General features: G+C 38.4%; 6 protein-coding genes and 2 long non-coding RNA genes across 11 annotated transcripts; all 8 read left to right on the plus strand.

Moving 5' to 3' along the window:
* The first annotated feature begins 12,266 nt into the window (after positions 1-12,266).
* On the plus strand, positions 12,267-15,826 carry LOC131323109 (uncharacterized). The gene is made up of 2 exons (XR_009199085.1): positions 12,267-12,500; positions 14,706-15,826. It is a non-coding gene; the product is annotated as an uncharacterized LOC131323109 (long non-coding RNA).
* A 4,161-nt stretch (positions 15,827-19,987) lies between these two features.
* LOC131323106 (protein SUPPRESSOR OF GENE SILENCING 3-like) lies at positions 19,988-25,104 on the plus strand. Its single transcript, XM_058354738.1, has 6 exons — positions 19,988-20,111; positions 21,633-22,374; positions 22,536-22,830; positions 23,000-23,250; positions 24,461-24,618; positions 24,764-25,104. The coding sequence occupies exons 2-6, from the start codon at positions 21,652-21,654 to the stop codon at positions 24,993-24,995; spliced, it is 1,659 nt and encodes a 552-aa protein (XP_058210721.1). The 5' UTR covers positions 19,988-20,111; positions 21,633-21,651; the 3' UTR covers positions 24,996-25,104.
* Positions 25,105-26,791: 1,687 nt separating this feature from the next.
* LOC131323105 (uncharacterized) lies at positions 26,792-31,877 on the plus strand. Of its 2 annotated transcripts, none has more exons than XM_058354737.1 (4): positions 26,792-27,209; positions 28,611-28,813; positions 29,777-29,884; positions 31,024-31,877. In XM_058354737.1, exons 1-4 carry the CDS (start codon positions 26,918-26,920, stop codon positions 31,726-31,728), a joined length of 1,308 nt encoding a protein of 435 aa, XP_058210720.1. In that variant the 5' UTR covers positions 26,792-26,917; the 3' UTR covers positions 31,729-31,877. The 2 variants fall into 2 exon arrangements, with proteins under 2 accessions (XP_058210720.1, XP_058210719.1); XM_058354736.1 differs by having other exon boundaries at positions 26,793-27,209; positions 28,605-28,813.
* Positions 31,878-35,865: 3,988 nt separating this feature from the next.
* On the plus strand, positions 35,866-95,508 carry LOC131323101 (G-type lectin S-receptor-like serine/threonine-protein kinase At2g19130). Of its 3 annotated transcripts, none has more exons than XM_058354730.1 (3): positions 35,866-37,276; positions 71,371-72,546; positions 95,485-95,507. In XM_058354730.1, the coding sequence occupies exons 1-2, from the start codon at positions 35,933-35,935 to the stop codon at positions 72,529-72,531; spliced, it is 2,505 nt and encodes an 834-aa protein (XP_058210713.1). In that variant the 5' UTR covers positions 35,866-35,932; the 3' UTR covers positions 72,532-72,546; positions 95,485-95,507. The 3 variants fall into 3 exon arrangements, with proteins under 3 accessions (XP_058210713.1, XP_058210714.1, XP_058210715.1); XM_058354732.1 differs by lacking the exon at positions 35,866-37,276 and adding an exon at positions 69,337-70,452 and having other exon boundaries at positions 71,170-72,546; positions 95,485-95,508; XM_058354731.1 differs by lacking the exon at positions 95,485-95,507 and having other exon boundaries at positions 71,371-72,709.
* LOC131323108 (uncharacterized) lies at positions 51,990-54,579 on the plus strand. Its single transcript, XR_009199084.1, has 3 exons — positions 51,990-52,943; positions 53,468-54,008; positions 54,289-54,579. It is a non-coding gene; the product is annotated as an uncharacterized LOC131323108 (long non-coding RNA).
* A 7,051-nt stretch (positions 95,509-102,559) lies between the features above and the next one.
* LOC131323111 (G-type lectin S-receptor-like serine/threonine-protein kinase At2g19130) lies at positions 102,560-106,517 on the plus strand. Its single transcript, XM_058354740.1, has 2 exons — positions 102,560-106,359; positions 106,410-106,517. The coding sequence occupies exon 1, from the start codon at positions 103,790-103,792 to the stop codon at positions 106,352-106,354; it is 2,565 nt and encodes an 854-aa protein (XP_058210723.1). The 5' UTR covers positions 102,560-103,789; the 3' UTR covers positions 106,355-106,359; positions 106,410-106,517.
* A 17,300-nt stretch (positions 106,518-123,817) lies between these two features.
* Positions 123,818-126,918, plus strand: LOC131323112 (G-type lectin S-receptor-like serine/threonine-protein kinase At2g19130). Its single transcript, XM_058354741.1, has one exon. The coding sequence runs from the start codon at positions 123,959-123,961 to the stop codon at positions 126,419-126,421; it is 2,463 nt and encodes an 820-aa protein (XP_058210724.1). The 5' UTR covers positions 123,818-123,958; the 3' UTR covers positions 126,422-126,918.
* A 2,779-nt stretch (positions 126,919-129,697) lies between these two features.
* On the plus strand, positions 129,698-131,074 carry LOC131323113 (uncharacterized). Its single transcript, XM_058354743.1, has one exon. The coding sequence runs from the start codon at positions 129,715-129,717 to the stop codon at positions 130,852-130,854; it is 1,140 nt and encodes a 379-aa protein (XP_058210726.1). The 5' UTR covers positions 129,698-129,714; the 3' UTR covers positions 130,855-131,074.
* Positions 131,075-144,179: the final 13,105 nt, after the last annotated feature.

Below are 144,179 nucleotides of genomic sequence, written 5' to 3' on the forward strand. Positions count from 1 at the left end.
ATATTTTTATAATTATCAATACATTTTTCTCAAATATCAATGTATTTTTTATTTATTATCTATTTTCCATGCTCGAAAAGGACATTAGAAGAGGAGACTTCCTTGATCCTTCCTGGTAGAATCGATTTTTGTCCCAACTCCCAAGGTGTGGGGAGACCAATTTTGGTCACTTTTTACTTTCTACATCTCCGTTACTGATGGCGAGTGCAATCCGAGGGCCCGGTAAGAGCATGTGCACCAACAAAATGTATTTTATTTATTTAATAACTTATTTTTTTTATTTTATCTATTCAAATTTTTCTTAATTCCATACTAATTTTCTCTATCATACATCTTTATCCTTATAAAATATATTACTAAACAAGAGAGAGACAGAGAGAGGTAGAGAGAGATTGAGGGAGTGGTAGGGAAGGAAGAGAGAAATAATAATATTTTAAGGGTTTGCATTTGAATAGTCCTTGCTAGTTTTACTGAGCATTTTCCTGGAAGGAAAAATAAAATGCCTCTGTGTTTATCGAGACTGGTGCAAACCACTTTGGTGCCTTTGATTAGGTAAAATAACTAAAAGAGTGAGTTTGCCTACTCTTATGTACAGGCTCTAATAAGCAAAACTCTCTACAAGGGTATAGTGAGTAATCTTAACCGTCCGAAAGCGAATTTAAGGTTCGGCGGATTTTGAAACTCTTTCAAGAAGAGATTTTTTTTAAATCCGGACCGTTGAATGGTGAAATAGACCGCTGTACATGAATACTCATTACACCTTGTAGCGAGTTTGTTCACTACAGGGCCTCCGCTCCCTGGCGTGAGTATGCTCATTTTGAGTCTCATACCAATTATCAAGGACCTATTTTGTTCAAATGCATTTGTTAGGAGACTATGCACAAATTTAATTCAAAATATCGGTAAGTTGGTTGATCTAAAAGTTTTTTTTATCAAGATTAAGCACTTATTTGTACGTGATTGAGCTGAATTTTTGATAGCCTCCTAACAAATGAATTTGGACGAAATCAATAGATTCGGTTATCGAAGTGAGACTTCGAACCATCTAGGTTGTAGTCTAGTTGGTGGGAGTCACCACCTCTCTTTAACACCTATGCTAGTTCGAGCCCTGTGAGGCACATTTGTGCTGGTACTTAGTGATGCCACTAATAGGCTTTATTTCGAACCCAAAGGTGGACCGAATAGGGGGATTTCTCTTCGTTGTGCACCAGGTGATGCCGTGGTGATGGTCCGTTCTCTCGAACGGTAGCTATGGCTCGAACCGGACATTTCATTTGCAGGTAGGGAGCCTTTATGGTCACGCTCAATGAGAAGTTACTATGTTGGTCGCCTCCTCCCCCTTTAGATTATCAAACAAAAAAGTAAGACTTCGAATGAGTATACTCTCGCAAGAGTAAACAAAGCGAACAAAATTGCACTCAATATGTGAGTCATGAATTTTCTAGCCCTGGATTTAACAAAATAAAATAAAATAAATTAACTCTGAGGACTATGGAAGAATTTGTTATGCTGAGAAATTTCCCACTGCACTTTAATAAGTGAGAATTTTAAATTTTCCAATTTACTAAAGGAATGGAACGATTTCGGTGTCTCCACTCTTTTTGGAGACACCATAATTTTTGACATAACGGGATCATTACAAGCATAACCAAAACCATTACAAGCATAACAAAACCATAATAAGGCATAACCAACCAAGTTAGGCCTTGTTATGGTTCTGGTTAGAGCATCTCCAACCCTTTTTCATTTAGGCAGCAAAACTCCATTTTGGAGAATTCATGCATTCCAACCTATCTCCATTTGGGGTCTTCATTTTGGAGACTCAATTCTCATTCTCCATATTTGGAGAATCACCTTCCAAATGGAGACACATCTCCATTTTTCTCATTCACTAATATTTTATTTATTTATTTGCTAGAATTTTGTCAATTACATATAATTTTTACATTGCGCATCATTTTTCTACAAAATTGGTATCATTGGAAAGACAATAACAATTCCTTCAAAATGAGTTTAATATTAAGTATATGTAAATGCATTATGAAATAACATCAAATGTAAATTCAAACCATTTGAACTAATAATATTATTTTTTTCTCATTTACACTATCCTATCATTGTATTGGTTTGAATAATGAGTTGAAATAAGAATAAAAAACATGCATCTAATGAAAAGAGAAAAAAAAAAAAACAATATCGAACAATAAATGAAGGAAGAATTGAGGGAAGTTTTTTGAAGGTGAAAATGGAGAATTGAGTTGAAGTTGTTGATTCTCTAAAATTATTTTTGAATAGAATATATATTTTTTGAGTCTCCAAAATGGAGAAAAAGTGAGAGATGGGTTGAAGATGCTCTTATGCTTATAAGAGTTTTAATTATGTTTGTAATGATTTTGATTATACTCATAATGATTTTGTTGTGCAAAAATTACGATGTCTTCAAAATAGGTGGAGACACCGAAGTCATTCCCCTAAAGGAATACTATTATTGTAAGTAACACTGTGAAAAATCTTAGGGTCAACTATCAAAGGATTCGGCAATATATATTTTTGGGCCAAAAAAAATAAAATAGCTCTCATTTTTTTGGGACACTAGTATAATAAAACACAAAATGACATAACATGCTATGCCAGTGTGTGTGGACCATGGTATGTCATTTTACCACTTGGGACCCGCTTGGCATAACATGGGTGCATACCAAAAATCACATAGAGGGCATAACATGACATAACATAAACGGAATGATTTCAGTATTCCCGGTCATTTTGGAGACATCGTATCTTTTGACATAACAAAACCATTATGAGTATAACTAAAACCCATTACAAGCATAACAGAACCATAACAATGCATAACTTGTTAGTTATGCATTGGTTGGGTTTGGTTAAATGTGGATGATGTTAGGGTGTCCCTAGTCATTTTGGGGACACTGTGATTTTTGGAATAACTTCACCAGCATGAGCATAATTAAAACTCATTACAAGCATAACAGAACCCAAATAAGGCGTAACCAAGAAATATTCAAAAAATCAACCAAGGTATAACCAAATCCAACCAAGGCATAACAAACAAGTTATGACTTGGTATGATTCTGTTATGTTTGTAATTGATTTTGATTATGCTTATAATGGTTTTGTTACGCCAAAAATTACGGTATCCCCAAAATAACATGGGATACCGAAGTCATTCCCAACATTTTTTAATTTTTTTAATTCACTTTTTTGGTGTTCCTGATATGGATGATGCTATGGTGTCCCCGATCATTTTGGGGACACCGTAATTTTTGGCATAACTTCACCATTATGAGCATAACTAAAATCCATTACAAGCATAACCGAACTCAAACAAGGTATAACTAAGGAATATCCAAAAAATCAACCAAGGCATAACCAAACCCAATCAAGGCATAACAAACAAGTTATGTTTTGCTATGGTTCTGTTATGCTCATAATAGGTTTTAGTTATACTCATAATGATTTTGTTATGCCAAAAGTTACGGTGTCCCCAAAATGACCTGGGACACCGAAGTCATTCCCTCCTGATATTATAGTGTTTCGGGAATGACTTCGGTGTTCCTGGTCATTTTGGGGACACTGTAATTTTTGACATAATTTCACCATTATGAGCATAACTAAAACCCATTGTAGGCATAATAAAATCCAAATAAGGCATAATCAAGGAATATCCAAAAAACCAACCAAAGCATAACAAATAAGTTATGCCTTGTTATGATTTTATTATGCTTGTAATAGGTTTTGGTTATGCCAGAAGTTACAGTGTCCCCAAAATGACCGGGGACACCGAAGTCATTCCCCTTTGTTTATGGGATTTAGAAATTTTGTAGTGTAAGGTCCTGCAAGGCACCCTGTAGGGCACACACGAGTCATTGATCTTGACAATGAATTATTGAGATATGATTTTTCCTATCATAATTGATTTTTGATATGGACCGTTAATTAATGAGATTGACGACTGTGTGCTGCCCTATATGTGTACTACACGGGGGTGCACTACAGCACCCCGGATCTTGCCTCTTTTGTATAACTAATAAATACAAAATAATATAATATGGAACTACACAAAGCGCAACGGGAAACACCGTCAGAGTGACACCGTAACATTTCCCTTCAAAGTACTCCCTCCGTCCCACTTTGTTTCGCCTGTTTCCTTTTTGGAACATCCCAAAAAATTATCTATATCTCACAATCCATAATATTTTTTATGATTTTGAAAATTTTGTTTAATAAAATAAATTGAGATCTATCAAACAAGATCCATATTGAATATATAAAATATTATAGATTATGAGATATAGACAATTTTTTACGACGTCCAAAAAAAGAAACAGGCGGAACAAAGTGGGACGGAGGGAGTATGATTAAGGATGTAGTAATTTCTCCATCAAACCTGGCCTACTTCATTTACCGTTAGTCTACTGGTACAGCATAATGGTATAGATTTTACGTACAGATTTGCTGTGAGGTCCATTACGGGTTTCACACAAATGATTCGAGTCGTTCATTAAATGTAAAATATTTCTTCAAGGGCCTCTAAGAAAAATCATCTCAATCTGATACTTATAGGTGCTCGATCCAATCATCTAACTTTTGATTTAGATTCCAGGATAATGAAACATTATATGATTGGATTGAGTATCTATAAATATCGGATTAAACTGATTTTTCATGGGGGCCCTTAAAAAACTATTTTACATTTAATGAACGGTTTGGATTATTTGTGTGAGACCTTAGTGGGTCCCATAACAAAATCTGTTCCCTTTTGCTGTACCAGTAGACTTACTACTTCATTTACAGGATCAAACCATAGCATGTGAGCATGTTTTTAGGCTTATTTTGGCTAAATAAACAAAGTGACAATTTAAATTTTTTTCACATTTGTTAGTTTTGCGTTAATTTTTTTATGGACTATTGTGTCGTTATGACAAGATGAATTTAAAAGTAAAAAATTAATATCGAAACCCAAATTGTTTTGAACAAAGACAAAAATAAACCAATATTTTTTTGTCTTTATTTAAAAATTTGGGTTTTAATCATAGTTTTTTACTTTTTAGATTTCTCTTGTCATGACGAAACAATAATTCACAAAAATTTAATGAAAAACTAACAAATGTAAAAAATTTTGAATAAAAAAATTTAAATGAATTATTTTACCAAAATAGGCCTAATTCCGAAACATCATCGTCATTAAAACAGGCTTAGGCTTCCCACAGCAGATTCCGCGTTTAGTACTACTTCTGTAACGCCCAGATTTTTCAAAGAATTTCGAAAGCATTAACTCTAAAATACGCTGAATTTTACAAACTACTAGACCCTTATATGTCCTTATACAAAAATTACAATCTCAAAATAATACAAAAATCTACACACATTTTTATATAAAAATAACTCCAGAGTGACTCTAATTTTCACACGGATTCTGAGCAACGTTGGCCCAGCCTCCGTTTCAGGAGTCCCACCTGGATTAACTGCTCCACTGTAGAATCCTGAATGCTTTGGCAAATTGATCGTTGAAGCAAACGATTTGTCAGGATACAAATGTATCCTGAGTGATATAATTCACCAAGTAAAAATCCTAAAATTCAATACCCCATTATGCAATTTCAATGAAATAATACAAAGTTATACAACAATTACAATACGCAGTCTTAAGTAGCATTTTATGAATTTATCTTGTATTTAAACAGTTTCTACGATTCTCCTCTATCGAGAATCTTTTCCTCCCAATATTTCTAAGCATGACCGTCCCATGATTAAATTCCCTCTCGTTGTCCTGCAACGGGGTCCTAAGTGAGTGCATTTAGCCTTTCAAAAAAAAAAAAAGCCTTTCAAAAAAAAGTGAGTGCGTCTAGGTTATTTACCTAACGGACTCATTTATTACCATGGCAAGAGGTAAAGGTCCCACCGAAGTTAATCATGACTGTCATAACCAGAATCCCAATCTCAAAACCGATATCATCCCTCGTATCATCTCATCTCATGTACCATCTCTTGTATCAACTCATTCTCCCCCCCTTAGGATATTGCACATACAACACAATTCCTTTGGATGCACATACAACAACACTCATTGAGAGCTCGCATCAACTCACGAGGGTGCACATACAGCACAATCCTCTTGAAATCTCGCATACAACGCACAATGTCCATTCATATAGTGCTACTTGCCCTATTAACGTCTATTCAATTTCAATACTACCTCGAAAACCCCCAGGGTACCTTTTGTCCAATTTCTACGTTCCCATAGCAATACACATCACATTAATCCATATAACAAACAACAGTTCAAAAATTCAACAGGACTTACAAAATACATTATCACTTGCATCATGTTCGACATATGAAATCCAACACATGGAATTTAACAACTTCTAGATTTACCATTTTTATTTATTAGATTAATACTCACGATATTTTCAAAAATAATTTATTGAAAACGTTTTCTTAATTTCAAACTATCTTCTTTTACGCTATTACGATTTATTTTTAAAAATACCATATTTATTTAGTATTTTTGAAATCATTTATTCTACTTCCTTATTTTTTTTTACAAAATTAATATTCAACCTAATAATTAATTATACACTTAAAATTTTGTCTATTTCTCATGTCTAGTATTTTTATAAAACGTTTCTACCATTTGTCCATTTAAACATTATTTTAAACTCCCATAATATTCATAGATTTTACAAACTAGTTTTTATTGTAAAATATTTATTACTAATTTTAGTTTTTACTATACTTTATTTTTTTTGTTAACAAAATACAATAAATATTTAATATCAGATTTTTATAATAAGGTGATATGAGAATGTGGCTAGTAATATATTGTGAAATTAGATTATAAGTAGTAACTATTTTTTTTAAAACAAAAATAGCTCCTCATTTATAATTTAAATCTAATTCATTACATATTTAATTATTAAGTAAATTACAACATAAATTATGATTATTCTAATAATTATTAGTCGCACAATTCTTCACCTAAACATGAATTTTAACCCCACAATTCACCACAATTTCTCATATATGCAACAATTAAGCCGTTTAATCTAGGTCTGGGCCTGCCAAAAAATTTTCAATACAATAAGGACTAAAAGTTAATGAAAACAGGACTAAAAATTAATTAATAAATTAAAATCAGGTCACCATCTACATCAGAATTTAAGTTTTGGTCCTATTTCCATTAAAATGCAGATTAAGGTTTCGGGTTTCTGCAAAACTACCTCAAACGCGATTCAAAGATTGGGTAAGTGTTGTACAGTGTCCGTAGAACACTGGGGTGGTTCCAAAATCTCGGGGCGGCGTCCGGTGGCACTCCGTTGGGGCTGTGGCGGCGGCGCTCGCACGAAACTTACGGCAAACACACACTCAAGGCTGTTTTTTTTTTATTAAAACCACCGGGATGGAATTTGGAGGAGTGAGGGAGGTGTATGGTGGTGGGTACGGCCGGAGGAGGTGGGGTTCGGTTGTGGCCGGAGGACGTGGCGGGTTCGGCGGTGGAGGAGTCCGAGAGGTGGGTGGTGCGGGGTGGAGGTGGTGTTTTGGGTGGCGGCGGCGGTGGGTGATTATGGAGCCGAGAGGTAGAGAGGTGGCAGAGGAGATGATGGTGGAGGACGTTCGGCAGGTGCTCCGGTGGCAGGCGGTAGGAGGTGGTGGTGCGGGGTGGAGGTCGGCCGAGGGGTGGTGGTGGGTCGGAGCAGGGGAGGAGGCCGAGGAGGTGGGGGCCGAGAGATGGTGCGGCAGGAGGGTGGCCGAAGGTGCTCTCTCTCTCTCTCTCTCTCTCTCTCTCTCTCTCTCTGCCGTGTATGTGTGTGTGTGTCTACTGAACAAAAAAGGAAAAGAACTAGGAAAGAAGGAAGTGATCGGGGAGGGAGTATAAATACAAAAATGTTACTCACACAATTGCTGACGTCATGATGAAGTCAGAGCAAAACGACATTGTTTTAAAAATAAAAGAAAAGAGTAGGTCACGAACAACATAGGCGCTTTCCCCTTCTCGTTCCCTCGATCAAAATACAGACCATAGAAGCAAAAGAGGGGCTCCCACCACCGCTACCACTATTGGCGACCACCACAACCCAACCCCAGCTGTTCCCCCATCACCGGCGACCGCCACCACCACCGGCTTCTGGGCACCCCGACGCTGTCCACGACGAATGTCTCTCTCTCTCTCTTTTTGTTTCAGATAGATAGATTACCTCCACTATTTACTCCTCATCCTCATCAATTAGAGAGTTTTAATTTGAGAAATCCTAAACTGTTGTGCTGCGAAAAAAAAAACCTACTTCAAAAATTTGAGAAACCCCTAATTTGAAAATATGAGAAACCCTAAATTGGAGTTGTTAACCCAAAATAGTGATTTAATGTGTTGATAATCTTTGTAAATTGATACCGTACCATTTTGTTGGCCTATATGAATGGTTTGCAAGAATTTGTACATTTAGTTGGGGTATTCGTTCTCTTTAGGATTTTGGTTGTTCTAAGGAAGAATATTTGTTGTTGCCGAGCAAAAAAAAAAAAGAATATTTGTTGTTCGTTCTCCTTAGGATTTAGATTTCGACCCTTATCACCTATGCATGCATGCCTTTTGATTCAAGAAAATTTTGCATGGTTATTTCTGATTTGCACAATATGGTGGTGACTATGTTTACTGGCTATTTGTTTGGATATGCTGCATTCAAAGCATTGTTTAACCATAGTTCTGTTATGGTATTTTCAGAGCACCTTTCTAAGTTCACATACGTTTTTAATCCACTCGAGAACTACTAAACACGATCTCCTTTTATGCCAATCAAATATTTCATTTTGTTCCATAATCTTTCTGGTTCATCTGGTACTACAATAATTGATAGTTCTCTAATTCTTGGGGTTTTGACTTTATTGCACATCTTAGATTTTGGCAAATGCTATGGGACTTGGGAAGACAATAATGACCATAGCTCTCCTTCTTGCTCATTCAGAAAGAGGTGGATCATTAGATAGTCCTTCCACGAGCAGAGCCTTCATTGAAAATAGCAAGAAACAAATTTTTCTGGTTTTGATAACCTTGTGAAGCGAAAGAACTCCCTTATTGGTGGTGGCAATCTGATTGCATGTCCCATGACGCTTTTGGGCAGTGGAAGGTGCACATACTCCATTTTGACATTCCTTTTTAACTTTTTCCACGACACCCCGAAATGGATGTGTCAAGATTATAGTGAGATGATTTTCATTCGGAAGTCTGATATTTTATTTCTTGTTGTCTATTGATAGGCAGAGATTGAAACTCATGCATAGCCTGAGTCTTTGTCAGTCTATATTCATTATGGACAAAGCAAACCAAAGGATGCAAAAATTATTGCTCAGAATGATGTTGTACTAACCACCTATGGAGTTTTAGCATCATAATTTTCAGCAAAGGTACTTGAGATTTCTTGTTCTGTGTTTTTAGAGAAATCTCTTAGCAAAATCCTGCTCAAGTAGCCTGAGACCACCGAAAGGGCTCAAGGAGAAAGAATTGCTAGTGCTTACAGCCAATAAAGAAACTTAGACCATATTTCCCCAAATACGTACAGATGCTTGGAGCCTACAAAGTTGCAGCGACTAAGATGATTCATGAGTTTAAATAGAGAGATATGAGCACAAAGATGACTTCGCTTGGCAGTTCAAGAACTTCGAGATGCCACATGCCGTTGAAAGAGATTGAAGCTATTCAAGTGAATCAAAGACCAAGAAAATGATCAATTGTTGTAATTTGAAATATAAAGTTGGAATTTGTTGAAATATCAAGTTGTAGCTTCAAGTTTTAGTTTTGCAAAATCAAACTTCAATTGTAGCCTATGAATGTGGCTTGTGAATAGTGATTTAGAATGAGAAATGTCCGGCATGGGCTTTTGCATAACCTCATGTTGTTTCTATTATTGTTATTGTTGTACTGACTGAGACGCGAGACGTCAGGCTATGACTAAAAAACATAGAAGATTATGCCAAAAATTTTCCAAAACCAAATACACTAGCATGATTCTATAATAATAATATCATGATCTCAATATAAAACAAGAGCAAAAAGAATACAGATAGCCAATTTGACATTCTAACATGTCTATGTCCATTTTCATTAATCAAAAAGAACAATCCATTGTCAACAACTAAAGTGGCACAATTTTATGAACAAAAGTAGAATGCGTCTCATTAAAGAAAACTTGAAACAGAAATCTCCAACCATCTACTTCATGAAAGATCATTACAAGGACACAAAAGGGGACACAGGACATAGGACACGATATAAAACTACAACTTGATATTCCAACAAATTACAACTTCATATTCCAAATTACAACAATTGATCATTTTCTTGGCCTTTAATTCACTTGAATAGCTTCAATCTCTTTCAACGGCATGTGGCATCTCGAAGTTCTTGAACTGCCAAGCGGAGTCATCTCTGTGCCGATATCTCTCTATTTAAACTCATGAATCATCTTGGTTGTTGTAGCTTTTTCCAAACAAAAACTCTTCTTGGGTAGGAATAAGCAATGGCTGCTTTGGCTTGGGTGTGAAATTCCAAAGTGAATCCAAAACAATAAAATAGTTTGTCATCTTTTCAACTTCACACAATGACCGTATCTTACATGAGTAGCTGGATGCATGTAATCAAGCTGCCCTCCCAATCTTCTCAACCATAACGTGAGAATAACAATGAGCAATAAGGAAAACACCAAAATTACTAGAAATAAAATCACATGACAACATAGTAAAAATCCCTCCATTGCTTACATTTTGGGAGTTCAGTTGCATGTTGGTAGGCCTTGCTTGGATAGAGTGATGTTGAGTAACGTATCGGGCTGGCTGTGTCCTGCTCCCCACATGTCCAATTATCTGTAGAAGGAAAAGAAAATCCACTAAGAAAGTTCCCTATGAGGTGATAATATTGCTTCACACTTATCACAAAAAATTACTTCTCTTTTATGCAAAAAAATTGGCTGTGTAGACTTTACTTCTCCCTTTTGTAAGTGAAGAAAGATAGCATTATAAGTGTACCAGTAGAGAAAATCCATGAAGTAAATTTGTCGTACATGCACTAAATCTAGAACAAGCTAAAGAATCTAAAGGGATGCATAGTAAGGTGGCTATGAATAGGTCCTCCATTGGTTCAACAACTACATGGCCAATTGCTAGATAAACGGAGTAAAGGTAGCTCGAAGAACCTTATTGTTGCTCTGACTATGGAGCGGGAGGGGATGCCACGGGCTTTGCTTCTAGGTAAACGAAGTTAATGAAGTCAACCTGATCTCCTGCGATACTAACAAAAGTAAAGAAATAGGAATGCATGAAAACTACCATCAGCTGCATTCTCCTGCTTAGCTTGCCATCATTTAGTTGACAATTGTTTAGCGACTCTTCCAACAGCAACGTTTAAATAGAAAGGATTTTAAGGTTGTTTCTCACGTGAAACAAGCTTCTAGAATTTTAGATTACAACTTATAAGAACATGGAGGTAATTTCATGCTTTCCTTGTGGACTAAGTGTTAATGTGCGTCTACTGGTATCCTCATATCACTTATGAGAGCCATTGATAATGCTAGCATGATTCCAAAACAAATTAATAAGAGGATTTTCCATTTGCATGCTACCAATATTGTCTTCCACTATACCAAAATCATCAAGTATGATCTTCAACCATATCTCGATATTGAACAGCCATCCAAAGTATAAACTCTTTCACTATTAGAAAAAATAAAACTTTAATTTTCGAATTGAAGCCATAATTTTCAAATTAGGGTTTCTTTTCAGCAACTTAATTTAGGGGTTTTTTTCCCACCAACTCAACAACTCAATTAAGGATACTAATTGAAACAAGGAGAGAGAGGGAGAGAGAGAGAGAGAGAGAGAGAGCGGGGGGGGGGGGGGGGGGGGGGGGGGGCGTCGGACTACCTAGATGTCGGTGGTGGTGGCGTTCGTCGGCAATGGAAAGCGTTGGGGTTGGGTTTTGGTGGTGGAGGTGGGAACTGTGGTCGCCGGTGGAGGTGGGAAGCGTTGTCAAGGTGGTGGCCAGGGCCAGCCTGTAGAGACCCGTATTATTTTTTTAGGCTATATATATATTTTTTTTAATGTATAGCCCGTCAAGATAGACAGTGCGGATATTCAGTGTGACGTGTTTGTGGAAGGATATAAGAGTAATTGTGTGAAGGGTGCACGTGTGAGTGTGGTGCGAGAAGCGGAGGATTGCTCCCCACTTCTACAATTTCCCCAGGAGACTACTTTCTCACATTTCTCTTTTCTCACTCTCTCGGCACTCTCTCTCCTCCTCTCCTCCGAAAAACTTCCTCCTCTCTTCTCTCTTCGATTTCATCTACCTAGGGGGTGATTCCGGACAAGGTCCGAGAATTAAAGTTGTTATACGGTGCATGGGCTTTCCGAATATCCAAGAAAAATCATGATCGGACCGCGTGGGAGCTTGGTTGACTTGGTCAAAGGTTCGGGTTTTGCTCAAAACCCATGAGGTAGGGATCTCTTACTCTTGTTATGCGTTTATACGGTGTTTATGTACCTAGATCGTGCTTTGTTTCGTTGTTTGAGGTTGTTTGTTCCATTTCCGAAATTCTGCAGAAACATTGTCTTTGTTTTTGGGGTTTTACGCCTTCTTAAACTCATGATAGAATTTTGATTCCTTCGTATGAAATAGAGTAGACTTAGAGCCCGTTCTAATGCCGCTGGAATCATACGAAACCGTCGAGAATTGAATTGATGGTGATTTTTAGAAAACTGGTCTGCAATCTGTCTCGTGTTCTGGATGTCAGCCCACTTCGAATGGCCATAACTTCCTCGTCCGATGTCCGTTTCATGCAAACTTTATATCGATTCGAAGGTCTTGAAGTCAGCTTTCATTTGCCACTAGAATCGTCTTAAAACTCTTAGTACACAGAAAGTTATGTCCGTTTGAGTGGAGGTGTGTCAATCTGTCATGCTGCGCGACAGATTCGTGTAGCCTGGGAAAACCGCTGTTTAACCACCCTTTGAGGGCAGATTTGACAAGGGTTCCTTCGTGACTTTTAAGCTTCATTCAATCGCGCAACTATTGGGACTGGAATCACTCAAAAATATTAAGAACTCGATTTATAGTAATTTTCAGAAGATTGAACGAAAATCTGAAAATCTGGGCAGGGTATCGGGCTGCGTTTTCTTTTTATTGTTTGTTATGGTTAAATGATGCTATTGGTTATGGGTCCTTGTGGGTTTTAAACATTAGTAAGTTGGTGATAATTTGGCGTTGGAATCATTGAAAAATATTGAGTATGCAATTTTTAATGATATTGTATAATCGTTTTAACTCGATAATGGATGTGAGATTGATTATGGATGGATTGTGCATAATGAATGATGTTTATGGACCTATGATTCGAGTGTTACGGCTACGTGTGACATCGAACTTTGTATGTATCATGGTGTGGCATGTCATAGCATATGGACAATGGATGGAGTCGTATCCAACTTCGGATGTCGACGAAGGTTACGGGGCCTAACACCGCCCGGAATTCACGTCAATATGGACGGAGCCTGGTTCACCTCATTGGTGGGACCTTGGCGAGGGTTACGGGGCCCAACACCGCCCGGAATTCACGTCAATATGGACGGAGCCCGGTCACCTCATTGGTGGGACCTTGGCGAGGGTTACGGGGCCCAACACCGCCCGAAATTCACGTCAATATGGACGGAGCCCGGTTCACCTTCTTGGTGGGACCTTGGCGAGGGTTACGGGGCCCAACACCGCCCGGAATTCACGTCAATATAGACGGAGCCTGGTTCACCTCATTGGTGGGACCTTGGCGAGGGTTACGGGGCCCAACACCGCCCGGAATTCACGTCAATATGGACGGAGCCCGGTTCACCTTCTTGGTGGGACCTTGGCGGGGGTTACGGGGCCCAACACCGCCCGAAATTCACGTCATTATGGACGGAGCCCGGTTCACCTTCTTGGTGGGACCTTGGCGGGGGTTACGGGGCCCAACATTGCCCGGTGCATTGCTTTGCATCACATATCACGCATTGTTGATTGGTTGAGCTAGACTTATGACCTGTGTTGCTTGAGAAATGAAAAGAGAGATAAAGTTGTTAATCTAATGTTTGGCTTGTCGTTCGACTTTGAACCGTATCTTGGATTACTATTCTTCCTCACTGAGCCTCTTGTTCGGTACAAATCAAGGAAACTAGTTCTTGTTGCATGGAGTGGCTAATACTTGAGAAATGAAAGATAAATTATTTATGTTAAAAAAAAGGAAATCCAATGATATGTTTGTGTTGTTCTGCTGATAGATATACTCATTGTTATTAGCGTCTTGGGGTTCGTTGTACATGTATAATGTTGCTCACCTACCACTGTTGGTGCATGATCATCACATATTCGTATGGATCGAGGCAAAATGGAGTAATTGTGTAGCGATGGACAAGTGACGGTTGAGGATAAGTTGTGATCTAATTAGGATAATTCGAGTTGGTTTATGCTTCTAGTTTGACGCATGAGCTGTTAGGAATACCTTTATGAAATTATGATCCCCTGGTTGTAGTATGCTCGTTTGTGGTGGAAAACTCACGTTTCTTGTGGTATCTCGTCTCATCACTCAGTCTAGGTGTATGATTCATCACATTTTCATATAGCTTGCGTATAGATTTTCCTACTGGGCTAGTGTAGCTCACCCTATCATTTTCAGGTACGATTCAAGGAAGTTGACATGGAGTACATGTTGTGCATTTGTGACCAAACCTTTAAAAAGGTATTCAAGAAGGATTTCATAGCACAAGATCTGAAAGAGCATTTTTTTTTGGAAAGATAGTATTTGTAAATTGTAATAATATTTCCCTAGGATATTGGTATTTTGATGATTTAGGGCCTTCGAGTTAGAATGTAATATTTGTTTTATTTGAGAACAGTGAACAAAAAGATCTTTTGGGGTATTATTTGTATTACAGCGAGGACTTTATTTATTAAAAATGTTTATTATTTATGTTGAAAATTGAGGGCGTGACACAGCCCGAGGTATTTGGATGCCTAATGCCTATTCTAAGAATGATGCCCTAAACGCTGATAAGTGGCTAAGATTGTAAAGTCTTGGCGCCTAAAATCCTTTAATTTGTAGCGTTTGATTCCCTAATTTATTATTTTTATTCCATTTTGCACGTAAGGTTGTGTTTTGATAGTTTCAGGAAATACGTGGCATTAAGGCGGTTTTTATCGCTAAGGGTTGCTGTCGGAAGTATTAAAGCATCCAAGGCCTTGTGGCGGCGCCCCATCAAGTCCCGTCGGGTGATTAATGAAGAAGGGAGAGAGCGTTGGGTCGTCGTCGGGCTGTTAAGACCAAGGCAGGCACAAAGACAGTTTTCTGCCATGTATGAACCGGTACTGGGGGTTGCCCAGTACCGGTCTGTGATGATAAGAGTTTTTGGCAGATTTTTGAAGGCTATGAACCGGTACGAGGAGTTGGCCAGTATCGGTACATACTGCAGAAAATGTTCACGTTTTTGCTACATTTTCACTTTTGGGATATTTTTCACTTTTGGCTACTTTTAGGATATTTTTGAGATATTTTGTGAGAGAAGAAGCCACCTTGTATAAATAGGGCTTCCTTCTCTCTTCTTGAGGATCTCTTGTCATATATCACTTTAAGTCTTTTAAATTTTTAGAACTCCATTAAAAGCTCTCAAGCTTTTGTGTTAATTTCTTCAAGAACTCCTTAAGGTATTTATCGTTTGTTAATTTCTCGTTTATTAAAGTTGCTTGTACGGACTAGATCTTTGGTAATATCAAGTTTGTTTTCAATTTCTTCGGTTAAAAGTAATGTCTCGTTTTTATATTTTCTTCTATGCTTTAAGTATGTGTGAGTAGTCATTAGGCTAAGTCTCGGGATACTCTTTCCCGAGGACATAGGTTGTTATTTAGTTCTCGAACCATCAGGCTTAAAATCATGGTTTTCGGAATAGGGCTTAACTTGCATTTTTGGTCTAAACAAGAGGTGTTAACTCCTTGGTAAGGTGCTTAGTCAAGCGGTCTTGGCAAGCGGCTCACAGAGGGCTCGTGGTCTCCTATGTGTTCGATAAATATTAAAAACAAGTTGATTCGCCTTCGTTAAATCACATCTTTCGTAAACTTAGCCATTTAAGATAAATCCTCCGGGCGTGAGCACACGGTCGTGACTCTCGCCTGAGTTATAATCGAGAACCGGTAACAGCTTTAGTCAAGGGTTAGACGATCCCTAGACTTGCCTCTTTTAAAGTTTTTAATCTCATTTCTAGTTTTTCGTGTTTAGCATTTCCACCGTTAAAGCAAAATCAAGTTGGTCGTCTTAAACGCCAAAATTCTATCTCATAAAACCTCCAATCCGAATTAAGTTATATTTGATTTTCTGTGGGAACCATCCCGGACTTCCGGATATTATGCTACCGACGACCTAGCCGTACGCTTGGGGTTTTCTCAACTTTACATTTGAAGGCGAGGTTTGGAGCTAAGCAAACGCTTGACAATTTTTATGAAAAAAAAAAAACAGTCAGAGAAAGCCAAAACTATAGTATTAAATCCACTTTGCCAATTAAGTCTTTCCTTTTTCAACGTAGGAGAAACAAGTTGCAAAAAAAAGCCTACTACTTATAGTCTCACATCACTAGTTGAAGGAAACAATGAAAACAAAGAATTTTTTATAAGTAGAAAGTTCTACTGCCTCAGTATCAATACTCAAGAGACTGAGCCTTGCTTCTGAAACTTGGACTGAGCATTTCCTAATAAGAGTCCTACCCAATCCAAATACTTAAAAAAATTAGGGTGCCCCAAAAATTGGGCATCTTGGAGATGGCCAAGGCCAAGGCCTTGTGCCTGGGCCGACTGTGGTGGTGGCCCCCCCTCTCTCTCTATTATCTTCTCTAATTGTGAATGTGGGGAGGGAAGGGAATGGAAAGGGAAAACCGAGAAAGCGCAACCTGTTTTTTTTTATAGCAAAACAACGTCGTTTTTTGCCGACGTCATCATGACGTCAGCTATTGTGTGGGAGATATTATGTGAGTAGTATTTTTAGTATAATGATGAGGTGGGGGAGGAGTGAGGTGATATGTTGGGAAAAGGAGGGGACAAGGGAAAAGAAAAAGAGAAAAAAGATAAGGGAAATGGGGAGGGGCTCGCCTGGTGGAAAAAGTGGGGCGGCTGGAAATGGTAAGGGGATTTGGGAGGAAGAATTATTATCGCGGGGACGGAAACGTATCACGCGGTGTATGGTAGTCCGATTTTTGAGTTTGGAAAAATTTGAAAATATTTTAAGACTAACCCTGGTTTGGGATTACAGAACAGAAATCTTGACAGCCAAGAAAATACCTTTTTTGTGGATATTAATACATCCAAATTGAATTTAAACGGAAATTAACTAATTAAATCAAATTTTATTAACTAGCAAATCGGAAACAATGAAAATGATTTTGAAATAATATCACGAAATTTTTATTTATTAAAAATTTTGGGATATTATAACTCCCTCTGATAATGTTTGTACAGACTGCAAAATAAGAACGTAAAAATCATATAATTTTTTTGCCAGAAAAAATTAAAAAAATTTAACAGCTTACTAGATATCAATGAGTTTTTTTAATTTATGAAGATTTTGAACTGTATCTTGAAAAAATACGTTACTTTATTTATTATTAATTATTTTGCACACACGACAAACATTATAGGACAAATGGAGTACCACTGTAATAGTTAGGGCGAGTTCTTTTAAACTTAAGAAAAATTAAGTTGTTTTGTCCTTATTTGATTATTTTTTTTTACATTTGTTAGTTTTGTGCCCACCTTTTGTGAATTATTGATTCATCTCAACGAGAGGAATCAGAAAAGTAATTTTTTTTTTTTACTTTTATTCAAGTATTTTGAGAATAACCACTTTTTAGCAAAATAAGTGAAATAAGTTGACTTATTTTGCTAAAAAGTAGTTATTTTCCAAAATACTTTGGTAAAAATAATTTTTTTACTTTTTCGATTCCATTCGTCGAGACGAATCAATAATGCATAAAAATTTAGTACAAAATTAACAAACACAAAAAAAATTCAAATAAAGACAGAATCAATAAAGAAGGCCCTAATGCCACGACACGATTCTTTAGTGCCACAACACAATATTGCTATTTGCCCTTTTTATCCTCAAAGCAGAAATTTCCCCTCACAAGGAAATTAAACCTTGCTCCTCTCTCTTCATTAATTTTCTCAGCAAATGGCCTAGGCTCCAACCCAAACCTTTGGGAATAAAACACATTTCTTCACAACTGAAGTGGCATTCGAGAACTGAGACAAACCATTACGTTGAGTATTCGGAAAATCAATTCCTAATATCTATTCGACTTTAAGCGTGGATTACTACCCATGATTAGGATTTCCAATACATAAATACATATCAGATCTAGTCAATGTCGGAGCTGCTTCAGCGGTGAAGAGACTAGGCCCTACTTCAATCGACCACGTGCTCTCTGTATCGCCGTAAACAAAGGAAGAAAGAGACACCAGAATTTAGAGCCCCTTCAATTTTGGACTACGGGCAGATCGAGGCAGGGTTATCAACGCTACAGATTCCGACGGAGTAGAAGTGCGTGAACAACCTGTTGAGGGTTTGTGATAAGCATAGGGATGGGAGGGTGGTTCATCGCCGACGCGACAGTATCAATTGGCTTCGATGGGTCTTCTTTGGTCAATTAAGAAGGTTTGTTGTGGTACTGAATTCAAACAGTAACAGGAGGAGAGAAGAGATGCGTATTAGAGAGAGAGAGAGAGAGAGAGAGAGAGAGAGAGAGATATATATATATATATATATATCACTGAAGGGAGAAGAGATGCATGCGTGTATCGAGATAGAGGGAGGGTCACTGAAGAGAGAAGGGATGTGTATGTATCAGCATCCCCTTCAATTCAAGGGTAAATACGTCAAACCATTGTGAAGTCGTGGCACTAGAATTTTGTGTCATGACATTATCAATTATCAATTAATAATTCATAAAAATTTAGTGCAAAATTAACAAATGCGAAAAAATGTAAATAAAGACAAAATCAACTTAAATTTTTTTAAGGTTTAAGGCTCCGTTCCGAAATTTTTAAAAAAAAATAAGTACTTAACTTTTCATTAAAAAATAAGAAGGGTCATTCCACAAAACTTATTTTGAAACTTTTCATTAAAAAATAAGAAGGGTCATTCCACAAAACTCAAATAAAAAGTTTTTTTCACATTTTCAAATTCAAAAATAATGTAAATGAAAAAAAAATTCAATTTTTTTGCATCGTATTAAAGATCTCAATGAGATTTATCAAACAAGATCTATAGTGATAAGAAAATTATTTGCGTAAAAACATGATTTTTGAGTTTGAAGTTGCCTTATACAAAAAATAAGACTGTTACTATGAAAATGGGCGTCGGCGGAGGGAAATCGCACCGACGGCCGTGCTGGGCCGTCTTCGGCTACTAGACGGCCGATCCGAGCCGTCCAAAAATTCTAAAAAAAAAAATCAAGGGGGTCAACGCGGGAATTAACGGCATCCGAGATGTGTAGGATGCTTGATCCAAGCACCCCTTTTTCGTGTATATGATTTTACACGAAAAAGGGGTGCTCGGATCAAGCACCTTACACATCTCGGATGCCGTTGATTCCCGCATCAGCCCCTCGGTTTTTTTTTTTAAATTTTTAGACGGCTCGGATCGGCCGTCCGATGGCCGGAGATGGCCCGGCGCGACAATCGGTATGATTTCTCTCCCCGACTGATCGGTACCTATATAAATTCTTTCAAAATAAGTACTAATTTTTTTATTTTTCGAAATAAAGCTTCTTATTAGATAAAAAATAAATTCTTATTTCGATTCTGGAACGCAGTAAGACAACTCACCCTTGTAGGACGGATGGAGTACTGCTGTCCGACCCTTTTGTGCGTCATTAAAGGAGACTTAAAGGAGTCAAAGGGTCGCAGGAGTGTACTAATTTTGCTTCCTCCCTATTCCCCAAGCCACTTTACTCTCGTCCTCCTCTCGTCTCTCTCTCTCTATTTACAGAAGCTCCGTTTTCGATTTACGTCCCTTACCGGCGCCTTCTACTCTGATCCTGAGGTACATTCCTTCTCTTCTTTCTCTCTCTCTCCTGTTTTCCGCCTGGAGTTCGTTCGACTGTTAGGGTTTTTCTGTCCTCTCTATTTATCTTCCAACTCTACCTTTGGCTTCCGTTTCTCTCTATATGGAATGCACATTCATGAATGGAATCGGTTCATTTCTCGCTCCTATTGAATCGCTCTTCTCCGTTTGATTACACACACACACACACACACTGCTCCTCTATGATGTATCTAGATCTGTGTCTTTTATGTAATAGATACATTTACAGGTAATATATGCGTTTCCCTTGTATATTTTTTAGTCAAGTTAGAGTTACTGGATATGGCCCTGCTTTCTTTTCGTTGAACAATTTTTTCTAATTCTGCCGTCTTTTTTTTTCCGTCTCATTTTTCGTTACTGGATAAGGCCGTGTTTTTGTTAGTCAAGTCAAGTTGTTTCTTGTGCATGTGTACTTTCGATTGTGTGTTTGTGCATCTGTGTTCATGACGTGCTTTTTTGTTGATATATCTATGGCAGCCCTAGCTGAAATTCCTGGTGCTGATTCCGATCCTCTGAACAAAATTTTCTTTTTTTCCAGTTTGGGTCCTTGGGGAAGATTACTTCAGATATCAAAATAATTTATGAGGCTTTTGAGTTTTTCTAATATCTTGAATGGCTGTATTCACATTTGATCTTGTGAAACTGTCCTCACTTGACTCTTTTGTTCTAACTTCTACCATGGGGTTTTTAACTCATTGCATTATGATGCTGACATGAATATGATAGGATGCCAATCCTTTGATGAATAATTATAGAGATGTGCTCATAGGAAGTTGTTAAGGTGATAAGGTTATTTCCACCAATCTATGCCTTATGGTCTTTTAATTCTCGTATGCACCTGTTGGAAGCTGAATGAGTTTAAGTTGCAAGCAATGTATCTGGTTTCACTATGCTGTTATGTTGTGCTTCTTTCATTTGGATATCTTTGATGTAGGTATAGCTCAGTAAAAATATTTTCTAAGTATAATATTTTTTTTTCCTACGATCTGTACGTGCATGTAAATTGTTGATGTATCTATGCATGTGTTAGGTACTCTACTGCAATTGACATGATTGATTTGGCTTGGGACTTGGGATTGATTGTGGACCCGTGTAGAAGTAGCTTTGGAAGAGCATCATATATTTGTCTTGTGTTGTTTTTTATTCAATTTTTATGATCTTTTATGGAGTCTGGTTTGTGGGGTGTGAGTGTGTATGTGAGAGTTTTTCCTATTTGTTCTTTTTACATATCACTTTGAGTGATTGATGAAAGTTATGAAGCTCTCCATTGGGTCACTAATTCAGAATGACACTTTTTTTCTTAATTATCTGCTATGCTGAGTGAACATAGATATCTACTTTTCATCTGTTTTATTCTCAACGTAGTCATGCTAAGCTGCTATAATGTTGCCTGGCCAATGGTGGCAGGCTTCTGTTCTGTTTTATTGAGCATTTGTTTCACATTGTGCTATCTGACATTCTAATGCAAAACATGAACAGGAAGAGGGTGCTAACTATAATGAGTTCACGAAAAGGGGGTTCGAGAGGGCCTCTGGGCAGAGGAAATAATTCAAGGCCCCATTCAGCTGGTAGAGGTTTTGAGAGCAACAGCAACACCCCTTCCCCACGAGCAATCCCTCCTCCTTTGGAGCACGGGTGGAATTGGCATACAAGAGCTGCTGCCAGTAGTCAGTCTTCAGAAGATGCTACAGGACAAGGAGAGACCACCATACACTTGGACCCCCCTCCTGTTGATGACGACGATGACAAGTTTGAAAATGACAATGACTCAGATGAAGTTGATACAGAGGATGAACTATTAAGTGACGAATATGACTCTGATGTGAGTGAGAAAAGCCACGACTCCCGCAAGAATAGTAAGTGGTTCAAGGTTTTTTTTGAAAACTTGGACAAACTAAGTTTGGATGATATGCATGGTCCATCAAGACAGTGGCATTGCCCAGCATGCAAAGGGGGTCCTGGTGCAATTGACTGGTATCGAGGTCTGCAGCCACTCATGATGCATGCCAAAACAAAAGGATCAAAGAGGGTGAAGCTGCACAGAGATTTTGCAGAACTTTTGGATGAAGAGCTCCGCAGGCGGGGCACTTCAGTCATAGCAGCTGGTGAAGCATTTGGTAAGTGGAAGGGTCTTGATGAAAGGATCAAAGATCGCTCTATTGTTTGGCCGCCAATGGTTGTCATTATGAACACATGGCTTGAGCAGGATGAAAATGACAAGGTACAGTTAACATTGCACTGTTTTTTACTACGAGCACGATTCCTGACGTAGGATGTATGTGTGTTTATGGCATTGGATGAAGCAACCTTGCCACATTGTATCTGTTATTAAAAAGTTTTCTGCTTGATATTAGAATTTCTGATTTGCAATTGTATTTGCAGTGGCATGGCATGGGAAATCAAGAGCTTCTTGATTCCTTTAGTTCATACTCTCCAGTGAAGGCTCGACATGCCTATGGCCCACAGGGGCACCGAGGGATGAGTGTTTTGATTTTTGAGAACTCGGCAATGGGCTTTTTAGAGGCCGAAAGTCTTCATAACCATTTCCAGGAACAAGGAACCGATAGGGACGCTTGGGATCGTCGTCCAGTCCTATTCTGTCCTGGTGGAAAGCGCCAACTTTATGGCTACATGGCAGAGAAACAAGACCTGGACGTTTTTAATAAGCACTGCCATGGTTCTCTCTCTATCTCTCTGTATATGTGTGTGTGTGTGTTGTGCGTGCGTCTGGTGGCACAAGTCCATGAATTGGCAAGGCTAGGCATACTAGTTGGATTTCTATTATATTATTATGATTCCAGTAATTGAGTACCTCCTTTGTTTGGTCATGCTTTATTGTTGAGTAGGCAACAAAGCCGCCCGATTGAAGTTTGAGACTAGGTCGTATCAGGAGATGGTTGTGAACCAAATGCGACAAATGAGTGAAGATAACCAGCAGTTGATCTGGTTTAAGGATGAAGTGGCTAAAGGGCAAAGACGTTCAAAAGCTCTTGAAGAGTCTTTAGGAGTAGTATCTGAGAAGTTGCGCAAGACCAAGGAGGAAAACCGCATTGTCACGCAAAGGAGCAAAATGCATCATGAGCAGAACAAGGAAGAGGTAATAACAGGGCTGGATATAAATTGAATATCCTGTCTGATGTCCGGACAAGGAGTTTGCATTAGATGTTTTGGTAACTGTTATTGCCTGCATTGTTGCCGTTTGCAGTCAGTGGGTGTGGTCTTTTAAGATAGCTTCTGGTGGAGGAGTTCGTTGCTGTGACCATTTTAATTTTGAGCATAACCCTTGCAGCCGTGACTGTTAATGTGTCATGCATTTTTTTCACTACCTTTAGTCGATCATCTTGCTTCTTATAATGATTTTGCGTAGACATTGACGGAAGTGATTGGAATGCCTTCAGGAGATGCATTAAGTTGTCTGGTTTTTCTTCTTATGTACTTGATTAAGGACCCATAAACATTACAATTTTGAATCCTCTGGTTCATGCCCAAATTGAGTAGGCTCTATTTTTGCCTGCAGAGATGGAGTCTCATGTGCATTTTGACTCAGTTAACAGTGATAAGTTTATATGCAACGGTTTTGTTCACACTGCTACTGCCATTTCCAGAACTTTTCACGTCTCAGATATTCATGTGTTTTTTACATTGGCTTATCCTCTTAATGTCAGTAGTTTCAACCGTGCATCCTATAGGACCTATACTGAAATCATTCAGTAAAAAGATAAAATAGCTGGACTAGTATCGAAGTATGCGACTGAAAACAATGTCCTTACAAAGTTGACATGGTTTTTACTTCAGCAGGTATTCTTGCTGACGATAAGTTGTTGCGAGGTTCTCTCTTTTTTGTTTTTATTTTCATGTACTTCAATGGAATCCACATCCTCATGTACTTTAAACAGATCGTCATCCCTTGTCATCTGATTGATGCACCCATCTACTTGCACAATATGAGTTTCTAGCAGCATTTGGGACCTCTCCTAGTGGTCCTATGTTTGGTATTGTTGTCGAGTATGATGCCAGCATTTGTTTTGCATTTGCACTCGAGCATGAAGCGGGTGGCGGGCTTATGGTATGGTGCGAACTGTGTGGCTTTGGATTTCGGGTTTGGGATTAATCTTTTAATAGCATTGGAAGTCCTCTCCCTCGCCCTAGACCCTAGTGGACAGATGGTGTTCCAGTTTATTGTTTCTTCTAGTTGGAATTTTTCTCTGATCTTTTTTCGATGGCTCTTGGTTTTAGTAATTTGTTTTGTTCTCTCTGTTCATTTGCTCACCATTTGGTTGTTTCATTTATTTTCCATGTCTCATTAGATGGATTTTCAAGAACAATTCTTCAAAGACCAGCTTGAAATCATCCATAAAACTAGGGATGCAAAGGAAGACGAGTTTGAGAAGATTCAGCAGGAGGAGCGAGAGAAGATGAAACAATCAAATACACATGTTTCTGCTAAGGGGGATCGTGATCGCAGGTAATTTGCCTTGGATGTGTAATGGATGCTACATGATTGTGCATGAAATGCATTGGGGTTTGATTTTGCGAAGTTTGTAACACATTTTTACTCCTCGAGTTGCTCTCTTTTCTTAGACCTTCACATGCTTTTGTCTGTATAACAGGGAGGAAGATTTTGCAAAGTTTGTCAAGTCTCAGGACAAAGAGATGGAGGAATTTGTGTCTGAGAGGGAGAAGTTAGTGAAAGCTTACGAAGATGACAAAATATCAATGAATAAGAGGCATTTTGAGGAAGAGGTTCAGCTGGAGAAGGATTTTGATACTGCCCTTAACCAGCTAATGAGCAAGTACAGTCCACACCCTTCGGAGGAAGAAGGCAAAAGCAGTGATCAGTAATTGAGATTGAAGGGAAGAGACTTGTAACTCCCAACTTATGGTTAAACAATATTATCATACTCTTTTTGTACTCCTTGTACTTTATCACCATCAGCGGTAACAGTTCCAAGTGTTCTTCATGGACTGAGCGACTGTTTTACTACTACTCTACATATAAGGTTTTATGGTGTCGATGGCTATGTTATTTTCCCGCTGATCTTCTGTCCTCTTTCTTGTTTTCTTCATTGATGGTAAAATGCCATATCCCTGGAGGATGGATTAAACAAGTGTTTGAATTATCTTCAAATGTAAAAATGTGTTTTCTTCATTGATGGTATTTTGAATGGTCAACCGTGTGGTCTTCTTCATTCGGGAGTCAATCAATCTACAATCACGGTACAACAAACACACACTTGTGTGTGTGCACGTGTGGATTTGAGCGTGTTAAAAGCAAGTGTGCATGCGCATTTGGGCTTGTAAAAAGGGGTGTGGCTACACAATTATTCTTCCGGAACACAAACATAATAGCATATCATAAATTTGAGACAAACTGTAGAACATCCACCAGTACAACACAACCCAAAGAAAAAAGAAAATCCAAAGAAAGCCAGGACAACATAACCTAGCAACAAAGCTCGGACCCGACAAGCTTACAAAGGCCATGACAAAGGACACACAACAAAGTCCCAAAAGAAAACGCCACCAGGACACCGAGGCCAGCAACACCGAATACACCATAACCCTGTAAAACCAAGATTAGGACCAGAAGAGATAAATCAAAGAAATGCATGACGTTGAGGTGTGTGGATCATCTTCTATAACCCTTTCCCGTTTCCACTTACTCCGAATGGGATGTGGTAGCGCCTTGTTGCACCCATTACTACCTTAGACATTTTTTTTTTGATCCTACCTTAGACATTGTTAAAGCGCCTTTGCTCTCTTCTGCTTGCCAAAGTGCCTCACAAAAGCATTATCATAGTCCTCTACCTGATATTATCAGAACGACACATCCTCTTAGCCCGCAAGTTCTGAGGTCCCAAAGTAGAATCTTGAAAACTATCTCAAACCCTATTAGATGAGGAGTCCTCAACTCTCAGCTGATGGTGGTCAAATATTGGAGAGACAATCACACAACTAGCTAGTGAAGAAGGCATCTCTTCCGCCACTTCCATCAAAAAATGACTAAAGAAGATCAGGCACACTAACCTATCACTTTCTAGGACATTAACACAACTATAATTTTTTTTTTTTGCCATTCAAAAGAAACACAAACCTCATGAGACATAAGACCATCATGGCTACAAGGATGGCTGACCGTGAAAGATGGCTCCTGAACTTTAACTTTCACAATCGAGAGGCTGGGCATATGGAAAAAACAGAACCTCTTAGCTGAATCCCCCAAAGGCAATGGCGGCTTATTAAGAGAAACTCTCGCCTCCATAATGACTTATTTCTGTCGTTGACGAAACTTCATACCACCATAGGAGATCAAATTCTTGCCAGATCCAGGCCTTTCAAACCTATCAAATGACTCTAAGCCACCAGCGAGAAAGCGACAACCAACCTTGAACTCTGTAGCAGCACAACCGGAAGAAACCATCGCACAAGGGTCATTGGACGCAACTCCCTCTTTTGGAGTGGCGAAGAAGTGTGAGGGTGAAAACTGAAAAGTGCGAAAAAGGACAAAAGAAATTGGAAAGTCCCTTCTGATCAGACTCAGAGAAAGAAAATGAAAATGAAACGCCCCCGCCAAAAAACATATTTAAATATTTAGCGGTTATCAGCCACTCGCCTAAATATTTTAAATACACAAAAGCACCAGCCAAGCTTAAACCCTAGATTTCGAAACTAATCTCTCTCTCTCTCTAGGCAATCACTCTGACTCTCTCTCTCTCTCTCCACGCAATCACTCTGAATCCGAATTCAGGGAACAAACCGAAGCAATGGACAGAAGCATGATATCGGTAGACCGGTGGACCGACGGCAGCCAGGCCTACTTCCTCACCCACCTCCACGCCGACCACACCAGCGGCCTGTCTCCTACGTGGAAACGCGGCCCTCTCTTCTGCTCTCGAATCACGGCCAAGCTCTTCCCCTTCAAGTTCCCTGGATTCAAGCTCTCTCTGCTTCGAGTTCTCGAGATCGGTCAATGGCACTCCGTCTCTCTGGTATCTCCGACCACCGGATCCGCTACCACCGTCGATGTCATGGCCTTCGACGCTCACCACTGCCCCGGTACGCTCTCGGTCAGGCGTTTTGGTTCTGTTATCAACTTGCTTCTGTTGCTCTCCAATTGTTCGATGGAGGTTGTAAGTGAATAAGTTTCTTATGTAAGGCTGCAAACGGACTAAGTTTTTGCAGGATTTTAACTCAGCTGGGACCAAATTTTTTAGATAAAATTATAGACAAAAAATTGTATAAAATCGCAATAATGTTTTGCTTGAAAACTTATTGGGCCTAGTTTATTTTATTTTTTTGAGCTATATGATCTACTTACTCACAAATTAGAGTAAATTTTCATTCCCTCTGGCTTTGTACGACTTATTCAGTGCAGACATAATGAAAGAAATATTAAATTATATGCAATAGTATAGAAAATTTTAGAGCCACCCATGGGGGTTTGCAAAAATATACAGTACCACAAAATTTTCATTCCTAGGGATTTGCTTGAACCTCCTAAAACATTAGTAGAGCTGCCCCTGGCTCAAGGCTCGGCTAGTTAACAAACGAGTTGAGCTCGAGTTTTAAGCCTGTTTAGTAAAAGAGCCGAGCTCAAACCCGTCAAAGCTCGGCTTGGCTCGTTTGCAGTGCTACTTTCTTTCAGTGAGTTTCTGAATGCTATACTACCTTATAGTTGTTACCGTCTCGTAAAATTCTTTAGGAGATTAGGGTGTCCGTGTAATTGTTAGGAATTCGGTTTGTCGGCAGCAGCAATAATTGTGATCATGTTTGTAATTCCGTGTAATTGTTAGGGATTCGGTATGTACTTCATTGCAACGACTGTATAGTATACTACTCTGCTACTGTATAGTCGCCCTTGCCACTATCCAACAGGATGCTAATTCCAATGGAAGGAGAATGCATCGCGCCATAAAAATGAGGAAGGCGCAGATAAATAAAGGAGTTCTGTTTTGACTGAAGAGTTGCTATTCCTACATTTCCGACTTGAATAATTATACTACCTTGTCTGTGCCCGACACTTACGTAACACAGATACTTGAGGTCGGTAGACGTGTCCCTGCTTCTTAGACCTTAGGTTATTGCAACTAAAAATAATTCATTCCCGTTTGGACCTCGAGTCTGAAAACGATGAACATCAAGAGTTCTCTGGATGAAGTGAATCCACCATTGGTTGACTGTACTGTTCTTGGACCACATGAGTAGCCAAAAAATGATGGTAGCTCTATAAGCATTGCTGATATAGATTCAAAAACCTTGGAAATTTTGTCTTGCTTTTACTCCTATCTTGGGAGTTTCAGTGTGCCAGTTTCACAGTTCCCATCCATCAGTATGTTATGTTGACTTATCATTGCATAGGAGTAGTTTTATTTTTTCTGTCTGTTTTCCTCTTCTGTAACATAATCTGGGTGAAAAGTTTCTTATTTGCTTTCTTGGTTTTTCAACTGACAGGTGCAGTCATGTACTTTTTTCGTGGTGAGTTTGGCTGCATGCTTTTTACTGGGGATTTCCGATGGGAACCAACTAGTACAAGGGCACAGATTGGAAGGAGCATGCTACTAAATGCCATCGGGAATGATAAAGTTGACATTCTTTACCTGGACAATACTTACTGTAATCCGTCATATTCTTTTCCCTCTCGAGAAGTTGCTGCTAAACAGGTGTGAGCTTTCTTTGACAGCGAGATTTCCTCACTTTCCACCTTTTATGCAGTGGAATTGAATTAATAGACTTGTAACCTAAGGGAAACTAACTAATCTACAGGTTTTTGCTTTTTCATCTTTCCCCCCAAAGTCCAATAAGCCTGACATAAACTATATGTCGTGTAACATGCTTGTCGGGTGGCTTGTGATCAGCTCTGTATGATTCTTGCAGTTGTTGATGATTGTTAAACAAGTGCAGAAATATGTGTTTATCCATTGATGGGAATGTCAGGGAGAGGTGGAACTGACTGAGTTCTTAAAAAATTGGTCTTTATTATTGTTCTTTATGATGGCTGAACAATGTGCATTTGCCAAAACCAAATTGGTACCAGTTTCACCAAACACATATGCCTAATAATTGGAGGGCTTGAGGGATACGTTGAAAACATGCATGGCAGGTTTACAGAAATGCAAATTCAGCGCTATTGGCAGCAAAGAAAATGGCAACATGATTGGCATACGGAAATAGACAACGAGATGGACCTTTACAAAGCAATGTGAAACAAAAAGGTGTAATATAATTATCACTTTAGGTATCTCTCATGGGGTATTTATTGGATAAAAAGGCCCGGATGGGTAATCAAAAGAATATCAAACTGAAATCCATAACTAGAATGGTTTCTTATTGCTTTCAAAATTTAAACTACATACCTACTTCTCCATTGGATTTGTGTCTGGGGGTGAGGGTGGGTTGGGGTGGGTTGGGTGTTTCATCAAGTTTCAGCTTTTTGTCGTGATTTCATTTCAGACTGAAGTAAAATGTTCAGAAACTCGGTCACTTTGAACCCGAGTTTCGTCCCTTGACATGGTATGGGCCTTTGGTATTATATATCCTCTGTCGAACTTCATTTTGTGATTGTATATGGAAATGAACTAGCAAGTTTCTGATAATACATTTAATTGTTTTATGGCCGGTTACAGGTGGTTGATGTGATCGCCTCTCATCCTAAACATGACATCATCATCGGTATCGACTCTTTGGGCAAAGAAGATCTTTTAATTCATATTGCACGTGTGCTAAAAATTAAGGTTTGCTCATTCCTCAGTGAAAGAAATTTTGAGCTAGGGTTGTCTCTGTATGTGGTGTGGCCTTAACAGCTTGTGCAGTGAATAGTGTCTTCGACTTATTTTTTCAGGTAAACTAATCCTGGCATAGAGTTTCAGACTCAAAACTCAACCAAAAGAAAACAGAAAAAAACCCACCAACAGTCCCAAAACAATCCCTGATAAAAAACCTTCCTATGAATCCTCTATGAAGCAACAGTGGCTAAGTTTTGATGAGAAGCCTTAACCCTCCTCCAAGAGCTAAGGCTTACACGAATGTGCCCTATGATTAACTAAGTTTTGTAAAGAGGAGGAGCAATCCCTGCAGAGATTCTGAAACAGCCTACCATTCCTTTCCCTCCACAGCCAATACATAGTTGCAGCTAGGGATAACTTGAAAATAGTGTGAACCATGGAACTGCCACCTCTGTGTTGCCTGGTCGAGCTCAACACTCCAGAAAACTCCATAGGACCACTACTCAGACCATTGCACAACAATATACAAGACCAGACTTGCTGAGGACAAGGACAAGAAAAAAAGAGATGAGAATGAGACTAATCATCCCTAAGGCACAGACTACACTGAAGGTCCACCTGAAGTGTCTTCTACTTGCTATTACATAAACTGCGTTGTCTATGGAGAAGATTGAGTGAATTATCTCAGAAATATAATGGTGCTGCACCTACTGGAGCAATAACATCACGTTTCTAAATTAGTTCAGGATAGGAACTATACTTGACCTACTTAGTTTTTTTTCCTGTCTTCCGTTGCGGTGATTATGTAGGTTAGAAGAAATCCCTTAAACTGGGACATTTGCACACTTTTACTAAGCCAAGAATATTGTGAGTTTAGACCATAACTTTGTGATTCTTTTGAACATAAGTTTGGTGCTTCCTTCTTGTATTTTTGGATATGCTTGTGCTCTCTCCCTCCACCTTGCACTTGAGTGACACATCTAAGTGGAAATTAGTTAATATTCTTTTGTTTTTGGTTACAGATTTTCTTGATATCCAGAAGACCAAAAGAAAGACAATTGCATTATTAGCTGCTTATGTATAGTAATTTTGTTTGAATGAACAATGACCAATGGTTCCTTATATTTTCTTGCTTTGTTTCTTTGAAGATTTGGGTGTGGCCGGAGCGTCTGCAAATTATGCATCTTCTTGGGTTCCATGACGTCTTCACAACCAAAACTTCTCTAACTAGAGTGCGAGCTGTCCCTCGCTACAGTTTTAGCATTGAGACTTTGGAGGGACTAAATGAGATGCGCCCAACTATAGGGATTATGCCATCTGGTCTTCCATGGTTGGTGAAACCCCTTGAAGGGAACACTAATGCGCTTGGTTCATCTCCCTCAATTTTTCGCCATGGAAAAAAACTAAATGTAAAAGTTCGGAGCCCCATGTACATGAATAAGCCTAATGGAAATTGTAGAGCTGTGGAAAGGTATCATGAATACATGTATTCAGTTCCATACTCTGATCATTCATGCTTTGCTGAGATAAAGGAGTTTGTTAAGATAGTCCAGCCAACCAACTTGAAAGGGATTGTATCTTCATCATCTTCTTATGTCGATCCACTTTACTATTTTGGCCGCCTTTTGGGAGAAAAGTTACAATCGCAATGTTCATATCGCAACTTTGACAGGAAAGGTGAGAGAGTTGAAGCTGCCCATACCAAATCCGCTCTCAGAATTGATGATTCTTCTAAAGCAGGAAAGAAACGAAGTAGAACAAAAGGTGATGATGTTTTAGGTGTTCAGGCGAGTAGTAGAGTCAGGATATTGAGACGATTAAGGCGTGGTGCAAAAATATTGGAACTCGACTGACTTGAATAATTATGTGTTAAATGTTGCCATTACTTTACAGTGAGGCTGTATGCTAATGTTACACATGCCTCTTATTCTGAGAACACATGTATAAATTCCGGGATTCAGCTAAAATTACAGGTACAAGGCATTAATTTTTGTCTTCATTGATATACTGAAGTTGTAGTCTAAAATTGCTTCATAGGTACTCTAATTTAAGAAGATTTACAATATGTTAGCGCATTGACACTGTAGACTATGAGAAACAGTTACGGGATTTTAGGTTTGTTTTTCTCCTCTTTTTTTTCCTCGTTTTAAAAAAAGTAACCATCTGAAGTTAGTACAAGGGAGAGAACTTTATTAGTTACTCCCTCCATTTCTAAATGATAGTGATTTACGAAAAGACGTGTAATTTTCGGATCAAAAAATAAAATACTTCCATGAATAGTTTTAAAATTTATTGACATCAAATTAAAGATCTCAATTAGTTCTTTAATTTGGTTTAAATTAAGTTTAAAAATCAAGCACAGAAGTATGCTATTTTTGGGCCTAAAATTAAACAGAGGGAGTATTGAATAGAAATACATTGGGTGTCAGGGACACTACCGACTATGGGAATGGATCTTGAGGTTTGAGGTCTGGTTTAATTAAACGTTGAGCACAAAGGGTGTGGATTAACCACCTCACTGTTTATGCGCTTCCTTGTTGTGTAATGAGTATAATTTTATTTCATCTGAGAAGTTTTATTGACCCTCCACTTTTTGTGAAGATAGCCTGACTCACAGAAACTGCTTATTCATATAATGTGCATGTAGTACACATTTTCACTTCAAAGTACGAATAGATATAAGGTCTTGATAGATTATGTTTGTGTTATGGTCGTGTTGATCTCTTGGATTTTTGGGCGCCGAAGCACAGATTTTTCCAATTGTTTGGTTTGCACATGATGTTTTACATCATCCGATGGATATTTTCTTATGCGGTTATTTATGAAACACTATGTTTGGAACTTTGTAAGGGATTAAGAAAACGAAAGGAATGGGAGAAGAAATACCATTTTCCTTTGTGTTTTCTCTCCTACTTATCAAAACCTCGGGTGTAACTAAAAAAGTCTGTTTAATTGATTTCTGAAACTAAGTTTCTCAAGAATTCTTTGTATGTCGTCTTTTACTCATTATTGTCCATGGCATTTCCTTTTGTTTTTTTGTTCTTTCCGCTTAATGATCTTGGATTCGGTCATTGCTGCTCATCACCATGGCTGTGACTCTTAGCAAAGCATAGGCTTCTGCACTCAAGAATTGAGGCATTCTATGAAGTTCTGACTTTAGGGCTGATATGGTTCTGCTGCAAACGTCTAAAAAACTGGCAGTCTCCCCCATGTTCGATTGCCTTCTCCTCTGGGTCATGAAAAAGAGAATGCCATCTTAACTGGTCAAAGAGATGAAAACTAAGTCTAAAGTCCACTAACAAAACCGTAAGACCCATTATCCCCCGGTCTGAAGTCCACTAACAAAACCTCAAACCTAATAAAGGAGGCTTTATTTTAATAGTAGTTTGTTGAGGCCTCAAAAAATCTGAAAAGCAAAGGGCCTCTAGCTTCTAACCATTTTCTTCGTATTGAGGTGAAGAATTTTCGGTCAATAAGACTTGGTCCCTGGTTGTAGGATATCCTAGGATCCAGTCTTAGAATGGAATTTTCTTGGTAGGGACTGGAAGTTTGGTAAGTCTTTATAATGGAAAAATGTGACTTATGCGGTGTGCCTCAGCCCGTAGGTAGTGTGACATGCTAAATTATAGTATCAAGTTTTTTTCCTCCACACATCAAATCTTCAACCAAGATTAAAGCAATAGTATAGTGGACACATCGTACCTCATCCGTTTTCTTATAGCTTATACCTCAATTAATTCTGGAAAACTAACTTCACCGCCTACTTACGGGGTTCCCAATCAAAGTCAGAGCAAGCTTTATATGGATTCGTCCCGTAGGAGTTGATAGAGCCTGAGAAAAAGGTTTCGAACTTGAGATTTTGAGAGGAGCAAACTCCTAAGTCTCAAGACTTGACTACTAGTCTCCTACATTCGGAGGTGGTTTAACCATAAGATCAATTATGCCCTAACAAAACCTCAAACCTAATAAAGGAGTCCTTATTTTAGTTGGTTGAAGCCTAAAAAATCTCGAGTTGTTAGTGCTTTTACATCTATTCATACATACTTTTTTTTTTTATAATCTTGGTAGTTTAATACTATGAATTTTCATGAAAATATAAAGAAAAAGAGAAAATAGGAAATTGTACGAAAACGAAAGCTGAAACCATCACAAATAAGGAGGAAAAAGAACAAACAACGATAGGAAACTGAATTGGGAAACCTTGGGAAGGAACTTCTGCAGAAGGATGATAATCATGCTTTGTCACTTTTTTCTTTTTCCTAGCATTCTATTGTAGAAGTCTTGAAGATATTGGAGACGGTGGTTAGATGCACGTGGTTCCACATAACGGCTCCGAACACAGTTGTGTCTGAAAGTTTTGCCCCTAGATTTTCTCTTAGCTTTATTTTTCCATCCCTCCATGAATCTCTACCCTAATTGAATATATCCAGACACGTTCTTTTTAAGGATTTCATCCTGAATGAAAAATACCCAAATAGGCCTGTCATGGCTGCTCATTAAAATGAGGTCTTTGATTCGTCATAGACTTGATGTGAAACGTAGATTCTGGGTTGTTTTGTGGCAGTTTGTGGTTATTAGGGGTAATATATATGAAAAAATTATTACTTATTCTTGGACCACCGATACCGTCACATGGTGCTTTAAGAACACAGAGCCGGCTTATAGCCAAGGCCGGGGAAGCCGGCGCTTCCGGCCCCTAAAAAAATTTAAAAACAAAGGGCCCCAAATTTTTAGGATCCCTATAGATATATATGGTCCAAAAAAAATTGTACTAGTCTCATTTACACAAAATAGGCCCAATTGAAATTTAGAAGCCACAATTAAAATAGGCCTAAATTGTGAAATTACTACTTAGAAACCCTAAAGCATTAAAAAAAAGAAAGAAAATAAGGCATATTCCATAACAAATACATATACTTTATTTGTTTCGAATTTGATATTTTGATTTCTTTTAATACACGTTATCGCATATATGAATTCACCGCTCTTTTTACAGGTATCGGGAGCTTTTTTACACATTAACTAGTTTCAGAAAAGCAATCTTTAACATGTTTTTATTATTAAAAAAATACAGATATATTAGGAGTTTAGAAGTATTTAACTAAACGCCAAAAAAAAAAGAAAAAAGAAAGATCAGATATTTCCTAGGTATGACCGTATCCTGGAAATTCCGACTCTGTTGTCCTGACTGCTGGAAGGTTCCAGCGAACCTCGTATTTCTCAGTCAAAAAAGGCGGATAGCCATAATTAAGTTTGAGGAATTTGGACAAGGTTTGAATAGAGGGTTGCGTAGTTCTAGGATCACGTCTAAATAAACACCAACACATTTATGTTTGTGCAATGTGTGTAGAGTCCATATACTTATATGTGTGAATATATATTTAAATATTTAAAATAAGTGTGGTTATAGTATTAATGATTGAGGGTAAGACAATACATTTACTACAAAAAATGGAGATGGAATTGTATATTAACGGGTAAAGCGACTTCTCAGTTATAATGTGGACTTTACTACTGGTACAGCAGATTTTACACAGACAGCGTGTACAGCGCGCGTTTAGGCCCATCTCGGGTCCAACAAAGATAATCGGAGCCGCTCATTTTGTTCAATATATTTTGCTTAAGGTCCTTGTAAAAAATTAGCTTCATCCGAAAATGATAAGAGCATTTGCGAAGCGTCCAAAATCCCTGTAAAAGAATTCTAAAGCGATTTTGGACCCTTCGCAAATGCCCTTATCGTTTTTGGATGAAGCTGATTTTTTACAGGGACCTTAAGAAAAATATATTGAACAAAATGAGCGGCTCCAATTATCTTTTTTGGACCCAAGACGGGCCCAAACGCGCGCTGTATGCGCTGTCTGTGTAAAACCTGCTGTACAAGCAGCATTTCTGTTATAATGTCCTGATGGGGATGGGAGATGTTGCCAACCGAGATAAATGGTCGGATGGACCGGATTCTTAGATAAAGTCTTTACTTCAGTAAAGACTTTCTTCTTCCTAGTGATCTGAACAGAATCAAATCTCTCTCTCTCTCTGCACAAAATTCAGGGCAGAGATATGGGTGTCAGGACCAACTCATATTCCAGCTTTTCACTTCTCTTCCTGTTCTTCACTTTCAACCTCCCCATCTCCCATGGATCCGACACCATTTCTGCAAACCAGTCTCTCTCCGGGGACCAAACCCTTGTCTCAGCAAATGGAACCTTCAAATTGGGTTTCTACAACCAACCAGGTAACTCCTCCAACTACTACATCTGTATTGTGTACAATAAAGTTTCTCTTCGTACAATAGCTTGGATAGCAAATAGGGATAAACCCATCTCAGATAAGAACTCAGCAGTGTTAAAAATCATGGATGGCAATCTAGTTCTTCTCAATGAGTCACAGATACCCATTTGGTCCACAAATCAGAACTCCGCCGCTTCAAGTTCTGTGGTGGCTGTTCTTGGGGATGATGGTAATTTGGTTGTCAAAGATGGGTTTAATTCAACCCAACCCATTTGGCAAAGTTTTGATTTTCCTACTAATACTTGGTTGCCTGGGGGTAAAATTGCATATAATAAGAGAACTAGGACTCATCAGTATCTAACTTCTTGGAAAAATTCGGAAGACCCATCTCAAGGTCTGTTTTCTTTGAGTTTAAAAGCAGATACCAAGGAGTATGTGATATCGTGGAACGGGTCTGAACAGTATTGGAGCAGTGGCTCTTGGAATGGGCAGATTTTCAGTTGGGTCCCAGAGATGAGGCTCAATTATAATTACAATTTCAGCTACGTTGATAATGAGAATGAGAGTTATTTTACGTATTCGATGTACGATCCTAAGATTATATCACGATTTGTTATGGAAGTTTCGGGGCAAATCACGCAACAGACTTGGTTGGAAACCACCGGGCTATGGAACTTGTTTTGGTCTCAGCCGAGGGAGCAGTGCGAGGTTTACGCGTTTTGTGGGGCATTTGGGGCTTGCAATCAGATTACACAGCCCTTCTGTAGATGTTTGAAAGGGTTTAGTCCGGTTGGTGATTGGAATTTGAGAGATTATTCTGGTGGGTGTGCGAGGACAAATAAGTTGCAGTGTGGGAATACAAGTGTTGCTAATCAGGAGTCGACAGATAAGTTTCATGAGTATCCCAACGTGAGATTGCCTGATAATTCACTGTCTGTTGCTTCTAGTAGCGCTGCCGAATGTGCATCTTCCTGCTTGAATAACTGCTCTTGCACTGCTTATTCCTATTATAGTAACGGGTGTTCGATTTGGATTGGGGAACTTGTGAATCTGCAACTCTCACCAAATGATGGTACTGGAAGAACTCTTTATCTCAGACTTGCTGCTTCTGAGTTTTCGAAGGGTAAAGAAAACAAGGGGATAATTATTGGTGCTGTTGCGGGTTCAGTTGCAGTAGTACTACTTTTAGGCCTAGTGTTTATTCTAATCTGGAAGCGGCAGAGGAGGTTTGTTGGAAAAACAAAAATGGAGGGCTCATTGGTTGCGTTTGGATACAGAGATTTGCAAATTGCTACGAAAAATTTCTCAGAGAAACTGGGGGGAGGAGGTTTCGGTTCTGTGTTCAAAGGTACATTGCCCGATTCAACTACTATCGGGGTGAAGAAGCTGGAAAGCATAAGCCAGGGAGAGAAGCAGTTCCGAATGGAGGTTAGCACGATCGGAACCATTCAACACGTCAACCTTGTTCGGCTTCGGGGGTTCTGCTCCGATGGTAACCAGAAGTTGTTGGTGTATGATTACATGCCGAACAGGTCCTTGGATTCCCATCTTTTCCACGAAAGGGAGGGGCAAGTCTTGGACTGGAAAACGAGGTACGAGATCGCTCTTGGAACGGCCAGAGGATTGACTTATCTCCACGAGAAGTGCAGGGACTGTATTATTCACTGTGATATAAAGCCAGAGAACATTCTACTAGACGGCGAGTTCTGCCCAAAAGTCGCGGATTTTGGCCTAGCAAAGCTCATTGGCCGAGAATTCAGCAGGGTTCTGACGACCATGAGAGGGACAAGAGGTTATCTTGCACCAGAATGGATATCAGGAGTTGCCATAACAGCCAAAGCTGACGTTTACAGTTATGGAATGATGCTTTTTGAATTCGTATCCGGAAGGAGGAATTCGGAGCAATCTGATCAAGATGGGAAGTTTAAGTTTTTCCCGACTTGGGCTGCAAGGGTCGTAGTAGAAGGGGGCGACCTGTTTAGCCTATTAGACCATAGATTGGAAAAGAATGCCGACGAGGAGGAGCTAAGGCGAATAGCTAGAGTGGCTTGTTGGTGCATCCAAGATGATGAGAACCACAGGCCAACAATGGGTCAAGTGGTACAGACACTTGAAGGGGTTGTAGAAGTGAACCCGCCTCGGGTTCCTCGGTCACTTCAAGCGTTTGTCGAGAACCACGAGCATATAGTTTTCTTCACCGATTCGTCTTCTGGACAGAGTTCACAGCCAAAGAGCGCTCATTCAACTGCTTTCACTCGGGCCAATAGCTCTTCTTCCACAATGATTTCCAATTAAGTCCGGTTTGAAGATCATGAAGAAATTAGTGATTTGCTGAGTACTTCTCTATGCAGTTAACTAAATATACATATAATAAAGTAGTTCCTGCCTTTTTTTGTTGTCTTGTTTTTGTATGTAATGCAAAGCCTTAATCCGCATGGTGAGGCCTCTTTTGTTACTTCCTCCCTCTCAAAATATTTGTCTAGTTCGCAAACGAGGACTCAAAAATAATACATTTCTTTCAATAAAAAGTTCAATTTTTTTCCTTTCATAAATTACAATGAACTCAACGATATCTAATGAATTGTTGAAAAAAATTTGATTTTTTCTTGCAAAAATTGTGTTATTTTTATATCTTCGTTTTGTGAACCAGACAAATATAATGGGATGGATAGAATACTATTTAGACTCCGCTGCATGTATTTCTAGTGGTTAGACACCTGTGTTGCATGTGGTTTTTGTTTCTGCCTGTGATTCATTTTTACTCATATAGGAGTTCAATAATTCTTTCTATTATATCTTGTTGAAAAGTGCAATTTTTGTTATACCCAATTGTTTTTTACTGGCTGAGGATCCCCTGTTCTACTTCTTCTGTCCCACTCTTCCCCATGCGCCACGTATCCACTCCTTGCTTCCCCTCTAACAGCGATGCTTACTCAATTAAATCATTACTTCTTTCCTATTCCCTTTTACAGTTTTATGTTCCCCACTTCTATATAATATGCACTTTTGTACTCTAACTTCATTTTATTCTTAAACTTTGAAAAACTTAGCAATATGAGTCTTGCACCTCCTCAACTAGCATGGCTGCATGGGTGTTCCAGCTATTCGTCGGATGTTTAACCAACCTTTCCAGTTTACCCAATCATCTCATGCCGTGCCTATCAGCATGACTGAATTAGGGTGGTTTTGGATTAAAAAGTTAAGTAACTTATTTTTTTTGTCTTTATTCAATTTTTTTGTTTTGCGTTAAATTTTTATTACTTATTGATTCATTTCGACGAGAGGAATCGGAAAAGTAAAAATTTTTGATCGAAATTCATAATTTTTTGAATAAAGACAAAAAAAGTCAACTTATTTGACTTATTTTGTATTTTTAAAAAAAATTATGAGTTTCGATCAAAATTTTTTATTTTTTCGATTTCTCTCGCTGAGACGAATTTAACAAATGCAATTTTTTTTTAAATAAAGACAAAAAACAAGTTACTATTTGTCTTTTAAATTCAAATCCACCCTTACTGCAGGTATTTGGGTAGCACTAACATGCCTCAAGTTTATATAATTCTAAATCTCGATCAGTTTTAATTGTATTTCCACCCCCATTTTGTTGGCTCCATTATTACAATCACTGGATGAGGACTTTTGGTTCAATAAATTTCAGTGTGAAGGGCAACCAAAAAAGTAACCAAGTTAAAGTTCAAGATGATGATTTTACTTCAAGTGAGGGTTGTCAATTTTTTTTTTTGTGATTGGCAGGGTTGTGAAGATTACAAGTGAATGCAGTGGTTATGATCTTTATTATTATGCTAATTGTCAAAAGTGAGCAAACTTCATGTGTCCTTTTGTGATGTATCAATCTAACTTATCACTTTGAATTTTCAAATTCTATGTTTTTTGGTCTTAATGTTTGTTTTTTTTTTTGTTGGTAATTCGGAATATTCTTAATGTTTGTTTATACTATGTTTATAGTATGGTTAGTGCATACCAGAGGGAAAAATCGTGCAAAACATAGCAGTGGGACAGGGGAATAGTTTCTCTGACAGGGGAATTGGGGAACGTAAAAGGGAATAGGAAAGGAGTTTTAGGATTTAACCGGGTAAATAACGCTGTTAGAGGGGAAGCAAGGAGTGGATACGTGGTGCATAGAGAGGAATGGGACAGAAGAAGTAGGACTGGGGATGCGGAGCCTTTTTTACTCTCCCATTCTAACAATCCTCTCTGTTAATCTTTTTTTTTTTTTTGTCACAATGATAACAGTTGTTATTTATACGTCAGGAACGATACATCAGACGGGAGACCCGTCCCTCGAAAGGGGACCAAGTAACCACAACGGTGGGGATTCAGTCCAAAGACTATACCCCAAACCACTCAAATCCTTACTTGCCAACACATGAGCAACCGAATTACCAGTCTTACGAACAAAAGAAAAGCCGCAGCATTGGAAATTTTTGTTCAAGGCTTGAATATCATGAATGATCACGTCCACCTCTTAATTGGTTGCAACCTGGCCATTGAGCATCTTCACCAGCAATTGAGCATCACTTTCCACGAAAATAGACCCCAAACCATGTTGGAAGCCAAGATGAACACCTTGTCGAATTGCAAGAGCTTCAGCAACTGATGAACTTGCACACCACTGTGAAAAACCCATAGAAGCAGCAACAAAAAGACCTCTAGAATCTCTAACCACAATACCATAGCCTATTTTCTCCATGTCTTCCTTCCATGAACCGTCCATGTTGATCTTAAAGATCGCAACTGGAGGCCTAATCCACGAATTTGCAGCACCCTCCCCGGATGAAACAATATTTAGAGGGTTCAAAGGGTTTGTAGACAAAAACTCTTGCAAATATTCCATTGCCAACTTGCACACCACCCCAGGAAGAGGGTTCATAGAAATATATATTACTATGTATATCTATCGAAAATCCTATAGGTATCGACCGGTACCGTAGAGAAATCGTAGGGACGGCCGCGCTGGGCCACATGCATATATATACGAAAATGGAGTGTTTGGATCGAGCACCCTATACGCGTCGGATCCATTGAATCTCGAGTGGGCCCCCTCGGTTTTTTTTTTATAGAATTTTTGGACGGCTCGGATCGCCCGTCCGGTGGCTGGAGACGGCCCGGCACAGCCGTTCCCTACGATTTCCCTACGGTACCGATCGGTACCTGTAGCAATACTCTCCTATATATATCTATAGATATACATATTTGTATGAATGTATAGCTTCATATCCAAAGGGGCCTGATTGCTTCTTCTTCCACATCGGCGCCACCAGTGAAAGAACAGAAATGATTCTCACACAGAGAATTTTGCACATATCTTGCACATACATTTTTGTGGGGCCCATATCGGGGTTCCACAAAATGATCTGAATCGCTCATTTTTAAAAAAATATTTTTTGAAAGATTCTTGTAAAAAATCAACTCCTATGAATATCGGTAAAGTCTTTCTCAGAAATCGTAGGGCGAATCATTCTATTTTGCCCTAGGAATTCTGAGAAAGCCCTTACCGATATCCATTGGAGTTGGTTTTTTACAGAAACCCTCCAAAAATTATATTAAAAAAGATGAGCGATTCGGATCATTTTGTAGGACCCCGATATGGACTCCACAAAAATATATGTACATGATATGTGTAAAATTATATGTGCAAGTAGCACGGTTGGCGAAAGAAAAGCGGAGGAGATTTCTTTCTTCTCCTCTGTTTGTTTGGACTGAAGATGATGATGCTAACGAGGATCGGATGATGCATTGGAGAGGTTTATGTGGCGTTATTAATTGGGTAAATTTGACTAACACCTCCTGAGGTTTACATAATGTAAAAAATCTCCCCCCACCTATGAGAAATGATTATCTCCTCCATGAAGTTTATTTGTATTTCCAATTCAAAGTAGTACCATCCATTAGTGGACCGTTAGGTGGCCCTTAAGTGAAAGAACAACTCTATTATCTTGATTCTTCATCGGAGCTTTCTGTAACTCCGTTTCACTAAATACTTTTAGAACTTTTTTTTTCGTTTTTTTCTTTATTAAATTTCTTTTGGCGTTTGTTAGTTTTGCTATAAATTTTTGTGAATTATAGATTTGTTTCGACGAGAAGAATCAGAAAATTATTATTATTATTTTTTACCCAAATATTTTGAGGTATGACCATTTTTTAGCAAAAAAAAAAATGTCCGATTCATTTTGACGAGACGAATAAAAAAGAAGAAGTACAAAACTAACAAACGTAAAAAAAATTTAAATAAAGACAAAACCAAAAAAGTAAAAAAAGAAGAAGAAGAAGTTAGTTATTGAAACGGGGTCTTTATTCATCTCTTTAACCTTTCTTGTCGTCCTTTTTGATAACTTTGGATTGGACATTGGATTCGATGTGCCCTGGCTTTTTGGATTCCTAACATGATTTGGTCAAGATCAAAAAAAAACCAACCAAACAAACAAACATATGATTTGGTCTTTTCTTCCTTTGAATTAGTCGTAGTAGTCTCTCTCTCCTGCAAGGTCTTTCGCCAAAGTTTCCTCTTTTAATGACGTTGTTGAATCTTCTGGTAAGTTTTAAGGTTAATTCTTGAGAAAATGACGGCCCAAGACGTGTTTTAATAATTAATACCCCGCCAAGGACATGCTGAGAACATTTGTTAAAGTTGAAAATGTCATTGGCGGATATTAATTATCAAAACACGTAAACACTTCCTTAGCAGTCATTTTCCCCTAATTCTTCATCACTTGGCATGCATTTGGCACATTCTACTTACTTCTTCTCCTTCTTCATCTCACTTGAACCAGAACCGAAACATACAGATACAGACAGGGGATTACACATCATCTTTCAAAGCGCAAGTATGTATTGTTTTCCTATTCCTATCACAATTTCAAGTTGCTTAGAATCTCTTCGTTCGCTCTCAATTTAATTAATCGTCTCTATTTATTCTAATTAATATCGCTTGTCTTTGTTGGTAACGAAAGATTATTAAATAAAATGACTTAAATTCGATTTGTGGGTTCTGTTCTTCGCCTCAAAAAAACTGACTGTTCTTTTCAAAGTTTCGATTAACAAATAAACAACGGGGTTCATGCTTCAGCCTCATTCATTTTGTGGTCCATGATTGTGGACTTCTTGGGGTTCGCTTAGTTGTTTTTTTCATCAGTTTTCTCGCTCAAGAAGCAAGGAAGAGCAACCAGTCCTCTCACCCAAATCCAAGGCTTTGAATACTAGTTGCTTGAATTTACATTTTTCAACATTCATGCTATGTGTACGATAAAATGCTTAATTGGGGGCATCCACTTGCAAGAACCAAATGACTTAAATTCAAATGCACAAGGCTTTGAATCCTAGTTGCTTGAATTCTACCCGCTTGCTGCCTCCATCACCTCCCTGAAATAGGCCATTAGTGAAAGTCATGCATTGACACCACAAATGGAGTCTCAAATTTGTTTCCTCCTGGTCGTTTCGGCTTGTTGTGTGTACTCCTCTTTCCAGTAGAAAAAGAGTAACGAAAAAAAACTTACAGCGAAGGAAGACGATTGAAGGCTTTTTCCGGTAGAATCGCCAGCGTCTTGTACCAATCGGGAGAAGGAAGACGATTGAAGGCTTTTTCCGGTAGAATCGCCAGCGTCTTGTACCAATCGGGAGAGAAGGCCTCTACCAGAGTGTGCGGCGTGGGATGGAGTTGGAAAGGTAGCTAGGGTTATTGCTGAGGGTAATAAATGTTGAAAAGTAGAAGGATTGGGTAGGTCGGCGTGGGCGCGTCGCGCCCGGCTGTGAGCTCGACGCTTGGAAAAATGATTTTTCCCTTTTATCGCTCTTTTTGTATTTTTAGTTTACAAAAAGGAAAAATGATTGTCTGAGAGTCGCCACACAAGTTTTGAATTGGATTGTCACATGGGAAACCATATTTTGAGAAAATGTTACTCTTTTGCCCTTGATCTTGAAAAAGGTTTTGGTCTACCGAAATTAGAAAATTTTGGGTTCAGGAGCCAGGTTACGAGAGAAGAAGAGTTTTACGACACCTCTCTCGTCCGATAAAATTGGTCTCTACTAATACTTGTGAGATTTGAAAAATTATTTTTATTGCTTAACTTTTATGTCACATAAATAGTTTATAGTAGGCAAACAATTTATAGCATGTCAGAAAATAGGTATGAACAAACATGCTTGAATATAGGTATTTAATTGCAGAAATTAATGAAACCAACATAATGTTCCACGAAAGACTCCACCGTACGACAAGTTGGTGTGCCGTACGACACTGGTCTTGGTGATTTGCAGTTTCAGACAGGCGTTCATGCATATGTACTAATTGAACAGTATCTATCTCAGGTAATAACATAAGGCTGATATGCTTTGTAAATTCAAAAGTGATTTAGCATGGCATATATTACTTTTGGGAAAAACACCCTCAATGTATAACAGAAACTAGCACCTTAATCTCAAAAAACAGAAGAAGAAAGGAGGTTTTTGGCAAAAACTGTCCCCTGGTGTACCTCTGCTGTATGACAATAGGGTGTGTCATACGGTCAATATTTGCGGACCAAACATTTATTTAGGAACGGTGGGAGTACCTTTTTGTATGGTTTGTATTCATTCCTTAAAAAAATCTGATAAGACATCAATTATTATAGTATGAAACTAAAATACAAAACTAACGTAAAGTTTTCATTTTCTCATTTTTCAGGATAAGTTGGCAATAATGGGTTGTGTGCCTTGATCAAGTGATGCTGGTTAGCTTTCACTAATTCATTCTAAGGTTAATTGCTCTAAGTGATTCATATATGAGTTCTGACTTTAGGGCTGATACGGTTCTGCTGCAAACATCAAAAACTGAAGTTCCTCTAGATCATGAGAAAGAGAATGCCATCTTAACAGGTCAAAGAGATGGAAACTAAATCTGAATCCATGGGTGATCTGATCGGTAAGATCTTTTTTTCATGTCGCTTTACACGCATGACTTCTATAGCTTCTCTTCTGGTATAACTGCTGAATATGCATGGATGGGTCAAGCATTGTGGCTAATGGCTGTAGTTTCATTTGTTTGGTTGACTATTTTTTGGGTCTAAATTCAAAGTTATCTAGATCCATGAAATTCTAGGGCCAAGTCCTGGAGGACTATACTAAAATTTGAATGTCTTTTTTGGGTATTTTCCGAAGTCTTGAGGAAATAGAGCGAAATTTCGCATTTATGGACCACTAATAGTGAAATGCTACATAGTACAACTGAATATACAATTTCACTGGATTAATAAGGACCACATTAATAACACCATTGCCACACTCCTATGATATTGCATATGACACGTTGTAAGATTTTATTTTCGATTACATGGTACAATTCGGGTCGTAAATCCTTTAACATAACATTGAATATTTGGCCAAATTTGACGTGTAAATGATTCAATCCGATACTAATATGCAGTCAAACAAAAGGCCCCTAGCATGCCTAACTTCTAACCATTGACTTCCCAGTGGGGTGGAGAATTTGTGGACAATGAGACTTGAAGCCCCGGTTAGAGGATATCCTAGTCAGAGGATCCAGTCTTAGAATGGAATTTTCTTGGTAGTATTTGAGACTGGAAGTTTGTAAGAGGGAAAATCTCGGTCCACTTTTTGTTGTTTTTACTCTCCACAAAATCTTCAACCAAGATTAAAGCAATAGTGGACATCTTGTATCTCATAATCTGGTGTTCGAGTCAGCTTGCTCACCTCTATTAATTTCGGAATCCAGAAGTTGACGACCAGGCAAACCTCCAAAGGAGTTGATAACACTTGATAGGTTTTGAATATGAAACCGTGTGAATGAACAAATTTCTAAGTTTTAAACCTTGACCATCAGATCAATCTCTTCCCGAGGTGGTTTAACAGTAAGACCCATTATCCCCTGGTCTAATGTCCACTGACAAGGCCCTCAAACCTAATAAAGGAGGCCTTATTTTAACCATTGACTTCGTTGTGTGGTGAGGAATTTCTGGTCAATAAGAGGATATCCTCATCCGAGGATCCAGTCTTAGAATTGAATTTTTGTGGTACCGAATTTAAGACTGGAAGTTTGGTAAGTCTTTATGATGGAAAATGTGACCTATGCGGTGTGCCGTAACCCGTAGGACATGCTAAATTGTCGTGTAAAGTTCTTTTTCCTCCACATATCGAATCTTCAACCAAGATTAAAGCAATAGTGGACACAGTCTACCTCCTCCATTTTCTTAGAGCATCCACAATAGAATAATCAAAATTATAGAGTTGTTAAAATTAACATTATTTTCTCAAAAAAGTGTTCACAATGACATAATCAAATTTAACAACCTCTTAGCAAGTCATCAAATTTTGACACTTGGATAATCAACACTAGTAACATTTTTCCAACAACTAAACCTTCTCTCTCTTCCATTTCTCTCTCTCTCTCTCTCTCTCTCTCTCTCTCTCTCTCTCTCTCTCTTATTTTTAAAAGAAGTTTTTTTTTTCTTGCAAAAACAGTAAAACTGTTCTTTATTAAAAAATATTTTTTTTAAAACTGTCTTCTTTTTTTTTCAAAAACTGTTTTTTTAAAACTTTTTCCGAAAAGTATCTTTTTCAAAATAAAATTTTCAAAAAATTATTTTCTATTTCTTGTAACCTGTTTTTATTAGTTTGAAAACTATTTTTTTTAAAAAATTGGTTTTATATGGTGACAATTTTTAGATTTTTATAGGTTGAAAAAGTGATGTGGCAAGTTTTGATTATCTAATTTCGATTATGCCATTGTGGACATCTACATTGCTAACCTTAGCAACCTTTTAAATGGATAACTAAAAGATGATGTGGTAACTTTTGATTATTCCACTATGGATGCTCTTATAACTTAGGTGTCTAAGACACCTTACGTGCATCTCGACTAATTTTAGGAAAGTAATTCCACCACTTACTTACGGGGTTGCCAAACAAAGTCAGAGCACGTCTTATATGGATTGACCCCGTAGGAATTAATAGCACCTGAAAAAGAGGTTTCGAACTTGAAATGTTGTGAGGAGCAAACCTAAGATCAATTATGCCCTCGTCTAATGTCCACTAATTAACAAAACCTCGAACCCAATAAAGGAGTCCTTATTTTAGTTGGTTGAAGCTTAAAAAATCTTGAGTTGTTAGTGTTTTTACATCTATTAATACATACTTTATTTTTTTATCTTGGTAGTTTAATACTACGAATTTTCACGAAAATATAAAGGAAAAGGAAAAATAGGAAATCGTACGAAAACGAAAGCCGAAAACATCACAAATAAGGAGGAAAAAGAACTTAAACAACGATAGGAAACTGAATTAGGAACCTTGGGAAGGAACTTTTGCAGAAGGATGTTATTCATGCTTTGTCACTTTTTTCTTTTTTTCCTAGCATTCTATTGTAGACGTCTTGAAGATATATTGGAGACGGTGGTTAGATTTTGAGCAATGCTAGGAATACAACTTAAAAATATTACGTCGGACACAATTGCGTCTGAAGCCATTTGATGCACGTGGTCCCACATTCAATATCGAATGGCTCTGAAAACAGTTATGTCTGGAAGTTTTAATTTGCTCCTAGATTTTCTATTTGCTTTATTTTTCCATCCCTCCATAAATCTCTTCCCTAATTGAATATATCCAGACACGTTTTTCTTTTAAGGATTTCATCCTCAATGAAAAATACCCAAATAGGCCTCTCATGGCTGCTCATTAAAATGGGGTCTTTGATTCGTCATAGACCTGATGTGAAACGTAGATTCTGGGTTTGATTTGTGGCAGTTTGTGGGTTTAAGGGGTAGATATGGAAAAATTATTACTTGTTCTTGGACCACCGACACCGTCACATGATGCTTTAAGAACCTTCGCCATCACATATTTGTGTGGACTTCACCATCAAATATGTGGCTGGCTCCAACACGCATGTGTAATAGAAAAAGTCCTTCGACCGGCCATCACGTGTCAGTGCTCTAGGAGCACTTAATAATCACCCGTAGCATGTCTTTTATGGTGTGAACATCCATAAGAAGTGGCACTTTCTCCCTTGGCATTGCTCAATTGAATTTTCCTTTGGATCCCGGAATGAACATCTATACATATTTTTAAGATAAAATGTCTGGAAGCATTGATCTGGTCAACATCGTTTTCCTTGTTTTATCACTTTTTATCTGTTCACAATTATTACTATTGTACTAGGAAGAAATTAAAAATATAATGTGTGCCAAAAAAATAAACAATAAAAGAACGCTGACTATTCCCGTAGGATTTCGAAAGCAGCTTAACGAACACATACGAGAATAAAACCTCTCGGGCACCTGCGAGAAATCGTTAGAGAATAATGAGCAGATAAAGGATACTAGCGCAACCCATGACGTTGTGGTGCTTGAAACCCATGAGAATTGCTGAGACTATCCTCATTGGTATGCGATTGTTTTTGCACTCATGTCTTTGCATATTTTTCGGAGGCCTGAAAACTTTGAACATCCTCAAGATCCTTGAGCCTTGATTTCTGCCTACAAGCCTTGCGCTTACTCGGACTAGCCATATTACGACCTCCATCCTTAGAAATGCTATCCCAAAAAGCCATGATCTCCTTCTCGATGCATATCTATTGGTCTGGACATCTATTTGTCTGGATGATGTAACAAATTTGACAAATCCAAAGTAGTTAACTCACATTTGGCACTAATTATGCTCTATGAACTCTTATTTGTGATCGGTATGTTACTTGATTTATGTTTTTCGGAGAATTATATTTTGGAGAAATTGAGTAGTATGTGTAAAGAAAATAAATGGACTAGTTAGACGGGTTGGAAAAATAAAAACTTTAATTGGGTTGGAGTTGATAACATAAAGTGAAGCCTGTTTTTATTTGGTAGGCTTGGTATCCATTAATAGTTCTATTAGTATTTCGTAATGCATGCATAGTTCGAAGTGTACCTGTCACTTTCACATAACATCGCACCCGATAATCTAATCTCTGATCACTTTATCAGGCTTTATTTTTTAATCAATTTTATAAAAAAAATCAACTAAATTGGTTGTCGACACGTGAATAAAGTTTTGCACGTTAGATAAGTTATTATAATATTGAACTATAAATTTCTTTTATTGATAGCGAAATGACTGATTAAAATATAGTACTAAAAATCTAAGTAATTCGTTCCACCCACTTCAATTTACGACAGTTGAAACAATGTTGAATTTGAAGTACAAGTATACATATGTACTATATAATATACTCTATTGTATTTTGTCGTGCCACATATCAGGATAGCGAGGCTTTGTCTCAGATCCTTGGTTCCTATGAAGCTGCCTCCGGCCAAAAAGTAAACAAAGATAAATCTTCAGTGTTTTCCAGTCCTAACACTCCTGTCCAATCTCGGAATCTTTTATCAGCAAAGGTGGGCATATCGATAAAGGCGTACGGTGCAAAATACTTAGGGCTTCCAGTGTTTTCCTTGGGAGCTCCAAGCGTGATCTCTTTCAATACATCGAACATAGAACAACAAAGCGTCTACGGAGCTACAAGGAGTCCAAGGTTAATCAGGCGGGGAGTGATGTTTTGTTGAAATCAGTTCTTTTGACGCACCCTAAATATGCTATGTCGTGCTTTCGGTTGCCTAAAACTCTCTTGCAGCAAATTTCATCCGAAATAGCGAGATTCTGGTGGGGTTCTAAGAAGGGGGAATGGTAAATTCACTGGATCAAGTGGGAAAAGCTGAGTAGATGCAAAGGTGATGACGGCTTGGGGCTACGTGATTTGGAGACTTTTAATCAAGCTCTGTTAGCTAAACAAGGCTGGAGACTAATTTATGGTGCATCCTCTCTATTTAGACAAATCTTTAAAGGAAGGTATTTCCCACATAAATCATTCCGGCATGCCAATGCTAGTAGCACTGCTTCATGGGCTTGGAAGAGCATAGTCTGGGCCAGGGAACTGATTGACAAGGGATGGAGATGGCAAGTATGTTCCGGGAAAGATATACATGTTTAGGAGGACCCTTGGTTATCTAAGAATACAGATTTCAGAATTGATGGAACTACACCAAGAAGAGAGGGCATTGAGAAAGTTGCAGATCTTATTGATCCTGCTACGAAGTCCTAGAAAGTTTCTCTAATCCGTGAGACCTTCAATCATGAGGATGCAGATGCGATTCTTTCCATCCCTATTAGTTATACCAGCCAACAAGACCGTAAAATTTGGCACCCATCCCGGAATGGAACTTGCTCAGTCAAGATAGCTTACCGTTTAGCAAAGGAAGGCTTAAGTTCTCGTCGCGACCTTCAAGTGGGGCAAACAAGCTCGTCGAACGTATTACCTACAGTATGGAAGAAGCTATGGGGACTATCACTTCATCCGAAGGTAAAGATGTTTATCATGAAGTGTTTTAATAATGTGGTGGCAACAAATTTAGCACTGGCGACACACAAAATCAGACTTAACCCAGTTTGTCCTCGTTGTGGTATAGTGGAAGAATCAATTGCGCATGTTCTTTTTTAGTGTGAGGCTGCAATCAAAGTGTCACGCCCTCGATTTTTAACATAATTATAAAGGATTTTCATAAATAAGACCTCGCAATTATTTCGTACGATACCCAAAAGAGTCCAGTATTGTCATTTCCGTAATTGCATTTTCAAGTCCAATAGTTCCCAAAATATTACATCATTGGCTCAACAGCCCAAATTAACTTAAGTATCAAGTATCAAGAGAGTTAAGAGTTTACAAATATTCCTTAATCAAAAGAATTACAACTTAAGTTACAAATACATCTTACAAAAAAAATTTACAAAGATAAATAGTAACTCCTTCGGTTAGCTTTCAAAAAGGGGTATGTCCACACTCCAAGCACTCCAGACATGTAAGCTATGGTTCCGGGTTAGTACCTGAAAATAATATAAGGCTTGAGCTACACTAGCCCAGTAGAAAAGTCTACGCAAACTCTATATGCAAATGAGATGAGAGATGCCGATGAGATACAAACTTTCGAATGACGAAGGAGCATAGATAAGACACAAGCACTATGTCAGATGTGATGAACTCAATAAACACTTTACTCTTGTCAAACGATCTATTATTGTCTTTCAAATCCCTTCTTACACAAGTCACAATCCGCACACATATCCACTACATGTGATTTACATCCCAACAACTTAGTATCCCATGTATTTCCCATAGGTCTTAGGTAAGCACACAAGGAACTCTTCACAAACGTCACCCCGCAAGATAGATCTAGAGACATTCCGGGCACCGGGCCCCGTATACCCTGTTTACATTCCGGGTGATCATGACCCCGTACGCCCAATTCTCATTCCGGGTTCTCGGGACCCCGTATAACCGATTTTCATTCCGGGTGCTCGAGACCCCGTATATCCAATTCACGTTCCGGGTGCTCGAGACCCCGTATATCTGATTCTCATATTTGATTTCCAACTTCAAGTTAAACCCATACCTCACGCATCAACTACGGGTCCACTACGGTTTTCAACTTATTTTAGTCGGTAAGGTGTCACATTGTATTTATAGTCTGCTCACGTCATTCCGTTGATTCAGGTTTTCCTAACAATTAACTCAACGAGCTCATTTAAGTCCATCGGATACAACTCTTAAGTGAAACAAGTAATGCTCTTCAAAACACGTGAAAGGATGCATAAAAAAACCCATTAGAGTCGACGAGAAACTTCAAAATGCAAATTGGAAGATATAGGAAAGCAGCTGAAAGACACTGCAGCAGCTCAATCTCCTACCGGTAGGTGAACGAGTCCTACCGGTAGAAACTAAAAACAGAAAGGCCAACATCTGAACGAAACCACTTGACCTATCGGTAGATGAAACGTTCCTATCAGTAGTAGCACTTGACCTACCGATAGATGAAACGTATATAGTAGACTCATAAACGAACGTTCAGTAAAAGTTTCAGAAAATAATATGAAGTACAATGGGCTACAAAATTCCAGGACCTAGCTGCACTCAAATTCGTCACTGTGCAGTCAGCACTGTCACACGTTGGGAAAACAGCCGTATCTTTTAGCACGAGCGTCGAAATCGTGCATCGTTTCTTGATTTTGAAACTAGACACATAGGCCTTTCAAAATATGTAAAGATTGTGCCTTAAAGCTTCCTGGGCAAAATCAGTTTTTGAGTTGAAGTTGGTAGAACTGCAGAATCTGCCACTGTTTTTCCGAAGCTAAAAGTCCAACTTAAATGGGTATAGCTATGTTGTCCGAACTCCATTTTTAACCTATGACTTGTCGTTTTGAAGCTCTTGAAGTCTAGTTTTTAATGACTATGGTCTTGCCACCGGAACTAGCGATTACATTACTTTTAAGCTATTGAATCTAACCTAACCTCATACCTTGACCCTAGAATCTTGTTAATAAAATATGGGACAATAAGGAAGTTTATCTTAGAGTTTTGAATGACTATCGATGCCTAACATATTTTTTGCATTACTTGCTTACTGTAGGGGACTTGTGTGAAAGCTTGGATCAAGGTGAGTGATTTAATACCTAAATTACATGGTTTTGAACTTGTTTTCTTTAACGAACTTATTTGAACAAGTTTTATGAATTGTGTACTCCATGGAATAGCAATGGAAGGTGGACCTATTTGTGAAATATTTGCGAATCTATTTAATGGCATTCCCAACGTCCGGTCTTGCTAGGGGACGGCTTAATGGCTAGCAAGGGTGTTTGAGGTTGGTGTGTGTTTTGGGATAATGCGTAGACGTCTGGCTTATCCACTACCGGGGACGTCTGGTAGCTTTTGAATTTTGAATAGCGGAATGTGCATTATATTTGGCGTATGGATTTGAGTTTTTTGTTTTGAAATACTATCAAATTATTTTCCATTGTCCATGGAGAGCATGTAAATTATGTATTGGTCACTAAAAGATACGGCTGTTTTCCCAACGTGTGACAGGGCTGACTGCACAGTGACAAAATCGTGCACCGTTTATTGATTTTGAAACTAGACACATAGGCCTTTCAAAATATGTAAAGATTGTGCCTTAAAGCTTTCTGGGCAAAATCAGTTTTTGAGTTGAAGCTGGTAGAACTGCAGAATCTGCCACTGTTTTTCCGAAGCTAAAAGTCCAACTTAAATGGGTATAGCTATGTTGTCCGAACTCCATTTTTAACCTATGACTTGTCGTTTTGAAGCTCTTGAAGTCTAGTTTTTAATGACTATGGTCTTGCCACCGGAACTAGCGATTACATTACTTTTAAGCTATTGAATCTAACCTAACCTCATACCTTGACCCTAGAATCTTGTTAATAAAATATGGGACAATAAGGAAGTTTATCTTAGAGTTTTGAATGACTATCGATGCCTAACATATTTTTTGCATTACTTGCTTACTGTAGGGGACTTGTGTGAAAGCTTGGATCAAGGTGAGTGATTTAATACCTAAATTACATGGTTTTGAACTTGTTTTCTTTAACGAACTTATTTGAACAAGTTTTATGAATTGTGTACTCCATGGAATAGCAATGGAAGGTGGACCTATTTGTGAAATATTTGCGACTCTATTTAATGGCATTCCCAACGTCCGGTCTTGCTAGGGGACGGCTTAATGGCTAGCAAGGGTGTTTGAGATTGGTGTGTGTTTTGGGATAATGCGTAGACGTCTGGCTTATCCACTACCGGGGACGTCTGGTAGCTTTTGAATTTTGAATAGCGGAATGTGCATTATATTTGGCGTATGGATTTGAGTTCTTTGTTTTGAAATACTATCAAATTATTTTGCATTGTCCATGGAGAGCATGTAAATTATGTATTGGTCACTCATACGAGCATTAGCTTATGTATTTTCTCCACCTTTCAAGAATTAAAGAGTTTGATGGCGTGGCACTTGCGCTGTGGGGTCGGATCATATGATTATTTCATGGATAGGAGTTGTATTTTGATTACTTGTTAAATTATGTAATCATTGTAAGTGGCTTGCTAAACCTTATTATTAAGCACAGCTTTGAGGTGTAGTTTGGGGGTCTTAGCTCTTTTGAAGTGTAAGTTGTCGTTTGTTAGATTGCACAGGATAGGCTTCCGTTGGTTACGCACTCTTGTCCCTTCTTATTATGTGATTTTGAGAAGTTATATGTTAGATATGGCCTTGGTGATGGTTTCACCGGCGCTTTGTGATGGCTAAGACCTACAGGGGTGGGTCTGGGTCGTTACAAAGTTTTTTAGCTTATGTATTTTCTCCACCTTTCAGGAATTAAAGAGTTTGATGGCGTGGCACTTGCGCTGTGGGGTCGGATCATATGATTATTTCATGGATAGGAGTTGTATTTTGATTACTTGTTAAATTATGTAATCATTGTAAGTGGCTTGCTAAACCTTATTATTAAGCACAGCTCTGAGGTGTAGTTTGGGGGTCTTAGCTCTTTTGAAGTGTAAGTTGTCGTTTGTTAGGTTGCACAGGATAGGCTTCCGTTGGTTACGCGCTCTTGTCCCTTCTTATTATGTGATTATGAGAAGTTATATGTTAGATATGGCCTTGGTGATGGTTTCACCGGCGCTTTTCCTATCGGTAGTAGCACTTGACCTACCGGTAGGTGAGAAATTCCTACCGGTAGAAAATTTGAAACAGAGATGCAACGATTTTGAACGTAAGAATCTAATGGTTGGCCTACCGGTAGGAGAAAAGTCCCTACCGGTAGGTGAATGAACCTTTGAGCAGCTTTTGAGCTGTTGCTGTACGTTTGAGCTGGTTACGAAGAATTTCTTGCTTGTCCTACCGGTAGGTGAAAAGTACCTACCGGTAGGTAGAGTGTTTTGCAGACGATTTTAACAGAATTTTCAGATTTTGTTCCAATCCCAATAACAACCAATACAAGCTCGAATATAGCAAGGAAACACTCAAATAACATATAAAGAGAGGTAGAATTCCCTACCTCGATTACCCAAGCCGAACCCAAAGAGATCGAACAAGCCCTAGAACTTCAAACTCCAAACCAAGCCAACTACGGGTCACCGAGCTCCTACCAACGCGATTCAAGCTCCAATACGCATAGAGGTGAAGGATTTGAGGTTGATTGATGAAGGTTTGAAGTTGATTTGTTGGGTTTTTGAGTGAGAGTGAGAGAGATGGAGAAGGTGCCGAGAGAGAGAGATCGAGAGAGAGAGTGAGAGACCGAGTGGTGGAGAGGGGAAATAAATCCCCTGCCACACACACACACATATATACACCAAATTGCACTAACACCCATATCTCCCAAATCCTTGCACTTGAACCCACAACCATTATTTTCACATTAAACCATCATTTATCCACTTATAAAGCATTAAGATTATTAAAGAAATTTACGGGTCTCTACATTCTACCCTCCTTAAAGAAATTTCGTCCTCGAAATTTAATAAACCAAGTCCGATCATGCCACGCAACACACAGATATATCGCAACCATACCGCCATCCTTCATCCAACAATTCTATAATCATCAAAATTTATGCAAAAGATTCGTATCAATCAAACCACAACAAATGAGAGTATTCCTTTATAACTTCGTCGTCCATTTTTCATGTAAATTCACACAAACGGTATCGTCTTACCTCTCAACACTTTATTATGCGAATCTAGGATGTGTATCGGGTTCTTACCATAGGACACGTCGGTTTCTAACTCAACTTTGGACCTCTCTAACACAAGCAATGGATTTGTTTCTTCCTCAATACCTATGTATTAAAATGCATCAAGAATACCCGATAGTCCAATTGACTTTCCAAGACTTCCATCTGAAATGAGCGGTGATCAATCGCTTCTTCCAACTGGATTTCATCGGTTGTCGCTTGGTTATCTGAAAGACACGCACTGTATCCAATACATAATATATCCGTTTAATGATAAAAGCTCCCTCTTTTTCTACCTCAAACAAAACGAACCTTAATGCGATGATACCTTACGAAATACGTGAGTTCTCCGGCTCCAAGTGACAATGGGTGACGACAACGGTTAACACAATCTTTCGGTTATCTCAAACGAAACAAATGAGCTTCAAAACTCAGACAACACCGATCAAAATTTAAAGAACGGGGACGAGGTGTCCAAAATTCAAAGGATACATGAAATCTTTAAAATCGCCAGGCAACAAACTTAACGTACCAAAGAACTTAGAAATAACCAATCATAGCCTTTGTATTGCTCTATAAGCCAAATGAGTCTGTGAACACCCTCTTGCAAATGATAGATTTCAATACTGAGGACAAAGGTATAGTAACAAGATAAGCCACTACATAGATGAACTGATGTAAGATCGATAATTTGTCCAATACCAGGAATAAGTAAAGCTTTTAACGAGTTGGAATTCAGCAACATAGGATGAGTTTTGTGCTTCCAGAGTTGAGGGACTACAACAAAGACTTCAAATCTGAACGCCGCAGAGGACAGCTACAACAAGTGAATTTGAATTGAACAACCACCACAAGCGATATCAATCAATACATCACCATAAGATTTGGCTCCAATAAGTGAGTGTTACGACACAAGAACTTAAATAGAGTAGCAATTTCCAATAAATAGACTAGTAGCAGCAATGACGGAATTTAGACCAATCAATGAAGTCTAAACGAGCAAGCCGATATGAAGCAAAAGTAAGTTCAAATCTCGTAACTTCAAGGTTGAGGAGTCACAACAAATTGTGATGCTAAAGTAGGCAAAAATGGCAAGTTTGCATCTAACGACACCAATGAATTTGTATAATATGGAATATGTGAAATCTTTAAAGCGGCCACAAACTCAATGCACCAACTCATAAGAAGCCCAAGAATCTAGGAAAAGTAACTTCATCTAACCCACTAGTCCACAAGTCTAGGGAATGAGTACATACGCCTTGGCAAAAGAGTATCCTGATACCAATGATGAGCACAATGCAAAAGATAGGGCCAAAACTAACAAAAGACGCACAACCATACTTAGACTAATACCGGAAGGTGCATAACTCTTGATAAGCCAGAACGAAACAGTATAGAACAAACCATGTACCTCCAAGGCTGAGGACTATATCAGATTTTTTTTTAAACGCTCGAAAGAGGCCACAATCACAACAAGATTTGAATTTGACAACACAAAAGGATGCGATGTCATTGAAGACATCACTACTAACTTAGCTTTAATAGATAGAGGCTGAAACAACAGAGATCAAGTGAATAGCTACTGCAAACTAAGAAACTTGTAACCATAGCAACAAAATTTCAATTCGACTAACGAGATTTTGTACCATGAATCGTAACATAAGGAGTAGAATGAGAATAATAGACGAGAAGTACTCATAGATTTCAACAATAGTTACTTCAAAATCAATAGTAGGTACACCACATGGTATTTCATGACAAGGATTCGTACAGCACAGAGTAGCACTAGAAAGGATAATGTGGTAATTGATGCAGATGTCAAAATCTATTTAAGCCAATGAACAAACGACTTCATGTATAACTTGCTCATATACAAATTCAATCAAGGTTCAACTAAACCATAGAGAGAAGAGCGGTAAAAGAAAAACTCGGATGAAGACACGCTCGACATATAGCAAACAATCACTGGCATAGCCAATCTTTTCTCAAGACAAGACCAAACCTCACCTCACGTAAGACACTGAAATCACAGACAAAACGACAACCTGAAACAACCAACTCATAGTCTCGGCAAATACCATCTGGGGGTGTTACTCAACAAACAAGAATGGCCTAGGAATCCTCGGTATTCAAATTCAAGTCAGAGAAAAGATGCAAACCACGGAAATATGATATGTTCCCAAATTGAATGAATCCTAGCAAAGGATTAAACGAGAGAGGAGAAATTACCCCACACATCTGGTGTCTCTGGAGTTTGAGAAATGGTAAGACTCGCTCCTCACTCAACGCGTGACCCTTGACCCGAAGTAGACTGGAATTGGGAGTGATGTCGAACTAGACTCTGCCTTGGTCTCATTGAACTAGGCCCACTACGCTCTCCTACTTTTTGAGGGCATCTTCTCGCAAGATGATCAGGTGCACCGCAAATGAAACATGTCTTTTGTTGTTGCGAACACTGAGCATGAAAGTGACCTGGCTGACCACACCGATGGCACACTATTTGCTGTTTGATAGAAACTCCATGACTTTCCGATGAAGTAAGTGGTCCAAAACCCTGCTGAACATGAAATGATTGAGGTGGTTCCCGTTGTCTCTTCCTCTTTTGGCCCCCAGAACTTCCCGGAGGCAAACTTGCACTAGAGGTCTGTTGCTTAGGTTCCCACACTTTCAGTTCTCCCTGCGCACCCACTGGATTCTCAACACTCCTTGCACATTCGACAGTTTTGAAAAACCTTCCAGTGCGCTGGCTCACCACTAACAACTTAATGGATGGGTGTAATCCCTTCTCAAAATGCCTACACTTCCTTTCCTCTGACGCCATTAATTCCGGCGCAAAACGGGACAAAGACTGAAATTTCGTAGCATATTCGGAGACGGCCATATTACCTTGTTCTAATTTCTCGAATTGTTCTCTAAGTTGCTCGCGATACGTTTCTGAAAAATATTGATTCTCGAACAGTTCTTCAAACTCAGCCCAAGTCAGGTTCTCTACATCAGGTTCATTTATTCGATTAACCGCCCTTGCCATTCTCCTAGCGTCTCTTCTTGCTCCTAAAACCGATTCCCACCACTCATTCACCTCGCCAGTAAGTTGAATGGCCACAATACTCACTCGTAGGTCATCTTTAGTAATCCTAAGAGCGTTAAAGATTTTACGAACTTGTGCAAGCCAATGGTCGGCCACAAGAGGATCACTACTCTCCCCATCAAACTCTGGTGGTTTCATACGGCGAAACGCCCTCATCGCTTCCATGGCACGGTTATTCGGGTTAGCCCCAAGTGCTGAATTCAGAAGATTCGATTCCGCAAGTGCCGCTACAATTTCCCTAGCAAGGTTATTCTGACGTATCAGCGGCATCGCGCTACAAGGATTGAAAACATAACACAATCAACGACAACAACTATCAACAATAACAACCACGACTCCATCGTGAGACTAAATGTCCAACTTTCCCAACACAAGCCAACCATGCTTTGCCAATCTACATTATCGTAAATGCGATGTAATACTGATGTACTGACTCCTTAATGCAAGCACACATGTCATGTAAAAATTTTGCTATGATTTTGAACCCATGAGACTAAAGTCACCCCACAGTCTCAAAGTATTCAAATCTAGACGCTCTGATACCAAGTTGGGGTCCTGAGAACCCGGAATGAGAATTGGGCGTACGAGGTCATGATCACCCGGAATGTAGACGGGGTATACGGGGCCTGGTGCCCGGAATGTCTCTAGATCTATCTTGCGGGGTGACGTTTGTGAAGAGTTCCTTGTGTGCTTACCTAAGACCTATGGGAAATACATGGGATACTAAGTTGTTGGGATGTAAATCACATGTAGTGGATATGTGTGCGGATTGTGACTTGTGTAAGAAGGGATTTGAAAGACAATAATAGATCGTTTGACAAGAGTAAAGTGTTTATTGAGTTCATCACATTTGACATAGTGCTTGTGTCTTATCTATGCTCCTTCGTCATTCGAAAGTTTGTATCTCATCGGCATCTCTCATCTCATTTGCATATAGAGTTTGCGTAGATTTTTCTACTGGGCTAGTGTAGCTCAAGCCTTATATTATTTTCAAGTACTAACCCGGAACCATAGCTTACATGTCTGGAGTGCTTGGAGTGTGGACATACCCCTTTTTGAAAGCTAACCGAAGGAGTTACTATTTATCTTTGTAAATTTATTTTGAAAGATGTATTTGTAACTTAAGTTGTAATTCTTTTGATTAAGGAATATTTGTAAACTCTTAACTCTCTTGATACTTGATACTTAAGTTAATTTGGGCTGTTGAGCCAATGATGTAATATTTTGGGAACTATTGGACTTGAAAATGCAATTACGGAAATGACAATACTGGACTCTTTTGGGTATCGTACGAAATAATTGCGAGGTTTTATTTATGAAAATCCTTTATAATTATGTTAAAAATCGAGGGCGTGACACAAAGTATGGATTCACTTTCCATTTCGGCTAAGACCTGAGGAGCTACTCGAGTGCAGGCACATGGTTGATTGGTGGGAATGCATCTACGATCGTATCACACAGTTTTGTCTGCCTTCTCCTTTCTTAGGTATGGCTTTACTTTACTATTGGCGGATTTGGCGGGCAAGGAACGACTTTATTTTCAATGAAAAAATTTGGGCAACGGATGCTGTTAGTAGGAAAGCGTAAGGGAATTTTTATGAATTCAAGGATGCAAATATTAGGGTCCCCCATCCCCCCTCTAGTCCCTCTCCCCTGGGAACCTTGGTATGGCAGCGACCTGAGAGGAATGTGCTGATAAACGTTGATGTGGCGGTTTGTAGGAGCTCAAGTACTATTGGCACAGGGGCAGTGGCTCGAAGGGACGATGGTCGAGTTATTGGTATTTTTCTAGCTCTTCAAGATTGGATCAACTCGCCCAGAATTGCGGAGGCTTTGGCCATTCGAGATGGGTTGAATTTGGGGATTGCTCTAAAATGTCCTAGGGTGCTTATTGAATCGGACGCGGAGGCGATTGTGAGGAAATGCGATGATGATCAAGATCCTCCCTCCGATATTGCAGTAGTTATTCATGATTGCCTAGTCTTGAAGAACTCATTCAGTTCATGTGATTTTGGTTTTGTTAAATGATAGGCGTGTAAATGTTCACATTAACGCCTTCTAATTTATCTTTGTTAACTCTATTTATATTGTTAATCGGAGCTTAATGATTAGTTTGTGTATTGTAGATGTTTGGAAGCTTAATACGTTAGTTGCCGATCAAAGTGTGAATTGCTCCATATAATTTTTCCTCCATAGCACAGTGGTTTTTAAAGTGAAATGGGTTGCTGAAAATACAACTCACACGTGTATTTGGTGGGCCCAAAAGCAACATTATTTGGACGTGCACTGAATCTTTTAATTAGGCCTACTAATTATTCGGTATTTCGACTGAGAATGAGCCCAAGGTTTTCAGCAATTGAAGTACACGGTTGGGATTAAAAGTAATAACGGGGGCCAATAGGGTTTTAATTGGGAAACAGAAGCTTATAAAAGGATAGTAGATCTTAACATCACGAAAAAAACAGGTTGCGCAGAAACGGCAGGAAGAACGGGGCTGCTGAGCCGAGCTTTTTGTTCCGAATATTACTTTTCTTTGGAGTTTCTTTTCCTTTCAAGTTATTTGAAGCTTTGTTTAATTATTCGCACGGAGGTAACTCGTTTAAATTTTTGTTCTTAATGAGAGTTGTTTGTTTGTTTTTGCTTGGTTTGGATATTTTGTTTATTTTCCATATCGAGTAATAGAAGTATGATTCAAATTAGGATTTCTTCTATTTCTTGTGCAATGATTAGTGAGTAGTCGTATAGGTAGGGTTGCAGGGTTAGCACACCGTGACCAATCCGGGCACTGCTCCTATTTTCAAACAATGAAAAAGTCAATTTTAGATTGGTAAAATATTTTCCGTAGACGAATCCGGACATTGTCGGAGCCCATGTAAACGGGGGTCCAAAATCCATTCTCCGTTGCGCATGGATAAACGGCGACCATAGAGGTTCACATCTTAGGGTGTATCTTTTTCAATCTAAATTTGAATGTTTTTAAGAACACTGAATGGAGCAAGTTAATCTAGACTGGTTGAGAGTGCTATGAACCCTACGATCGTACCTCCTTTAAATTACTCTTTTAAATTATTTGAAAAGAACAATCAATTTTTTAGGTTTTAGATAATCTCAATAAAAAACGACAAGGGGTGGCTACTTAGAGCCAGTTTAATCAATAACAATTCGAGTTTTTAGTCAGCACATATCACCGTCTTTGTGGATTCGACTCCAGTTTTACCGGATATTGTGCTACGTCGGTCTCCGCCCTACGCTTGGGGCAACTCATTAATTTAGGATTAGGAAATCGTCAAGCATTAAACGTGATTGTAACAAGGCTGCACATTGTTGTGCTCAAAAAACTCTTTCCAATGGCATGTTCGGTCTATGGACGTCCATTTTACCTCCATGAGTTTGCATCTCTCTGATGTTTAGGCTCTGCCTATTATTTGATAAATAAAATTCTTCTTACCTTTAGTAAAAAAAAAAAAAAAAAAAATTACTCAAGTAAACGGGTAGGTAAGTGAGGAGAGGTCTCCTTAGTGCCACGTGGCATCATCCTAATTTATTTTCGATTTTTATTTATTGGTTGTCATTTATCTCATGCATGAATGTTCTGGGAGCAATGGTATAAACGAATATGAAAATGCACAAACCCAAATTTGTTCGAAGCCATTCAATGCATGTGGATCTCGCACAATGGATGTGAGGCCTACACACATCGGAACGTTCGAGACATATGCATCCGGATCATGTGAAGTCTACACACATTGAAAGATTTGGGGCAAATTTGTGTTCGAATCATGTAGAGTTCAGTTGGTGTATTCTGTAAATTAGTAGTAGGAAAGTAAATCTGCATAACATGTGTGATGTAGTTCTTTATGGGTAGTAAATGATGTGCATGAATAGTAAAGTCTATGTGTAGTAAATGCTAGCAGAGGAAAAGTGTCGTACTATTGACATGATGTAATAGGTGCAGTTATGAACAACAAAGTAGTATTATTAGTGTTCTGTGTAATGATGTAAGCATTTCCTCATTTTATAGACGTTAGGAGGGGATGCTTACATCATTACACAGAACACTTATAATACTTTATTGTTCATAGGTGCCAAATTTGCAGACATGAAGTGGGTACAAACACAAAGTAGGTTAGGATCAAAGAGAGAACACAAAACACATGATATTATTATGAAACTGACTGACTTGATTACTAGCTTGATTTTACAACGGGGAGAACCCTTCTTTTATAGACGTAAGGAAGGAATGCTTACATCATTACACAGAATACTAATAATACTACTTTATTGTTCATAGTTGCACCTATTACATCATGTCAATAGTATGACACTTTTCCTCTGCTAGCATTTACTACACATAGACTTTACTATTCATGCACAGCATTTACTACCCATAAAGGACTACATCACACCTGTTATGCAGATTTACTTTCCTACTACTACTTTACAGAATACACCAACAGTAAACACCAATTATATTACCCTCTCCTGAAAATGGAAAGGGGGCACCATACAACAGAGATAGTTGGCCTGAACACTGGGATGTTATTTGGGATTATTTGAACCACTGCTTCCAGAACAGTCTTCAATTCTGTCGGTCAAGTAATACTGTTCCAAAAGATAGTGGATATTTTGGCGCCATTCACTACAAGAAAAATTGCATTAGGTGACGAATGAAAATCGTCACAAATTATATGTTTTTTGTCACAAATAATATAGGTGACGAAAAAAAATTTGTCGACTAAAGGTTGTCGAGGATTTCTACCTGGTGACGAAATCTATTTTTCGTCACATATAGTATCTTTTAGTGACGAAAAATTTCGTCACGGAAAAATGACTTGGTAACGAAATTTTCTTCGTCACCTATTGTGCTTTTTTGACGACAAAAAATTTCGTTACAAATTATTCCCTTTGGCTCGTCAAAGGTGACCCATCGGAGATGAAATTTTTTGTCGTGAAAGACATTCTTATATGTGAAACAAATCTCACTTTCTTACTCCTGCGGGGTTTCGAACCCGAGTTTCCTAAATTTTGCACGCAAGTTTTAACCAACTACACCACACAAACTTTTCAGCATATGTTTGAAATATCTAATATATAACACATACATTGAACATTAAAATATATTTTGAACTATTAAAACATTAAAATTAGCAATTTTAATAAGCATGAAAGTCGTAGCTCTTTATGTTATTGTTTAAACCCAATTTAAATTATCTCAATCGGAGTTCTGAGCAAAGAGTTATACCCAAAATATATTTGGTGACAAAGCGTAATTCATAAATTTCGTCACTGAAAACGTAAAAAGAAGACGAAAATATTTTTCGTCGCCAAATTGGTTCATTTGGCGACAAAATATATTTTCCGTCACCGAATAGTTATCTTTGGCGACAAAAAATAATTTCGTCTCCGTTTTTACTCTTTTGGCGACGGTTATAATTGGTGACAAAATAATTTCGTCAAGGTAGTTATCAAAACAATGATGAATTTATTTTTTTGTCGCCAAATATACTCATTTAGCGACGAAATTAAATTTTGTTGCCACTTTTTCGTCACTAAACATACTTTTTCTTGTAGTGATTCTTCCGGATAAGTATCATTGAATTTCCAATTTGCAGATTCACACATTGGTCAATTTCAGACACATCTTTATTTAGATTTGTGCATTTTCATTTATGTCTGTAATATTTCTGTACTAGTACAAAATTAGTATGAAAAGCTAGATAAATGTGCTTATTAGGCGTGCATCACACATGTTTATTGCTGATTGTATGATTAATTAATTACCAAACTTCATAGGTAGATAAAATAGTTTTACAAGAGTGTTCCAATGAGCAATACAAATACATAAAGTAGAACTTGCTTGTTTTTTTTTTTTTTTTTTAAATTTTATCGGCAAGTAGAACTTGCTTATTGCTATTCTTGTTATCGTTGTTGCTTCATTTTTTTTGGAAGGCAATGAAGTCAATGCGTGTTGGACACTCCATGAAATTAAGTGAGTGTAAAGTGACCGATCCGCAGGGCCGGCCCCGATGTTTTGGTTGCCCAAGCCCGACAATATGCTTTGTTGCCCCTTACCAAGTCATACAAAAAAAAAAAAAAAAACATACGGGTACAAAAAAATAAATAAATCAAAGTTACATTATTCTTTTAGTTTGAATAACATCCAAAAAATCAACATCAAAATGGAACCCTGGTTATAATGCTTTAAGATTATCGTGATCTGATTCAAAGAAAACTTCTCTTTCTGTTTTTTAAAGCAAATTCTTCAATTGAGTTGTCATACTTTACTTATCCAAGAACTCGAGATCCGTTCTGTTAATTTGTGATTTTTTGGCTTTTTAGTTGATATATGTAAGGAGAATGACCTATCTCAAAAAGCGCAAAAAGTAAAAAAAAAAAAATAATAATAACCCAAAAATGCTCTTAGTGGAACCCTATTTATTTTAGCGTGCTGATATATTGAAAGAGTTTATTTTTTCAAGAAAATAAGAAAGTTTGCATCATACTTTAACTATGATTTGTGTGAAACAAATAATAACCAGTGTTAACTCGCTCGATTTATTTTAATTATGAGTTCTTTTTATAATAAAATGTAAGAACATATCAATTGCATGTTACTGTTTTGTTTGTTAAAAATAGAGAAGCTAGATAAAAATAGAAAAATAAAGGAAATAGCAGCCTAAAAGGGCATACCGGGATTCAAACCACCTCCCACGGGTACTTATGGCAGCATTAGAGACCACGATGCCTAGCGCTACTTTCTTCCACTAAAAAAACATTTTTATATTTATATCTAACATACAAATTTTTTTTTTTGGTTGCCCCAGTCCGGGGTGATGCCCAAGCCCGGAGGCTTGCGGGGCTTACCCCGGGGCCAGCCTTGCCGATCCGACTATTCATTTCGGTTGGCAACATCTCCCATTCCCATCTACACACTACCCCAGCTAGACACTAGAAACTGAGAAGTCGCTTTACGCGTTAATGTACGATTCGGTTTTGTGGTAAATGTATTGTCTGATCCTCAATTCAAACCTTGTCCAAATTCCTGAAAGTAATAATGACCCACATTTCTGTCTGCCATTTTTGACTGAGAATACGAGGTTCAGCTGGAACCTTCCAGAAATCAGGACCACAGAGTCGGAATTTTCCAAGATAAGGTCATACCTAGGAAATATCTGAAATTTTTTTTTTTTGGCGTTTAGTTAAATACTCCTAAACTCCTAAATATCTGTATTAATAATAATAACATGTTAAGGATTGCTTTTCTGGAACCAATTAATGTGCAAAAAATCTCTCAATACCTGTAAAAAAGCATGAAATTCCCTCAACGTGAATTCATATCTGTGACAGTGTGTAAATTGTTCACGCCTTTGAGGTCAGGTCACTCCATGTGACCTTCTGCGTGTGCTCGTGAACAATAGGTCTTTGCTGAAATTAGAGTGTTCGGGATAGCTGTAAAAAAATATTTAAACTGTTACTTTCGATTCTTATTTGGATAAGATATATTGAATTTACAAGCCCTATAGAAATCCAAATTAGATTTGATATCTTATCTTATTATATTTATTAAAGAAGGCAAATTCGTGATCTAATGTAAATAGGTGTCGTTGGTTTGGACTTTATTTTGTTAATTTTTTTTTGAACACATCACAAATTTCATTTCATAAAAAAGAGCCCATCGGGCAAGTACAGGAATTCACCAAAAATGCAGTGACAAAGGCTAAACATGAACAACAGGTACGAACCTAAACTCTATCACCGAGAAATAAGCACATACTGCAAAGCAGAGCCGACACACAAAGTTCGATCAATAGAGCCGTTCACTGTAATAGAGACTAAGCACATACGGGAACAAAACCTAATCACTGGAAAAACAAGACAAAACGTGGGATCCCTCTTTCTCAAACCAATCTTAACACTGAAATCAGCCACCGATGTGAGGCCTGCTGACGACAGACAACAACCAGACGAAGACCACCACGACTGGAAAGGCAGCTTCTCCATTGAAACCCATCTAGATAAGCGCACGGAGCAAGATCAAGACCACAATCAACCCACCATCATCGGACTGTTCCTCAATAGGCGCTGAAATTATTCGCACACCTCCTCTTCCACACCACATTTAGGGTAACAACCAAACTGGTACAAGACCGGACTGATTTGGGGGAAACCCAAAACAACCGATAGAAAACCAACGGGAACCCGCCGGATAAACAAAACAAAGAAACGAAAACCCACGAACCCAATCGCACACCTTATTTACTTTCTCACTACCGGCCTAAGAACATCAGATCTGAAGATGGCAGGCGTGATACAGGCTTGGGCACCACCGACCACCGCACACGCCGACAAGAGGACCTCGTCGATCAACGGAGACGCAGCCTCAGGCTGGGGAGCTTGGAGAAACCATGCGAAGAGAGGATAGAGAGGCGAGGAGGGTACCGGGGAGGTCGGGGTGGGGGAGACGGGGGGAGGAGGGAGGAGGGAGAGAGAGGGCGTCGGCTAGGGTTTTTTTTTCTTGTTGAGAGAGGCGGAGGTCTAATCCTAGAGAGAGAGAGAGTCACGTTTGTTTGGACTTTATTAATGGCTACAAATTCGCCCTTGTAATTTTCTTTGCGCGTGACCACAATTGTAAACCTCAACTTGCACAATCAAAAAAGACATTTCCTCATATGGAAACTGATATTTACTTACATAACTTTCCACACGAAATAGCAAACTTGCGTTTCACCTCCCAAAAAGATTGAAAAAACACGAAAAATAAACTAAACATTCAGACTGAATTTGAAAAAATATCATACTAGATGACACTAAAAACACAAATACTAAATGTTTAGTATTTTTTATCTTCACTAATTTTTATTTGTTTTTGGTCATAATTTTTTACTTTCGTAGATTTTTCTTGTTGAGAAAAATAATTTATCCCAAAAATGTAATGGAAGGAAATTATTCACATTAATAACTATGAGATGATTAAACTTCTTAAGATTGAGTAGCCAAATAAAGTAAGATAATAGCGTCGTGCAAGTATGATTATAAAATACGAGTTTTACAAAAGAAAAAAAAAAAATTGACATGAGGCTGTTAACTAAGGTAAGCCTGATCAAAAAAGGTCTTCGTTTTCCTACGCTAATAGTCCTGTTCCTCCCAATTTCTGATTTTCATTTCCAAGTCTAAGACGAAAAGTTCCAAATCAACCAAAGTTAGGGCTTATTTCTGATTTTCATTTTTGCTTCCATTGTTCTCAATTTTGTTTTTTGGAATTCACAAAGAAAAAGTTCCAAATCAACTATGTTATGATTGAATAGCAAAACAGAATAAGGTTTTGCAATTGCATTTCAAGTCCTTGGAAGAAATGGGATTGAGGTGAGGATCAAATGGCTGAAGGAGTTGAATTGGATGAACTTTGGCTACAGAAATTAATGTGCTGCTTCGTTCTCTGCATCCAAAACAATATCAGAGTACTGAGAGGGAGAGTGCGACAATGGAGGGATAGACATCGTCACCTTCGAGAGAGAGCTACGATCTATCTATCGCTGAGAGGGAACGAATTTTATCCGACGCTACGTAAACTGTGAAACGTGGACGGAGAAGGAGATGACGGTTGAGGGGGTTTCTCCCGTTTTCTCTCTTTTAAACTTTTTATCTCCTAAACGACGTGGTTTCGTTGGGTAAGGATTTTTTTTTTGATTTCGTAGGGGAGTGAAACTGAGTAGTTAAGTAGTTCACCCCCAATAATCCAAAAAAAAATCCTTATCGATACCGGCTTGAGCTAATTTTCTACAAGGCTCCATAAAAAAATATTTTTTTAAAAATAATAGACACTCCGAATCATCTTTGTGGAACCCGATGTGGGCCCCACAAAACTCATATTTACATGATATGTACAAACTTATATGTACCCATAGCTTTATTGATTCCTATTTCATAGTAGGAAACGAAAAGGTTGCAAATTACAGGATTGGAATTCTTGCCGTCTGTTCGGTAATTCAATGATCCAGATTTTATCTTCGTAATGAATGGCTCAAATGCTCGGATGGTCTAGATTTCATTTAGACTGTGCTAAACGAATGGCTCGAATGTTGCACATCACCGTGCCCCAGTCGCAAATTACGCAAGTCAAATCGTCAAATTCCAGTCGCAAATTACGCAAGTCAAGTCGTCAAATTCAACAAGCGTGGTTGGCTTGGACAAGTCCTCTTCTATTCATGAAAGCATCTCCAGCTCCAGCTTTTTTCATTTTATGCAAAAATTCAGCTATTTTACTCAATTTTTCCTCGGTTGTTTTGCATCCCTCCAATATGTAAAATAGAATAAATTTACAACCACACGCACTTCTTCACACTTGCATGCATACTTACACAATTGTGAAGTTCCGCAAATTACAGCATCAGTGCGTGTGAAACTTCGACGCTTACGTGAGTGTCTGTGTAAGCACACGTAAGAACAGTGTGGCTATAAAATGGTTGCTAAATTCAGAGTATGAGATGATGAGCTGTGTTGCATGACCCTTTTTGAGACCAATCCCGTTCTTCTTCTAGTGATCTGAACAGAACCAAAATCAATCTCTCTCTCTCGATCTCTGCACAAAATTCAGGGCAGAGATATGGGTGTCAGAACCAACTCATCCTTCCTCTTTTTGCTTCTTTTCCTACTCTTCACTTTCAACCTCCCCATCATCTCCCATGGATCCGACACCATTTCTACAAACCAGTCTCTCTCTGGGGACCAAAGCCTTGTCTCAGCAAATGGAAACTTCAAATTGGGTTTCTACGACCAACCAGGTAACTCCTCCAACTACTACATATGTATTGTGTACAATAAAGTTTCTCTTCGGACCATAGCTTGGATGGCAAATAGGGATAAACCCATCTCAGATAAGTACTCATCGGTGTTAAAAATCATAGATGGCAATCTAGTTCTCCTCAACGAGTCACAGATACCCATTTGGTCCACAAATCAGAACTCCAGTACCGCTTCAAGTTCTGTGGTGGCTGTTCTTGGGGATGATGGTAATTTGGTTGTCAAAGATGGGTTTAATTCAACCCAACCCCTTTGGCAGAGTTTTGATTTTCCTACTGATACTTGGTTGCCTGGGGGTAAAATTGCATATAATAAGAGAACTAAGACTCACCAGAATCTAACTTCTTGGAAAAATTCGGAAGACCCATCTCGAGGTCTGTTTTCTTTGAGTTTAAAAGAAGATACCAAGGAGAATGTGATATCGTGGAATGGGTCTAAACAGTATTGGACCAGTGGCTCTTGGAACGGGCAGATTTTCAGTTTGATCCCAGAGTCGAGGCTCAATCATAATTACAATTTCAGCTACATTGATAATGAGAATGAGAGTTATTTTACGTATTCGGTGTCCAATCCTGCGATTATATCGCGATTTGTTATGGATGTTTCGGGACAAATCACGCAACGGATTTGGTTGGAAACCAGCGGGCAATGGAACTTTTATTGGTCTCAGCCGAGGGAGCAGTGCCAGGTTTCCGCGTTATGTGGGGCATTTGGGGCTTGCAATGGTACAAAACCTTTCTGTAATTGTCTGAAAGGGTTTAGTCCTAAGTCGGTTGGTGATTGGAATTTGAGTGATTATTCTGGTGGGTGTGCGAGGACAACTAAGTTGCAGTGTGGGAATACAAGTGTTGCTAATCAGGAGTCGACGGATAAGTTTTATGAGTATCGCAACGTGGGATGGTTGCAATCTGATTATATTGTAAGTTTCAAAACTGATCATATGAATTTATTTTAAGGTAAGGAAATGATAGCAATGAAAATGATCACAGAAAATTGTAACCTCCAATTTTAAAAGCACATCTACAATACTTAATTTCTGATTCCGTAACCGACCTTTTTATTGAAACAAATACACTAGCCGTTTGGCTCATTAGAAATCAAGTCATAATATTTTGTTTAATTCATAATAATTACATTTATGGATTTAGCCGTTGGAATGTTTGACCAAAGCACTATATATACAAACTTCATGCTCTCATTTTTTGATCACCGAGAAAACCAATTATCTCATTCTTACACTTGGGTAAAATTTCAGCACTCTCTCATTTTTCCAGTTAAGTTTTTTCTTCCGAAAAATAGTACTTAGTAGTTCTAAAATATTTGGACAACTCCGGTTCATGGCTTTGTTCATATCCTCCTAGTGGGCGTGACCATTGGAAGAAGAAGCTTAGCATTTTTGGTTAAATCTTGGAGTCACTATAATCTATCAACACCTTCACATAGGGGAGGACTAGTGACTTTAAGATAGTGTATCACGCCTCCCGATCGTATCTCAGCCAGCTTTTCTTTACTCCTTTCTCATTGTTTAACAATTAGTCTATGCTATCGATTTAATTTACTCTGCCAATTGTTTATCTGCATGCTCTGGTTTATTCTACATGTTAATTAACAATTAGAAATCTCTGATTTTTGACAGGGACCTGATTATTCACTATCTAGTAGCGCTGCCGGATGTGCATCTTCCTGCTTGAATAACTGCTCTTGCACTGCTTATTCCCATGATAAGAACTGGTGTTCGATTTGGATTGGGGAACTTGTGAATCTGAAACAACTCTCACCAAGCGATGGAAGTGGAATAACTCTTTATCTCAGACTTGCTGCTTCTGAGTTTTCGAAGGGTAAAGAAAACAAGGGGATCATTATTGGTGCTGTTGCGGGTTCAGTTGCTGTAGTACTACTTTTAGGCCTAATGTTTATTCTAATCTGGAAGCGGCAAAGGAGGTTCGTTGGAAAAACAAAAGTGGAGGGCTCATCGGTTGCGTTCGGATACAGAGATTTGCAAATTTCTACGAAAAATTTCTCACAGAAAATGTTTACGCATGAGGAACTTCGCGTTGCAACAAGGGATTTCGAGGAGAGGCTTGGTGGTGGTGGGTTTGGCTCAGTGTTCAAAGGAGTGTTACCAGATGGCACTGAGATTGCAGTGAAGCGGTTATATAAAGTGGGCCGCGCAGTTAGGGAATTCTTAGCAGAAGTTGAAACAATTGGCAGCATCCACCATTTTAATCTGGTGAGATTGGTTGGGTTTTCTGCAGAGAAATCTTGTCTTCTCGTATACGAGTACATGAGTAATGGGTCTTTAGACAAATGGATCTTTCATAGGGACCAAAAACCTTGTCTCGATTGGGAAACCCGTAAGAAGATTATTCACCAGATAGCCAAAGGGTTGGCCTATTTGCATGAAGAATGCAGACAGAGAATCATTCACCTTGACATAAAGCCACCCAACATTCTCTTGGATGCAAATTTCAATGCCAAAATCTCAGATTTCGGGTTATCTAAGCTAGTAGACAGGGACGATAGCCAGGTCCTGATCACTTTGAGAGGAACACCTGGGTATATTGCTCCAGAATGCGGCCATTCAAAAATCACAATAAAAGTTGACATCTACAGTTTTGGGATTGTTCTCCTCGAAATAGTTACCGGGAGGAGAAATTTAGATGGTACCCGATCAGAATCCAGCAAACATCTACTCAGTTTGATGCAGAAGAAGGCAAGGGAGTTTCAATTACTTGACATCGTGGAGAATTTGAACGAGGAGATGCCTGAAAATCGAGAAGAAATGTTGAGAATGATAAGAATTGCAGCTTGGTGTTTACAAAATGATCCCACCAAAAGGCCTCTCATGTCGACCGTGGTGAAGGTTTTGGAAGGAGTGATGGAAGTGGATCCAAGTATCAGCTACAACTTCACCCATGCAATGGGATCTGCTGCTTCTGTTGCCAATGGCCATGTTTCTGCAACACTACAAGCATCAGTTCTTTCTAATCCTAGATGAAAAGCAACAATTCAGGTAAAAGACAAGTATAGTTGATGTACTTATATATAACTAGTAAAGTTGCACGTGCTACGCACGTGGGTGATTTTGAAATTTTGAATATTAAAGGTGAAGTGAACAAAGTTTTTCCTTTATATGCTTCATTCTTCTATTATTATTTTTTGCAGAGACGCTTTTGTAATTTTTAGCTCCAAACATTGTCATTCAACTTGTGCACAATGACTTGCGCTACGCCAAAATCTTCTCCTTGGTATTCATTATCTAAAAGATGACAAAGAAAACAATGCATCATTATTTTTCTTTGTGGGTGTACTGGAATGAAATAAGATAAACTATATTCCATGATAACAAAGTCCGGCCAAAATCAGCTCAGAGAAGTTCTGTAAACTTTCTTTAGAGGAATGACAACCCTTTCCAAAAGCGTATCTTAATAGACTGCGCCCATCTTTCTCTCCCGCAGAATATAGCTAGCAGTGCAATTCCTCTTTGTGTTTTTTCTTTCTTTTTTGGATAGGGAAAGATAAATCTATTGATCTTGAAAGTGTTACAGAGGGATTGAAAGGATAGAACAATGGAAGCATTCAAGCATTGCTAAGAAAGGTGCATCCAAACTATATTAGCATCCACTCTCCTGCCAATCATATGCCTTTCTTTCACAAAGAAAGGTTGGCAAGAAGCTAACCGAGGATGGAAAGAAAGCTACAAATGTACCAAGTCATTGAGAATAGCAAATAGAAGAAAAAAGAGGCAAATCCCAAATTACAATGCATAGAATCAAGTTCCCTCGATACTCTGCAACCTGTGAATCATGTCTTCCACCGAGTATGAATTTGGAGTAGAATTTATTTTAAGATCACCCCATATCAGTTGAGTCACCTCAAACAAGAGCTCCTTCCTAATTTTCCAAACAAACCAAATGATATCAAGAGGAATAGCATCCCAAATTGCCTTTATAAGTGTGCTTGACCTTCCATTGAGTTCCCCTCTTCTCCAACATCCAAACAAAATTGAAATTGAACCAGGAGAAGTCCACGAGCATCCCCACCATTTCAACCAGTCTGTCCACAAAATTCGTCATCTTCCGATTGTTACCACAGAATCTGCATAATGAGTCCTGATTATCTTCAATAATACCCATTCTAGACAATAGTTACAGAGGAAAGATCATATGTGGTTGCTCTCCATACCATTGCATCTCCGCCACAGGTTGAGTACATGCCCCATTAGTCAAAAGATGGTTCAGCCTTTGGAGTTCTTCTTCTTCCCATGCAAGCAAACCTCTTCTGAAAAGGAAGTTCCAAATTCCATCAGCACCTCTCCTTTTATATATGTGGCATAAATTTTCATCTTCGGCTAGGACAAAAGTATATAATCTTGGGACATTTGATTTGAGACTTTCATTTTCAAACCAAACGCTTTTCCAAAAGAAATTTCCTTTCTTTTTCCCACCTTTAAGCTTGCATTTCTAAAAAAATTACTAAAATGAGTAGGAATTTTTTTTCCACGTGTACAATATCCTTCCATGCCTTTGGCATGGTTTCTTTACATTCTTCCTCCAGCGACTTAAGAGGGGAATTTGCAAGAGCTCTACACTTTATCAAGTTAGCTGCTACTTCTCAATAAGCTTCAATTTGCAGATGAGGAAATAATTGAACGTCCAGCAACCTCTCTTGTCCCTAAAGACACCTCCAAGCCCAGGCAGCCTCAGGTTACCTTGCAAACTGCTACAAGTGTTTAATCTCAACTTGCCCTGCCTAGAAATTTCCAACCAACATGCAAATAGATGAGGTTTTGTCTGGATTTTCTTTGTTTAAGTCTTAGTTTTGTGCTTAGAGCTCAAGTCACTATCTAGATTGTCAAATACTTTTACTTTCTACTCAACCATAACTTTCATAAAATATCAACACATAAAACATTCCAAGGCTTCCCTCCAATTAGGAGGTTTGTGTAACTTCTTGTGATCGAAAATAAACAAATCCCTCCAATTCTGGTTTAATATCCCATGCACCAGAGACGGAGAAAAGTTAGTCCAAATGTCTCTACTGAGAGCACCAATCAAAAAATAAATGGTGCCCGGCCATCCTCTACATGCATATGGCATCTAGAACACGAACTCTCCTGATTCCTGACACATATTTCTAACGGTATGCTAAAGCTAAGTGAGGATTTTACCACGTAAACAAGTCTAAACAAGCCCTCATGCATGCTTTCGAGGATATTTGAGCTCCCATAAACAGCTCCAATTCTGGAGTGGATCCGTGATCAATAGCTCTGCTGAGAATCAATAACGAAAACAAAAAGAAGGAACCAAGAAAAAAAAGGAATTATAATGTACGCTATTCTAAGTCACTGTGAATAAACTGTAGGGGAAATCAACGAACAAAAGGCGCTGAATGAGAGAGATATAGAACTCCAGGGCCTCTTGCATCTAAGTGATGAGGACTCTAGGGCCTCTTGCATCCAAGTGATGAGGGAATCAACGAACAAAAGGCGGCATATATTGACCAAAAGGCACGTTTCACAAATTTAGTAGTTACAAAGTGCCCAAAACATAGGCCCCTTGATGTCTATATCCAACAGTTGTAACATTAAAAAAGGGGACTAAACAAATAGAAAGATATCATCCAGGGTGAGATTTTCCAACGTAGCTAATGCATCAGTAGCAATGTTAATCTCACTTGTAAACAAAAAACTTCACTCTGTGGAACTTAAATTCAGCAGATAAAGGCTATATATATATATATCCTCCCAAAGGTCAAGCATTTCGGTAATCTCTTGTTGGTGCTGGTGAATTTGTAACTACTCAGTTGTTTTAATCGTGTTTTTGTTCGTACTGAGTTCTATGTTGGGATATTGAGACATCATTATTTTCTAATCAGATAGGAATTTCTTGATTAATTTGTTTACTGAATAGTTAAGGAATTTGTCAACTCTATGTTTCTTCTCAATATTAAAAAGTTTCTAACAATGACAATAAACCTAGTATTTATACGCTAACCACAATGCCCATTTTTTTATTTATTTTGCCACATGTGAGAAGAGCTTACATTGCATTACCTCAATTCGAACCCAATCCATAACGAATGGTATCAACCTCCACTCCATAGAAGTTGAACCCACAACCTTACTGAACTAAGTGCAACTATGCAACCATTGGGCCAACTGTCTCGGTTCAACAAACGCACAAATTTCCTTCCATGATGGTGTATAAGAGAAAGGAAATTTGCAATTTGTTTTATACATAAGACAAGAAATCCAGAATGATCGCAATTTAGAAGTCAAAAACAAGAATACAAAATACCTGTTTGGGATCTCGTAGAAGATTGAAGACAACAAAGTTTCAATTGTCCACGGTTACTCCTGTCCCTCTCTTACGATATACAGAGAACCAAATCCTGTTGCGGCGGCCGTGTTGCTGGACCAAGCGATAGAGGAATCAGAATTCGGGTCACGACGGTCTGTTTCTCTTCAGCAGCATTGGCTCCTGCCGAACCCACGCAATCGTTGGAAGCCGTGTTCAGCCTATTCGGTGGCCTCAGCCTCAGCCGCAAAGATGGATAAGATGTCCATCATGACGGGGAAGAAGAAGGCGGCGAGGGAGAGAGAATGCCACAAAGAAACTAGAGACGAAGAGACGAAGAGGCGGAGGATTTGCATAGGAGAGATGATGATGAAACCCTAGAGAGAGGGATTGAGGGACTACTTGCGAGTTCGAGATTGAAATCACCAAGCGGTTTCTTTCCTGGTCAACAGCGACATAGAGAATGGGAGGAAACGCTAGACGACAATTCGTACGAATAAGAGAAAGAGTCTTTGCAAACAGTCATTTCTGTTGGAGCCGTTGTGTTGTGTTGGTTGGCAAGAGGCAGAGGATGGGACATGTACGTATTAGTTGTAAGTCGTTGGGGCATTTTAGGAAAGCAAAAAATAGGAAACATTTTCGTATATTTAAAAGAAGTAGAATAGATTAGCACTGAATAACTTGCAAACAGAATTCATATATGATGGATAAAAAAAGGCTTATTTGTACGGATGGTCCCCAATGTATTTTCGAAATGTCAATTTCGTCCCCATTGTACAAAATGAGTCAATTTAGTCCCCAATGTTAACAATGTGAGTTTAGAAGGTCCATGGGCTTAACTCCGTTACCTCTTGCCGTCTAAAAAGAAGGGCTTCCTGTCAAAACCCTCTCATTCTCCACTTTCCCTTTTTTCTCTCGACTTTCCCCTTTTCTCTCGACGTCAATGGCGATTCACGTCCCCTCCCCTTATCTCCACTGTGTTCCCCAAAATCAGCCCTAAGAAGAAGAAGATTCTGAGAATTAGCCGAAACCCATCAGTGTTAGTGAAACTCAAGGTAAGATTTTGTGAATCGGCTACATCTCGAAATCCTACGAAGAAGAATCCCTCCATAGGAGTCCGAAACCAAGCTTTTGGAAGGCTCTTTTTTTTTTTTTCTAGTGATTTTTTACACTCGTCTTCGAAGTTGATAGTTCAAAATTCTTAAAAGGGACGCTCCTTCAACTGACTTCCACGTTCTTGGTAGTGTCTGACTGGAAATAATACCCCAAAGGTTGCATGCCTTGGAATTTAAATTAGTGCAGAAAGTGAAAGATTCATGTAGACATTAAAAACATTACCGTCCTTTGTTGAAGTACTATGAATTCGAGTTCCTGCATAGTTATTTACTGCTTAATCTTTTTGATAAGTTAGGTATTTGGTTAACTTATGCGCACCTCAATTAATCTAGAGATTAAAGAGGGTTCCTGCATAGTTATATACTATGAAGCACAGATACGGATACAAGATACGGATACAACACAACACATATACGGCGATACGACAAAACCTAAAAAATTAGGATACGGATACGTCAGGGATACGGCTGTATAAATTATAATTAGGAGAGAAGGGAAAAGTGAGGAAATGAGGTGGAATGACCATAATGCCCCCATTTTAGACGGCAAGAGGTAACAGAAGTTGGCCAAGGGACCTTTTAAACTCATATTGTTAACATCGGGGACTAAATTGACACGTTTTGTACAATGGGGACGAAATTGACATTTCGGAAATACATTGGGGACCATCTGTACAAATAAGCCGATAAAAAAAAGGGGAATTTTTAGGCCAGCCCTAAAAATTAGGATCGGACTTAATTTAGTCCTGCACAATTATTTATATTTTTTATTCCAACCATGTCCCTTCACGCGCATCAGCGACGGAACTAGATAGCATCTAGAATAGAAAAATTATCCAATGCTCCATGAGCATTGGTGCACCATTAAAACATTGTTTAAATTTCAAAAAGTCATATATTTTGTTGTAGATATTCATTTTTTAAATAAATTATATTTTTGGAACCTATTCGACGATATCTACTAAACAAGATCCATATTGAATATGAAATTATGTAAGATTAAAAAACATCATTTGCTATGAGAACTGTTTTTATAAGAATTGTCCCTATGAGAACTATCCCTATAAGAACTATCATTCATTCTGAGAACTGTTTCGGACAAAAATATCATTGCCTATGTGAACTGAAAAATACATAGTTCAAATAGCCCCAGCACACACTAAAATACATAATTCTCGTTGAAAATACGTAGTTGTCATAGAAAATACACAGTTCTCATGAACAATACTCAATTCTCATAGAAAATACACAGTTCTCATAAATAGTTGTTATGGACAATACACAGTTCTCATAAAAAATACACAGTTCTCTTAGAAAAATGCATAGTTCTTATAGAAGAAAACACAGTTCTCATAGAAAAATACAGTGTTCTCATAGAAAAATACATTGTTCTCATAGAAAATACATAGTTCTCATATAAAATACACAATTTTCATAGACAGTTTTTACAGAAAATACACAATTCTCATAAAAAATACATTTTTCATGAAAAATACATAGTTCTTATAGATAGTTCTCATGGACAAATACACAAATCTCATAAAAAATACACAGTTCTCATAAGAAAAAATACAGTTCTCATAGAAAATACATACACGAACAAAAATTGATCAATTTTTGTTCAATTCTCATAGCCTCACCGCACAATTCTCATAGCCCCACCACACAGTTCTCATAGCCTTACCATGCACTAAAATACGTAGTTCTCATAGATAGTTCACATAAGACTTTGAAATTTCACGTAGACTCACTACACACTTCACATAGTCCAACCACACAATTCTCATAGCCCCATCACATAGTTATCATAACCCAACCGCACGCTAAAATACATATTTCTCATAGACAGTTCACATAAGACTTTGACAGTTCACATAGACTCACTACACACTTCACATAGTCCAACCACACAGTTATCATAGCCCCACCGCACGCTAAAAGACATATTTCTCATAGACAGTTCACATAAGACTTTGAATGTTCACAGAGTTCTCACTACACACTTCACATAGTTCAACCACACAGTTCTCATAGCCCCACCCCATAGTTCTCATAGCCCCACCTCACGCTAAAATACATAATTCACATAAAGTTTTGACAGTTCATATACTCACTACACAATTCACATAGCCCAACCACACAGTTCTAATAGTCTCACCACACAACATCCTTATAATATGGAGTACAATTTTTCTGTTGAATAGGAGAAAATCTGTACAAAGAGCTGAAATCTACAACAAAGCCTAGTCTCGAAAATTCTAAAATCAAAATACATGACAATGGGAATGATATATATAATACAATACTATAAGAATGTTGAGAGCCAATACATGAGTGAACAAAGCTTACCCATTTCCTAGGTTAAAGATAACTCACCACTGTACAAAAATCTGAGCTGCAGTGTACTCTTGTCCAGCCTCCTCAATTTTCTCTGTTTTCTTTTTCGGAATTTTCGAAACCCAGGCTAGAAGTTTGTGGAGGGGGGAATAGTGGGAGAAGATGGGTCAGGGACTCAGGGGATCACTTCGAAGATGACGACGAGGTGTTTGGCGGCCACTTCGAAGACGTCGATGTGTTCGGCGGCGGCGACATCGGCAGCATTGGCGGGAGGGGTTCCCGAGGAAGTGCTGGTCCGGGGAGGCGAGAGAGAGGTCCACGAAGACGGCGATGGTGAAGAGGGAGTTGAATCGTCGGGGTAGTGCGAGATCTATTGTAGAGAGAAAAAGAGTAGAGGAAATGATCACATCTTGTCGATTTGGGCAAAAAAGGTAAAATGCAACATAACCGAACCTAAATAGGCTCGGTAATAATATTCAGAATTGGGAACAAATCAAACCTATAAAAGAGGACTGGCCTCTAATTTTCTATAAAAAAAATGTTTTGATCGATTGGGATATGGGCTTAAATATGTTGAAAATTCAAGTTTTTGTTGCCGAATATTTCTTGACGCGTATAAAGTTCTAGGCATAAGTTACATACTCGTTTCGGAACAGGAGAAAAGAAACTATTTTCGACGTATTATATGCCATGAACTTTGTATGCTTGAACTGATTTAAGGCATATGGAATATTACTGATCATACTTACTCTTATGTTCGAGCTTTTGATCATGAAATCGTCTGACTACCAATTCAAGGATGGAACTAGGAGGGGTCTAGTGGCGGCGACCGCCACGACAAAGATTTTAGAAAATACGAACTATATGTAAAAAAAAAAATATTATCTCCAACTCATATAGTCTCGCCACCGCTAGATTTTATTTCTTATTTTTTTGTTATATACTAGTCCTAAACTCTATTTTTTAAAGAAAGGATCCAGAAAATATTTCAAAACTAAACTTAATAGGCCAAAGTGAAATAATATAAAGGATGAGGGGTAATTAAGAAAAAAACTCCACACTTTAACCCTAAAATAACTTAACCTAAAAAATTAAACAAGTTAACCTAAATACTCGGCAGTAGTAGATTTCTTTTTATTTTCGATTCTCAGTTCCAAATTTCCAATGGTAGCACGGTGTGAATTTCTCGTTTAGAGCAGTGGTGGACTTCCGAAACATTCAAAAATCATTTATTGTTTGGCGTTTTGTGTGGATTTCTCAAACTTTATTGAGAAAAGGTGAGTCTTCTTTCATTTGTCCATATTTAATTGATGTTAGAGAAATTATTAAATATTTTGAATCCCTTGTTGAGTTTGTCTTAGCAATAGATGATATTTGCACTATATTGAAAAAAAAATATTATTTACTATATTTTTTTTTGTACTCCATGTGCAAATGCCAAACACCATTTACTATAGTTTTTGTTATGTTATTTTAATTTTTTCTAGAGTCGATGACTATTAATATTGTAATTCATTTATTTTTTATTTTTTTAGCATACATTTCGCCACTGTTAGAGTAAAATTCTGGTTCCGTCCTTGACTACCATGGGACGATAGTGAACATATGATGGTTATCCCATTAAAGTGTAGTTGATGCCTTTTGAGGTGATTTGAACTTTGTTATATTTTGAGATTAGCCGCAGCATCTTGAAATATTACAGTGTTCAATATTAAGTATAGTCACCCGTAGAATAGTCATTGGACTATTTGGCATCTACAATTGAGGATGAATTGATAGAATAAATAATTTTACCCACATGAAAATAATTAATTTTATTGGTCTGTTTGGGATGACCAGTATAGTCAACTTCAAAAACAAAAAATTTTTCCCACATCTATAGATTATGCATTTTATTTTAATGTTCAAAATTTGCTAGCCTTGTTGTTGCAGTGAAATAGATTCAATGCGTGTTGTATCCTTTGTCTGCAGGGAGGTTTGAATTTATTTTATTTGAGTTAAAGATTAGCATAAAAGTTGAAGTTAATTCATGAAAATAAAAACTCAATCCTGTGAAGAGGTTGTTATTTTTGTGATTTACATTGAGTAAGATAATCATTTGGAAGTTGAGAATAAACTTTTTCTATGTCCATAGGTATGGAGAATTTGTTCTGACTACTTAGATTATTTATCTTATCCCTAAAGTGTTACGTAAATTCATGCGTGATGCACCTCTACTCACTGAAAGGTTAGAATTTACACGTAAATTGAAAGTCGTTAATTCTTGCCATTCATGTTGTTTATTAAAGTTGCTTCTTGTATTCCACTACCAGTTGTGGAAATTTTATTGATTGCATGTCTAGAAAGTATTTTAGTCTGAGATGCATGGATCATGATTTTGCGCTATGTGGTTAAAGTATCATACCCACATGATTAAGTGGCATGCGCGAGATAAAAGTTTGAACATTAATAGTGGGAGAGTCCCCGTTCCACTTTCTTACTTAACCTTCTTTTTCAAAAATAAGGTAATTTCAAGCTCAAAAATCACGTGTTTATACTAATAAATTTTCTATCAATATGGATCTTATTTGATAGATTTCATTGAGATCTTTTAAACGGTGCAAAAAAAAAATCAAAAAATTATTTTTTATTTTCATTATATATATTTGAGTTTGAAATTACATACTTTTTGAAAAAGAAGGTTAAGCAAGAAAGTGGAACGGGGTTAGTCCCTTAAGCTTAATGTTCAAAGTAAGAGTATTTGGAGTTCCATCATTGCCGATTAATGGTTAACGTTTCTTCGAAGATCTAATAAGGTTTCGGCTAGCATCCAAAAGAAATTTGAGAAAAGACAAGCCATTTTGTTTATAATTAGAGAAAAAGTGCTCCTTAATGTTAGTGGGAGCAAATACATTTTTCTAGGCTATATGGATTTTGGTCAAGGGTTTACTATCCAAGTGACCATGATATGCGCCAAAAATGCTTGACCGATTTCCCAGTCCTAAATTAATGGGTTGCCCCAAGCGTAGGGCTGAGACCGATGTAGCACAATATCCGGTAAGACCGGAGTCGAATCCACAAAAACGGTGATGTGTGCTGACTAAAAATTTGGGTTGTTATAATTTAAATGGGCTCTTAGGCCATCCACAGTGGTATAATCAAAAATAGATAACCAAAAGTTGACACATCAGCTTTTGATTAACCATTTAAGAGGTTGCTAAGTTTAACAATGTTGAGGTCCACAATGGTCACTTTTAGTCCATAACCAAAATAAGGGGTCCACTACAATCTCTCTCTCTCTCTCTCTCTCTCTCTCTCTCTGATGTTTTTCACCATTGATTACTTCCCTCCATTACATTTATTTTTTTTGGCAAAAATATATCGTTTACGTACCTTCCTTAATTTTGGGGGAAATTTGTGACTTTCATCCCTCATATTATGAATTTGGAAAAAAAATCAAGTACTAAAAAAAAAAAATTCAAATGTGCTCCTAAATTTGGAAAAGAATGCAAGATTCTTCATGTACTCAACCACAGGGAGAGGAATGAAAAAAGAATAAAATAGAAACGGGAAAAAAAAGTGAAATACCTTAATCCAGCGATAATGAGTTGAATTGTAGATGATCGAAAGATACGAGCTTCACTTTTGGAGGGAAAGAAAGAGAAACAGTTTGTGGGTAAAGAGAATGAAATATAGAGCATGCGAAGAAGAAAATACCATTTGAAACATGCGTGTAAACAATTTTGGAACCAATTAACTTATATGGTGTTTGATCCACAAATTTTGATTATTGAAAAAGGTTGTTAGTTTTGGTTATCCAAAGCCCAAAATTTGATTATTTCTAAGAATGTTGCTAAGTTTGATTATACCATTGTGAGCCATTTTTTACACCAACATTGTTAACTTTAAAAATAATTTGCTTTTGATTATACCACTGTGGATGGCCTTAGGTAGCCACCCCTTGTCAGTTGATTTGAGATTAAACTAAACCTACGAAATTGATTGTACTTTTCAGATAATTAAAAGAAAGGTACGGTCGTAGGGTTCATAGCACGTATAACTAGTCCGGATTAACCTGCTCTGTTTGGAGTTCTTAAAAACGTTTAATTTTTGATTGAAAAAGATACCCCGCAAGATGTGAGATCCTATAGTCACCTTATACCCATGCGCAGCGAAGAATGAGTTTTGGACCCCTATTCCTCCGTTCACATGGGCTCCGACGATGCCCAGGTTCGTCAGCTGGAAGTATTTTTTCAATCTAAAATTATCTTTTTCATTGTTTGAAAATTAGAGTAGTGCCCGAACTGGCCACGGTGTGCTAATCACCCCGCGACCCTACCTATACTATGCATTGAACAAGAAATACAAGAAACCCTAGAATTAATCATGCTTTTAAAACGCGAGATAAAAATAAATAAGAGATAACAACTAATTGAATAGAAACAAATAACTTAAATTAAGAACAAAAGTTGAAACGAATTATCAAAGTTCAAGTAATTGAACAAAACTTTAAAAGCTTGAAAGGAAAAGAGAATACTAAACAATATTGACTTCGGCAGCCCCTGTTCTTCGTGACCACGGCAGCCCCGTTCTAGGTTCTCGGCAGCCCCGTTCGAAAAGATAAGACCTCTCCGTGGGAAGAAGTTCTGTCCGTGGTAAAACAGTGATCTCGGCAGCCCCGTATGTAAAAAATCCCGATGGCGCAGCCCTCTCTCTCTTTTTATAGTGCTACCAATTATACTTGGCAGCCCTAAAATTCCCCAAAGAATTATTAACTTTCAATTGCAATTCATTGATCTGGTCCACTACCAATGGCTTCTAGCCTTGCTCCCACGTGCAAAGCTTTCATAAAGACCAAGAGTATTTCTACTATCACCCACTTTTGTGCTAATCAAACTTATGTAAAGCCCATTAGCGCGTTAAGCCTCCAAATAATATGTTGGGCTTTCTTGAATCGCAATCCAGTCACATCTTCAAATCTTTATATCTCTAATTTAAAGCCAAATTCTACGCAAACGATCTGAGTGACCTACAATCATGAAAATCGCATAAAAAGTATCAAGTGACTATATAAATTGGCAAGCATAGTATAGGTTAAGGAGATTAAATAGGTGCATTTAAGCACTCATCAGAAGCAATAGAATGCTACAAATAAAGGTTATGAGGTACTTATAAAGAACCAAGAATTTTAGATTGATTTACATGCATCCCAATTGTAGACACTTCAATTTGGTCAAACGATTATTTCAAATTCCACCTTGGAGACCATCCCGATGCTGAATGGATACAGTGATTGCTGATTGACTTCTTATAAACCCATGGACTTTTAGTAAGTACTTTTAGCCAATTAGAGGACCCAATCCACAGCCATATAGCCTTTTAGACAGAAATACAGAATCCTAGGAGAATCCATTTGTTGGCCGCGAGATCCATCTCACGGCCTCAACTTTATTCTTTCACTCGTGAAACATGTTGCTTGAAAATCTCCCTGAGAGATCGATGGAATGTTCTGTCAATCGTTTGATCTGTGCTCAAAACCCTAGCAGCCAAATTTTGATTCGTTTGGGCCACGAAAGGAGATTATGAAAAGAGATCTTATGCATATAGAATTCCTATAAATTCGTGCATCATGATTGGTTGGAGTAAGTCACCAATTACCAATATAAAGGGGGCCTTTGGATTCCGAAATTAAGAACACAATTCAACCTCTCAAGCCATAATACCGTGCAGAAGTACTCTCTCATATCTCCCCTACAAAAGCCCTAATACACCGAAGGCAGCCGCAATCCGACGATCAAACCTCCGAAGTACAAACCCTAACCCTAGGGTTTTCGAGAAGCAAATCAGTCAATCACCCTCAATTCGAAGCAATCAAGCAACTGAAGGATCAAGGTGGTGAGGCTATGGTTTGATCTTTTCATGTTTTTGTACTGTAATCGTAATATTTTGATTTCCTGTTAATCATTTGGTCTGGTGTAAAGAAGAACATCGGTTGGGACATCAATCCTTCGGCCGGTACATTGATCCAGTGGGATTCCTCGGCCATGACATCCATTTGTTGGGACAGCCTGTTTGTTTCTTACTTGTTTCTGATGCATGCTTCAATTGTTGTCTTGGTTCACCATTAATTGTTTAAAGGTTAATAAAACAAATTACGTATAGAATTAATTAAAACAAATATCAATCATATGTCGAACGATTATGGGCCAGTCTCACGACTGGGTAAAGAAGGGTGCCTAACACCTTTCCCTTATTATATTTTTGGCTCCCTTACTCGGAATCTCTACTTGTTTTTTTTTAGTTTTTATAAATTAGGTGGCGACTCTGTTTTGATGATAATTGTTATCGTGTGGCGATGTTCCTAGCCATGGAAATATCCATGATCTTGGTTTATGAAGTGGAACCAAACAATCATGATCAATCTGTATGACGATGCCCCGTTTGGGAGGTGTCTACACCCATCATGTCTCAAGTTTTTATTTTTTGCGAATGCAGAAATTAATGGGAGCTATGCATAAAACTAGATAGCATGTAATTAAGGGTCACAGGTTGTTTATATTATATTGAGACAATTACTAAGTTTTCCCGCTATAGTTTCTTTTCTATGATAAAGATAAAGGCCGAACAAAGAATATCGATGCAAAGTACCTCGTAAGGAGCTAGACTATTCTTAAACACAATCTGTGTCCATTGAGCATAAAGTCTAAAGCTAATTCTTGTCAGCAAAACAGTATATGTCGGCCCTGTTTGATAAATTGATTGGAGGTTGGGATTAGATTGCTAAGGTGATGGTATTAGTAATACTTTGTTTGGTTTTCAAAATTGGTCCGGATTGGTAGTCCTATGGGATGAACAATCCGGCTAATAGGGGGTATTAGCAATACCCATTGGGACTTAGTATTCGTAGTCCAATCCCAACCCTTTCTCATTACCAATTTCCTTTATCAATCCAATCCTATCATCTAATCCCATCTCAAACAAACATGATATTAATAATTTCATTATCTAATCTCATCCCAAACAAACATACTCATTATCAATCCCTTCTCATTACCAATCCCAATCCCAATCCCATCCATCTATCACTATTATCAAACGGGGCCGTCATGTTGTGAATACATGACATGTTAGCTCATTTTATAATGTTTTCTGTCATTTGTTGCTCAATTGGGATTTGGACATGCTATTAGTATTTTTAGAGAATAGAGATGTACATGTGCATATAAGGTAAGACATACGTACAAAGTTTATCCGTTAGGATAAATAAAGAGGACCCTAAATGACTATTAGTTAGTCATTTATAGAGTATATCTTATTCGGTCTTATCTATTACTCGTTGGGAAGTATCACACATTGTAATACATGGAAAGGAATGCCTATTAGTTACGACACTACCGCTATGAATCATGTTTGATATTTTCTAATGGAGTAAAAGGTTTTCAAAAAACTTTAAGTTATGGGCAGTTTCAGTTGTATGGCCATATAAAGTATTTATCACCTAATGCAGTATACAAGTGTCTCGTGGGCCAGTAGGAGGATGTAAGAAATATTTAAGGGCCCATTTGGTCACTTTGTGATTAATGGAAGTGCCCACTTCTATTATTGATACATTGGTGGTTTAAAGAAGCTCTTGGCTTTCCCACTTTAACCATTATATTATTTTAACTAGTCTAATTAATTAGTTTCTTTGATGGAGAGAAACTATAAGGTTTCTTAAGGAGATTATCCCAAGCCTAGAAGTATTATATAAAGCCTATGATATCCATCTATCAAGACACTTAAGACATGCATAGGTTGGAAGACACCTAAATCTATAGTGTGAGTTTGGTGTTCTACTTGAACAACAATGACTAGAGGTAGTACGATCTTACTTCCGCAGCGTATACTGGTACATATATTATTTATCTTACAATCAGGTCTTCGGATTATTGGTTTGTTGTTTGTTCGGAAGAAACGTCCGTTTTTGTTTGGCTAATCTTTTCTGACTACTATTTCGGGAAGTTATATCAATACACTTGTAATAAAAGAACCTAGGATGGTAAGCCAAGGCTTGCGTTGAAAATACAAAATTGCCCTCGTAAGGTTTGTCCTCCGTTTTGTTTAGCTGGTGGTGGTTTTGGTATTGCATGTCTTCCTTCCACAATAAGAAAAGTAAAGCTTCCTTTTCCATAATTTGAGGGAGGAAATGTCCTTACATTACTATTGGTGTGGCAAATTACTATTGGTGCGGTTAGAAAAAAGTAGGATGATAAGCCAAGGCATGCGTTGAAAATACAAAATTGCCCTCGTAAGGTTTGTCTTTCGATTTGTTTAGTTGGGGGTAGTTTAGGTATTACATGTCTTCCTTCCACAACAAGAAAAGTAAAGCTTCATTTTCCATAATTTGAGGGAGAAAGTGTCCTTACATTACTATTGGTGCGGCTATAAAAACGTAGGATGGTAAGCCAAGGCATGCGTTAAAAATACAAAATTGCCCTTGTAAGGTTTGTCCTCCAATTTGTTTAACTGAGGGTAGTTTAGGTATTGCATGTCTTCCTTCCACAACAAGAAAAGTAAAGCTTCCTTTTCCATAATTTGAGGAAGTGTCCAACGACCCGGATTTTTGCCCTATTTTTTTTTTTTTTGAATAAAGAAATTATTTTTAATCAAATAGTCTATAGTAATCGATTAATTATTTAAAAGTGTAATTTGATTAAACTAGAACCTAGATTAATTTTTGGTATTTAAAATTAGTTTAGCATATACATTATTAATTAGCTTGTAACTATGTATAAGTGTATCTATATATCTATAAAATAGATATTAGTAACCATCCCACAATTTATGGGATTTGGATACCCATCTCCCACCTATCTCTCCCTCTATCTCTATCTTTTCACTTACCCAGTCCCCTTCAAACTCTTCCTAAACTATACATCTCTCTAATCTCTATAACATTCCACTCTCCTACCTCCCTCCACTACTCCCTCTATATTACTCCTAGTCCACGACAAAAATAGAAACAAAAAAAGAGGGATCACACCCATTCAATTTTCGTTCATATCACGTTCCTCTGTACACGGCCTGTTTCTTCCTAGTTGCTGTCGTTTTTAGGCCTAAGTTTCTTCAAGAATGTTGTAGAGGGCGTCGAGAGCTTTGATTTCGACCCAAGAATCACCCAAAAAGGTCAAGGATTGATAAAGTTATCACTGTCCAAAGATCAGTGAAATTTTCGAATTTCTGTTTCCAGACAGCAAACAGGACTCATGAAAACCCCCACTTTTCTCCTAGTTCGAATGGTTTTCGGGCTTTGACTTCTTCACAAAAGTTGTAGAGTGTTTCAAGATCTTCGCATTAGACACAAGAATCGTCCAAAACGGCAGAGGTTTGGTCAAGTTATTCCAGTCCAAAGTTGCTGCTAGAATACCAATCTTTCGCCGCCAAACGAAAACTCACCGGAGTCTACCAAATCGTTTTGTCCGGATTAAAGGTATTATAATGCTTCTCCTACTCTCTCCTAAGTATATTAAGTGTTTACGTATCGGTGTTTAACGTTTTAGTGTAGGAAGAATTAATCCCGACGTCGCACGAACAGAATTCGGGATTGCCGTGAATAGTAGTAATCGTAATGGGTTTTGATTCCTTTTGGTAAAATCACACTTAAACCCTTCTAATTACATTAGTGTGTTATTGCGGCCCGAATAATAGATTAACTCTACTAAAATTCCATTCAACGTCCCCCTAGCATTTTAAGCGTTATATTTCGGCCCATGATTCACTTTCTTTAGCTATAACCGATGTAACAAAAAAAAGAAGTCATGATTAGTGTTGTTAAAATTACAAAATTGATAATTTGCGTGTTTAAATAATTACTCTCACATTTTGTTAACGTAAGGGCATCGGCCCAATCGTAAAACGCTATGTGTTTTACTTATTCGCACAATATCAATTGTTATGTTGGCTTTCACATAGAAACATATCATGTTTATTGATTACGTTATTATGGATTCATGATTGTTGTATTTGTTGGATCGGACTTGGGTTCGCGTGGTGGTTTCAAATGAGAAATTATGCAGTTAATGATATGGTTAATGGAAAAGGAAAACAGATGAAAGTTTGTGGGCTTAGCAGGACCTCAGGGGTAGCCTAGCAGGACCTCAGGTATTGAGGGTAGCCTGACAGGACCTTGAGGGTAGCCTGAAAGACCCGGTGTAGCTAGGGTGGCCAAATAGGACCTCAGGGGTAGCCTAGCAGGACCTCAAGTATTGAGGGTAGCTTTGCAGGACCTTGAGGGCAGCCTGATGGACCTAGAATTGTGAGGGTGGCCAAGCAGGACCTCAGGGGTAGCCTGACAGGACCTCAGGTATTGATGGTTGCCTAGCAGGACCTTGAGGGCAGCCTGATAGACCAAGAATTGTGTGGATAGTCTACTAATACCCCATGATATTGAAGGTAGCAGAACGTTTGAAATATGTTCAACGGAATTTTGAGTTTGAAAAAGTGATGCATACTTTGGTGCATGTATGATTATGAAATGTGACATTCAAAAGAAATTAATTTAAAGGCTTGCTAATGGATTTATTTATTTAATGCTTGTCGTTCTATTATGAAATTTTCATATGAATTGTGATAAAGCTGCTTAGCTGTAAAGTAAGAGGTTGGTAAGATTAGGCTTATTCTACTGAGTTAATTATCACTCACAGATACGTTTGTATCTTGGTAAATTGGTTGCTTCGGCGATCAATTTGCCAGAATGTGCAGGATTCAATGGTGGAGCAGTTTGACACAGGAGGAATACTAAGGGCAGAGACCGAGTATGCTTGGGATCTGTATCAAGACTAGAGTCAGCTCTGAAGTTAATGTATTTTGAATCAGTAAATTTATCTTGTGACTGTAATAGCTAAACTTTATTTTGAAAAATTATATTTATTTAGCAAATTTTCTTAAGATTTTATTTTATATTGCTTCCGAAAAATCGGGGCGTTATACCCTACATTACAATTGGTGTGGCAAATTACTATTGGTGCGGTTATAAATATATCCAATACATCAAGACAATCTCTCTCTAACTCTCTCACCGTGAACAACTCGGAGGCACCACAAGCACGGGATTAACGAGAATAAGTGCACGTCGCTCTTGTCAAGCATATCATAGCCCCCGTTGATCTCGTATACTTCTCTCTCTCTCTCTCTCTCTCTCTCTCTCTCTCTCTCTCTCTCTCTCCATATATGAAGAAGTGAGTGTGTGTACGGCTGTAGATACAGACATACATGCATGGATTAGGCAATTGAGTTTGTGATTTGCTGTTTATTCTAATTTGTTTGATTTTTAGCTAATTACATGGAACGGATTGTTATGATGCGATCGAGAATTCCTGATTTATTTTCTGCTATAGTGGCCTAACAGTTTTTGGACAAAAACATGTGAAAACAAATAATCTAGCAATATTCTTTCATAAAGTGCTTTGCCAACAACTCTTCCAAGAAACTCAAACCTCTGGATACCATTGTCTATAAACCTTGCCACTGTGTTAGGAATAAAGAGTCTATCTGAAGTTGAGGTTTGAGAGAATAGCCCATACCTTTGACCAGAAACAAAAAGAAAAAGGTTGCCAGTCGAATATTGGCAGAAGTTTTTTTTGTGCCTGTCATTGAAGGATTAAAACATTTCAACAGCGAAATAAGAGTTCCTTTTGCTCCTTGAATAAGATAGAGGTACCAATTAACTTCCTTCCGTTTATTCAATTCAAATTCCATAAGATCTGTGGTTCAATTCAATAACCTATTTGCTATTTCTCTATTATCATCACAACGAAAACAAAAAACACTTCTCGACTACAAATTCATTCAATGAGTATGCAGAAACGTGCGAAGCACGGGCATTGCACTAGTTTGAATAAACAATTCTCATGGTACACCAAAGTGGCCTTTTTTGAATCTTGAAATTTATCTCCTCGCAAAAATGAACACAATAAGAAAAAAACGAGTTCATGATCATTACGAAAAACCAAAAGGAAAAACTAAGAAAATTGACGGAAACGCAAACGAGTTCATGATCATACACATATCCTTATTTAATGCCTGGCAGGCTTGTCGGCTAATTTACCCTTTTAAAGCACAATGACCATGTTGGCCTTATGCGTTCCCCACTTCCCCCTTAATCTTGACTTCCAAAATTCCAACTCATGTGCTAAACAAGCGTTCCTCCAAATAAATTAAAGAGTAATGCTACAGGTACCGACGAAACCCGTAGGGAAATCATACAGACGGCCGCGTCGGGCCGTCTCCGGCCACCGGAAGGTTGATTTTATATACACGAAAAATAGGGTGTTTAGATCAAGCACTCTGCACACATCGGATGCCATTGATTCCAGCGTAAACCCCCTTGTGTTTGTTTTTTAGAATTTTTGGACGGCTCGGATCGGCCTTCCAGTGGCCGGAGACGGCCCGGCGCGGCCGTCGGTACGATTTCCCTATGGTTTGGTGGGTACCTATATCTTTTTCGTAAATTAAATGACAACTCGTACCCAATTAAAAAAGACATTGGGCTAAAGCATACTTGCTCCGTTCCATAAAATTAGTCGAAACTACGTAAAATTTTTGAACTTAAAAATAATATATTTAATGAAATAATTTTTGTACAATATAAATTTTATTTAATAGATCTCGATGAGATATTCTGCATTTTGCGAAAAAAATTTTAAAAGTTATTTTAATAAGTACATTATTTTTAAGTTTTTACGTAATTTTGTAGGGAACTAATGGGACGTTGGGAGTAACTAAAAGTTTGTTGACAATGATGTTTTACGCTGATCTTGTACATATGTTTTTTTGTGTGGTTCACCTCGGTTCCTCAGGTCCCGCAAAGATGATTCAAATAGCTCATTTGTTAAAATAATTTTTTAAGTGTTTATGTGAAAACTCACCACATCAGATATCGTATGTGTTTTTTTTCAGAATTCTTAGGGTGAATTAGTTTTTTCCCTACGAATATAAAAAAGAACCCACCGATATTCATGAATTAGTTTTTTACAAGAACACTTCAAAAATTGTTTTTATTAAAAATGAGTGGTTGGGATCATCAGATTAAATTTTTTTTACAAGGACCCAAAACAAATAATTTTAAACAAAAATCAACAGCTTGAATTATTTTTTGGGACCCGAAACGTGTCCAAAACACGTAGGTACTCTATTTACTTATGTAGTAATGTGTAGGTACTACAACAATAACTCCACATGAAGGTCAAAAAGACAGCTGCTACGGCCGCATTTCTTTCTTTCTTTCTTTCTTTTTCCATCGTTCCATGTCGGGGCTCACTCCGAACCCCACAAAAATATTGTACAAAAAATATCTATAAAATATTAATATAATTTTTTTATGGGGTACTGTTAAAATCAACTCCATGACATTTCGAAAAACTAATTATGTGCCTTGCTGCTGATGTTCGAAACACGAGATTTTTTTATGAATTTAAAGCGTTGAATAGTTTAGTGTAAGATCCTATGGTTCTTCATATTTTTATGCATTTTGTGATTAATTTAAAAAAGCAGGCACTCCTAAGGGCAAAAAGAAGCAAATACAAAAAAGGCAAAAAAAAAAAGTGGATAAAAAAAAGATAAAATAGGGGCAAAAATAAATCCTGAGGGGTTGGTTTGATGGTTAAAGTCTAAGATTTATAATTTGTTTCCTCGTAAGGTTTCAGGTTCGAAACCCTCACAAGTGCTATCAACTTCTTTAAGGGAAAATCCAGGATATGTTTTAATAATTAATACCCGCTAATAACAAGCTAAGAACATTTATTAATACTGAAAATGTTCTTGGTGAATATTAATTATCAGTACACGTCATTGGCCGTCATTTTCCTCTTCTTTAATTGGGGTCAGTCCATACGAAACTGTGGGACTGAGTTCCCAAAATTAATTGAGGTAAGCGTAAGGTGACGTGGACACCTAAGTTATTTTTTTAAAAAAAGAGGCAAAAAGTAGCAACAAAATTTTAAAGGTAATGGGCTCACTTGTAGTAGCCGTGAATATTAAAAAAAAGAAGTAATCGGGAACTTGAAACAACAAAAGTAGAGATGAAGTGCTAAGAGCAAAGTAGGCATTTTGGAAAAATATAAAGGACATCTGTGACATGAACAAAACTTAAAGTTCGGCCAAAGGAATAAGAATGTGACATGTGGAGGCATTGGTATTCCCCATCATCAACCGAATGGGCTGATTATAGGGGAACCGTATTAGAAAACAGGCTTATGAAAGGAAGTATAATGACACAGAAATTACGCAGCCGATAGTGTATGAACTTGTTAGCTAATTTACTTAATTCGCCGTCCTGTTCAATGTCATGTATATTCAATAGCTACTCACTCAGATAGTATATATATTCTACTTCAATCTACAATGCGTCAGAGTCGATGAAAAAACTTACTCCAATTTGCTTGAACAATAGAAGTACTTATTTTCAAATCAAAAAAAAAAAAAAAAACAATAGAAGTACTTGAAAGACATTTCATTCTCGGCATCATCCATGCACATATGCCTGGCGTCAATCCAATTCATGCAGAAAACAACATAAACTTCGTCGTACACTATTTAGAGCATCAGATCAAGAAATCAATAAAGTTAACTAATCACATCTGTTTACTCACCTCTTAGATATTAAAGGAACCTGTTAACAATAACGTGGCTCGATCACACGGTACGAAACATATTAAATTGACAAGGTTGAAAGTTGAATCTACAGGGAGAAATTGCTGAAAAACTATAACCAGGAGTATTTTCTTTTACCCAAATTTTCATCAAAATCAATTGTATTTAGATATTCCGCAGGCTAAGTTGATCATGCTTCGTTAGAAGAGCACCAATTAACTAGCTAAAAGGCAAGCAATGAAAACGAGAGCACCTAGATATTCCTTGTGTCACAGAAGTAGGCTACGAGGTTTCTGTTTGTGATACTAGTACAACGTACAGCTGCAGCTCCAAATTAGTCAAGTGTATTGTTAAAGCATCTAAGAGCATCCGCACTAGGATCGCTACTCCACCTTCAATACTACAATAATGAGCAAAACTCAAAAAATGGAGCTACAGCAAACTCGGCTGTTAGCTAGCTCGTTACTCTCAAAATTTTGTAACTTTACAGTGGCTCGGTAGAAGAAAAGAGCCACTATTCATTCGTTTGTGTATAAACTGCAATATTTTATTGCTCCTATCACTGTACTAGAGACATGGATACCAAATACCTCCGTCGCACACTGCCACCAATCGCCATTGCAACCGTGAGCCAAGTGTGAGGGGAATTTCGGATTCCCCCAATTTGAAACCCTAAAAATTGCAGTGGAAGAGAGAATGGTTGAAAGAGAAAATCAGTGAAAAGGTGAGAGAGAATCCGTGATAGAGAAAGACAGTTTGATCGGAGAAAAGAGGTATGGTTTCTGTCAGAGTGAGAGAGAAAAGGGCTTGGTTTGATCGGAGAAAAAGGGGTTTGCTTTGAGAGAGAGAGAGAGAGAGAGAGAGAGAGAGAGAGAGAGAGAGGTAGTTTGGGCCGTGGGAGGGTCCATATAAATGGGTTTTTTTTGGTACTACTATTAAAAAGGAAATGCAAAAATACGAATATTTAATTGAGAAGAGAGTGAGAGTAAAGAGTCTGATGCAGTGAACATTATAAAAGTGAGTAGTTAAAGTAATAAAGTGGTTTTTTGCTCTCTAATTTGGTCGAAAATTTAAAAATACTGGTGTGGATGTTCTAAATCAAAATTAATTGATAATGAATGGAGAGGTCCTCCAAGCTCATATATTTGGTTTGAAGATTATATTTAACTATGGGACAAGCTTTAACATGTATGTCTAGCACACTAGATCACTTCCACTTTCAGTTAGTTACAGGGTTAATTGGGGTCGGACCCGACCAATTTCGTCCATTTTTTGAATCGTGGCCGTCTAAAAGAGTTTTGAACGGTCAAGATTTATTTGAATAATTTTTTTGAAAAGAACATCTGAAACACCCCGAACAAATCTAGACCGTCCAAAATACTTTTGAACAGTCCGGATGAAAAAAATGGACGAAACCGGTTTGGAAAAACTTGACCGGATCCGATCCCCCAGTTAATTAGGTGGTTGTCAATATGTGGTGATGTCTGTGGATGGTTCTAGAAGATGAGCTCTTGTGTATAAACTGCATTGTAATTCAGTAAGAAATGCAATGAATGAAAGAGAGATTTTCTTCAATTCTTGATTCTTTCTCAGTTTCAGCCGTCTCGTAAGTCATTTCGGCTTGGGTTTGCAAATGAGGAAGCGAGTTAGCTGTCACTTTAGACTGAACAATGGAACTCGAATCAAGGACGGAATCAAGATTTTATTCTAGCAGTGACGAAATATATACTAAACACATCTAGTGGTGGCGAGACTATATAAATTGTGCATAAATTTTTTTTTTTACATATGATAATTATATTTTCTAAAATTCTTGTCGTGGCGGTCGCCGCCACTAGACCCTTCCTGATCCCATCCTTGGCTCGAACTCGGAAGGTTGTCGCTTGTTCTTCTGCCCTGTAGGGGTCGGGGTTTCTAAGATGAAGGAAGAAAGACAAAACTCACAACTTATTGGAGAAAATTTAGATCTAGCCTTGTTTGAGAAAAATTATTCTATGCCCTTGGGGCATGGCCACGGGTGCCCAAGGACTCTTTGCACCACAAAAATATGCGCGGGCCACTAAAATGTGTCGTGCAAAGAGTTGCTGGAATACCACGTGACCATATCCCAGGGGCATGGAATAATCTCTCATTGTTTGAGCTTAGTTTAGAGTGGGTCTCACATGTTCATGTGATCAGACGCACATACCATTGTGTTTGTATTCGTAAGGAGATTTACATAGAACACTTGGATGGCTAAAATCAATTATGTTAAATGAGATATTGACCATAAAAGTGCCTACGTAAACTTTGATAGATGAGGGAAAAATGGTTAGCCCCACGTTAGTGTGGGAACTAAGAATACTTGAGTATTTTTACCCCAAGTTGAACATAAGGGCTTAGGTTGTTGGGGCACTGACGTTTTGTAGGGAGAGAGGACATGGATAAAGTGGGCTTTGGCTTAACCCATTTATCACATGCGCGCGCCGCCACTGTTCAAATCAGGCCGGGTTGGGTCATTTTAGGATAAAATGGGCTTGGCCTAATTAAGCCTACATTTTTTTTAGAAAATAAGTTTGGGCCCAAACCAATTTTATTCTCGGAAAAATGACGGCCCATGATGTGTTTGATAATTAATATCTGTTAAGGACAAGCTAAGAACATTTGTTAATGTTGAAAATGTCCCTAGTGAGTATTAATTATCAAAACACGCCCTTAGCCGTCATTTTCCCTTTATTCTCTACCTTATATTTCGACTTCGACTTGACGCACTTACCACACGCACGCCGCCGGCATTTGAACCGGGCTGGGTTTTGTCATTAGATAATAAAATGGGCTTGGCCCAATTAGCTTATATTCTTTTTTGTAAAATAAGTTTGGGTCCAAACCAATTTTATTCTCTCCCTTATGTTTTTTAGTAATGCTACACACACAGATTTTGTGCACAGATTTTTTGTGGGGCTCACTACGGGTCTCACACAAATAATTCGAGCCGTTCATTAAATGTAAAATATTTTTTCAAGGGCTCCCGCAAAAAATTAGCTCAATCCGATATCTATAAGTGTTTGATTCAATCATTTAACTTTTCATTGTCCTGAGATTCGAATGAAAAGTTAAATGATTAAATCAAGCATCTATGAGTATCGGATTGAGCTAATTTTTTGCGGGGGCCCTTGAAAAAATGTTTTACATTTAATGAACGGCTTGGATTATTTGTGTGGAACCCGTAGTGGGCCCCACAAAAAATCTGTGCACAAAATCTGTGTGTAGCATTACTGTTTTTCAGTTCCCTTTCCAGTGCGTCTATTCTCGCGAACCGAACCAGTACAGAAGCACTGTTCCATTTACATTTCTTTTCCCTTTCCAGTGCGTCTATTCGTACGAACTGAACCTGTACAGATGCACTGTTCCATTTACATAGATACTGAGAGTTATGCATAGTTTCTTAGTTCACTTGTTGAATAGATTGTAGTGCTACTTGTTGGGGTACACCCAAGTGGTGTGGGTGTGAGTGTAGGGGATCACTCCCCTTGTATAAAAGTGCAAGTGTGCACTGTGTGTGTGTGCAAGAGACGTGAGAGAGAGCAGAGAGAGTGTGAGCCGTGAGGCTCCCCCGTCCGGGGGAGCGGTGCTCCTCGGAGATGCTCGGATACTCCGTCGGAGAGCCACCGGAGTGAGGGAGAGAGAGAGAGGAGTGGGGAAGCCGGATTGTGGCTATCCCGGTGAGGTTTTTCATACTTGTATATGTGATTTATACACAGTGGAGTTTTCCTCGAATATCTCTCGTTTGTGCTTGGTTGTATTTTCGTGCTTGTGCTTGGAGGTGTGAATCGGGGTCGGGGTCTCGACCCAACAGTGGTATCAGAGCCGGAGTTGCTGGTTCGGAGCTGCGGCTGTGCAGCGGATTGCACCGGAGAAGCACGGACAGCACGATCGGAAGGAAAGCACGGAGCATGGCCTAAGCTGGGTTCTCGGTTGAGCCGTCTGAAAACTCAATCGGACCAGTAAGGGTTGTGCACCTCACTGAGACGAGTCTGTAGGAAGTGACGGGGTGGAGTTTCGTCACCGGATGAAGGCTCGGGAGCCATTCGATCGCAGCGGGCGGAGTCGGCGGCGGGCAGACAGGCTGTTTTGAAAAGCCCGAGGTCGTGGATGATCGAAGACGAGTTTTGAGCACTGGGTTGTGTTCAACTCGAGGAGACGATCACGGATTGGGGTAGCACGTCGCCGGAGGAGCTCGGAGGTGGCGGCAATGGCCGGTCAAAAGCGGCGGAATGGCGGCGAGCACGGTTTTGAAAAGCCCGAGGCGGTGGTTGCTCGAATTGAAGTTTGGAGCACAGGGTCGGATGGGGCTTGAAGAGACGATCACAACGGTGGTCGGAACGTCGCCGGAGGTGGCCGGAGGAGCGAGCACGCGCCGGTAAAAGGTGGGGCGTCGGAGCGCGTCAGATCTGCGCGCGCGTGGATAGCGCACGCTGGCACGCGGAGAGCACACGCTGGCGTGTGGAGAGCGTGTGCCGGTCAACGCCACATGGGCGGTCAACGCTGACTAGGCGATGAGTCAGCGGCCCAGTCAGCATGCCACGTTATGGACACGTGGCAGTGCCACGTCAGCAGGAAAGGGTCCCAATTTTGGTGACACGTCATCGGTCAACTGTCCACGTCAGCCGGTCAACGCTGACGTGGCAGTCCAGTCAGTGGTACAGTGGCTGGTCAACGGTCAAACTGCCAGATTTGGTTTTTTGCGATTTCGGGGCCGTTCGGACTCCGTTTTTCGCGTATGAGTAGTCGATTTTGACTATCTCGACGTTCCGGACGCAATCGCACTCTTCGTTTTTGGATCGGGTGCTCCTAGGCCGGTGCGAGTGCTTAGTGGAGCAGAAAACGCGAGTTTGGGGGCGGTTTGGGTTGCGCGGAGGCTTGGCTTGTAAGCAAGGATACATTACATTCGAGCGGGTTTGTTCGTCTGGTAATGACACAGGCGCTTACGGTTTGTTGCAGCAAGGACAGTCGGTGATAATCTGTTACGGAGCTGGTAGGCAAGGATACATTACATTCGGGCTGGGTTGCTCGTCTGGTAATGACACAGGCGCTTATTGGAGTGATAGATCGATTCCGATGGAGATCCAGGATGCTGGGGAAAGCCGGGAATGGAACGAGAATGGACGAGTGGCAGGGAGAAGACCCGGGGAGAGCTGACGGGAGTGCAGGGAGCTGACGGAAAGTGGCAGAAAGACGATTGACGGAGCAGACTTGCGGAGATCGGAGGTTGATCGGGGCAAACATGCGCGAAGCTAGTGAGCAAGGATACACTCGGGTTGGTAGTGACACAGGCGCTCACTAGTGCATCGGTTTGCGGAGATGATTGACAGTGATCGGAGGCAGTCTGGTTCAATCGGGTTCGAAGTCCTATTATCCGGAGATGCAGTTTGTGATTCGGGCTGCAGGATGAGCTGATCGGATGTGACTTCCGATCTAATGGATGACGGGCAACCGATACGGGCTTGTGGAGCGTACAAGCAGATGGAGCTGATGCTTGGTACGGAACAAGCAGTATGGGTTTATCGACAATGAACAGGATGAGCAGCAGTTGCAGACGCACATGGGATAGGCACGAAGTACGAGGAGTCGCGACCTGATACGTACGGATGTGTGTGCCAGGATACGAATCAGGATGTGTGCGGGATACCGGCTGGGTGATGATTGCTACTGCTTGCGGGGGTGTTCGTTGGAGCTCCGGACAGGGGGATTGAGATGGAGACGCGACGACGCATCGCAGGATTCTCTTCCTTCTGGGATTTGGTGACTGGATCCTCTCCAGGATATGTGGCCACATGAGTTGGAGAGATGGAGTCACGGATTGTGTCCGGTGATTGGGCACGGTGCGTTCGGGGTTCAGCCGCGGAAGATCTGGTCTTGCAAGGAGACACTCGGTCAGTTGGTAGATACACTTCCGGTGTGGGGGTGGTGAAACTTCTGATGGCTAGCAGTGACACAGGCGCTTGACTAGAGGGGCAGAACAGAATTGATGGACGCGGATTACAGCATCCAGGGGGTGATGCGGGCGCTCAGGCAGCAGAGGAGCGCGGATAGAAATGGACTTTGCTGCGGACATCTCGGGATTGAGATGTGGAGCATCCGGGTTTGGATGCGGAGCACTCGGTTGAGGGGGTGCGGTGTATCGGCAGTGTTGCCGATATGAGCCACGGATATCTAGCTGGGTTGTTTTAGCCTCCTCGCAGGTGATGTGTGAAATTATCTGGCGAGTGGAGCCTTTGGTGTGAGCAGGGGATAGCTGTGGTGCTAGAGTGGCGGATTGCAGCCGGACAGCGCTGCGGATTCAGCGATTATCCCACTCGGGTGTAGGGGGTGATTGTTGGGGTACACCCAAGTGGTGTGGGTGTGAGTGTAGGGGATCACTCCCCTTGTATAAAAGTGCAAGTGTGCACTGTGTGTGTGTGCAAGAGACGTGAGAGAGAGCAGAGAGAGTGTGAGCCGTGAGGCTCCCCCGTCCGGGGGAGCGGTGCTCCTCGGAGATGCTCGGATACTCCGTCGGAGAGCCACCGGAGTGAGGGAGAGAGAGAGAGGAGTGGGGAAGCCGGATTGTGGCTATCCCGGTGAGGTTTTTCATACTTGTATATGTGATTTATACACAGTGGAGTTTTCCTCGAATATCTCTCGTTTGTGCTTGGTTGTATTTTCGTGCTTGTGCTTGGAGGTGTGAATCGGGGTCGGGGTCTCGACCCAACACTACTTTCGTTTTTCGAAAATCGGATAATCCTGTGAGACAAACGTTCAAGAGACCCAAGAGCATCGGTGTGGGGGACGAATTTACTTTAAGAATATAGTATATCCTAATACTAGTCTTGATTGCCAATTTCCGGACACTTGAAATTAGTCCAGTAAGTTTACTAATCTTTTTTGGCAATTTGTTATTTCCAGTGATAAACGAATCCCGGTTCAAACTGCTTATACATATCATGTGCATGTAGTATACATTTTCACTTCAAGGTACGAACAGTTATAAGGTCCTGATAGATTTTTTTTGTGTTATCGTCGTGTTGATCTCTTGGATTTTTGGGCACTGAAGCACAAATTTTTCCAATTGTTTGGTTTGCAAATGATATTTACATCATGCGATGGATATTTTTTCCTGCGGTTATTTATGAAACACTTTTCTTTGGAACTTGGCAAGGGATTAAGAAAACGAAAGGAATGGGAGAAGAAATACCATTTTCCTTCGTGTTTTCTTTCCTACTTAGAAAAATCCCGATCGGGTGTAGCTAAAAAAAAGTCTGTTTAATTGATTTCTGAGTTTCTCAAGAATTCTTTGTATGTCTGTCTTTTACTAATTATTGTCCACGGCGTTTCCTTTTGTTCTTTCCGTGCGTTTAATGATCTTGGATTTGGTCATTGCTGCTTATCACCATGGCTGTGACTCCTCTTCATAGGCTTGAAGCAAAGCATAGGGTTCTGCACTCAAGAATTGAGGCATTTTATATGAAGTTCTGACTTTAGGGCTGATATGGTTCTGCTTCAAGCATCTAAAAAACTGGCAGTCTCCCCCGTGTTCGATTGCCTTCTCTTCTGGATCATGAGAAAGAGAATGCCATCTTAACAGGTCAAAGAGGTGGAAACTAAATCTGAATCCACGGGTGATCTGATCGGTAAGATCTTTTTTTCATGTCGCTTTACTCGCATGACTTCCATGGCTTCTCTTCTGGTATAGCTGCTGAATATGGATGGGTCAAGTTCAAGCATTGTGGCTACAGTTTCATTTGTTTGGTTTTGACTATTTTTTTGTGTATAAATTCAAAGTTATCTAGATCCATGAAATTCAAGAGCCAAGTCCTGGAGGAACATTGAATATTTGGTCAAATTGACGTATAAGAAGTTCAATCCTATACTAATATGCAGTCAGACAAAAGGCCCCTCTCATGCCTAACTCCTAACCATTGACTTACCACTGGAGTGCAGAATTTGTGGACAACGAGACTTAAAGCCCTGGTTAGAGGATCCAGTCTTAGAATGGAATTTTCTTGGTAGTATTTGAGACTGGAAGTTTGTAAGAGGGAAAATCTCAGTCCACTTTTTGTTGTTTTTTCCTCTACGCAAAATCTTCAACCAAGATTAAAGCAATAGTGGACACCTTGTATCTCATAATCAGGTGTTCGAGTCAACTTGCTCATTTCGATTAATTTTGAAATCCTGAAGTTAACGACCGAATAAACCTCCAAAGGAGTTGATAACACATGATAGGTTTTGAACACAGGATCATGGAAGTTTGGTAAGTCTTTATGATGGAAAATGTGACCTCTGCGGTGTGCTGTAGCCCGTAGTTAATGTGACACATTCTACCTCCATTTTCTTTAAATTTTTCGCAAATTCGTAGTATTAAACTACTCGAGATTTTTTCGGCTTCAACCAATTAAAATAGGACTCCTTTATCGGGTCTTTTGAGGTTTTGGTAGTGGACATTAGACGAGGGGATAATTGATCTTAAGTTTGCTCCTCTCAAGATTTCAAGTTTGAAACCTCTTTCGGAGCCAATTCATACAGAGCTTGCTCTGCCTTTGCTTGGGAACTCCGTAAGCAGTGAGATTAGTTTTTCAAAATTAATTAAGATGCACGTAAGGTGACTTAGACACCTAATTTGTAAAAACAGAAAATTGCCTCTAAGTACAGAAAAGTGACACTTAATTCCCATTAAGAAGAGATGAAATATTTAATCATCACTAAGTCCACTTTTACAAAAATACATTTACCATTAATGGAAGTGTCACCCTAGGGTTTTAGGGTATGCTAGGGTTTTATGGTATCCTAATGAGTACCTTAGTACCCTTGGGTACCCTAAAATCTTAGGGTACCCTAGGGCTTTAGGGTACCTTAAGATTTTAGGTTTTAGGATATCCTAAGGTTTAAGGTACCCTAGGGTTTAGGTTTAGGCACTTTCATAGAGCCCTAGGGTTTAGGTTTAGACACTTTCATAGGAGTTTTCGGGTGCACTTTCTTATTATACGGTTTTAGCAGTTTAGGCACTTTCATAGCGTACCATAGGGGTTTAGACATTTTTATAGGGGATCCTGAGTTTTAGGCACTTTCATAGGGTGCCCTAGGGGTTAGGCACTTTCAGTATTTAGGATTTTGGGCACTTTCATAGAGTTTTAATGTTTCTTTAATTAATGGAGACTTGGTGAGAATTACTTTTTATTTTCTGGACCTAAAGCTAAATTGCCCCAAAATTTACAGGTTTACATCTATTAATACATACTTTTTTTTTTTTTTTATCTTGATAGTTTAATACTACGAATTTTCATGAAAATATAAAGGAAAAGGAAAAATAGAAAATCGTACGAAAACGAAAGCTGAAAACATCACAATTAAGCAGGAAAAAGAACTTAAAGAACGATAGGAAACTGAATTAGGAACCTCTGGAAGGAACTTTTGCAGAAGGATGATATTATTCATGCTTTGTCACTTTTTTCCTTTTTCCTAGCATTCTATCGCAGAACCGATCTTGAAGATACTCAGAGACGTTGGTTAGATTTTGAGCAATGTTAGGAATAAAATTTTAAAACACCACGTTGGACGTATTTGCGTCCAAAGTCGTTTGATGCACGTGGCTCTACATACAATATCGAACGGCTTCGAACACAGTTGTGTTCGGAAGTTTTGCTCCTGGATTTTCTCTTAGCTTTATTTTTCCATCCCTCCATAAATCTCTTCCCTAATTGAATATACCCAGACACGTTTTTCTTTTAAGGATTTCATCCTCAATGAAAAATACCCAAATAGCCTGTCATGTATGTGAACTTCGACATGTACGTGAATGTTGTGTAAGCATTACGTAAACAGTGTCGCTATAAAATGGATGCTAATTAAATTCAAAGTATATATGAGATGACATGAGCTGTGTTGCATGACCCTTTTTGAGACCATATCCCTTTTCTTCTTCCGAGTGATCAGAACAGAATCAAATCTCTTCCTCTCTTTGGACAAAATTCAGGGCAGAGATATGGGTGTCAGGACCAACTCCTATTTCATCTTTTCACTTCTCTTCCTGTTCTTCACTTTCAACCTCCCCATCTCCCTTGGATCCGACACCATTTCTGGAAACCAGTCTCTCTCCGGGGACCAAACCCTTGTCTCAGCAAATGGAACCTTCAAATTGGGTTTCTACAACCAACCTGGTAACTCCTCCAACTACTACATATGTATTGTGTACAATAAAGTTTCTCTTCGGACTATAGCTTGGATGGCAAATAGGGATAAACCCATCTCAGATAAGAACTCAGCAGTGTTAAAAATCATGGATGGCAATCTAGTTCTTCTCAATGAGTCACAGATACCCATTTGGTCCACAAATCAGAACTCCGCCGCTTCAAGTTCTGTGGTGGCTGTCCTGGGGGATGATGGTAATTTGGTTGTCAAAGATGGGTTTAATTCAACCCAACCCATTTGGCAGAGTTTTGATTTTCCTACTGATACTTGGTTGCCTGGGGGTAAAATTGCATATAATAGGAGAACTAGGATTCACCAGAATCTAACTTCTTGGAAAAATTCGGAAGACCCATCTCAAGGTCTGTTTTCTTTGAGTTTAATAGCAGATACCAAGGAGTATGTGATATCGTGGAATGGGTCTGAGAGGTATTGGACCAGTGGCTCTTGGAATGGGCAGATTTTCAGTTTGGTCCCAGAGATGAGCCTCAATTATATTCACAATTTCACCTATGTTGATAATGAGAATGAGAGTTATTTTACATATTCGATGTATAATAAGACGATTATATCACGATTTGTTATGGATGTTTCGGGGCGAATCACGCAACTGACTTGGTTGGAAACCACCGGGCAATGGAACTTGTTTTGGTCTCAGCCAAAGCAGCAGTGCGAGGTTTACGCGTTTTGTGGGGCATTTGGGACTTGCAATCAGATTACACAACCCTTCTGTAATTGTTTGAAAGGGTTTAGTCCGGTTGGTGATTGGAATTTGAGTGATTATTCGGGTGGGTGTGCGAGGACAAATAAGTTGCAGTGTGGGAATACAAGTTTTGCTAATCAGGAGTCGATGGATAAGTTTTATGAGTATCCCAACATGGGATTGCCTGATAATTCACTATCTGTTGCTTCTAGTAGCGCTGCCGGATGTGCATCTTCCTGCTTGAATAACTGCTCTTGCACTGCTTATTCCTATTATAGTAACAGGTGTTCGAATTGGATTGGGGAACTTGTTAATCTGCAACTCTCACCAAATGATGGTACTGGAAGAACTCTTTATCTCAGACTTGCTGCTTCTGAGTTTTTGAAGGGTAAAGAAAACAAAGAGATCATTATTGGTGCTGTTGCGGGTTCAGTTGTTGTAGTACTACTTTTAGGCCTAGTGTTTATTCTAATCTGGAAGCGGCAGAGGAGGTTTGTTGGACAAACAAAAATGGAGGGCTCATTGGTTGCGTTCGGATACAGAGATTTGCGAATTGCTACGAAAAATTTCTCAGAGAAACTGGGGGGAGGAGGTTTCGGTTCTGTGTTCAAAGGGACATTGCCCAATTCAACTACTATCGCGGTGAAGAAGCTGGAAAGCATAAGCCAGGGAGAGAAGCAGTTCCGAATGGAGGTTAGCACGATCGGAACCATTCAACACGTCAACCTTGTTCGGCTTCGGGGGTTCTGCTCCGATGGTAACCAGAAGTTGTTGGTGTATGATTACATGCCGAACGGGTCCTTGAATTCCCATCTTTTCCACGAAAGGGAGGGGCAAGTCTTGGACTGGAAAACGAGGTACGAGATCGCTCTTGGAACGGCCAGAGGGTTGACTTATCTCCACGAGAAGTGCAGGGACTGTATTATTCACTGTGATATAAAGCCGGAGAACATTCTACTAGATGGCGAGTTCTGCCCAAAAGTCGCGGATTTTGGCCTAGCAAAGCTCATTGGCCGAGAATTCAGCAGGGTTCTGACGACCATGAGAGGGACAAGAGGTTATCTTGCACCGGAATGGATATCAGGAGTTGCCATAACAGCCAAAGCTGACGTTTACAGTTATGGAATGATGCTTTTTGAATTGGTATCAGGAAGGAGGAATTCGGAGCAATCTGATCAAGATGGGAAGTTTAAGTTTTTCCCGACTTGGGCTGCAAGTGTTGTAGTAGAAGGGGGTGACCTGTTTAGCCTATTAGACCATAGATTGGAAAAGAAAGCCGACGAGGAGGAGCTAAGGCGAATAGCTAGAGTGGCTTGTTGGTGCATCCAAGATGATGAGAACCACAGGCCAACAATGGGTCAGGTGGTACAGATACTTGAAGGGGTTCTAGAAGTGAACCCGCCTCGGGTTCCTCGGTCACTTCAAGCGTTTGTCGAGAACCACGAGCATATAGTTTTTTTCACCGATTTGTCTTCTGGACAGAGTTCACAGCCACAGAGCGCTCATTCAACTGCTTCCACTCGGGCCAGTAGCACTTCTTCCACAATGATTTCCAAGTCCTGAAGATCATGAAGAAATTAGTGATTTGCTGAGTACTTCTATATGCAGTTAACTATATACATATAAAGTAGTTCCTGCCGTTTTTTGTTGACTTGTTTTTGTATGTAATGCAAAGCCTTAATCCAAAGGGCGAGGCCTCTTTTGTTACTCCCTCCATTTCAAAATATTTTGTCTGGTCCGCAAAACGAGGAGTCAAAAATAATGCATTTATTTCAATAAAAATTCAATTTTTTTCTCATTAATTACAAGAACTCATCGATATCTAATGAGTTGTTGAAAAAAAATGATTTTTTCTTGCAAAAATTGTGTTATTTTTATATCAATTGTTTTACGAGCCGGACAAATATTATGTGACGGAGAGAGTACTATTTAGACTCCGCTGCATGTATTTCTAATGGCTAGGCACTTGCGTTGCATGTGGCTTTTGTTTAGGAGTACAATAATCCTCTCTATTATATCTTGTCGAAAAGTGCAATTTTTGTTATACCCAATTGCTTTTCACTCTCCCATTCTAACAATCCTCTGTTAATCTCTCTATCTGGAAAATATTATAGATATATCTCTATTGTATGGATGTATAGATTTGTATCCAAAGGGGCCTGATTGCTTCTTCATCCCCACCGGCGCCACCAGTGAAAGAAAAGCGGAGGGGATTTTTTCTCCTCCTCAGTTTGTCGCAGCCGAGGAATTCAAAGAACCCTATCAAACTAAAGTTAATATACAAGTCTCTCGTGAGGAATACTGTTGCTCTAAAGAGCATGAATCTTGAAAAGGAAGGAAAACCTGCTAGTGGAGATATGCATATGGTCTGGTGTGGGAAGAGAGAGATGGGGGAAAAGAGAGAACGTTTCTTTGGCGTTCTTTATTTATGTTAGAATTGGGGCTCATATGTTATGAAGAGATATTAAGAAGTTCTAGAAAAAAGGCCAGATGCCGGAGCGGAGTGGAACGAGGGGAGCGGAGCGCAACGAGTGAAGCGTAGCGCAACGGGTGGAGCGTAGCGGAGGAAACGACATCTGGCCCATCACCGATAATCCAATAAAAGTAGATTGCGTTCCATAAATTGGGGAGTGCGCCTCTCGCGGTATGGTACGGTATCGTACAAGGGTATTTTTGGAATTCAAACAAAATACTAGGTTAGGGTTAGAATAGAGTCGGTATAAATACTCTATGTTGTAAACCTTATTTCATAACTGTGATAATAAAGAACAGTAGCCGCTCTCGCTCCAGTGGACGTACCCGGTTTTGGAAAACCACGTATATTGCTGTGTCGATTCTTTACTGTTTTATACTCGTAAATCGTGTGTGCGTGTGCGACGATTCTAACAATTCACTTGCTAGAATATTTGGAATGTTAGAAGCTCAGAGCTCTCTTCGATTCCCAATCCAAATCCAATCCTAGTTCACAACACCCCAATCAAGTTGCAAGACTGATTTTGGCCAAGTCAAACAGAATGGTTCTTCACCGTTCAGCGGTACCAATCAAAGGTTTTTCATATAATTTATTATGTGGGACGGAACCCGCCAATGCAGGGTAAGCTTAATACTGATCGTGGTTCCTTGCATGCTGATACGGGTAGAGCCGAAACCGGTGGCCTACACCGTAACCATGAAGGAACTTGGATTACCGGTTAGCACAGGGCTATGGAAGCAACTTCTAGTACCATGGCTGGGTTCTGGGCCTTGAGGGATGGTTTAAACCTTGCAATTGAGGAAAAATATCACGAAACTGGATGTTGAGGTTGATACTCTGGTTCTAATTCAACTCTTTGCTCAAAACAATTTGGATTGTCACACTGATTGTCACACTCTTGGCAAAATAATCTATGATTGCAGGTTACTAATGGAGTGTTGACGCTCAAAAAGATTCACCGTGAAGCAAACAAATGTGCGGACGCCTTGACGAAAGACGCACCTATTTCTACTGGGGAATTTTATATTTATCTCACTATTCCTAGTTGTATTGTTCAATTTCTATTTGACTCTATAGGGTTTAAATACCCTAGACTAGTATCCGTTTAATTTTATCTAATGCACTTCTATTACCAAAAAAAGAGAGAGAGAATGTTTTTAGTAAATATTAAACAAAAGAGATCAAATCTTTTGTACTGAAAAATTGTTCGTACTTCTGTTCCCGCGCAATTTCAGCCGTAGAATCGCACAATAACCTGTTCTTTTATTTTTTGAGATCCGCGATAACCTGTTCTTAGAAAGAATCTTGTGTGCAATTTTTGTGGTTGATATTGCACGGAATTCGTAACTGCTATTTAACATCTGTTTGTTTGGATTGAAGATGATGCTAACGATGATGCATGGGAGAGGTTTATGTGGCTTTATTAATTGGGTAAATTTGACTAACACCTCCTGAGGTTTAGATAATGTAAAAAATCTCCCCCCACCTTTGAGAAATGATTATCTCCTCCATGAAGTTTATTTGTATTTCCAATTCAAAGTAGTACCATCCATTAGTGGACCGTTAGGTGGCCCTTAAGTGAAAAAACATCTATTATTTTGATTCTTCATCGGAGCTTTCTGTAACTCTGTTTCCCTAAAAACTTTTAGGATTTTTTTCGTTTTTCCTTTATTAAATTTCTTTTGGCGTTTGTTAGTTTTTTTCTTTTACCCAAATATTTTAAGAAATAATCACTTTTTAGCAAAAAAAAAAAAAGTCCGATTCATCCTGACAAGACGAATAAAAAAAAGTTACAAAATTAACAAACGTTAAAAAATTTAAATAAAGACAAAACCAAAAAAAGTGAAAAAAATAAAAAATAAAAAAAGAAAGAAAGAAAGAAAGTTAGTGAAATGGGGTCTTTATTCATCTCTTTTACCTGTCTTGTCGTCCTTTTTGATAACTTTGGATTGGACATTGGATTCGATGTGCCCTGGATTTTTGGATTCCTTAACATATGATTTGGTCAAGATAAAAAAAAAAAAGCATACTCCCTCCGTCTCTTTTTTTGTGTCCAGTATTTCATTTTAGGCTGTTCCTTAATAAGTGTCCATTTTGTAAAGTTAGAGGGGTAAAAGTTGATGCATTGTCTATTTTGTCCATAAAAGTAGATTTTATTTTGAAAAGTTAGTGAATAAAAGTGTAATGATGATGGGTAAGTAGGGGAAGTGGAGAAAAAAGTTGATGTGAAAGGTGTAATAATGATGTCTTTTTAATAAGTTAGAATTACGAATCAGAACACTTAAAAAGAGACGGAGGGAGTATGATTTGGTCTTTTCTTCCTTTGAATTACTCGTAGTAGTCTCTCCTGCAAGGTCTTTTGCCAAAGTTTCCTCTTCTAGATCTAATGAGGTTGTTGATCTTCTGGTAAGTAAGGCTAATTCTTCATCACTTGGCAGTTGGCGCGCACATTCTACTTCTTCTCCTTCTTCATCACTTGAACCGGAACTGAAACATACACGGGATTACACATCATCTTTCAAAGCGCAAGTATGGTATTGTTTTCCTATTCCTATCACAATTTCAAGTTGCTTAGAATCTCTTCGTTCGCTCTCAATTTAAGTAATCACTTATTTATTTTAATTAATATCGCTTGTCTTTGTTGGTAACGAAAGATTAATAAGTAAATGACTTAAATTCGATTTGTGGGTTCTGTTCTTCGCCTCAAAAAACTGACTGTTCTTTTCAAAGTTTTGATTAACAAATAAACAATGGAGTTCATGCTTCAGCATTCCTACAACCAGAGCAAATTAAAGCCAAAAGAACCAAGAACCACCAAGAGAAATAGGCCAGACACAGCCTTACCCCCAAGTCAAAATTCCAAAGAAAGGGAGACACCTCCCTCGAGATCATCAACTTCCTCCAGGTCATCAAGAACATACTTAGCATACTAATTACTAATATTCAATTGGTATGAAATCTCATAAAAGCAACGATATATATATATATATATATATATATATATATATATATATATATATATATATATATATATATATATATATATATATATATATATATATGCTTCTTCATTTGAGTCACTTAATGCAATCTAAGTCATACAATGCTATAGTCTTGTTTGTACTGTTTCTTTTACATCTATGATTTAAGACTGAGCATCTCGGTTACTTAAGTTTGACACGGGTTTTAGGTTTGCTTGGTCTTGATGTTCATCGCAGGTCTAAAAGATTGGTGAAGATAGCTTGATTCACAGAAACTGTTTATACATATCATGTGCGTGTAGTACACATTTTCACTTCAAGGTACGAATACTTATAAGGTTTTGATAGATTATGTTTGTGTTATCGTCGTGTTGATCTCTTGGATTTTTGGGCACTGAAAGCACAAAATTTTCCAATTGTTTGGTTTGCACCATGCAGTTAAAAGTTCTTGCATGATATTTTACATCATGCGATGGATTTTTTTTCCTGCGGTTATTCATGGAACACTCTGTTTGGAACTTAGTAAGGGATTAAGAAAACGAAAGGAATTAGGGGAGGAGAAATACCATTTTCCTTCGTGTTTTCTCTCCTACTTAGAAAAACCTCGGGTGTAACTTAAAAAGTCCGTTTAATGGTGCAAATTCATGAAAAAGAGAATAATTGATTTCTGAAACTAAAAGTTTCTCAAGAATTCTTTGCATTTCCTTTTGTTCTTTGTTCTTTCCCCTTAATGATCTTGGATTTGGTCATTGCTGCTCATCACCACGGCTGTGACAATTCTTCATAGGCTTGAAGCAAAGCATAGGCTTGCGCACTCAAGAATTGAGGCATTCAATGAAGTTCTGACTTTAGGGCTGATATGGTTCTGCTGCAAGCATCTAAAAACTGAAGTTCCTCTGGATCATGAGAAAGAGAATGCCATCTTAACAGGTCAAAGAGATGGAAACTAAATCTGAATCGACGGGTGATCTGATCGGTAAGATCGTTTTTTCATGTCGCTTTACAGGCATGACTTCTAGAGCTTCTCTTCTGGTGTAACTGCTGAATATGGATGGGTCAAGCATTGTGGTTAATGGCTGTAGTTTCATTTGTTTGGTTGACTATTTTTTGGGTCTAAATTCAAAGTTATCTAGATCCATGAAATTCTAGGGCCAAGTCCTGGAGGACTATACTAAAATTTGAATGTCTTTTATGGGCATTTTCCGAGGTCTTGAGGAAATAGAGCGAAATTTCGCATTTATGGAACCACTAATAGTGAAATGCTACATAGTAGAACTGAATATACAATTTCACTGAATTAATAAGGACCACATTAATAATTAATAACACCATTGCCACACTCCTATGATATTGCATATGGCACGTAAGATTTTATTTCTGATTACATGGCACATTTGGGTCGTAAATCTTTTAACAAAACATTGAATATTTGGTCAAATTTGACGTATAAATAGTTCAATCCGATACTAATATGCAGTCAAACAAAAGGCCCCTAGCATGCCTAACTTCTAAGCAATAGTGGACACCTTGTATCTCATAATCAGGTGTTCGAGTCAGCTTGCTCACCTTAATTAATTTTGAAATTTTGAAGTTGACGACCGGGTAAACCTCCAAAAGAGATGATAATACTTGATAGGTTTCAAACATCGGATCATGTGGATGAGCAAATTTCTAAGTCTTAGATCTTCACCACCAGACCAACCCCTTTTCGAGGTGGTTTAACCGGAAGACCCTTTATCGCCTGGTCTAATGACGACTAACAAAACCCTCAAACCCAATAAAGGAGGCCTTATTTAAACCAATGACTTCGTAGTGAGGTGAAGAATTTCTGGTCAATAAGACTTAGTCCCTGGTTGTAGGACATCCTCGTCAGAGGATCCAGTCTTAGAATGGAATTTCGTGGTAGGGAATTTATGATGGAAAATGTGACCCATGCGGTGTGCCGTAGCCCGTAGGTAATGTGACATGCTAAATTGTCGTGTCAAGTTCTTTTTCCTCCGCACATTGAATCTTCAACGAAGATTAAAGCAATAGCGGACACATTCTACCTCCTCCATTTTCTTATAACTCAGGTGTTTAAGCCACTTTACCTGCACCTCGACTAATTTTGAAAAACTAATTCCACCACTAATTTACGGGGTTGCCAATCAAAGTTAGAGCACGCTTTATATGGATTGGCCCCGTATGAATTAATAGCACCTGAGAAAGAGGTTTCGAACTTGAGATGTTGAGAGGAGCAAACCTAAGATCAATTATGCCCTAGTCTAATGTTCACTGACAAAACCTTAAACCCAACAAAGGAGTCCTTGTTTTAGTTGGTTTAAGCCTAAAAAATCTCGAGTTGTTAGTGCTTTTACATCTACTAGTGGATTTACACGTGCGTTGCACGTGGTAATTTTTCTTTGAAAGCATTTTCTATTTAGACATTCTATATCTTATGTTACTTCAGCGTTCACTTTTATAACAATTGAAGAAATAGTATTGAAATTGATGAGGAACCCAGTGAGGGGAGCTCCACAATACTTTAACATGTATTTAAAAAGTTCGAGCATTCTGCATTCCGGCCCCTATTTGAGTGTTCCCTCCTCTAAATTCTCTACAACTTCCGTCCATTAGAAAATGCACTTGCAAACTGTGAGCATTTGGTCTAAAAAACCTTTCCCCTCCCTCATCTTTTGGGTCGTCATTGTGTTGTATTCTTCGCCTAAAATTAACAAGTTTAGGTATTTCCGCAATTTAGAGAACCATTTTAACAGTTCAAAAGCTAGCTTCCGATCAGGAAAAGAGCAACAGTTGGAACCAATTTCAGCAATTCAAAATAGTTTCAGCAATTTGGGAATCAGATTCAACAATTAGAATAATAGTTTTTGCATTTCAAATGCCAGATTCAGTAGTTGTTACAATTTAGAATCCTATTTCCTCTGTTCAAAAAACCTATATTAGCAGACAAGAGTGGAAAAGCAGTTCCAACATTTTCAAACGGACACAAGGATCTAAGTGGTACATAAACGCGGCCATCCTGTTGGATCCCTCAATTATTGAAAGCATAAAAAAGAATACAAAAACCCTTCTAACGACCAAAAAGAGCAGGGGAAATAACACCAAATATTATTAGTTTGTCACATATAATGTATACGTACATCATTTTCAATAAACATATTGAAGCTCAAATCATTTTAAAAGGTACAATTTTTTTTAAAGAAAGTGACTCTACATGGTGGCATTATAGCATCACAGGGAAACACTCAGTCCTTACGCATGTGGGCTCTCTAAAATTAACAATCAAAGTATAGATTTCTTATAAATTCTAGTCTCCAGACAAAAAAAAAAAAAACATCATGCGTAAGGAGTCTGTGTTGACCTAATGAGCTAGCCAAACTTAGACTATCTATTTGTATCAAGGTTGATGATACCGTTCCGTACCGGCCGATACGTACCGTTTCTATGAGCAACTGGTAACTTTTACCCCATATTTCGTACCACTCCCAATACCGATGGTTAGCCTACATATGATAGTCTGTCTTAAACTTAGAAATCAATCGTCTATTGAGTTTGTTCAAAGTGGAGAAAGTGTTACCTGGTTCTTGATAGAGGTTCGATGCTTGGACTTCGCCTCATCACTCCACAAACCATTAGTTTCAATTCACTTACAAAATCAGATCTGGACACAGGGTCTTGCTCTCTCCACCGGTCGATCTCTTCATCTGAAAGATATTTGGTGGAATCACCTGAAGTGGAGTGATTTCCTAGTCTATCCATTGAAAAACGAATCAAAACTTTGCAAGTGTAATGTAACTAACTTCAAAAACTCTAAACGAAATCTTGTCCAACTCTTTTTAGATTTTCAAGTAATGATTAAAATTGAATCATTAGGTTACCTGAAGCTAGATAGACCTATGCTCATTTACGGCTATTCTACGTGCTGCTTCAATTGCACTAAACATGGCAAGAGCGTCATTACCATTTACACGAATAGTACGAACTCCATATGCCTGTCATCTAACAGCAATACCATAGCAATTTTCAATGTATCCTGAAAATGAGAATCTGGAAAAGGGAAAGTCAAGAGTGAAAGTGAAGAGGGAAAATACTTTCGAATTGATCTGAGACGGGTGCTGATGGCCCACTGTTATTCCGGCAGGTGAAAATAATCGGGGCCTCAATAACCACCACAAAATCACTTCATTTAATGGCAAAAAACTGTTCATTTGAATGAAACGATTGCAAATGGAGATTTTTCTTAACTTTATGTAGAGTAGAAAAGCCTGAATAGGAATTCAAAGCCATGAGGCCCATGACTATACTCGAATTCTGCAATATCATGCACTCACAGAGGTAGACACATGGCATCAGCTAGCCAGTACCTTTGAGTCTTCGACCTTACTGACTTAAGAATCACACACACACAACTATTCAACTTGAGGGTCGAAACCAAGATAATTGCAAATCAAACGAAGTCTCTTTAGACCAAGTCATATAAAGAGATGGCTAGGTAGTATGCTAACCTTAACAAATGAAAACCCGATTTTTCTAAGAACTACGGGATATCTAAATGGAAATTCTGAGACTCCTATTGATCTAATGAGAAAATGATTATAAACCAAACAAAACAGGAAAGGAGTTATCTCACATAATTACATACTTATCTCACTGGTGCCAGCTTCCCAAAAAAAGGTGATTGTGCATGCATCTCATCCATCCATTTTCATAGCATATGCAGTTCCTACAACATGGGGAAGTTGTGTACTACAATCCAATAACCAGCTATTGTAACTGGGGTTCTCCATTCCATCTAAACGAAGTTTGAATAATATTCTTTGTGCTGATTTCCAAATATACAGCATTGTATACCTTATGCAACATGATGAAACGTAGACATAATCGTGCCTTGTCCATAATCAGCTTTGTTCCCAAACCTTACAAACAAAACCCCTTTCTAGGAGTACAACAGCAACACCTAATCAATACACTTCATCAACAAGAGACACATCCCAGCCCACCAACAGCATCCTCCACAGCCTTATTTAGACTGGCAGTAAAATAGCCTGGGCTCCAATAGTTAAAACTACACATATTCCAGGCCCTCTCCTCTGTAAACGCCAATTCTGGAAAACCATCTCTGAACGTCCATTTTTTTTACCGATCTGACGATCCCTTAGCTTTGAAGATGAATTATCCAACACCAACACCAATTCTGAAACCTCTTTGTTCGAGAGCAAAAAGAAGAAGAAGAATAAGCCGAGCAAAACAAAAAGAAATCATGTTTCTTTGGTTGCTCCATGCCTAGCTTGCTACAACTCTATTTTGCAGGTATGACTGGGGGGGGGGGGGGCGGTGGTGTGTTTGCCATACACAATCGGGCAATGCATGGGTAGAAGGTGGGTTGTTAGTCCTAAGGCCACATTGCATAGTTGTGCACGTGCATTGCACATTTTTTTGATAATTTAGTGTAGTTAGATAATTTTTAGTTTGATTTAGGTTCCTATCAATATGTTTGGTGGTTTTGTTGTTGTTTACACATTTCTGGGTTATTTAATCTGTGGCTTTGGCCTAACATTGGGATTGTTACGCTTACTTCACTAAGTACCATAGATGAGATTTCTTTCTTTCTTTCCTTCCTTTCGTTAAGTACCATTGCTGAGATTTCTATGACATAATATTTTTTTTAAGCGGTGAGTTTTATGTTCAGTTGTCCACTGACAAAGGAGAAGCCAACCACATAGCCCTAGAGAAAGTGCAATGAACCACCAAGTGCATGAATCAATTGCGGACCCAAAAAAAAGTGCATGAATCAATTACTTCAATCCTTGCTTTCAAATGAGAGTGTCTATGTCACATATACACATATTGATCAGAATCACCAGTTTGTCTGTCTCACAGATACAGTTTCACTATGAGTACTAATCTTGATACATTTATAAAGCTTTCGCAATCCTTTCTAGAATACATAAATTCATTTTCTACAAGGCTAATAGTCTAATAGATGGAGTTACGTTGAATGCCACCCAAATACTTTGCTATTCGAAAAGAAGAGGGAAAATCATAATAACAATCAAAGTGAGAGAAGTAAGTATGAAGAAATAAAATGACAGAGCCACGATGATCCCCAATACTTGGCTATTCCCAAATGTTGATGAAAAATGCAATAGAAAAGAAGAGGAAAACTAATAATAAAGATGAAAGTGAGGGAAGTACAAAGTAATAAGATGACAGAGCCACAATGGCTTTATTTAACTGAAAACTAAATAATTTTTATCTTCATAATTTGTATTGGGGATATACGCAATGCTATATATCTTACTTGCCTCTTGAATATGCATGAATTACGTCACTAGCAATTTTGTGTCTTGCTTGGTAGATTATATATACGCCTGCATGATGTTTGATGAAGCTTTATAGGATAGCAATTATAAGGCTCTCGCAACCCTTGCTATGCCACATTCAAATGGTCTTTCACCAAACCATCTATAAGTCAAAATAATTAAAAAGGAGCCTTTCATCAAACAGTTTCTGTGCGAAAATTATGGTCGACATAGTGGGTAATTAATGTAGAACACTTCTGTGGATTTGTATTCGATACATGTGGGTGATTATGTTCCTTGAATTATGATCGACATAGTGGTCCATTCAAAGGGGAAAGTGATTGCAATTAGAGGCAAGGAGGAAAGTTGGGTTTCTGTTTGAAACAGTCTGGTATGTGTTTTTTTTATCCCTCTGCGTAGAATCACTTTGTCGTGCAGCGGCGTATGTGAATGGGGTAGTCGGCGCCCTTGGTTGTCGGCTGCCAAACTTCAGTGGATGGGAAGAATAGAGCGGTGGAGCAATTTTGGGAAGCGTTTTCTGTTTCCCTGCCTTGTGAGTCGTGTCCTTTGGAAGCCAGGAGAGGCTGTCGTTGTTTTGTATCAAATCCGTTGGAGCAGGGTCGGTTGGGGAAGAGGACGTAGGGTTGGGCAAGTACTAATAGCAAATGTTTAGGGGCATTTGTGAAAAATAAAAAATAAGAAACACCTTCGTACATTTAAAAAAAGTAGTATAGATTAATACATACTTTTTTTGTATTTTTGGTAGTTTAATATATACTATGAATTTTCATGAAAATATAAAGGAAAAGGAAAAATAGGAAATCGTAGGAAAACGAAAGCTGAAAACATCACAAATAAGGAGGAAAAAGAACTTAAACAACGATAGGAAACTGAATTAGGAACCTTGGGAAGGAACTTTTGCAAAAGGATGATATTATTCATGCTTTGTCACTTTTTTCTTTTTTTCCTAGTATTCTATTGTAGAAGTCTTGAAGATATTGGAGACGGTAGTTAGATTTTGAGCAATGCTAAAAATACAATTTCAAGGCACCACGTCGGACACAATTGCGTCCGAAGCCGTTTGATGCACGTTGTCTCACATTATCACATATAATATCGAACGGCTCCGAATACAATTGTATCTGGAAGTTTTGCTCCGAGATTTTCTCTTAGCTTTACTTTTCCATCCCTCCATAAATCTCTTCCCTAATTGAATATATCCAGACACGTCAATGAAAAATACCCAAATAGGCCTGTCATGGCTACTCATTAAAATGGGGGTCTTTGATTCGTCATAGACTTTATGTGAAACGTAGATTTTGGGTTTGATTTGTGGCAATTTGAGGATAAGAGGGGTAGATATGGAAAAATTATTACTGGTTCTTGAAGTACCGACACTGTCACATGATGGTTTAAAAACCTTCGGCACCACATATTTGTGTGGACTCCACCACTAAATATGTGGCTCCAACACGTATGTGTAATGGAAAAAGTTCTTCAACCATCATATGTTAGTGCTCTAGGAGCACTTAATAAATCACCCGTAGCATGTCTTTTATGGTGTGTAAGAAGTGGCACTTTCTCCCTTTGCATTGCTCAATTGACTTTTCCTTTGGATCCCGGAATGAACATCTTTTAGATAAATCTCCTGAAAGACGAAAAGAACTCAAAACGTCTGGAAGCATTGATCTGGTCAACATTGTTTTCCTTCTTTTATATTCTTATCTGTTCACAATTATTGCTATTGTACCAAGAAGAAATTAAAAATATAATGTGTTTGCCAAAAGAAAAAAAACAAAACAAAAATTACTGTAATTTTTTTCCACGGTTGAAGAGATTTGAATTAGTACTTTTCAGGGTAAAAAATTTCAGAAAATTATTTGCAAGAATTAAGTTTTTGTTATCTGCATGTGGGTCGGATTATCCAAAACAAGGCCAACAATTGGGGACGGAGAAATTATTTATCATTCACACACTACAAATTAAGGTTCTAATAGTACAATATTGGTTCCTTTTTTAAAAACTTTTGTTAGAACTTAGAAGTACAAGAAATAAGGATAAAGTAAGAAATTCATTGAGAATAAGGATAAAGCACAAGAATTAGACCTTATAGGTGAGACGACTAGAAAGAAAAAAAATCAACAATAAGAGAATGCCGACTCCCATAGGATTTCAAAAGCAGCTTAACGAACACATACAAGAATAAAACCACTTTGACACCTGCGAAAAACCATTAGAGAATAACGAGTAGATAAAGGATACTAGCATAACACATGATGTGGTGCTTGAAACCCATGATGATTGATGAAACAATCCTCAATGATATACGATTGTTTGCACTTAGGTCTTGCACATTTTTTGGAGGCCTAAAAATTTTGAACATCCTCAAGATCCTTGAGCCTTGATTTCCGCCTACGAGACCCGGACTAGCCATATAACAACCTCTATCCTTAGAAATAATATCCTGAAAAGTCATGATCAATCCTCTTTTCGATGCATATATCTATTGGTCTGGATGATGTAACAAATTTGACAAATCCAAAGTAACTACCACATTTGGCACTAATTCTGCTCTATGAACTCTAACTTGTGACAGGTATGGTACTTGATTTATGTTTTTCGGAGAATTATACTGTATTTTGGAGAAATTGAGCAGTGTGTGTAGAGAAAATAAATGGACTAGTTAGACGGGTTTGAAAAATAAAACTTTAATTGGGTTGGATTTGTAAATATAAAGTGAAGCCCGTTTTTATTTGGTAGGCTTGGGTATGCATTAATAGTTCTATTATTTCGTAGTGCACCTGTCACTTTTACATAAAAATGCACCCGATAATCTAATCTATGATCACTTTATAAGGCTTTGTTTTTTAATCAATTTCTATAGAAAAAAATCGGCTAAATTGGTAAAGTTTTGTAAGTTAGATAAGTTATTCTAATATTGAACCATAAGTTATTTTTTTTTATTGATAGCGAAATGACTAATTAAAATATAAAAAATCTAAGAAAATCGTTCCACCTTTACGACAGTTGAAGCAATGTTGAAGTATACATATATACTGTATAATCAAGTAAATGGGTAGGTCAGTAAGGAGAGGTCTCCTTAGTGCCACGTGGCATGATTCTAATTTATTTTTGATTTTTGATTTATTTGTTATCATTCTTTTTTATTAGTACCAATTTGTTACCGGGAGCAACGGTATAAAAGAAAATGAAAATGCACAAACCCAAATTTGTTCGAAACCATTTGATGCATGTGGCTCTTGCACAATAGATGTGAGGTCTACACACATAGGACCGTAGGAGACATATGTGTCAGGACCATGTGAAGTCCACACACATTGGACGATTCGGCCCATATTTGTGTTTAGATCATGTAGAGTTCGTATATATTGGTTAATTTTAGACACATCTGTGTCTAGATTTGTGCATTTTCAATGGTTTCTGGAATATTTTCTTGTACTACAAAATTAGCATGCAAAGCTAGATAAATGTGCTTATTAGGCGTGGATCACACATGTTTATTGCTGGTTGTCTAACTAATTAAGTACCGAACTTCATAGGTAGATAAAAGAGTTCTTACAAGATTTCCAATGAGCTAGAGAGACAATTATACAAGTACAAATGGTAGAATTTGCTTGTTGCCATTCTTGTTATCGTTATCGTTATTATTTCATTTTATTTCGGAAGGCAATAAAATCAATGCTGTCGGACACCCTATGAAATTAAGACGATTCATGATTAGATATGCATATCGAAAAGGGGAATCATCAGGATTTGAGATTGATCTGGAAAGAACTCCAATAAAGTCATTCTGAACAATGGGTAGAATTGCTATCGGGTGTCTATCTAAGGATCCAGGGATGCTGCCGAACAGCCAGGGACGGAATTAGGATTTTACCCTAGCAGTGACGAAATGTATACTAAACAAATAAAAAGATGCATTACAATATTAATAATTATCGGCTCCAAAAAAAAAAAAATAACATAACAAAAACTATCGTAAATGATGTTTGTTATTTGCACATGAAGTATGAAAAAAGACTAACTTTAATTTTGGGTATCGATAATACCACTTCCCAAATCCCTATATGGATTTCCAAAATTGATAACCGCACTCGTTTTTGGATGTGACATTATAAATTTGGGGATTGACATTATAATTAACAAAAGTGCTACGCACACAACGGTTGTGTAAAATACAACACACAACCAATCTCTAGCAGTTTATTACCGTAATAAATGGTCGGGATTCACTCAAAGACATTTTCTTGGAAGAGTTTGTTTAAAATCTAGACCATCCAAATACATCTGGACGGTCAGAATTATGCACACAACCAACACAACGGTTGTGCAAGTAGCATTTTTGTATAATATAATTAAACAAAAGTGCTACGCACACAACGGTTGTGTAAAATACAACACACAACCAATCTCTAGCAGTTTATTACCGTAATAATTTTTTAGGTTAACTTGTTTTAGGATTAGAATGTGGAGTTTTTTTTTCTTAATTACGCATCATCATTTATATTATTTCACTTTGGCCCATTGAATTTAGTTTAGAATACTTTTTGGGTCTCTTTTCTTGAAAAAAAATACAAGATTTATGACTAGTGTATAATAAAAATTAAGAAAAAAAACCTAGCAGTGACGAGACTATATAAGTTGGGGATAAATTTTTTTTTTTCACATATAATAATTGTATTTTTTTAAAATTTTGCCGTGGCAGCCGTCGTCATTATATTCCCTGGTTCCATCTTTGCAAACAGCTCGCCGCTGAGCAGATTCAGAACGATCGATTCGGCCATTTATCTTGATTTGTCAGCATTTCCCATTCCCCATCTAGACGCTATAACTGAGATGTACGATTCCATCTCCATTTTTTTGGTAAAATGTATTGTCTGACCCTCAATTCAAACCTTGTCCAAATTCCTGAAAGGGAAAATGACGGCTAAGGACGTTTTTGAAAATTAATACCTGTTAAGGACATTTTCAGCATTAACAAATGTTCTCAGCATGTCCTTAATGGGTATTAATTATCAAAACACTTCATGGGCCGTCATTTTGCCTTCCTATGAAACTTAATTATGGCCCAAATTCCTTTCTGCCTTTTTTGACCAAGAATACGAGGTTCTGCTGGAACCTTCCAGCAGTCAAGACAACAGTCTGAGAATTTTCCAAGATACGGTCATACCTACGAAATACCTACGAAATATCTGATCTTTTTTGCTTTTTTTTTTCGTTTTGTTAAATACTCCTAAACTCCTAATATATCTGTATTTAATAACTAAACATGTTAAAAATTGCTTTTTTGAAACCAATTAATGTGCAAAAAAGCTCTCGATACTTGTAAAAAGAGCATGAAATTCTCTCAAGGTGAATTCATATCTGCGATAGTGTGTAAACTATTCACACTTTTAGGGTCTGGTCACTCACACGCGACCTTCTGCATTTGCTGGTGATCAATAGGTCTTTGCTAAAGTACGAGTGTTCGGAATAGCTATAAAAAAATAATTTTAAACTATAAGTTTTGATTCTTATTTGGATAAGATAATATGAAAATTACAAGCCCTATACAAATCCAAATTAGATTAGAATTGATATGTTATCTTATTTATTAAAGAAGGCTAATTCGTGATCTAATGTAAATATAGGTGTCGTTGGTTTGGACTTTATTAATGACCCCAATTGTGAACCTCAACTTGCACAATCAAAAAAGACGTTTTCTCACATGAAAAGTGATATTTACATAACTTTCCACACGAAACAGCACACTTGCATTTCACCTCCCAAAAAGATTAAAAAAAAAAAATTAAACATTCAGACTGAATTTGAGAAAAGATCACATAAGACAATACTACGGGCAAAAATACTAAACAAAATACAAAATGTTTAGCATTTTTTTTATCTTTACTGATTTTTATTTTCTTTTGGTCATAATTTTTTAGTTTTGCAGATTTATCCCAAAATGGAAGTAAATTATTCACCTTGTAACTATGAGATTTAATTTCTTAAGATTGACCAGCCAAATAAAGTAGGATAATAGCGTCGTGCAAGTCTGATTATAAAATACGAGTTTTACAAAAGTAAACAAAATTTTTTTGACACGAGGCTGTTTAATTGTTTTTTTTATTTAAGAAAATCTTGCACACTGGGATGTGACTGATTACATGCTAGTAAGGTAAGCCTAATTGCAAGCAAGCGAAATTTCATAGACCCATCCAAAGGTTACGTTCGGTTGGTTCGGTTGGTTGGTGAGTATATTTCTCGTAAAATTAATCAAAGGTTAGGCCCTAAGAAAGAATTTTTTTTGTGAATATCTTAGCCCGGCGTAGATGGCTTGTCTTTGACCGAATCAAAGAGGGTATTAATCGAGGTGTGCGTAAGCAGGTCCGGACACCCATACCCGTCAGAAGAAAAATTAATAGACCCACCACATGTGTGGTCATCTTTCTTCCTTTTGTGGTGGTTGATCTGAACCACATGTGTAGTTGTGTTCACATTTATTTCTGTTGTCTAAACATGCGGCCACAAACATTTCATAGGGACCGTTACGTTTGCGGACTAAACGAGGCCCATTGCCAATTATCTCGATACAAGGAAAAACAAAAAAAAAAAGAGAATACTTTTCGACTACCAATAATTAAGGCTCCATTTTGCTTAGATTTTCATTATTGTTCTTCTTAGCAAAACGGGGCCTAAGTCTAAAGATACGAAAGACTATGGATGAGAATTAAACGAGTTGAAGTAAGGAAACCTAAATAGTTACTCTGATGGTGTAGCCTCCTGTCATCTCATACTCTTTCATTTTTGCTTCTGGAGCATGGTCACGTGTCATCCCATATTACTTTATCACTAGTGAGATGTACGACTATGTTTATAGACATTACAAAAATATGTCGTGATTAAAGAGTCCGCCCCTCACATGTTGTTCCCCCGAGTTACTGATCAATTTTGCCTAAAGTAGTAGCAGCTTCATATTCTGTAGAGTCACAATTGTACCCTTGGTCTAGACTAAGGGGAAAGTGTATTTTCCTATTTTCCTATATAGTAGAAAAAGAAAAGGTTGCAAATTACGGGATTGGGGATGGTGCCCCTACACAACAGGATTGTTGAATTGTTGAACAAATGGCTCGGGGTAGTACACATTACCGTGCCTCAGTCGTTCAAATTACGCAAGTCAAATCGTCAAATTCAACAAGCGTGGTTGACTTGAACTAGGTCCCCCCCTTTGTCCTCTTCTATCCATGGGAGCATCTCCAGCTACAAAATGGATGTTAAATTCAAAGTATGAGATGACATGAGCTGTGTTGCATGACCCTTTTTGAGACCAAAAAACCCTTTTCTTCTTCCTAGTGATCTGAACAGAATCCAATCTCTCTCTCTCTCTCTGCACAAAATTCAGGGCAGAGATATGGGTGTCAGGACCAACTCATATTTCATCTTTTCACTACTCTTCCTGTTCTTCACTTTCAACCTCCCCATCTCCCTTGGATCCGACACCATCTCTGCAAACCAATCTCTCTCCGGGGACCAAACCATTGTCTCCTCAAATGGGATCTTCAAATTGGGTTTCTACCAAACAGGTAACTCCTCCAACTACTACATAAGCATTGTGTACAATCAAGTTTCTCTTCAAACGATTGCTTGGGTTGCAAATAGGGATACACCCATCTCAGATAAGTACTCATCAGTGTTGAAAATCATGGATGGCAACCTAGTTCTTCTCGACGAGTCACAGATACCCATTTGGTCCACAAATCAGAACTCCGCCGCTTCAAGTTCTGTGGTGGCTGTTCTTGGGGATGATGGTAATTTGGTTGTCAAAGATGGGTTTAATTCAACCCAACCCATTTGGCAAAGTTTTGATTTTCCTACTAATACTTGGTTGCCTGGGGGTAAAATTGCATATAATAAGAGAACTAGGACTCATCAGTATCTAACTTCTTGGAAAAATTCGGAAGACCCATCTCAAGGTCTGTTTTCTTTGAGTTTAAAAGCAGATACCAAGGAGTATGTGATATTGTGGAACGGGTCTGAACAGTATTGGAGCAGTGGCTCTTGGAATGGGCAGATTTTCAGTTGGGTCCCAGAGATGAGGCTCAATTATAATTACAATTTCAGCTACGTTGATAATGAGAATGAGAGTTATTTTACGTATTCGATGTACGATCCTAAGATTATATCACGATTTGTTATGGAAGTTTCGGGGCAAATCACGCAACAGATTTGGTTGGAAACCACCGGGCTATGGAACTTGTTTTGGTCTCAGCCGAGGGAGCAGTGCGAGGTTTACGCGTTTTGTGGGGCATTTGGGGCTTGCAATCAGATTACACTGCCCTTCTGTAATTGTTTGAAAGGGTTTAGTCCGGTTGGTGATTGGAATTTGAGAGATTATTCTGGTGGGTGTGCGAGGACAAATAAGTTGCAGTGTGGGAATACAAGTGTTGCTAATCAGGAGTCGACAGATAAGTTTCATGAGTATCCCAACGTGAGATTGCCTGATAATTCACTGTCTGTTGCTTCTAGTAGCGCTGCCGAATGTGCATCTTCCTGCTTGAATAACTGCTCTTGCACTGCTTATTCCTATTATAGTAACGGGTGTTCGATTTGGATTGGGGAACTTGTGAATCTGCAACTCTCACCAAATGATGGTACTGGAAGAACTCTTTATCTCAGACTTGCTGCTTCTGAGTTTTCGAAGGGTAAAGAAAACAAGGGGATCATTATTGGTGCTGTTGCGGGTTCAGTTGCTGTAGTACTACTTTTAGGCCTAGTGTTTATTATAATCTGGAAGCGGCAAAGGAGGTTCGTTGGAAAAACAAAAGTGGAGGGCTCATTGGTTGCATTCGGATACAGAGATTTGCAAATTGCTACGAAAAATTTCTCAGAAAAATTGGGGGGAGGAGGTTTCGGTTCTGTGTTCAAAGGGACATTGCCCGATTCAACTATAATCGCGGTGAAGAAGCTGGAAAGCATAAGCCAGGGAGAAAAGCAGTTCCGAACGGAGGTTAGCACGATCGGAACCATTCAACACGTCAACCTCGTTCGGCTTCGGGGGTTCTGCTCCGACGGTAACCAGAAGTTGTTGGTGTATGATTACATGCCGAACGGGTCCTTGGATTCCCATCTTTTCCATGAAAGGGAGGGGCAAGTCTTGGACTGGAAAACGAGGTACGAGATCGCTCTGGGAACGGCCAGAGGGTTGACTTATCTCCACGAGAAGTGCAGGGACTGTATTATTCACTGTGATATAAAGCCGGAGAACATTCTACTAGACGGCGAGTTCTGCCCAAAAGTGGCCGATTTTGGCCTAGCAAAGGTCATTGGCCGAGAATTCAGCAAGGTTCTGACAACCATGAGAGGGACAAGAGGCTATCTTGCACCAGAATGGATATCAGGAGTTGCCATATCAGTCAAAGCTGACGTTTACAGTTATGGAATGTTGCTTTTTGAATTCGTATCCGGAAGGAGGAATTCGGAGCAATCTGATCAAGATGGGAAGTTTAAGTTTTTCCCGACTTGGGCTGCAAGTGTCGTAGTAGAAGGGGGTGACCTGTTTGGCCTATTAGACCATAGATTGGAAAAGAATGCTGACGAGGAGGGGCTAAGGCGAATGGCTCGAGTGGCTTGTTGGTGCATCCAAGATAATGAGAACCACAGGCCAACAATGGGTCAGGTGGTACAGATACTTGAAGGGGTTGTAGAAGTGAACCCGCCTCGGGTTCCTCGGTCACTTCAAGCGTTTGTCGAGAACCACGAGCATATAGTTTTCTTCACCGATTCGTCTTCTGGACAGAATTCACAGCCACAGAGCGCTCATTCAACTGCTTCCACTCGGGCCAGTAGCACTTCTTCCACAACGGTTTCCAATTAAGTCAGGTCTGAAGATCATGAAGAAATTAGTGATTTGCTGAGTACTTCTCTATGCAGTTAACTATAAAGTAGTTCCTGCAGTTTTTTGTTGTCTTGTTTTTGTATGTAATGCAAAGCCTTAATCCAAAGGGTGTGGCCTCTTTTGTTACTACCTTAATCTCAAAATGTTTATTTGATCCGCAAAACGAGGATTCAAAAATAATGCATCTCTTTTAATAAAAAATTCAATTTTTTTTTCATAAATTACACTGAACTCATTGATATCTAATGAATTGTTGAAAAATTTTGAATTTTTCTTGTAAAAATTGTGTTATTTTTATATCATCGTTTTGTGAAACCAGACAAACACTATGGGATGGAGAGAGTAATATTTAGACTCCGCCACATGTATTTCTAGTGGTTAGGCACCTGTGTTGCATGTGGTTTTTGTTTCCGCTTCTAATTTATTTTAACTTATATAAGAGTACAATAATCCTCTCTATTATATCTTGTCGAAAAGTGCAATTTTTGTTATACCCAATTGTTTTTTTACTGGCGGCGGATCCCCTATCCTACTTCTCTTATCCCACTCCTCTCCATGCGCCACGTATCCACTCCTTGCTTCCCTTCTAACAACGTTACTTACCCAATTAAACCCAAACTCTTTTCCTATTCCCTTTTACAGTTTTACGTTCCCCACTTCTGTATAATATGCACTTTTGCACTCTAACTTTATTTTATTCTTATATACTTTGAAAAACTTAGCAATATGAGTCTTGCACCTCCTCAACTACTAACTAGCATGGGTGTTCCGGCTATTCGTTGGATGTTTAACCAACCTTTGCAGTCTATCCAATCATCTCAAGTCGTGCATACCAGCATGACTGAATTAGGGTGGGTTTGGATTAAAAAGTTAAGTATTTTTTTTTTTTGTCTTTTATTCAAATTTTTTTTTTTTGTATTTGTTTGTTTGCGTTAAACTTTTGTTACATATTGATTCGTTATCGTCGAGAGGAATCGGAAAAGTAAAAAAATTTGATTGAAAGACTTCTTTTTTTTCTTTATTCAAAAAATTATGAGTTTCGATCAATTTTTTGTACTTTCCCAATTTCTTTCCCCAAGACGAATCTAACAAATGCAAATTATTTTTGAATAAAGATAGAAAATAAGCTACTATTTGTCTTTTAAATCCAAATCCACCCTTACTGCAGGTATTTGGGTAGCACTAACATGCTTCAAGTTTGTATAATTCTAAATCTCGATCAGCTTTAATTGTATTTCCACCCCCATTTTGTAGGCTCCATTATCACAATCTCTGGATGAGGACTTTTGGTTCAATAGCTTTCAGTGTGAAGGGCAACCAAAAAAGTAACCAAGTTAAAGTTAAAGTTCAAGATGATGATTTTACTTCAAGTGAGGGTTGTCAAAAAAAAAAAATTTTTATCGGCAGGATTGTGAAGATTACAAGTGAATGTAGTGGTTATGATCTTTATTATTATACTAATTACCAAAAGTGAGCAAAATTCATGTGTCCTTTTGTGATATATCAATCTAACTTATCACTTTGATTTTTCAAATTCTATGTTTTTTGGTCTTAATGTTTGTTTGTTTTTTTTTGTTTTTGGTAATTCGGAATATTCTTAATGTTTGTTTATACTATGTTTATAGTACGGTTAGTGCATACCAGAGGGGAAAATCATGCAAAACAGAGGAGTGAGACAGGGGAATAGTTTCTCTGACAGGGAAAGTGGGAAACGTAAAAGGAAATAGAAAAGCAGTTAGGGTTTAACGGGGTAAATAACGCTGTTAGAGGGGAAGCAAGGAGTGGATACGTGGCGCATGGAGAGGAGTGAGACAGAAGAAGTAGGACAGGGGATCCGGAGCCTTTTTTACTCTCCTATTCTAACAATCCTCTCTGTTAATCTCTCCATCTGGAAAATATATATTACTATGTATATCTATCTATAGATAAACATATTTGTATGAATGTATAGCTTTGTATCCAAAGGGGCCTGATTGCTTCTTCTTCCACACCGGCACAACCCGTGAAAGAAAAGCCGAGGGGATTTCTTTCTTCTCCTCTGTTTGTTTGGATTGAGGATGATGATGCATGAGAGAGGTTTATGTGGCGTTATTAATTGGGTAAATTTGACTAACACCTCCTGAGGTTTACATGATGTAAAAAATCTCCCCCCACCTATGAGAAATGATTATCTCCTCCATGAAGTTTATTTGTATTTCCAATTCAAAGTAGTACCATCCATTAGTGGACCGTTAGGTGGCCCCTAAGTGAAAGAACAACTTTATTATCTTGATTCTTCATCGGAGCTTTCTGTAACTCCGTTTCACTAAATACTTTTAGAACTTTTTTTTTTCGTTTTTTCCTTTATTAAATTTCTTTAGGCGTTTGTTAGTTTTGCTATAAATTTTTGTGAATTATAGATTTGTTTCGACGAGAGGAATCAGAAAATTATTTTTTTTTTTTTACCCAAATATTTTGAGGTATGACCATTTTTTAGCAAAAAAAAAAAGTCCGATTCATCTTGATGAGGCGAATAAAAAAGAAGAAGTACAGAACTAACAAACGTAAAAAAAATTTAAATAAAGACAAAACCAAAAAAGTAAAAAAAAAAAAAAAGTTAGTTATTGAAACGGGGTCTTTAATCATCTCTTTAACCTTTCTTGTCGTCCTTTTTGATAACTTTGGATTGGACATTGGATTCGATGTGCCCTGGCTTTTTGGATTCCTAACATATGATTTGGTCAAGATCAAAAAAAACCAACCAAACAAACAAACATATGATTTGGTCTTTTCTTCCTTTGAATTAGTCGTAGTAGTCTCTCTCTCCTGCAAGGTCTTTCGCCAAAGTTTCCTCTTCTAATGACATTGTTGAATCTTCTGGTAAGTTTTAAGGCTAATTCTTGAGAAAAATGACGGCCCAAGACGTGTTTTAATAATTAATATCCCGCCAAGGACATGCTGAGAACATTTGTTAATGCTGAAAATGTCATTGGCGGATATTAATTATCAAAACACGTAAACACTTCCTTAGCAGTCATTTTCCCCTAATTCTTCATCACTTGGCATGCAGTTGGCACATTCTATTAACGGAAATGAGTGAAGATCTGATTGATTATGGGATCATAAAATTAGGAATTGTGATTGATTCAATTAGTAATTGTAATTGATTCTCTGTAAATAGCTTACCAAGAATAGGTTAGCTGTAGTTAGTATAAATGTCTTCTTTCTCATTTGTACAATGTACTGATAATTAATAGAAGAAAATTTCCTAATATTTTGTTTGTTTTCATGGTATGAGAGCTCCAAACTTGGTGATTCTGAAACCCTACAACGCTTCCGCAAAACTTAAGCCTATGTCAAAGAAGAACAAGAGCGAGTCTGAAACTTCACAGCGTGAGGCCACGCTTGATGTTTCAAATCCCTACTCCCTACACCACTCGGATCATCCGCGTATGATACTCGTCTCCAAATTACTTGAAGGAGACAACTACAGCACATGGAGCCGTGCTATGCGAATCGCCCTGAGTGCTAAGAACAAGATCTGCTTTGTCACTGGTTCAATCAAGCCACTTTCCTCAACAGACGCCACTTTTCCTTTATGGCAGCACTGTAACGACATGGTCTTGTCATGGCTCTTGAACTCTATTCACCCTGACATAGCAACCAGCGTGATTTACGCTGAAACATCAGTAGAGGTCTGGGCAGACCTACAAGAGCGTTTCTCTCAAGGAAACGACTCGAGAATTTATCAGATCAAGCAAGAAATTGGGGAACACAGACAAGGGCAGCAGTCCATCTCTGTCTATTACACTAAATTGAAAGCTTTGTGGGATGAACTTTCATCCTATCATCAAATGGTGATTTGCACATGTGGTGGATTGGAGAACCTCAACAAAAGAGATGAAAAGGAGAAAGTCATGCAATTTCTCATGGGATTGAACGAAAATTATGGTCCCGTTCGTGGTCAAATTCTGTTAGTGCAGCCTCTACCCGATACACGTCGAGTCTATTCGCTCGTTCTCCAACAAGAAAAGCAGATTGAAGTCGCTCTCAATCGCGACTACATGAACCACCATGCCATGCTTGCAGATCATAAGTCACAAGCTCCGGCATATTCCTTTGCAGATCAGAACAACAAGACGATCCAAGCTCATCAAGTTCAGAAGCAAAAGAATACGCTGCACTGTTCGTATTGTGATCAAGATTACCACAGCGTCGAACGATGCTATTATCTACATGGTTTCCCCGTGGGACACAAGCTTCATGGAAATAATGTAAAGCCTCCAAATCAGCGTCGTTCAAATGCAAATCATGCAAAATCAGTCAAAGTAACGGAAACCCGAGCTAAACATCCATCTTCCAATGATGGCCCAAGACTCACAACAGAAGAATACAACCAAGTCATGGCCTTGCTTCGGAAAAACAATATATGACGGTAACTCGCCGCATTTTGCAAATGCCACAGGTATTATTACACCATCATCTGAAGTAACACCTCTTGCCTCACACTCAAGTTTATGTTGGATTATTGATAGTGGAGCCACGGATCATGTGACTTCTTCAATTAAATTAATAGACCCAAAGTGTATGCCTAAGTCGGCTAATATTCAGTTACCAGATGGTGGTCAGACGCCTATCGAGTCAATTGGTTCATTCCATATTACACCACATATTAAACTTGACGAAGTGCTCAAAGTTCCACAGTTTCAAGTTAACTTACTATCAGTCAGCAAGTTGACAGGAGCATTAAAGTGTATAGTAATATTCTTTCCCGATTTTTGTGTTGTGCAGGACGCTACTACGAGGAAGATGATTGGCCTGGGCAAGCAACATAATGGCCTCTACTACCTAGCACAAGACCAAAACCCAATCTTGACCTACAACATCCGCAAACACTCCAACCTATGGCATCAACGTCTCGGACATCCATCCTCCGGTCCTCTCCAAGTTCTTACCAAATTAGATTCAGAGATTTATTTTGATTCCAAACATATCTGTGAGATCTGTCTCCTAGCCAAACAGACTCGTTTAGCTTTTCCATCTAGTTCTATTTCTTCACAAGCACCTTTTGATTTGATACATTCTGATATTTGGGGACCACATCAAATAAAATCTCATTCTGGAGCTCGCTATTTCTTAACAATTGTTGATGATTTTACTCGATATACATCTCATGAGTTTTAAATTAGAAACACAAGGGATATTGCAATTTTTTATTTCTTGGGTGGAAACACAATTCAATTGCCATATCAAAACTCTTCTATCCGATAATGGATCTAAATTTTTATCGATGAAAAATTTCCTCGATACTAAGGGAATTGTTTTTCATCATTCATGTACCTCCACCCCCCAACAAAACGGGGTAGTTGAGAGGAAACATCGTCATCTTTTGAATGTCGGCAGAGCTCTCCGCTTTCAAGCAAACTTACCATTGACATTTTGGGGAGAAAGTGTCCAAACAGCTTGCTATTTGATAAACCGTCTACCTACACCACTTCTTTGTTATCAATCACCATACCAAAAACTCCATAAAATACAACCCACATACACTCATCTCCGCACCTTTGGCTGCCTTTGCTATGCCACTAATTTCAAACCCAAGCATAAATTCGATCAACGAGCTCATCGTTGCATTTTTGTTGGTTACCCTCTTGGTCAAAAGGGTTATCGGGTTTACAATCTCAGTACACATAAATTCTTTTCCACCCGTGATGTGGTCTTTTATGAGCAAATCTTTCCTTTTCATATTCATCCTCGAGAGTTCCATCAAGATGAGGTTGTTCTTCCTTTACCGCATGACTTAGACATACAGCTTCTCCCCACTCCAATCGGCCCAAACTCCGTTGAGCCCATCCACTACGATACAGCCAACTCACACAACAACACAACTGAGCCTACAACTGAACCGAGAACTGAACCTACCACCGACCCAACTGAACCTACAACTTTCGACCATTCCACTGTTCAACCACCTTCTCCTATTTCCCATCTTCGTCGTGGCGAACGTGTCAAACAACCAAATACTATGCTACGTGACTTCCATCTCTACAACATGGCCATGGTTGCTCCCAGTCAGTCATCTTCTCCGTCAGGTACGCGTCATCCATTACCTCGGTATCTTTCTTATGCACAACTTTCACCTAATTATCGAAGTTTCATATGTAATATCACTACTCTTGTGGAGCCCGTAACATATGAACAGGCTGTTTTGGATCCTAATTGGCAAAAGGCCATGGCTGCGGAATTGAGTGCACTTGAACAAAATCAAACCTGGACACTTACGTCTCTCCCCACCGGGCATCATCCTATCGGATGCAAATGGGTATACAAGATAAAATACAACTCGGATGGCACAGTTGAACGGTACAAAGCCCGGTTGGTGGCCAAAGGTTTCACTCAACACGAAGGGATTGATTATACAGAGACATTTGCTCCTGTTGCAAAATTGACTACTGTCCGTTGCTTACTTGCCGTGGCCGCTGTCCGCAATTGGTCTCTTCACCAAATGGATGTTCAAAATGCATTTCTTCATGGTGTTTTACTTGAGGAGGTGTATATGCAACTACCTCCTGGTTTTCGTCGACAGGAGGAGAAATCTATTGTATGTGGACTTAACAAGTCACTCTACGGACTTAAACAAGCCTCTCGTAGCTGGTTTCACAAGTTTTCTACTGCCATTCAAGAAGATGGTTTTCATCAATCAAAGGCTGATTATTCCTTGTTTACTAAGGTTTCTGGCAATTCTTTCACAGTCGTGCTCATTTATGTAGACGACATGATTATTACCGGCAATGACAACAATGCCATTGCAGCTCTTAAAAATTCTCTACGCACCAAATTTCGCATTAAAGACCTTGGCCAATTGCGATACTTCTTGGGTGTTGAAGTTGCTTGTTCTACCGATGGGATTTCGGTAACTCAACGAAAATACGCTCTTGATATCTTGGATGAAGCAGGAATGCTTGGGGCCAAACCATCACCAACACCTATGGAAGAAAACATTAAACTTTTGCCCACAGAAGGAGACTTATTGAAGAATCCATCCACCTATAGAAGACTGGTTGGACGACTCATTTACCTCCCAATCACACGGCCAGAAATCACGTATTCGGTTCACATCCTAAGTCAATTTATGCAGGAACCGAGAAAACCTCATTTAGATGCTGTCCATCACCTTTTGCGGTATCTAAAAGGAGCACCCGGACAAGGTTTATATTTTCCAGCCAAGGGGAATTTACTATTGACTGGTTTTTGTGACGTAGATTGGGCTCGATGCTCCATCACGAGACGATCTGTGGCTGGTTATTGTGTATTTCTCGGAGGAGCTCTTATCTCATAGAGAACTAAGAAACAAATGACAGTGTCAAGGTCCTCAGCTGAATCTGAATATCGAGCCATGGCCTCCATTACATGTGAGCTTACTTGGCTCAAGTACTTGCTGCATGACTTACGGATTGAGCACTCACAACCAGCCAAGTTGTTCTGTGATAGCCAAGCAGCACTTCACATTGCAGCCAACCCGGTTTACCATGAGCAAACGAAGCACATAGAAATTGACTGCCACGTTATTCGAGATCGGATCCAATCAGGTGATATTGCATGTGACTGCTCATGTTTCCTCAGCTTGTCAACTTGCCAATATGTTCACCAAGCCGCATGGTCAACCCACCTTTCGTTCTCTCTTTAGCAAGTTTGGCGTTCTTGACATACACGCTCCAACTTGAGGGGGAGTATTAACGGAAATGAGTGAAGATCTGATTGATTATGGGATCATAAAATTAGGAATTGTGATTGATTCAATTAGTGATTGTAATTGATTCTCTATAAATAGCTTACCAAGAATAGGTTAGCTGTAGTTAGTATAAATGTCTTCTTTCTCATTTGTACAATGTACTGATAATTAATAGAAGAAAATTTCCCTAATATTTTGTTTGTTTTCACATTCTACTTACTTCTTCTCCTTCTTCATCTCACTTGAACCAGAACCGAAACATACAGATACAGACAGGGGATTACATAACATCTTTCAAAGTGCAAGTATGTATTGTTTTCCTATTCCTATCACAATTTCAAGTTGCTTAGAATCTCTTCGTTCGCTCTCAATTTAAGTAATCGTCTTTATTTTTTCTAATTAATATCGCTTGTCTTTGTTGGTAACGAAAGATTATTAAGTAAAATGACTTAAATTCGATTTGTGGGTTCTGTTCTTCGCCTCAAAAAAACTGACTGTTCTTTTCAAAGTTTCGATTAACAAATAAACAATGGGGTTCATGCTTCAGCCTCATTCATTTGGTGGTCCATGATTGTGGACTTCTTGGGGTTCGCTTAGTTGTTTTTTTCATCAGTTTTCTCGCTCAAGAAGCAAGGAAGAGCAACCAGTCCTCTCACCCAAATCCAAGGCTTTGAATACTAGTTGCTTGAATTTACATTTTTCAACATTCATGCTATGTGTACGATAAAATGCTTAATTGGGGGCATCCACTTGCAAGAACCATATGACTTAAATTCAAATGCACAAGGCTTTGAATCCTAGTTGCTTGAATTCTACCCGCTTGCTGCCTCCATCACCGCCCTAAAATAGGCCATTAGTGAAAGTCATGCATTGACACCACAAATGGAGTCTCAAATTTGTTTCCTCCTTGTGTCCATGAACTGAACAACAGGCTCCATTGTTACCCATGGTCGTTTCGGCTTGTTGTGTGTACTCCTCTTTCCAGTAGAAAAAGAGTAACGAAAAAAAACTTACAGCGAAGGAAGATGATCGAAGGCTTTTTCCGGTAGAATCGCCGGCGTCTTGTACCAATCGGGAGAGAAGGCCTCTACCAGAGTGTGCGGCGTGGGGTGGAGTTGAAAAGGTAGCTAGGGTTATTGCTTAGGGTAGTAAATGTTGAAAAGAAGAAGGATTGGGTAGGTCGGTGTGGGCGCGTCGCGCCCGGCTGTGAGCTCGACGCCTGGAAAAATGATTTTTCCCTTTTATTGCTCTTTTTGTATTTTTAGGCCCCGTTCCAGAATTCAAATAAGCCATTATTTTTTAAGAAGGTAATTTCAAGCTAAAAAATGAGGGGCTTATTGAAATCTAAAAATATGCACTATGGATCTTGTTTGAAAGATCTCATTGAGATCTTTTATACGATGCAAAAAAAATTGAAAAATTATTTTTCATTTACATTATTTTTGAGTTTGAAAATGTGAAATAAGCTGCTTATTTTTTAAGAAGGTTTCTGGAACGGGACGTTAGTTTACAAAAAGGAAAAATGGTTGTTAGAGAGTCGCCACACAAGTTTTGAATTGGATTGTCACTTGGGAAACCGTATTTGAGAAAATGTGACTCTTTTGCCCTTGATCTAGAAAAAGGTTTTGGTCTTCCGAAAACAGAAAATTTTGGGTTTGGGAGCCAGGTTACGAGAGGGAAAGGGTTTTATGGCACTTCTCTCGTCCAATAAAATCAGTCTCTACTCATACTTATGAGATTTGAAAAATTATTTTTATTGCTTAACTTTTATGTTACATAACCAGTTTATAGTAGGTAAACAATTTATAGCATGTCAGAAAACAGGTATGAACAAACATGCTTGAACATAAGTATTTAATTGCAGAAATTAATGAAACCAACATACTGTTCCACGAAAGACTCCACCGTACGACAAGAAGGTGTGCCGTACGACACTGGTCTTGGTGATTTGCAGTTTCAAACAGGCATTCATGCATGTGTACTAATTGAACAGTATCTATCTCAGGTAATAACATAAGGCTGATATGCTTTGTAAATTCAAAAGTGTTTTAGCATGGCATATATTACTTTTGGCAAAAACACCATCAATGTATAACAGAAACTAGCACCTTATTACCTTAATCTCAAAAAACAGAAGAAGAAATGAGGTTTTTGGCAAAAACTGTCCCCTGGAGTACCTTTGCCGTACGACAATAGGGTGTGCCGTACGGTCAATGTTTGCGGACCGAACATTTATTTAGGGATGGAGGGAGTACCTTTTTGTATGGTTTATGTTCGTTCCTTAAAAAATTCTGATAAGACATCAATTATTATAGTCTGAAACTAAAATACAAAACTAACGTAAAGTTTTCATTTTCTCATTTTTCAGGATAAGTTGGCAATAATGGGTTGTGTGCCTTGATCAAGTGATGCTGGTTAGCTTTCACTAATTCATTCTAAGGTTAATTGCTCCAAGTGATTCATATATGAGTTCTGACTTTAGGGCTGATACGGTTCTACTGCAAATATCTAAAAATTGAAGTTCCTCTGGATCATGAGAAAGAGAATGCCATCTTAACAGGTCAAAGAGATGGAAACTAAATCTGAATCCGCGGGTGATTTGATCAGTAAGATCCTTTTTTCATGGCGTTTTACACGCATGACTTCTATAGCTTCTCTTCTGGTATAACTGCTGAATATGCATGGATGGGTCAAGCATTGTGGCTGATGGCTGTAGTTTCATTTGTTTGGTTGACTATTTTTTGGGGGGAAAAATTCAAAAAAACCGCTGAACTTACACCCCAATGTCCCATAGGCCTCCAAACTTAACGTATTTTCAATTAAACCTTCAAAGTTTACAAAAACTTTACAATTAAGCCTTTGCCGTTAAGTTACAAACGGAAAGTTAACGGGAAGTGCTGATCTGTGTGTCGAGGGCTGCGAAGACTTTGAATATGGTTCCATGATGGTTTTTGGGACTTAAAGATTAATATGTTAGGTTTTAATTATTGCCTTCAAAGACTTTGAATATGGTTCCATGATGGTTTTTGTAAGTTGGATCCAGGCAGGCATATGGTTATGGTACAGGCAGGGATATGGTCTTTGAATATGGATCCATGATGATTTTTGTAAGTTGGATCCATGATGTTAGGCCCTGTTTTTTTTTTTTTGTAAAGAATGGTAAAATGCAGTTAACTGGCTCTGTTTTTGTCCAATAATGAAGTCTGTTGTTTCATGGTTTGTTTCCATGAATGTTTAAATGCATTAATCCTTAGTGAAATGGTTTGTGAACTCTCTTTTCTTCTTTTCTTTTTTTTCCTGTTTCTGTTTGTAAGGTATGGATTGTGGTTCTGTTTGTGTCCAGTAATGGCAATGTGCTTACATGGTGTTTGCCTATTTTGTGTCCCGAAAGGAGAGCCCTTTATAAAGGAATAGAGAAGAGAGAGAAAGAGTAGGGAAAATGCGGGAGTTTTTCCCTCCAAAACGGAAGGGGTTGGACAGATCAGCACTTCCCGTTAACTTCCCGTTTGTAACTTAACGGCAAAGGCTTAATTGTAAAGTTTTTGTAAACTTTGGAGGTTTAATTGAAAATATTTTAAGTTTGGAGGCCTATGGGACATTGGGGTGTAAGTTCAGCGGTTTTTTTGAATTTTTCCCTTTTTTGGGTCTAAATTCAAAGTTATCTAGATCCATGAAATTCTAGGGCCAAGTCCTCGAGGACTATTGTAAAATTTCAATGTCTTTTTTGCGTATTTTCCGAAGTCTTGAGGAAATAGAGCCAAATTTCGCATTTATGGACCACTAATAGTAAATGCTACATAGTACAACTGGTTATTCAATTTCACTGAGTTAATAAGGACCACATTAATAACACCACTGCCACATTGCATATGACACGTTGTAAGATTTTATTTCCGATTACATGGTACATTCGAATCGTAAATCCTTTAACAAAACATTGAATATTCGGTCAAATTAATTTGACGTATAAATTTTTCAATCCGATACTAATATGCAGTCAAACAAAACGCCCTTAGCATGCCTAACTTCTAACCATTGACTTCCCAGTGGAGTGGAGAATTTGTGGACAACGAGACTTAAAAGCCCTGGTTAGAGGATATCTGATGCAAAATGAATATATTATATATTATTTAAAAAAAAGAATATAAAGTTTCTTATTTTTGTTTTTATTTATTTTGTTAGGAATCTTGCAATTATAGAAATAAGTGTTTACATTATTTAGTTTTTCAATTTAGTTTATTTAGTTTCCTTTTAAGAATTATTTGATTACGAAGGCTCAATTCTAACTTTGGTAGTTTCCTTTTTCTTTATTTCCTAGTGTGTAGGGTTTCTCCTACTATAAATTAAGTTGTAAGCCTTAGGGCTATTCAGTTTTTGATGATTAATGAAATTAAAAAGAGTGTTCTCTTTTATGCCAAATTCTTTGGTATTCTACGGAATCAACAAAGTGTTTGATGCCTTTATTCCTGGGTATTCTTTGACTAAACAGGTTTAGAGAAGGATTTCGATTTCCGGGTATTCGTTACGAATCAACAGATTTCAAACTCGATTAAATAGTTCCGTTCTTCAATTAGCTTCCGCTGCATCAGTTGGTATCAGAGCTAGCGCTCGATTCCGGATCATGGTGCAACAACAACTAAGGGTATGGTTTCAACGGATTGAGAATATGCATGAAGCGTTGGTCAAGAGGGCTGCCTTGATCATTGATAATCAACCTCACTACAACCCATTGAGTTCGTGCTTCATGGAGGAGGCTACAGTTCGGTGGCCTTTCACATCCAAAGTTATTCCAGATCCAGTTGTGGATTGGAGTAAACTGCCTATTTTTGATGAGGAACCATTCAATGATGTGGAGTTTGAGATTGTTTTGCGTAAAGATGATCATCTGCATTTTGTGTTGAATACTACAATTTCAGCGCCGTTGCAATTGGAATTTAAAATTGCATCTAGAAGTAACCCAACATACACATGGTTAGGTGTTCAAATATTTGGATTCTGCAAGGAACAAAGTGAAGACATAGTTCGCGGCGATTTTATGGGATTCACTGATATTCCACCTTTTGCGTTTGAAGACTTCTTGTTAAAATTCAAGTTCGAGAAGATCAACTTAAAGTATAAAATTGATGCAGACAAGTTTCGACGAGCAAGATTATTTGAAGCAATTGAAACTCGAGGACGAGTTTTCTCAAGCCCGGGAGAATGATGCAAAATGAATATATTATATATTATTTAAAAAAAATATATAAAGTTTCTTATTTTTGTTTTTATTTATTTTGTTAGGAATCTTGCAATTATAGAAATAAGTGTTTACATTATTTAGTTTTTCAATTTAGTTTATTTAGTTTCCTTTTAAGAATTATTTGATTACAAAGGCTCAATTCTAACTTTGGTAGTTTCCTTTTTCTTTATTTCCTAGTGTGTAGGGTTTCTCCTACTATAAATTAAGTTGTAAGCCTTAGGGCTATTCAGTTTTTGATGATTAATGAAATTAAAAAGAGTGTTCTCTTTTATGCCAAATTCTTTGGTATTCTACGGAATCAACAAAGTGTTTGATGCCTTTATTCCTGGGTATTCTTTGACTAAACAGGTTTAGAGAAGGATTTCGATTTCCGGGTATTCGTTACGAATCAACGGATTTCAAACTCGATTAAATAGTTCCGTTCTTCAATTAGCTTCCGCTGCATCAATATCCTAGTTAGAGGATCCAGTCTTTAGAATGGAATTTTCTTGGTAGTATTTGAGACTGGAAGTTTGTAAGAGGGAAAATCTCTGTCCACTTTTTGTTGTTTTTCCTCTCCACAAAATCTTCAACCAAGATTAAAGCAATAGTGGACATCTCGTATCTCATAATCAGGTGTTCGAGTCAGCTTGCTCACCTCGACTAATTTGAGAATCTTAAAGTTGACGACCGGGCAAACTTGCGAAGAAGTTGATAACACTTGATAGGTTTCGAGCATGGGACCATGTGAATGACCAAATTTCTAAGTCTCAAACCTTGACCACCAGACCAACCCCTTCCCGAGGTGGTTAAACCGTAAGACCCATTATCCCTGGCCTATTAATGTCCACTAACAAAACCCTCAAACCTAATAAAGGAGGCCTTATTTTAACCATTGACTTCGTAGTGTGGTGAAGAATTTCTGGTCAATAGGAGGATGTCCTCGTCCGAGGATCCAGTCTTAGAAATTAGAATGGAATTTTTGTGGTTCGGAATTTAAGACTGGAAGTTTGGTAAGTCTTTATGAGGAAAATGGGACCTATGCGGTGTGCTGTAGCCCGTAGGTAATGTGACATGCTAAATTGTCGTGTCATGCAAGTTCCACCGCTTACTTACTGATAGGTGCTGAAAGGCACCCTTTTATTCTCATTAACTTAGGCTTTGTCGGTCATATCTGGTGTTATTTAACGAGATTTAATTGGTTTGTGATGTTTCAGGGCTTTCGGAGCATTCGGAAAGGATTGTGAGTAAGAATCATAAGTTAAGGATGTTCCGGTGGAGGCCACAGCAAGAAGAGGAGCGAAACAGCAAAGGCTGACAATCTAGTCCGGACTAAAGACTTGCTGGTCCGGACAACCAAGTTTGGAATAGAAATTGAACAATTTGATATTCTGGTCCGGACAATGGAGCTGCTGGTCCGGACCAGCGTGACCAGCGGGCAGCAACACATTCGTTTGTTTTAAGTGTATTTTGGGCCAACTATAAAAGGGAGGCTTTAGTTTATTACTTAGGGCAGTTGGACTTTTCTTTTTACTTTTTCAGAGACGAGAGAAAAAGAGGCGTTCTAAGGGGATTTCCTCCATGTTTTCCATGTCTTCTTCAATCTCGATCACATCTTTCTTCTCCATGGCCGGCTAAACCCCTTTTTTAGGGTGAAGATGAAACTTCGCACCAAGTAACTCTATTTTATGTATGGGTTTTAGGTTTATTATTCGAATCGATTGTATAACTAAGAACCCTTTCCGTTTCAATTGAATGGAATAATTTTGATGGTTTTAATCTATTGAGTATTTGTATGCATGCTTCCAAATACGAGTTATACAATGGTTTTCATCGATTATAGTTGGAGTTCTGAGATAGATTATACTCGTAAGACGGGTCGTGCCGTTAGGCGGCCAGACTGTACTTTTGAGACGGTCCGTGCTATGGGATAATCTATACCTTTTAACAGCTCAATTATTATCTAGATGATTATTGCTAGGGTTTGCAAGCCCTAGTAATAATCTCTTCTGATTCGAATAATTAATCTTGCCTATGCATGTTAGAGTTACACGGTTGAGGTGGAATCGAACCCTAGATTTTCTCTCCAATCGTTACAAACTTTCCATTTAATTTTTTCTCTTAGTTTAATAAATTCTCCAAATTCAAACAATCAAACTTCCTTGCCCGAATTAATCTAGAAGTTAATTGAATTTGTCGTAACTCAGCCATACTGTCTCCGTCGGAATGATACTCGGTCTTGACCATTATTCTACGGAGTAGTAGTTAATTCCAAGGTTTTATAAATATATTTTTGACACGGAACGACGCGGTCACTTACGAATTTTCATGAAAATATAAAGGGAAAGGAAAGATAGGAAATCGTAGGAAAACGAAAGCTGAAAACATCACAAATAAGGACGAATAAAAGAACTTAAACAACGATAGGAAACTGAATTAGGAACCTTGTGAAGGAACTTTTGCAGAATGATATCGATATTATTCATGCTTTGTCTCCTTTTTCCTTTTTTCCTAGCATTCTATTGTAGAAGTCTTGAAGATATTGGAGATGGTGGTTAAATTTTGAGCAATGCTAGGAATACAATTTTAAAACAATATGTCGGATACAATTGCGTCCGAAGCCGTTTGATGCACGTGGTCTCACATATAATATCGAACGGCTCCGAACACAGTTGTGTCTGGAAGTTTTGCTTCTAGATTTTCTATCTAGACACGTTTTTTTTAAGAATTTCATCCTCAATGAAAAATACCCAAATAGGCCTGTCATGGCTGTTCATTAAAATGGGGTCTTTGATTCGTCATAGACTTGATGTGAAACGTAGATTCTGGGTTGTGGCAGTTTGTGGTTTTGAGGGGTAGATATGAAAAAATTATTACTTGTTCTTGGAGCACCGATATCGTAATATGATGCTTTAATTGAGAACCTTCGCCATCACACATTTGTGTGGACTCTACCACCAAATATGTGGCTCTAACACACATGTGTAATGAGAAAAGTCCTTCGAATCACGTGTCAGTGCTCTAAGATCACTTAATAAGCATGTCTTTTATGGTGTGAATTAAAATCCATAAGAAGTGGCACTTTCTCCATTTGTATTGCTCAATTGACTTTTCCTTTGGGATCCGGGAATGAACATCTATATATATATATATATATATATATATATTCTGAAATAAAGAGAAAATCCGGGTCTTTTCTTTTTCTAGATGAGCAGCTACAATATTATAAGTTTCTTCCTCTTGACCTAAAAAAAGGGGAGACGGGATTTGTGCGAGACCCGATCCCGTAGGAAAACCAAATTTTGAGTCATATTTTCCTCTAATGTGAAGTTTGAGACAAATCGTGAATATAAAATAGAATATAGTATTTCTTTACAGCGAAAGCGAAAGAAGTTGGGAAGAAGTCTCCGTGGTGGACTTGATTTTACCAAAGATGATGAGAACGTAAACTCCCAACCATTTATGCGTTGGAGAGACCGTTTCTTATTTTGTGAAGACATCGGAACTGCTAGTTCCAATTCCCTGCTACGAACTGCTACAAACTGCTAGCATAGAGAATTCTTTCTCAACAAAGAGATCTGAGGAAGAGGATGCGAAAGATGGTTATCGGTTCAAGGACGTAAGAATTTATTTGATTTTTTTTATCTAAAAGAATATATATATATATATATATATCTTTTAGATAAATCTCCTGAAAGACGAAAAGAACTCAAAACGTCTGGAAGCATTGATCTGGTCAACATTGTTTTCCTTCTTTTATACTCTTATCTGTTCACAATTATTACAATTGTACCAAGAAGAAATTAAAAATATAATGTGTTTGCCAAGAAAAAAAAAACAAAAATTACTCCCTCCGTCCCTTTTTTAGAGTCCAGTATTCCATTTTGGGCTGTCCCTTAATAAGTGTCCATTTTGTAAAGTTAGTGAGTAAAAGTTGGTGTATTGTCTATTTTATCCCTAAAAGTAGATTTCTTTTTAAAAAGTAAGTGAGTAAAAGTGTAATGATGATGGGTAAGTAGGGAAAGTGGATGAAAAAGTTAATGTGAAAGGTATAATGATGATGTCTTTTTAATAAGTTGGAATTACGAAGCAGGACACTTAAAAAGGGACGGAGGAAGTACTGTTATTTTTTTCCACGGTTGAAGTGATTTGAATTAGTACTTTTCAGGGTAAAAAATTTCAGAAAATTATTTGCAAGGATTAAGTTTTTGTTATCTGCATGTGGATCGGATTATTATCCAAAACAAGACCAACAATTGGGGACGGAGAAATTATTTATCATTCACACTACAAATTAAGGTTCTAATAGTACAATATTGGTTCCTTATTTTAAAACTTTTGTTGGAACTTAGAAGTACAAGAAATAAGTATAAAGTAAGAAATTCATTGAGAATAAGGATAAAGCACAAGAAATAGACCTTATAGGGGAGAGACTAGAAAGAAAAAAATCAACAATAAGAGAACGCTGACTCCCATAGGATTTCAAAAGCAGCTTAACAAACACATATGAGAATAAAACCACTTTGACACCTGCGAAAAACCATTAGAGAATAACGAGTAGATAAATGATACTAGCATAACACATGATGTGGTGCTTGAAACCCATGATGATTGATGAAACTATCCTCAATGATATGTGATTGTTTGCACTGAGGTCGTGCATATTTTTTGGAGGCCTGAAAATTTTGAACATCCTCAAGATCCTTGAGTCTTGATTTTCGCCTACGAGCCCCACGCTTTCTTGGACTAGCCATATGACAACCTCCATCCTTCGAAATGCTATCCTAAAAAGCCATGATCGATCCTCT

The sequence above is a fragment of the Rhododendron vialii genome, chromosome 4a (genome assembly GCF_030253575.1).
Source record: "Rhododendron vialii isolate Sample 1 chromosome 4a, ASM3025357v1".
Lineage (NCBI taxonomy): Eukaryota > Viridiplantae > Streptophyta > Magnoliopsida > Ericales > Ericaceae > Rhododendron > Rhododendron vialii.

Excerpts from the sequence above, each read along its gene's own strand:
- LOC131323106 (XM_058354738.1), top strand. The coding sequence starts at position 21,652 with ATGAGTTCACGAAAAGGGGGTTCGAGAGGGCCTCTGGGCAGAGGAAAT. Across the intron at positions 22,375-22,535 it reads AGCAGGATGAAAATGACAAG|TGGCATGGCATGGGAAATCA; the intron begins GTACAGTTAACA and ends TTGTATTTGCAG. Across the intron at positions 22,831-22,999 it reads TTTTAATAAGCACTGCCATG|GCAACAAAGCCGCCCGATTG; the intron begins GTTCTCTCTCTA and ends ATTGTTGAGTAG.
- LOC131323105 (XM_058354736.1), top strand. The coding sequence starts at position 26,918 with ATGGACAGAAGCATGATATCGGTAGACCGGTGGACCGACGGCAGCCAG. Across the intron at positions 27,210-28,604 it reads CGACGCTCACCACTGCCCCG|GTGCAGTCATGTACTTTTTT; the intron begins GTACGCTCTCGG and ends TTCAACTGACAG. Across the intron at positions 29,885-31,023 it reads CACGTGTGCTAAAAATTAAG|ATTTGGGTGTGGCCGGAGCG; the intron begins GTTTGCTCATTC and ends GTTTCTTTGAAG.
- LOC131323101 (XM_058354730.1), top strand. The coding sequence starts at position 35,933 with ATGGGTGTCAGGACCAACTCATATTCCAGCTTTTCACTTCTCTTCCTG. Across the intron at positions 37,277-71,370 it reads CTGTTGCGGGTTCAGTTGCA|GGTAAAGAAAACAAGGGGAT; the intron begins GTAGTACTACTT and ends GAGTTTTCGAAG.
- LOC131323111 (XM_058354740.1), top strand. The coding sequence starts at position 103,790 with ATGACCCTTTTTGAGACCATATCCCTTTTCTTCTTCCGAGTGATCAGA.
- LOC131323112 (XM_058354741.1), top strand. The coding sequence starts at position 123,959 with ATGGGTGTCAGGACCAACTCATATTTCATCTTTTCACTACTCTTCCTG.
- LOC131323113 (XM_058354743.1), top strand. The coding sequence starts at position 129,715 with ATGAGAGCTCCAAACTTGGTGATTCTGAAACCCTACAACGCTTCCGCA.